The sequence below is a fragment of the Uloborus diversus genome, chromosome 3, assembly GCF_026930045.1.
Source record: "Uloborus diversus isolate 005 chromosome 3, Udiv.v.3.1, whole genome shotgun sequence".
NCBI lineage: Eukaryota > Metazoa > Arthropoda > Arachnida > Araneae > Uloboridae > Uloborus > Uloborus diversus.
Window position 1 is genome coordinate 82,286,022 of NC_072733.1, and position 128,102 is coordinate 82,414,123.

General features: G+C 33.3%; 1 pseudogene; it reads left to right on the forward strand.

Moving 5' to 3' along the window:
* Nucleotides 1-20,344: 20,344 nt before the first annotated feature.
* On the forward strand, nucleotides 20,345-102,601 carry LOC129218826 (apolipoprotein D-like; annotated as a pseudogene).
* The last annotated feature ends 25,501 nt before the right edge of the window (nucleotides 102,602-128,102 follow it).

The window sequence follows — 128,102 nt, forward strand, 5'->3', positions numbered from 1 at the left end:
GGTTAATTTTCAAAACATTTTTTATTTAAGACAAAAAAAAAAAAAAATCTAGACTGGTAAATCTTAAAACTTATTTATTAAGAAGCTTTTAACTAATTGTTTTGTTTTTCCGTAAAGGAGACACTGCTTGTTTCAATAAAAATGCGCTATTTGTTTAAAAAATATATATTTGACGTAATTTGCAGATAAGCCAACTTAAGGAGATAATTCACTGACGGAAGTAAAAAATAACCATGGTAGACCTAGACGCCAGAATAGACTCGTTTAGTTCTGGGTTAATTTCTTATTAAATTAGATTTTAGTCATAATTAAAGAAAATATTAAGTTCCGAAGCTGGTTCATTAGCTTTTGTCAGGAAGTAACAATAAACACCGTTCTTATTAAAAGGCTAAACATGTTATTAAAGTTTAAATAATGATCAGAAATAGAAAATGCCGAAATCTGTAAGTTTTATTTATTGAGGTTAATGGAAAATCATGCGATTTAAGCTATTTCTATTAAATGCATTACTTCCTCATCTAACGAATTAAAGTTTAATCTCCTACAATGTCACGTTAAAGCATTATTTCCTGCCAAAAACCACTCGATGTTTTAAAAATGAAAATTAATTTTCCGACATATAGTTTTCGCAGAGTGAGAAATATCCTAAAAATTTTAAGCAAAAAATAAATAAATAAATAAAACATTATTAATACCAGTTAAAAAACAAAAGGAATTATTTTCCTACACAAAAACTGTTTATTTAAATAACGATAATAAAGTAGAATAATTGATAAAGTGATTCAGACTGATGTGGAATACGTGCTACTGAAGTTATATACAAAACTTCTGCTGCTTAATTAATAGCTTTGTGAAATATTCATGATTTCTCCTTTTATTGCCCAGAGTAGTATTTTATGAGTTTACTATCTCAAAATCAACCTTGATAAAATATATTTCACAAAATGCAAGGTCGGTCGAGGCTTCATAAATATGTTATTATTTCCTTGAACTTGATGCGGTGTTCTGGGATTTTCTCTAATGCTTAAAGAGGAAAGTTCTTGGTCACCAGGTCAGTGATCAGCACGTTTAAAGCGATAAATAAACTTTTTAAAGTGAAAACGTTGTAATGTCGTTAACATTTAAGTATTGAATACTTGAATGCATAACACAGTGGATGAGATAACGGAGCTTAAGAATAAGCATTGTGTCACTACAATTTCTTTGAAGTGCAAAACAACAGAAGTAGAAATATTGTTTAACTAATATTAAGGGAACAAACGCTGCCTTAAAATAAAAAGAGATAAAATATGATGCATCCATTCAAAACTTACTGCATTAAATTTTATATATTGTCTCACATTTAGATTTAGTTACATTTTCCTTTTAAGATCGGAGAAGAAAATGAAGGCAAGAGGGCCATAGAGGCAAAGTTCGTGAGTACTCCTCTGTACTGGGATTTTCGCCATATTTTGGTGGATATTTAAAGCATCATCTTAGGGGGGTAGTGATATATGATACCAATAACCTCATACGTTGATTTTTTGGAAAGCAGTACTATGGCAGACGTGTGCTCCGCATTACTAGCCTCTAACACCCGCATGAAAGAGACTGCCTTGATTTCAGTGAAGTTGCTAAATGATGTCGTAAAGGGGAAATTTAGCTTTATCTCAATGTTAGATAATGCATTGACGCTTACTCCAGAAATCATTTTTTTATTTACTCCTTATGACGGGGGAAGATCGTCTATATCCGATTACTTCTTATAACATGGGAGGTTCATAACGAAATTGTATGTAAAGCGTAAATGTGCTTCCCCATTACCAGCTTCTAACACCCGCATGAAAGAGACTGCCTGACTCCAGCGAAGTTGCTAAATACTGTCGTAAAGGGGAAATTTAACTAATTTTAATGTTATATAATGTATTCACGTTTACTCTAGAAATCATTCTTTCATTTTCTCCTTATGACGGGGGAAGATCGTCTATATCCGATCACTCCTTAAAACATGAGAGGTCCACATATAAGATCACACACGAAATTGTATCTAAAGCGTAAGTACGATTATGTAGTAATGATCTGGAATGTAACGAAGTTAGGAAGTTTTAAACAATTTCCAGTTGCATGGCTTCTGGAATAATGTTCTTCACAGAGGCGTAGCAAGGCGTGAGCGAAGAGACCCACAGCCCACGGCCTCGCGCCTCCTAGGGCCTCGAATCTCCTAAGTTCGTTCTGAATTTTTCTCAGATTGAGGTTTGTTCTGAGAAAATTTTTCATTTTTTCAGTCCCGAATCAATTAAAAAAGACAGATAAAACGCACATTTTTCTCATCAAAAAAAAAAAAAAGAAAAGAAGAAAAGAAAAAGAGAAAAACCGAAGGGCCTCGCTTCGAACTTTTCTATGATCTGTTTCTTCTTTTTATCTGAACTTAAGGCGCGCTCGGCTTCATCAATTTCCGATCTTTCCCTCTGTACCTTGCACCTGTGGTCGAGAAGCAACCATGAGAAAGAAACTTCTCCCCCCCCCCTCACTCCGGAAATTATCTTAACACCTAAAACCAGTCGGCAATAAATATTTTTCTGTCTTTTCTAAAAATGCAGTTCTCAACTTTCTAAAGAGTGGAGGATAAGAGCTAACTGGTAACTGATGGGTCAAATTGACTCCACCTGACTTCCGGGGGTGCCGATCAAATTGTCATGTGAAAAGAAAGATTTTTGGTGGGAGGAGAAGAAAAAAGCTAATTTAGAGTTCGGAAGATCTAGGGCTGTCTGCTCAAACACGTTTGGCTGATCCCTCATTTGCATCCGTATAAAACATAATTCTGTTTCATTTAATTGTTTTCAAAGACCAGACCCAGACTGGCCAGGCCGGCTAGTCGACGATCGCCGAGGGCCTTCGAGCTGGGGAGGGTCCCCAAACGAAGTGAAAAAAAAAATTGTAACGAAAAATGATTTTACAGTTATTTGATTTCCTTTGCAACTATATTTCAATCTGCTTCCTTATACTTTTTGCCCAGATCAGGACCTGATTACTGAATAGGCCAACTAGACTGTGGCCTAAGGCCCCTGCCTTTTAGGGGCCCCAAAATGGCTAAAATTGTTTCAGCTAATGACTAAAAGTGCGAGATTTGACTGTATGGGGGCTCCAAAAAATTGTCTTTGCTTAGAACATCTTTTTATCTTATACAGGCCCTGTGCCAGAATGCTTTAGATCATTTACTAGTTTGATACAAATAGCACACTGGGTCCAATTAAAGTAAGGTGGGACCAGGGGCAAACATCAATTTCAGGGGACACTTCCCCAGGGTTTCTATTTCTCTGAATTTGGCCCGTGAACTTGCTGCTTCAGTGAACTTTTTCAATAATAGTTATAGGACTTTTCTGCTTTTTTTTTTTTTTTTTTTTTGAGAGAGAGAGAGAGAGAGTTAGATGGGGAGGGGCTTACGCAGTATATTCTAATAATCCACATTAAATGAAAAAAAATATATATAATTTTGTTTATCTGAAATTATGTATTAGACATTAGAGACTTATATGCAATGCGTGTAGACGACTAAAGAAGTCTGTTTTGGACACTTTGTATACAAAAACTACTAATATTATACATAAACAGATGAATTTGAAAAAAAAAATTATTTATTAAAAATACATTGTTACTAATTTGGTACGATTTAAGAGAACAAGCGCATAAATTGTTTCATAATTGAATAACTGTTCAACTGAACATTTTTCATGTCATAAATGTTACTAATTTTTTCCAATTTTAATAATTTAATATTCTTTCCAAAAAGATTTTTACTCAAACAAAATTATATTTTCAAGCAATGATTTTTTGTGGACTATTAAGCAGCATTTTCCCTTCCATTTCAGAAAAAAATCTAATAAAAGCATTTTATTACTTTATTTTTCAAATTTATAGTTGAGTGTGACCAGTGTATAAACCAGGGTCTTTAAGCTAAACAAGCTGTACGGACATTCGCTTTCTTGGGGCCCACAGCTCCCGAAAAATAGCGTCATTCTTCCAAAAAAAAAAAAACTACTTGAAAAAAAAATCAGTATCAAGTGATTGAAAACTTTGAAAATTTGGGAAAATGTGGGTATAAACCTTCAAGTTAAAAATTTCTAACAAATGCAGGGAGGGAGCAGAACGTCCCAAATTCATTTCCTTGCTACATTTTGCATCAAAAACGTAACAATCATGATTCTCATATTTCTGTAACATATTGTTTCAAATAAATTTTTGTGACTCACATGTTTCATGTCTTACTACTTATTTTATTTATTCCCGGTATCAGTATTTTGGAAGCTCTTTTATTATTGCCAAGGACGGTTTACCGAAGTAGGAAGAAATTTTTTAAAACCTTTGCTTCAGCCAAAAACATTTTCTGGAGTTCGATCAATTCAAAATGGGGAAAAATAAAATTTCGGTGACTCCTTTTTTACCTTTTTATCTCTTTCCTTCTTTTTATTAGTGCTGCTTTTTTTTATTAGTGCCTTCTTTTTATAGGCTCCCAGGCTATTCAGCCACACATGGGGAAGATTATTTTGCGTATGAGGGAACCCGGTAATTGTTCTGCCAGTTACCACATGTGGGCTAGTATTTATTAACTCGCCCTCCTTTGTTAAAATGAAGTCTGGCCTCAACGCTTCTCGTTCGTCGCTCCTCGTCGAGTGTCCAATGTAATGGACATTGGACACTCAGTACAAGAGTTTTTATTGATAGTGCCATTAAAGCCAATTGACCACACAAACAGCCATGGGCACACTGTTTCAATTACAAGGCACCGTATTCTTAAGAGCCGTACGGGCAATATATTTTACTATCTCTGTTTGCGCAGTACCTGGGGCATTATACCTGTAATTCAGAACAAAGGTTTTTTTTTTCATTTATATTTTGAAATTTTAAGGCAATGAGTAGTGTCAGCGTAGAATCTTCGGATATGAATTTTTTTTCTCTTCAACAAGTGCAAGATTCATGACGTTTTGCTTTCCACAGAACTGATGAAAGGTATGCTGCGTTTATTTAACGCTTTAATTCTTACTATAATGCCATAATAATTGGGAAATAGTGCTTAATAATTTTTTCAGGTTCTTTTCAGATTATAATTCTGAAATTTAACGTATCATAGACTTTTATGGCGCAAAACTGTGCCATTGAAGTTTTTAGTGGCGCGATTTAAAAAAAGTTTCAGGTTCTTTTTGTGAATGGGGAAAGTGCATGATAAAAAAAAATCTTAGTCCCTTTCAGTAGTGGTGCACCCACGGAAGGGGCTAAGGATCTGTCCCCCCCCCCCCAAGCCCTAAAAATGCAGAATGTTCTATTTCACAAAAAAAAATTTTGAGGGAGAAACCCCCCGAACTCCCTAAAATTTGGGATATTCAACACCTCACTTAGTCCATGCGTCCCAATCCTTACCCCTTACCCCTCCGACTACAAGGTCAATCAGAAGAAGGAAAAGAAGTAAACATTCACTTCAGAGTAATATGGTAGAAAATGCACCTTAAAAAGATTGTGTTAAAATAGTATGAAATTTTTTTCTGATAAAGAAGCAAAGCCTAAAACACATGTATTTAATGCAACTTTAGTTATATACTTATACCCCCTCCCCCCCCCAATGCAAAATGCAGATTTTGAGAAAATAATTTTTTAACATTTTCGTGGCGGGAGGGCCCCGAACCCACCCACAGAGGAGCCCTTTTCCATTTGCCGATCAAGCCAAAAGGGTCCAGTCTGGGCCTGCACCCCGCTCTTGATTTACTAATATCCCGATGCAGTCTGGAGTAGGAGACGCCCGGCTGGGCCATTGTGGACTATTTTTTCATCAATATTTTGAAAGAGCTCGAAGTTCAACTAGAATCTAAAACAAGAATACATAGGTTTTAGATACACTGTTAAAAAAATTTCCTGAAAATAACGGATAAAGTACCGGCAGCAAAGTTGCCGTAAATATTACTTTTTTCTCATTTCTCCGTTTAGTTCTGTTCTTCCGTTTATAAATTTTCCTTGATTTAACGAAAATTCCATTTCTCTTCTTTCCGCTGATCTATTTTCCGTTTTTAAATTTTCCGTTCATCTATTTTTCCGTTTTTAAATTTTCTGTGTCTTTACAGAACTTTCGGTTCTTGATTTTTCGTTGCGCTACTTTTTCGTTTCTCATTTTCACATATTTTACTGAAATTTCATTCTCGTTTTTTTATTCTATCTTTAAAATGATATATGTATAGTAGAAAAATAGATAACCATTCAAAAACTATTATTTTTTAAATTTGTATTTATTACTAAAATATATTTTTAGGGGAAATTTTGCTGGATAACTTACCAACCATACACCTTCAGATGAATCAAATTAATCAAATAGTACCAGCAGAAAAATTGATGGATGTGAATATGACACCGATTGTCCCTGCTGATACTGTTCGATATTCTCTTCGTCGTACATTGTCTGGGGTGGCATGGAAAAGCATATATGAAAAATAAAATATTTTTATTTGAAGAATGAGTCAAATAAAATACCACTAAAAACCGGTTGACTATATCATGAAATAATATACCTGATTGGAGAGTATACCAATTTACTGTGTTTAAAAGAAGAATCATTGACATACACGTGAAGAATTTTTGACTCAGATGATGTATACCCCCCCCCCCCCCCCCCGGTGATTTCCGCATTTTTCACTCATTGGAATAGCAACATAGGTTTCTAACGCATAATCATCGCACTTAGGCTAAACATATCAATCAGAGTTCGTTTTACCCGAAATGTTTTTACAAGAAACTTGCAATAATCTCAAATAAGTTGTTGGATGAGATCCTAATAAAATAAATTAAGTAATTTATATTTATTATTATAAATGAAATCCCGAAAGGAAAAATGAATGTTTCCAGATTTCTAAGTTGTCAAGAAAACTTATTCTTGTCAAAATTTTAATCGTATTTTCAAAAATTAACAATCTACTATGCCTTTTCGCAAAAAATATAACAGCAAGAAATACTTTTATTTAGAGATTTAAAATGTTTACTTTCAGCAGTCAAAAAAAAAAAACTGAGTGATTTTTTCTGTCTTGCTAGCACACCACGATAGTCTCCGGTTGATACGAAATGTTGGCATTTAATGTTTTAATGACTTTCAAAAGAATACAATGCGCTAGAGCAAAAACAATAACTTTATAATAGTTTTATAAGTTCTAAATCAGCTACCATCGGAATTCTATCAAATGCATATTAACAAGTAAAATACATTTGTATATTAACATATACAAAGCTATTCAACAATACTTACATGTGACCATCGGTGCTAAATTTAAGTATCTCCATTGCATCTGGATACAAGTAATCCAATAAATAGCCTTTATTTTAAATGGATAACACGAGATCCTAAAACTATTCTCATCGCTAGAACACACAATATAACTAACAATTAGAATTGTTCGAAGTATTGAGCAAAATAATACACCGCAAAAATATTCTAATACTGACTCAGTAAAATCCACAACAAATCACCAGGGGGAATCTGGCCTGTCTGAAAATGGCGCGAACATTTTTTCCAAACCTACAAAGCCCAAAGGCGTAAAAACAATTTCTACATTCGAGTATATTACTCTCCAGACATGAAATAGCAAGCTATCTATTTTGTCTACGACATCTGAGATGTTATTCTAAATAAGCTTTTGATTAACAACATGTAACAGTGCGATTTAATAAGCATAATCAAAAAGTGACATTTATCATAACTTGAAGGCTAATCAGAATACTAACAAAGTACAACACAGCAGCAACCCTAAAAATGGAAAAATTATGTTTTCGTTATTTTCTTTCGTGATATTTCCGTTTTTGTAAGGAAAAAATACGTCTTGAAGCTATTACAGAAATATTCTGTTAAAATCAGTCAGAAAACTACATGAACTTTCAGGGTTTTTTTAAACAGTGTAGTATCAACTGTAGCCAGAGCTGTATCCAACGCCCCCCCCCCCTCCGAAATATTTTGGGACGTAAACTTGAATAACTTTTTATTAGTATTACTTTTTTTTTCTTTTTTAATCTTTCTATTGGCACAAAAAAAGGAAAATTGTAAAGATATTTTTTATTCTTACTTTTACAAATATTAAACGACTTAAAATTTAAAGAAATGCAGAGAAATAAGACAATTCGAATTCTCATTAGCTGCAAGACATATTTGAAAACGAGACATTTATTATGTGTACTTCCTGCTCATTCCTAATGCTATTAAAAAGTGAATTAAGACTTCTTTTTTGGATCTACAATTTTAAAAAATTGCCGAGCCCCGAATGTTACCAAAGATGATCTACAGTTGCATTTTTCAGACTTCAGTTTCAGAAAACTTCTGAAGAAGGGAGCAAATCTGAAACAATTCAAAAAAAAAAGGTGGAGAGTTTTGAATCCCTCCTCCTAGTATCACTAAATATTGCTTAAAAACTTCTATTTTACTACTTCCATTTCGAAATGCTTTTTCGGGAGAAACCCTAGAGATTTGCTTCTAGCAATATTATTAAAGTCTGTCGGTAATTGAGTCAATCAGAGTCAATCAGAGACAGCCCCTAAGTCCCATTCCTTACCCTGATGACGTCAACAAATATCGCCTATAATCGCGTTTCAATAGCTCAGTTTCTAAAAATGTCCTTAGAAAATCACCCAAAACTGTAATCCCCGTAATGTCACCAGAGACCGTCTGATATTGCATTCTTAAGACTAAAATTTTTAAAATTTCTCCAGGGGAGGACCCCCGGACCTCCTCTATCAGCTACAGGAAATTTTAAGTGCGCCACCTTTAAATATTTCCTGATTGCGCCACTGAAGCGTATGTGATTTAAAAATAAAAAGATCATCCTGATTTATTTTTTAAATGATGACTTATTCATTGAGGCCATTTCTAAGAATGTTGTTGTGGTATCTGTTTTGATTTTTCCCTCCCCCCCTTTTTTTTATACTTTAAATTACAGCCTTAATAAAATGATTTTATTTTATAACTTTTTTTTCGTTTAACAAAATTTACTGGCTCGTATTTAATGGACAATAAATATATTTTTGATTAGTTTAAACGTGGGGAGGAGTCGACAATTTTGCATTTTAGTCCGGGGCGAAACTGCTAGAGCAGGTCCCTGCACAGAATACAAGAACAACTTTATCTAGAATTTATTTCAAATTGGGGGGGGGGAGGCCTCGCAAAATTTATTCGCCCACTCTTAATGTTGTTGTTGCTACGCCACTGGTTCTTCATCTTTTCACACACAGCTCATATAAAATATTATTTTGAACTCTTATACTTAGCTGAAGACGAAGGCGAAATAGGACGTCGTATTTTTAAGCTGCATTTTAAAGTGATATAAATAATGTACTTACCTGCGACATTCTTTGAATTATCAGTAGCGTATTCACAGAAGAATAAGATAAGTGTATTTTCTTTTATTAAGAACCATAAAAGTTATTTTTTCTTAAATCTAATATGTTTGTTCTTGAGTAGAGGTCACATTTTAAGGTCTTGAACATATGGTATTGGCTATATGATCGCTTTATTTCTAAAGCAATGAAGGGTTCGTGACATTTTTTTTTAAATGTATGGTTACTACTTGATACTGGGTACATGTTAGCATAAATAATTTTGTGGGAAACTCTTGAATTAAAGGGAAAAGGTTATTTCCAAATGGGGTTTTCGTCGTTTTTCACATTGTTTTCTACTCGAATAACTGCTAACTACATGAGTGGCACTGGGAAACAACAAAAGGACTGCCTGCAAACCGTAGTAAAGTACTCAGAAAAACATAAAACAGCATGAGTTGCTCTGAAACAGTGGTTCCCAACCTTTTTCATGTCGCGACCCCTATTTCACTAACTAAACAACCTGCGACCCCCTATGTGCCCCCCCCCCCCCCCCCAATGACCAAAAGTATTGGGACACTTTCAAAAATCCACATTTTTATGGATTTCTCGAGAAATAAAAGTCTAATTGCTTTGTATTTTTTTCACATAAAAGCTATACTCCAGCTGTCATTTTCCAATAAAAATTAATTGTACTATTCATTTAGGAAACCAGAACAAATTGAGGAGACAAAAAAAAAAAGGTTTTTGATCATTTTTCATTGTAAATAGCTAGGATTAAGCTATAAATTTCAGAAATAAGTTTAAAAATAAAACTATGTAGAACTTATTTTTATATTTTTGTGAAAGTATCTCTTATACCCACGGAGATATAAGCATTTCTTTCAAAAATACAAATATTTTTTTTAAGGTTTCCGGCTGATATCACGCCGAGTTTTCCGTCAAACGTTACTTAAATTTCGGAATATTTGACAGCATACCAGAGAAACATAGTAACAAAGTTTGAAGTTCAAATATTGAAAATATAGTTAAATATAAACGTTTAAAACAATTAATTTTTCTTTGCGCATGCGCGAAAGATATCAATTTTTCACTTTCCTAATCCAAAGCTTAGAAAAATCCTACAACTCATAAAAAAAATTTCACCTCAATATCTTTGAAATTTAAAAAGTGATCAGCGATTTAATGAGCCGAATTTCTATAATTCTTGGATAGGCGATAAATGGTAAGGGGTCGTTCGCAAACTGTTAAACACTTTCCTCTTATCGTTGCAAAGTGATACATGATTAGAACGGATTATTTGCGAACAATCCCTCACGAGTCGTCGTCTAGCCAAGAATTGTTAAATTTCGGCTCATTAGATCGCAGATAATTTTTTACAATTAAATGATATCAAGGTGGAATATTTTTATGAGTTGTGGGCTCTATCTGGGCTTCGGATTATGAAGGTTATAAATTGCTATCTTGTGCGCATGCGCAGTGAAAAATAAATTGCTTTAAAATTTGATATTTCATTAAATTTTCAATATTTTAATTTCAAATTTTATTATTATGTTTCTCTGAGATGCTGTCCAATATTTCGAAAGTTTAATAAAGTTTGACCGGAAACTCATCGTGATATGAGCCGAAAACCTTCAAAGAAATTGTATATTTGAAAGAAATGCCTATATCTCCGTGGGTAAAAGTGATACTTTCACGAGAATATAAAAATAAATTCTAGATAGTTTTTTTTTACTTATTTCTGAAATTTATAGCTTATTGCACACTATTTACAATGAAAAATGATCAAAAACATTTTTTTGTTTCCTCAATTTGTTCCTGAACCCCCAAGTTAATAGTTGACTTAATTTTCAGTGGAAAACGACAGCTGTAGTATTAAAAAAGTGAGTTACAATTAATTAAAGTAATTGAAAAAAAATACAGAGCAATTATTGGTCTTATATATATATATATATATATATATATATATATATATATATATATATATATATATATATATATATATATATATATATATATGCTGAGTTTAAGATATTGAAAGTTTGTAGTAAAAATAAAAATAAGTCAAAAAGTACAAAATTTAACTTATATTTAGGGAAATAATCTCCATTGAAAAATAAATCCGACACAAAAAGTTTTAAATTAGAACGACCAATATTCTCCGAGATATGAAAAGCAGCGTTTTGTGACTTACACCACTTTTCACTGGCCGTCAAAAACACCTTTTGAGGGAAAATATAGCGTTTGACAACGGTTTGAAAATATATCTGTGTATAGAGTGTGATTTTTCAGATTGTTCAAGGTTCTGTTGCGTGTTTTTGCGCATCACGACATAACATTTGCATTTATTTTTGAATAGCAATGAAAATATAAATACTTTGTTTTTCTTTCTTTGACGACCAGACATTCTTCTGAAAGATCGATAAGTTTCAAACTCATCTTCTGTATGGTTCCTTAAAACTTTAAACTGGCATATCGCCTGGAGTTTTGGTCGCACAAATGTCAAGTTTTTTGTGCCAGTAATAGTTTTCAGTGGAGATTATTCCTCTCAATATATATTAGGGAGCCTGGGGCCCGTATAAAAAGTTAAATTTTGTATTATTTGACTTATTTTCATTTTTACTTCGAACTTTCAGTGTCTTAACTCAGCGTCTGATTTTGAACATTTTTTCAATTGGAAGTATACATCTAGGACTAACAGTTGCGAAAATAAAAATCTTGAAGGTTAAAACGGAACACCCTGTATGTACACTGGTATGAGAAATTAAGAGAACGAGTATTCCCTTCATTTGGCTTCCACATTGTCTTCGCTAGCTTCATTTAGCATCACCAGTATATATATATATATATATATATATATATATATATATATATATATATATATATATATATATATATATATATATATATATATATATATATATATATATATATATATATATATATATATATATATATATATATATATATATATATATATATATATATATATATATATATATATACTAGAGGTCCCACACAGCGATGCCCGTGCTAAAAATTTAATGGAAGTCCGTTGAATAAAAAGAATTGACGCCCCCTCCGCCTCTGATGTAAAATTATCGTTTTTCTTTGTATAAAATAAGTACATACCTTTAAAAAAAAAAAAGTTTCTCTGGAATTCAAAACTTTTCGTCAAATCATTAAATCAGATTTACAGTTGCTTTAAAACTCTATTTAGCGAGTGAAGCGGTTTTTACTGCAATTTAAAATATTTCGTCATATAAACAAAAAAAAAAGACATCAAATAATATATTTCAAATGTAAAAATAATTCTGCAGCTCTATTGTTAATCGCCAAACTTGCCCAGCAACTACGCTATCATAATCCATCCGTCTAACGAAAAAAAAAAAAAAAAACATCCCGTGGAACATTCAAAAATCATCGTCAGAAAAAAAGAAGAAAATGTTGTACATTTCAATCGGATAAAATCAAATCAAAAGTTTCTTTTCTTTCAAAACAAATCGCCAACAACATTAACGGTTGCCTTAAATCAATAATCCTAGACTGAACTGCTCAGCGCCTAACGTGCCAAACGACCACGCTACCAGAACCCAGCCCTTTTGCAAGTGAAGCGGATGTTTTTTCTTTGGCAATAATAAATGTTTTGCCAAACAAACAAAAAGGTAAAATAACATTAACAGTAGCTTTCAAATCTTTATATAAAAGGAGCTGCGTTGCCCGGCTTTGCCCGGTCTACCTTGAAAACAAAAATTGTGTCAAGTGACATATATTCAACAATTAATTAAAAGCTTAACTTAATAACTTAAAGAATAACTTAAATAAAAGCAGAAATAAAACACCATGCAAAATTACCTTTCCAAACAATGACGACAGATATTAAAATACTTTTAAGAAATTAAAATGCCAAAGATGGATTTTAAAAGCGTAACCATGGAAACATGAAATAAAATAAGTATGCAAAATAAGAAAATGTACAATGGATTCAAAAAGAGTAACCATGGAAACGCGAAAATAAAATGATTGTCAACCTCAATCAAAATGACATATTTCGAAATTGATTTAAAAACGATTGTAACTTTTTTTCCTTTGAAGATAGGAGCTAATTTTTTCGACCATAGGTCGAGAGAGAACTGATGTAAAAAATCTCGCTTTTTTCAATTCTGTCAAAAAGAAAACTGTGGGACAATTCCTTCACTTTTCCTATTCCTATTCAGAGTCACAACTGACTACAACTGTATTTATGTCGAGGACTGCATACTAAGTGCCTTGCCTCCATTATTTTATATACCGATAGATGGCAGCACCATCACCGGATCGAACAGTTAATGAGAATTTAGAACTAGTCTAGGAGCTAATAGTTATCTAGTGCTAGCACCCCCAGAGGTATCGTTTCACTTGGAGGACATTGAGACCACGAGCATATTTAACGTCGCCCAGTCCCCTTTAATGACGACGGTGGATCTTCGACCATCGAGGTTCGAACCCAGGACCCTCCGGCCCCGAGTCCGACACTCTACCGATCGGGCTACCACGGCCCCTGCTTCACTTTTATTTGATAGATTTAATAAAGAAAGTAGTGCCTAAATTTTAGCTAAGCCTAAAAAGGTTCGATCTAAAAACGCAAATTACTCCCGCCGTAATTAAGTTAGAGCATTGAAATAAAGTGTTTAGAACGCAGACAATTCTACCCTTTTTAACGATATATAATATTAATATGTGCAAGTAATTCCCCCCCCCTTTAATTGCCAATAATAGGCAATTTCCGTGAAATTTGGGCCTAAATTTGAATTAAAAAAAAGAATTATATATCGGATTTTTTCGAATTATAGCCTATGTTACTCAGTAGGAAAGCACTTTTCATATAGTGAAAGAATTTTTCAAATAGGTACAGTGGTTCCGGAGATTACCTCGAACATATAAACACACAAAAATCCGCCTTCTCTCTTTATAATATTAGTAAAGATATATATATATATATATATATATATATATATATATATATATATATATATATATATATATATATATATATATATATATATATATATATATATATATATATATATATATATATTAGGGTGGTCCTTATTTATATGAGAAAATTTTTTTTTCGGAATTCAACAAGTGACGCCCCCTAGTTTTGTGACACTATAATAAAAAGTAACGTGTGCAAAATTTGAACTCGATCGGTCAATAATAACACGTGCCCCTAGGCCGTTGAACTTTAACACTTTTGATAATTTTCTCACAAATCTTCGAGTTTTTACTTCAGACCCAGTACATCGTTTCTCCTAGGTTTGCAAAATATTTTTACAGTGAGGTAGCACTAAAATTAACCTTTTTAATTACTTTATATCATCTAAAGAAATTTGAATAAGAATGAAATAATGCTTTAGAAACTTTCCTTAATTGTATAATATGGATAGACCTTTTAAATTGTTTATCTTGTTTGGCGGGAAGCTTTTCAAAGTGAAGTGGTTGCTTGGTGAGCAAAAAGCTTCCCGCCAAAGAAGATAAACAATTTAAAAGATATGTCCATATTTCTGAGGAGTTGAAGGTTTGAGGAGACTCGAATGGAAGTAGCTGTGATAAAAGAGGAGAAGAGAGAGGATGATAGTTTGGCAGACATTTGGCGGGCAAACTAGATATCATAACTTTTCGAGGCTTTGGGGTTTAGGATGCGGGTTTTCTTTTTTGTGCGGAAAAGTTAAAGGTTTTCTTGGCGGGCAAATTTTTACAACAGGGTTGTTTTTGATGAGATATCACATCATTTTGCATTGATATTATTATTTTATCTGCATTTTTAGAATTGAGAACTTCAAGTCAGAAAATTTTCAATTGAAACAACGCTGCTTTGTGTTTTTAAAGAAAATAATGGCTAGCCAAATTTTACGTCAAGTTCTGACCGTTAAGATTCTATGTTCGTTTTACGAGAATTGCGGTTTAAATTTTATTGCAATTCGTGTATTCTCTCTCTTGCAAAGAAAATTTCTTGGATAGTAAAATAATATTTTAAATTATAGTGTTTTCGAGCATTTTACAACTTCGCAATAAATTCTATTACAGTTTCTTCATTTGACGAATAATTCAACATTTTCATGAAGATTTCTTTAAATGTTTTACAGTTTGCGGGCTATTTTAATCTAGCTTTTCACTTTTTGTTTAATGAAATTTTTTCTGAAATCGTGGATTATTTTACGTTTTATGGGATAATTTTAATTGTTTGGTGATTTATCTTTCTCTTGATAGAAGCCTTTGTCTTGTTTAATACCTAGTTTTGTTTAAAAGTTCATTAAAAAAAAAACGAAATAACGCATGTTATCACCAAGCAAAAAAAAAAAAAAACCCTAAGTCATTAAATATTTTAAATTTGAATGTGTCAAAAGATCTATACAACTGTACTCGACGTCATATCGCGGTTATCCCAAATTTGCCACAGCGAATGCGCATGATGCGCGCGGACTAAGCTCATTAAAAGTCTTGCTTTAATTAATTGCAAAAACTTTTTTAGCTAACAAATTACTGCAAAGCACCACACACGTATTTCATATATTTTCAATTCATTATGTGTTGTATGTGAAAAATCCATTAATTCAGAAAATAAGCAAACCAGTAAAAATGTGCTATTTTACGCTTTCAATTTAAAAGTTATATGTGCCGTATTCATATACGTACAGTTTCATATAATTTCTCACGCAAAATATTCTAATAGTTTAACCCCGGTTTCACGCCGACATTTAAAAATACTTTCCCCCTTAAATATATCAAAACTGAAAAACAGGTTGAAGGAAATTTCGTATCGGCAAAACTTTGGGTGTTGGGGGGGGGGGGGGGACAGCATTCTAATCTCATTCATTAATTTGTTTCTCTGCTTATATAAACCAACAACATGGAATCTGAAAACAGAAAGCCCAATGAGCTAAGTCTGTGCGCATGCGCAGTCGCTGTGCCAAATTTGTGATATCCGCGATTTAACGTCTAGTTGCAATTGTTGGATATGTTTTAATCTTGATTGAATTTCATTTCCTAAGACAACTTTGGAATAACTGTTAGATCTGTTCTAACCTTGCAATTGCAGTTCGAGATCAACAAACCCTATGAGCTGAGAGTAAGTACATAAGAATTTAGTTGAAATTAGTGATTTTCAAACTTTAATTACTCCGGCCCATGATATCCCTAGGGGTTGAATTTTGGTATATGTACTCAATGGCCCCCCAAGAATATGTATGCAAAAAATCATTACCATAGCTCCCCGGGGGGCTGTGACAGAACCCCGGAAATGTACCATTTGGGGGGTAAAAACGAGGGGGGAAGGGAAGGGGGGTCAAATGACACAAAAGGCACGTTAGCAGGGCACAAGGAATGTATGTGCGAAATTTCAGCTTGATTCCTTTTTTCGTCTGGGCTGTAGCCCTGTCAAAGAAAGCGAAAACGTTTTTGAACAGCGATTTTCTAACTTAAACTCTTCCTCCCCCTGATAGTCCAGGAGATTGTATTTTGGTTTACGTCGCCAAGGGCCACTAGAGATTGAGTATACCAAAAATCAACTACGGGGTTCTTCATGGGGCTGAGATACAGAGGGGTTAAAAACCCAGAAACACCAGCACGTTAGAACCTTAACTTATTCTAACGTGCAGTGGCGGATACAGCCGGCGGGCTACCGGACATTTGCCCGGTGGGCCAGTCATGCTTTGGGCCAATCAACTAACAGTATTTCGGGCCTGTCTACTAACAGCAAAATGTAAATTTTGCGCGCATGTGTTTAGAATAACGCAAATGCGCAAAGCAGAGTCTCAGCTCCTCTTTACGCATGGATTACTTTTGGACTTCTTTTGATAAACTTAGATGACGGAATGGACGAAGGTTCTTCTTCGGAATGTGTCCAAAATTAAGTCCTAAAAGGGCAACTACAGGAAATCTTTCAGGATAAGGGTTGAGGTTTAAAGAACCTCTCACAGAAATTATTCGTAATTGACCAAATCCGAAATCGAAATATTCAAAGACTAAGTTTTAGACGATTTTGGATGATGAGGGAGGTGAATTCTTAACTCTTACGCGAAAATGTGTAAAGATTGAAGTCCGTAAACTAAAGATAAAGAAAACCTTAGAGGACGTTGGGGAATCAGACACTGGCATGAGAGGGGGGGGGGGATGGCTGCTGCAGCCCCATAGCCCTACTATTGGATTCGGATTTGCGCTTACGTTTTGATGTTGCTCCAAGAAAGTGCATTTTTTCCCCTATGTATTTTAATTTTCAAACTATGCAATGACATATTTTGAAAGTTAGGGGAAGTGTCGCGACCCCCTAAGAAATGCTTCGCGACCCTCTTGGGGGTCACTACTCACAGGTTGGGAACCTCTGCTCTAAAACAAATGACACTTTCCGTTGAATCCATCGTGACAAAACCCTCTCCGTAGTTAAATGGTCTCAAAGTTGATGATTTTTTAAAAAGGTCAAGTTTCAAAGCCATTAACGCTCTTTCCAACGAGTCAGTTATTGTAAGCTACAATAGTTATTCTTTCGAATAGAAATCTCACTAAGTTCAAAACTGATTTTGAAGACAAAAGGAATTAAAATACAACTTCAAAAATGAGGCATTCATTTTATGACACTTAGCACGTTATTGGTTATCCATTTCAGCAAAGCTAATACATTCCTTAAAGCTTGAGATTAAAAAATATAATGCTTAATTATGAGAAAACTGAAATATTTTCAGTTTTTAAAACACGGTTAAAAGTTAATTATATTAAATTTGAAAAAGTTGCTGAAAGCAGATGAATTGCACTACTCTATAGATTACAACAATATATAACTTTTACGTTTACATTAAATAGTTAGTAAATTACAAGTCTTCAAAAATGCTACACTTAGCATTTATGAGAATGCTGTTCAATTTGACCAATTTTCAATCGCATGTAACTACTAAAATAAAAAATATTAAGTCAAAATATTTTAGATGTTTTTATATAGGCATAAAAGGAACCTGTATACCAAGTTTTATAAAAATCTGTAACCCTTGCAGCCACCACTTTTTTGTCATTTTTTCTCATTTCGTATGGAATGACCCTTTAACGAATGATGAAAAAACTTGCCCCATCGTCACAACCACACTCCTGTTTCCAAAAATTGCAACACCATGAAGGACTTACGCGAGTGAGCTGAAAATTGCAGGAAATGTAAAGTAGGGCATGATATGCAAATGATAAGAATTGTAGACCGGTAGCGCATGCGTATGCTGAGCAGCGCCTCTGAACGGCGGATCGACCCGAATATAAATAGACGGCTGTAGCAAGGCGTGTATGATTATCGTTGGTTATATGCTAGAGTAAACGTTAGCTGAATCTTTACTATGCCTCTTCGACGAAAGAAAGCGAAATTTGAGCAAATTTCGGAGTTTGAACGGGGAAGAATCGTCGGCCTTCGTGAAGCTGGATTGTCTTATCATTCAATAGCCGCTCGTGTGAAGCGTAACAGCAGCAAAATCATGCGTGTTTGGAAGCAGTGGACGGACGAGGGTGGGACAGCTCGGAAATCCGGGAGTGGACCCCAAAATGTGACGTCAGCTCGCGATGACAGACACCTGGTGCGTATGGCGCTAACGGACCGCACAGCTTCTTCTAGACAATTGGCAGCACAGTGGTCAACAGCTACAGCTGTTTCATTGTGTTTCATCAATTCGGAGACGTCTGCTGCAGCGTGGGCTGCGCGCAAGGATTCCTTTATACAGGATTCCTCTCACGCAAAACCATTGCCGCCTGCGGCTACAATGTGCATAGGAACTGCCCAGCTGATTTTCAGCAGGTCATCTTTTCTGACGAATCCCGCCTTAATTTGTGGCACCATGTTGACCGAATTCGTGTCAGGCGCTATGCCGGTGAACGGCACATTCCGGAGTGCATTATCGAACGCCACATTGGACGAACACCCGGAGTTATGGTCTGGGGTGCCATAGCATATCATGGACGATCACAATTGCTACGAATTGTGGGAATTTCAACAGTACCCGATACATAAGCGAAGTTTTACAGCCCCAAGCTATTCCTTTCCTGCAAGGATTGCCAGGGGCTGTATACCGGCAGGATAATGCCCGTCCACATGTTGCCAGATCTGTCAAATCCTACCTTGATTCGCAGCAGGTGCAGCTTCTTCCTTGACCTGCATATTCCCCGGATATGTCACCGATTAAACATGTGTGGAATTTCGTTGGGCGGCGTCTCGCTCGTGATCCTCGTCCAGTTGCTTCGACAGACGAACTTTGGTTGCGTATACAAACAATATGGAATACTCTTCCGCACGCAGATATTTAAACTTTGTTTCACTCCATGCCAAGTCGTGTGACAGCTCTTATTGTGCCGCGTGGTGGCCACACAAAATACTAATTTCTATCTCTTTTAATTGTTTGTTTGGTTTGAAAATGTAATCATTTATTTGTACCATTACAACTCAACTGTGTATTAAATTTCATTCAACTATAATGCTTCCTTCATGGTGTTGCATTTTTTACAAACAGGAGTGTAGATTTTTTCTCAGATAGAAGTAGGTTCATGTAAATCTTGATATGTATATAAGTTACCGCACTAGAATTGTCAGCACAATGCCAGGCCAAAGGCAAGAGGAGGCGATGAGGGACATAAAAATCACCAAACCAACGTCTGGTTGTGTGTCAGGAGTGTTCAGAAATTTATGCAAATTTTAGAGTAGACGTACATTACTGAGTTATGTAAATGATGTGAAATGCGCAGCTCTTCGACGCACGGGAAGTAATATATAAGGGAAGGAACTTGCAGAGTGGGCAATAATCGTGTCGTTATTTCTGACTGGAGAATTATCGAAGAAATTTTATTTTTATCTTGGAGGATACGTGTAAGACAAGAGAATGCCAGGTCGACGTCAACGAAGGCACTTCCAGCAGATAGACGATTTTACGAGGGGTATGGTGATCGGACTGAGAAGTTGAGAATGGTCCGTACGTCAAATCGCAGCTGATACCCACATGGATGAGAGCACGGTGCGTCGGATGTGCCGAAGATGGTTGGAACAACGAAATGCGGTAAGATTGAGGGATGCAGGGGCAACCAGAGTGACGTCAGAACGCGTGGATCGACGCATCCACCGACAAGCTGTAGCAGACCCACAAGTCAATTGTTCCTCGATTCTGCAGCAGGTGCAAGATGCCCTGAATGTTCCCGTGTCAAACAGAACCATTTCCCGTCAATTGGTCGCACGTGGTCTGAAATCACGGCGTCCGCTAAGAAGACTGCCATTGGCCCCACAACATAGACAGCAACGTGTAGTATGGTGCCGGACTAGAGCAACGTGGATGTTAGAATGGCGAAATGTCGTGTTCTCAGATGAATCTCGCTTCTATTTATCCAGTGATAGTCGCCGCATACGTGTGTGGCGTCGACGTGGAGACAGATCTAATCCGGCAGTAACTGTGGAACGTCCCACCGCACGACAACGTGGCATAAAGATTTGGGGCGCAATTGCGTACTATTCCATATCACCTCTAGTTCGCATTCAGGGCACTATGACGGCCCAACGATACTTGGATAATGTGCTGCGGCCGGTGGCAATCCCATACCTTCAAGGGCTACCTAATGCAAATTTTCAGCAGGTTAACGCCCGACCACACAATGCTCTCATCTGCCAACATGCTCTCCGAGGCACACAGATGCTTCCCTGGCCACCATACTCTCCTGACCTGTCACCAATCGAACATGTGTGGGATGTGATTGGATGCTGTTTGCAGACTCTGTCCCTGCTTCGTTCAGAAGTCGAACTGTGGCAAATGGTTGAAAGGGAATGGAGAGCCATTCCTCTGGACACCATCCACACCCTTATTGACTCTATGACTAGACGTGTTTCTTCGTGTATCGCTGTCCGCGGTGGTCCTACATCCTACTGAGCCGACGCCGTTCTTGCTCTGTATTCTGCGTATTATTTTGAAATTAAGATCATTTATTATTCATTGCTGTCTCTCTCTTTTCCGAATTTCATCACTTTCTGACCATTCCTTCTTGGTGTTGCATTTTCAATGCCGAGCAGTGTATAAATACATAATAAAAAATCATTGAAACTTTTCCAACTTGAAGTTGCGAAATTTTGTGAAGCGCACAAGAAATCTAATCCTGGAATTACGTCATACCTCATTACTTACTTAATTATTTTTAATACATTATCATACATTAAAAATAATGAAATTAATTTTCCACTCTAAAATTGGGAAAGATTTTAAATGCAGCTTCTTTTTTTTAAACAGTACGCTCTTTTACTACAGCTTCACATGTACTTCCAATTGAAATCAGAGCACAGAAGTATTTATTAATACAACTTATTTTTTAAAATTTTATATTAAATATTTATAATTTTTCTGTTACTTTTTCATGCTAAATTTGTAAACATCCCCTCAGAAACTTATAAGAATTTGCTTTATGTCGTTTCAACGTTCATGACAGCTGTTAAAATTTTCGGAATACAGATTCTGAGTGCATTCAACGAGTAAACGAATACACGGATTTAGCTTAAACATCTAAAACGGACGTCAAATTTTTATTCGAAGAAAATGTTGTGAGTTGTTGAACATCTGTTTTAACCTTTTAGATAGCATATTGATAAAAATTGCATAAATGACGCAGGCGATCAATATCAGACGCCTAAATTCTGCAGTTTCTTTTAGTACACTGGAAAGCATTGTACACCTAAGAGATTATCCAGGCAGTATGTTTTCTACGATTCTGCTCCTTTGCGTATCACACTGTAAAAAATATCCGTTCTATTTTGAACTAATTTATGGTGCACTTGTACAAATATCGCGAGAAAGAGGTTCAACTAAAATTTTTCAGAAGCGATGATGGCTCGAAATCATGGTGCAACCGCTCGAAATTACGGATCTCACCGTATTTCAGTTCAACTAACGAAGTGAAGTGAAGTTACTCACCGGCCGTCATCTTTATTTACTTTCCGCGGCGCAGCACAGAATTTAAAGCTGCAATCCAAAGGTTTGTAATATTTTGATGTACCTGATGTTACTATGATTACTTTATGTTTCCATATTTTAAATATCACAAACGCAGATAATTTAGACTGTAAAATATTTGTATAACCTTCATTATTTTGACTTTAGTAATGCGTTTAAAGGTTCGCTTAGGCTTAGCTGTATTATATTTAGAGCTTTGCTTATAGTAAGTGTGTGCCTGTTTGTAGACTCATGGTTTGAACAGTGGTTGGAAAAACTACTTTTTTTTCGTAGAGAGAACTAAAACTACTTTATTACAAATGTAGTTAACTTCAACTACAACTACTTTTTTCAAAATGTAGCAGCTACAAACTACTTTTGAAAAGTAGTCGCTACTTCGCTACTTTTAAAAAAATAAATAAATAAAAGCATACACATATACACCGTTTGAGGATTGAACAAAAAAATTAAAAAAGTGGTTTAGATTAATAAAGTGGCTCATTTGAACATGGAATATAACAAAGAATTATTTATTCTTTCATTCCTTTATTGAGCCAATACTGAGCCACTTTGTCATTCCAAACATTTTCTACGATTTTTACAAATATTCGCTGCAAGATAGGTTTGAAAAAGTTGAAGGAATTCAACCTTCAAGTTTTTAATCCTTTCCTGACAGTGAATATTTCATTCAAGAAGTGCAAAGAAAATGTAAATAAATGCAGTCATAATTTGATTAAAAAATGTTATGTAGGCATACATACTATATTTACATAAAATTGATTTAGATGATGAAAAACATCTTTTAAAAGAGAAAAACATTAATTTTATAGGAGCTTATATTTTGCAGGAACTAGTTAATTGATTTTGAACTTCAAGCTAGGGATCCGGACCTGGACACCATCTCCTTTCTTACGCTGCTGATGAAATGAAGTAAGAGCAGTTTTCAATTTTACCGAATGACCTCAAAAACTGACAATATTTAATTCACTTTTATTTAGCTGATATATCAACACTCCATCAGTAAAAAAGAAAATAAAGAAATAGGAAAAATATCCTGAATGGTACCAGTGTTTATAATCTAATATTAATAAATAATACGAAATATGAAACATAACTAAGAATGCTTATTTTACTTCAATGTGCAATTTTAAACTGCAGTGGACTCTCGCTCCAATGTGATTCGACTTACGCGAAATGTATAAATAATGAACTTTTCTCGAGTAACGAATTTCGGAGCTCACGCGAATTCCTCATCCCGCAACACGAAAGTTTTCGGAAGGGAATCGCAAGGCTTAGGTATCACCTTCTTTATCGGGTACTAAATATCAGTTTCGTAAATGGACTTTCCCTTGACCATCACTGAAAGCAAAAGTACCCCGCACTGTACTAGTCGAAACATCGCTTTGTTAATTTACAAATCGTCACTCCGCATCTTTTTCATTTTAAATATGAAGTTGATGAAACATAATTCCACATAAGCGGCTGTTTATCTAAATTTTTAAAATGGAAGTAAAAATAAGAAGTTTCCGACAACTAAAGAAATTTAAAAAATGTCGATATGCTTGAACAACTAAAAAGTGCGTCGAATATAATTACTGTGTCTACTGTACAGTACTATTGTAGTACTGCATTTTATTCTTGCTACATACTATATGTACCGTCTAATTTTATGCCAGTCTCTCCCATTGATTTTGTGCATTCTAACCTTTTTTTTATTCAATAACGGAGCATTAATTTAAATACAGTAAAATTTCAGTTCTCTATGTTTAAATTCGATAATAGGAAGTTAAGAAATGGGTTAAAACAATTTGATGTCTTAAATAATAGTTATGTTCAAAAAAAAAAAAAAATAATCACATAGATACCTTTTTTCCACAAAGCAAAATTTCAACCTGCGTGCACAGGTGTATGAGGGCCGAAGAACCTTAAAATAAATTCAATTATTATTCATGATTAAATTATCACCTTGAAAAGGCTTAAATTGCTGTACGAATGACCTTCAGTTGAAGCATTCAGATTTCCATATTGTCACCTCAGAGAACGATGCATTTGAACATGTCCAGGGACCATGGGAGTCATGTTTAAGCGGAACATATGGTCACCTTAGTCATACCTGTTGCTTTCTAACTTAGCCCTTTTTTGCATTAATATTTCTTTTTTTTTTCATTATCTTTATCTGAGTTAAGTGATTTAATTAGCTACTCCATTTTAAGATACATTATATGTCCAAATGCTGCACTAAATATGTTGTACACTTTTATGCTTTTCACAGAACCTTACTCAAAGTGGCCCTCGACAGGATCCCGACTTTGTGGTCTGCTGTCTCAAAAAGATAGCATCCTGTGCAGGAGATGTGCTTATGGACAAGGTCAACCAGTTGATAAGGTCAACCAGATGGTCAAATTTTAAAATTAAGATTTCTAAACAAATGAGGTGTCACTTTAAACGTAAAAAGTTGTATATTTTGAAATGCCTGTCTAAAACTTGTTCACTTCAGTTATAAATAAGTTTCAGGAGGTTAAAGTATTTTTAAACCGTATTTGGTGACTCTCAAAGAAATTCTGTTTTTCCCAAAAAATACTTACTAATATTATGAATTGAGATAAATCACCATTTAAAGATACAATGTGTTGCTGGTGATGTTGCAAAAATGTGGCAAAATTATAATTCATTTTGATTTGTAAAAGAATTCCTGTGGGGTACATTAAGTGTTTTAGGTTCGACACCAAAATGTGCAGTTAATTATGCTGAGCCAATAATTTTAAAGCTACATACATGTATTTTTGGGTACAAAGTAAGATTTTCAATCTCATTGATATAACATATTTTTATTTTGTAACAAGTGAATATTTTTTACTAAAATCTAAGCGTCGGACGTAAAAAAATTTTTACGTCCGACACTGTTACATTCCTTTAAACATCATATGTTTTCAACTGTGTTTCTCCTTTTTTTGCCTTTGATTTCAAAGTTAAAGTGAAACATGCATAAGAAACAACTTAGTGAATTTACTGTATAACATTTAGGGTTGCTAGGGGTAAGTAGGACCCCTTTTGAGAAAAGGTGTGTTGGATGAATGTAATACAGTTGATTAAGTTCAATTTTGGCAAATTTGCCAAAACTATGATTGGAAATTGCAATTGGAAACACTAAATGACTACGTCTATGTGTAGTTGGCTAAGGAAGAACCATTATCAACATTCAATCCATATAAATCTTGATGGTTTTCTATCAGTTAAGTTTCACAAATAACTAATCACCAGCTTTTGTATCTGAACTATCAATTCCTACTAAGTCATCATAGTTGTCTTGTATTTCATTAATACAAATGTTACATCAGAGAGTTGCTTTTGATTTTCATATACTCACTGTTATGGGGGAACTACTTACCCCATAGTGTTGGGACCTCTTCTAGTTAAATTTTACGGGGTAAGTGGGGCTCCTCCTCTAAAACAGTTTTGAACAATATTTTATTCAAAAATTCCAATTGCAGTATGCACTCTAAGTTAAACTGTACATGAATGTTTAATGATCATAAAAAATATATGCTAACCGGGAAACACTTTGAAAAATTCTGCTTAAACTCGCCAAAAAAAATTTTCAGATTTTTTTTTTTTTTTTTGACTAAGTCAACTGACCTAGAAAAAAAATTCCACGTAACCCAATTATATTCAAAACTAATCACTGTGATGAAACATGACATGATCAATGTAAAAAAGTATAAAAACTATATACATATTTCAGTTTTAGGGGGTGAACCACTTACCCCAGTGTCCCACTTCCCCAATCAACCCTATTTTTGAATTTATTTCATAAATTTTGTTTCAGTATATGTAACCTATATTATATATTTATAACTGTAATCATTGTTATGTATTTACATTTAAGAGCAATAGTTTACGTCCAATATGAACAACTTACGTCCGACACCAAGCTAAAAATATTTTTTAAATAATTTTATTCCTTATGATATCATTTGAAAACTGAAATATGCTTCAATAATAAGTTTATTTTATAATTATGCTGTTTTTAAAATTAAAATGTAAGCCAACTCAGACTTTTAATAAATTTTTAAGTGAACCATCAATTTTTTGTGTGTTTACGTCCGACACCAACTCTTTACATTTTTTTAATTTATACTTTATGGATCTATTGTGAAAAACTAACATGATTTTTATTCTGTGGGATGTAGTAAGTATCTTGTAAATAAATTTGATCATTTTTTAACAGTTTATATTTGGTAAGTGGAATTAAAACTGAGAAAATTTTCTTCATTTTTTACGTCCGACACCATGGAATTGCCCTTATTTAATGTTTATTTTTTTTATATTGTTTTATTCTTTTGTTTATTTATTGTACATTCATCTTTGTTTTTTTTTTGTTTATTTTTTTAAATTCATCTTTATTTACTAAATCATTGTTACTATTTTCATGGCTTAATGAAGATAAAATATCTATTAAACCATGAATGATGAGTGTGGTACCACCATTTCTATTCTGTTCGGACTTCCAATATTTACACAGAGGGTCCACTCAAAGCAGATAATGTAAAAAGACTGAAATTCTTTTTTTTTTTTTTTTTTTTTACATTAAACATCACCTATCTGCCCACTAATCTAAGGAATAAATAGAATCGTTTTTTTTTTTTTTTTTTGGAGATCAGTTTTCTTAAGCATTCAATAAAAAATACATACTGGTATATTTTACTTAAAATACTCACAACGAGTAATAAAAATATTTATCACTCTCATTTTGTTTTTAAAATTTGTTTTAAAAAATAAAATGCAGGTAAAATGTCATTTCTGTACCTTGTCCACAACATGCATTCTATCGATTTTCCAGCAAGTTTACTGTATAATGATGCTGTGTTAGAAATGTATACTTACAAGTATTTATACGTAAAATAGCATAAACCTAATTAAATGTGTCAAATCGATACTCCTAAAATCATTCCACATTTTGTAAATGTGTCCATAGATACTGCTATTAGTACAAAAGAAAAATTGATCTTAATATACATCTTAAGGTGTTAGTTAGCCACTTGAACTCCCCCCCCCCCTCCCCATTTTTTTAATCTTAAGTCAGCCATTCATAATTTCGTTTTGAATGTAAATCAAAATGTAAATTTTGAATGTGAACTATAGTTAAATTTTGATAAAAATAAACATTTAGCAGTTGATTTGTTCTATTGAGATCCCTGGTAATTCCTATTGTTAATTAAATTTTAAATGTCCTGTTTAAATGTTGTTTACTTAGTTCACAATATTTTGTCTTATAAAAATAGTTTTAATTTTTAGAATATGTAGAACAAAACGGATGTTAAAAAAATGTTTTTTAAGAGTAAACTTTTTTTTTTGGTCCCTCTTAGCAATTTAATTGAAGTTTGCTATTCTCATTTTATCCTTCGTAAAATTTGAATACTATCAAGCATTTGCATAATTGTTTTTTAACTGAGTAGTGCTTTCATAGTACATTAATACACTAAACTGTTTCTAATTTTCTAATTAGTTTTTATTTTCAAATATTTTCAGTATACACTTACATATTTTTTGTTTTAACTTCTAATAAATAGAAATTTGGATACCAACTGCAAAAAAACATTTTTTGTGTAGTATGAACCAAAGTTTCAGTTTACTACTTATTTCAGTTTCTTGACTCAAGATATGCTACATAAATGAAAGACAGTCAATGGGGGAAAATACCAGTGTAATAAAATGTAGTATTTGTGAGGCCAAAAGCATAAAATTAAGGAAACATTCCTGAAAGCGAGATTATGTGTAGCAACATAATAAATGTGCCATCGTGCCCAATTTATTTCTTCTTCTGTACAACAGACAAATAAAATAAGCAAAATATGTTCTGAAATGTTAGGGAATGATCTTATTTATAAAAAATATTACATTAAAAAGTCTTGAAACAAAGCAAAATTATGTTAAAAATAAAGTTATTGTAATTTCTGACCCGTCCTTGCTGCTCCTTGAAACAGAAGTCGCAATTTAAATCAGCAACTTTTTCATTTAAAATTAAAAATATTATGTGTTTATTTACAAAATTTGATCCCCTTAAATGTGTTCACCTAGTTACTATTAAAACGTACAAAAAAGTTTTGCTAACGTACAACACCAAAAATTCTTGAGAATAATCAAAATTCAAAATATTTCTTCACAATTGTTGCCATTTTTTTAAAACATACTATTAAAATTTGAATCAACATTACTTAACATAAAGTCTTTTGTCTAACTTTTCAATTTTAGTTACTTGAAAAAAAAATTAATCTTTTCCTGAGTTTGTGAAGCATTCAATTTAGGACAGTAAACCCTCATTAATCCAAACCCAATTAAACCTGTCTTTGCTTAATCTGAACAATCATTTATGTGTACGTGCTGTATAAATGAAAGGCCATTTAAAGCAATAATGTATTTTTGTTGGCTGTATTTCGTATTTTTATATTTTTCTCTAATGCAGTTTTATATTTCATTGTCTTGAGTTCAAAATTTTACTGTGTACAGTAGTTTGTTTATGCACCTTGGCTGAATTTGTAGGTTAAACTTTCATTAATTCAGACGACTTGGATCACATATTAGTTACTACATTTAGATATTTTTTCGACCATTGCATGGTTTTCATATAAGAGTTAAAACCCAAAGGGTTAATGTATGAGATGAATGTTTCAACTTACCATAGGCAAAAGTTAATATACTCGTAAAATCACCCATGTAAGTATTTAATTTTTTTACATTTATGGAATTTTTATATTGTATCTCCTTTTGATTATGAGAAATAACATAAACATGTTTAAAATTGAATATTTTAAAACTTTTTATGTACATTTGTGAATAAAGATATTATTTAATTTATATTTTGTGTTCATTTACTGATTTTTTCATAATTTTCAAGTATGTTCGGTTAATTTTAAAAAGCAATGCTGTAGTTGGAAAAAATATTTTGGGGAACTCAAAAAAGAAAGATGGTGTGAAACCAGTTACACAGTATTTGCAATATTTTTGCAACAAAAAAACATTTTTTGGAGACGGCATGCCCCGTACTCCTAACTGCTGCCGCTGCTTATATGACATATCCGTAACAAAACAACACTTTATCTTACTTTAATTGACTATTATTAATGTGTCGCTATGTCAAAATAAATGAATGTGTTGCTTAGAAAAAATTTTGATGTTTAAAAATACAGTGGACGCTCGTTAATTGAATCCGAAGTAAATTCAATCAAATGCGAAGTAAATTCAATCAAATGCGTTATTGAATCAAATCTTCAATGCCACTTTATTGAATCAGCCACTTTACAGAATCTGTGTAGAACAAAGGGGGTTCATGTAAGAGGTGGCCACTGGATAAACCATAAAAATAATAGAAGGGGTTGCTTTGAGGGATATTTTTCTCTTTTTTGGAGGGGGGAGTTTGTAGCATTTAGAGAGGTGCTCCCCTGCTTTTGGGGGGTATAATCATCCCTGTGCTATGTATAGATTATGAAATGGAGGGTTCTGTTGAGCAATCACGATTGGTTACTGTTTTCACTTGACAGCAGTTGATTTGTCTTTTGATTTTATTTTTCTATACTTATAATGTGGCATTCTGTGCCTTAGAATCAAATTACAGTGGACGCCGCTTCATGTGATTACATTTAATATTTGTGTAACACAGTTGTTTATCAGCTGAGCCTTGTTTGGTTATGCATATGTACATTAAACTTTTCTCTTTTATTATAATCAGCCAATTATTGATATCAAATCACTTTCGCCCAAATGTTATCACATTAGGTGGTGTCTACTGAATTTACAAACCACCACCTTGAGTTGACACAATCTTTTTTACGCAAAATCGGTATACACACATAACATCTAACATCCAGCCCATGGCATTCATTTGAAATTTGACGTCGAATTCAAAAAATGGTTGCAATAAAAGCCATTAGTAGAAGCAGGAAACCCAACATGTCGAGTCCTATCACAGTTTGTGATTGCAAAAAACATTATTTTTATTAAAGGTCTCAAAATCCATTTTTTTTTATGTATAGTAACAATACACAATTTAAATGCTAAACAAATTCAAACAAAAACTTACTATCTGTTGTGTTTTTTAAACATACTTCATATTAAAACACTACCTGCATATATTTATTTATTTTTCTTTCTAAAAAAACACCTATTGATTACAAAGTCAGCTTGATTACTTCCTAACAATCTTTGAATTATTTTTTTCACTCAAGTTTTATAAAACTGTAATTTGCTTTTCCTTTTGCACAAATACTCTTACCTGTCAATTTTATTAATTTTGATTATCAATTATTTTATGCAATTCGGAGTTTTAATTCAACGAAAAAGTTTGCCTTGCCTCTCCTAGAGGGGGGGGGGGTGATATCCTTTTTCACCCCCTCCTCCTCCTACATTAATTTTTGAATCAATCATACATTATTTAAAAAATGAAATGTTTACTTGTGTGCAAAAATAGTTGAAGAAAGATTCGATGCATAAACGAAAAAAAAAAAAAAAAAAAAAAAAACGTGAATTACTTGGAATACATTTTTCATCACACAGAAACGAAATAAAAGTTCAAGCACATTTGAAACAATGTATAATATTTATATCATGAGATTAATTCTTCCCCATTTAAAAGAGGTTCCTTTTAACCCCCGAAACACGTGTGCAGTGTCCTGCAAATTTGGACATTAACGTTGTATTATTTATGTTTTGTTTTACTTTTCATCACAAAGGCAAAAGCACAAATTTAGCTTTTACTTTTAAATCTGCTCATATTTTTCCTCAAAAGAAAAAAAAAAAGAATAATAACAACAAAAATAAATAAATAAAAAATCTCTGAAATTCTGTATTAGTTAAATGAAATATTAAAATAATAAGAATTGTATAATTTTAATATTTCATTTTAATAATTCAATAATTATTGAAAAAATATCTTTATGCCTAAAAAGAAAAAAAAAGTTCTTGTTTTACATTATAATTATTACTGGATTCAATAGTAATAAAATTATTAATGAAATCGAAAATCGGCGTAGGTGATTACATGAAAGAATGCAATAGAACCAGAATTTTTTTTTTGTCATTTAGATTTAAATAACATTGATTTTTATTTTATTTTCGATTTCTTAGAAATACTTAAAAACAAAATAATAGTATGTTAAACTACGCACTGCTTCTACAATTAAAATTGGGCCTAAGTACAGTTCGATCAAGCTCTAAACCTTCGCATTAAATAAAACCATTTCATTGTTTTACCATATGCTATCCACCCGCGCTCAACCGATCAATATTTTGGTTCAACCTCGCACTAGTCTTTTGCGCGAGCGAGACTCATTCTAGGTTTCAGCTTTCACCATTCGTGCGGGAAGAAAACGACGCCGCTTTATGGTTCATTCTTTCCCCAAACAGAAGAGCCAGCAAATGTTCTCCCGATTTTGGTTCAATGTTTCACCGATATTTTTTACAGTGCAGCTACGGTATGTCTAGCTGGTATTGGCCCGTGTCCTACTCCTAAATTGATGCCGAACTTTGAACTGGAGAAGGTAGGTTCATTCATATACGATTATTTATATAACATTTATTCAATTCAGATGTCATTTTTTGATGAATTTTTGAAGCATGGATATATATGTACTACTTCATCTAGGAGTTTCAAGAAGTTTTAATATTAACTTAATAAAACAGCATTATCCAAAGCAGGATAAATCATAAAATAATGAAAACACATAGGGGAAACCCGGCTAAAGTGGATACCCCGGGCAAAGCGAATTTAGCCTATAACTCCCAAATAATTAGTTGGCCGGCTGCCGCGTTGTCATAGCAACGGTCGCGTGTTTCCGCTCCGTGTGGGGCAAACACGTCGGGACGAGTTCCCCTCACGCGACGCCAGTGAGCGAACAAAATATGTTTTGGGGAAAATAATATTAGTTAACAGAAGTTAGTGTTTCATTTATAACTTTAATACTATTTGTGACATGTTCTTTGTTATGATTAGGATTTGATGTACGATTATGTAGCTTTCAACTATCCGTAGACGACTAGTTTAGATGCTCTTGTTTGTTAGTAATTTTTAGTAACCTCAAAATTGTACCTGAAGGGCAAAGCGGATTGGGCAAAGTGAATACCATATTCACTTTGCCCGGTCATAACAAGTCACTTCATCCGAACCTGGAAGTTCCTCAATATTAAGATCCCAAGAAAATACTACCATTGAAGACCGTCCTTATACTTCCATGGGATCTGAAACGACAGAATAAATCCAAGGTAATGATGTTCCCGCCGCTTCACCCAAACCAGGATGTTCTACGAACTGCTACAGTCATTCAGTTTTACTACCTATTCCTCAGCCTGTTAAACCAATAACAACACGTAAACAAAAACTACAGATATCTACACTGCCTACAAGTACTCCAGTAAAGGACAGTCAGAGACAAAAATTTGAAAAATCCAAAAAGACTGTCATGAAGTAACTAGATGAAGTTTCGACTAAAGCTTCTCAGAAGACTATTAAAAAGACCAAGTACCAAAAAGACTAATCAAAAATCTCTGCTACAAAACATAGGACTGCATAAGAGAATGATAAGAGTAAGGAAGTATAGAAATTTGATGATGTAAGGTGCATTTTCTGTGATAAAATATTCATTGAAGAAGATGATCAGCCAATGGAAAACAGGATACAATGTGTTTGTACTCAGTGGTGTCATAAAGAGTGTTCAGCATTCGAATATGGTAATGATTTTGTTTGTGATAACTGCAATGATTAGTATTGTAGAAGAAAAATGTTTTTTTTTCTTTTTTATATGTTCCTAAATTTTAGATATTGTCTTTTTTAAAAATTTCTTTGCTTGTTACAATAATTACTGCAATAATTAGTATTGTAGAAAAATGCTTTTTAATATGAGCCTTTAATTTTCAATGCTTATTTTATTCTTAAGTTTAGTTTCTTTGTTTGTAATAACAACAATAATTAGCACTGCAGCAAAAAATGTTTTTAAATATGTTCCTTTTATTTTCGGCGTTTATTTTATTTTAAAATTTAATTTCTTTGTTTGCAATAACTACAATAATTAACATTGTAGCAAAAAATTGGTTTTCGGATACGTTCCTTTAATTTTCGATGGTTATTTTATTTTTAATGTTTAATTTCATGACAAATAATGTTGCTGTTCGCTTTGCCCTAGTAACGAATCCACTTTACCCGGGGTGTTGGCCAAAGTGGATATTTATGCCATCGTTGAAAACTGGCCTTATATCTAATAGTGTAATTAATATTAAGGACAACTGTTATTGCATTACGTAAGTTCATTAAATGAAGATTGATTATAAACATTTGTTTCAATTTCTAAAGTTATAACTAAACGACAATAATCAAGAAAAGCTTAAGGTATTCACGTTGCCCGGGTTTCCCCTACCTCACAACAAGAATAATACCTAAGATATAATTATAAACTTATTTAGATAATACTCAGTTTTTAGGATCGTCAAGTTAAAAAGTACAATGCAAAGCACACACACATGCACTGCCTCACAAACGTACTTTTGTTTTTGCTCTGTGTTATGACAATCAAGTTTTTAAAGCTAACTGTTATTAACAGTTTTTTTTTCTGGCTAGATTTAATTCATATTTCAAAGGAAAGAAGCATTGCTACGTTTCATCATCAACATAAACTTTTTATGTCACTCAAGTTGTTGTTTTATTACTCACTACGTTGTTGTAGCCATTTCTGCGCTATAACACATTTTAATAACTGTGGAGATTCAAAATTTTAACTGCAAACTACTGTCAGTAATTCATTTTTTCGAAGAAAGCAGATAGTTATTATTTGAAAATACCAAAGGTGCAGTTCCAAAAGCACATCTGAGATATCACTTTAGCTACACTGCTTGACAATTGCTAAGGAACAAGTGGTTTATGCAAATTTGTACCTCAACCACCTGGCCAATGGAAATAAATTCTTGTTCAGATGGCGTAGTAGACCAAGACTCGTTATCTGTATAAAAGACAGTGCATACACGCTCAAAATTCGTACGTAAATTCACGCTGTTTGGTTTTTAACAAAAATAGTGCTGGATGTTAAAAAAGGTTTTTCTCTGAAATTCTGTTTGGTTCTTGAAATACTTAAGAGTAAAATGTCAGCAAGACATCATTTGAGTATCTACGATCGTGGACGAACGGTTGGACGACTGGAAGCAGGTCAAAGTGTCACCACTGTGGCTGCTGCAATGGATGTATCAAAAAGTGCCATCTGCCGATTAAAGACGGCCGCTGAAGGTGGAAATGTTTTGCAAAAGCACGCTGGGGGTCGTGGTAGGAGCACCACACCTTCAGAGGATCGCTATGTAGCCCTCGTGGCAAAAAGGAACAGAAATTTCACTCTTGGACAGATAGCTGCAAATCTAACAACCGCTACCGGTACACATGTTTCTGCAAGAACCATCTCACGGCGAGTAAATAATGTCGATTTGTATGCACGGAAGCTTGTACGTTGCATCCAAGTTCAACCACGCCATCGTCGAGAGAGATTACGCTGGTGTAAGGAACATGTTGATGGAATCATCAAAATTGGTCTAGAGTGATTTTCTCTGACGAGTCTCGTTTCAGTGTGACAAGTGATTCTGGTCACCAACTACTGGGGAGAGAGCGTGGAACACGTTATGCACAAAAATTTGTTTGCGAACGTGATCGGTACGACCCAGGCGTCATGGTGTCTGCAGGCATCATGCACACCAGCTTCACATTTTTGAATAAGAAAGCGATACGTCGCGAATGTATTGCAGAGATGTTATGCTGGACCATGTTCGTCTTTTTAGGGGGGCTGTAGGTCTAGACTTTCTCTTTACGGACGACGATGCACGGCCACACTGGAGCATTGAAGTGTCAGACACACTGCAAAGTGAAAACATTCTCCGTATGCAGTGGCCTGCTTACTTTTCCGACTTAAATCCGATTGAACTTGCCTGGGAGGCTCTTGGCAGACGTGTTGCGCGAAGAACCGTCCGTCCCAGAACAGTACAAGAACTGAAATCCGCATTGAGAGAGGAATGGGAAAACATCCCCCAAGCACTCCTCAAGAATTAGTGGGGAGTATGGAAAACAGATGTAAATTGTGCATCAGTGTCCCTGGTAATCATACATCATATTAAGGTACTCATGTCTCCATCATTCTAACTTAGATCATTTTTTTGGTATTGTATGAAAATCATCTAAGTAGGATTATTTTTTTATTTTTAAGTTTTTACTTCATTAATGCAGTAATATCTGTATTATTTTGTACTTATAATAAAGACACATCCTTCCTAGTAACTATATATTTCGTTCTGTTTCTTTAATCGTTATCTATTCTTAACTATTCCAAAAAACGTAATTGTTCCTCAGCAATTGTCAAGCAGTGTAGTTTGAATTTCCAGTTAGTTATTCTGTGGTATAAACCAATTATGTCGCTTAGTCACCCTTTAAACTACTGCATAAGAAGTGGGTCAGAAAATACTTTTTGCTGTTTTTGATATCGGCACAATTGAGGCATTTAGAGCTAAAGTACGTCAAGTCCACTTTAGCTCTGAACGTAGTAGGTTTTGGCAACAAATTGTTACGTTCGTAAATGAGGCGTTCAGAGCTCAAACGATTGCGGTCGAAATGGAATTGATCCACTTTAGCTCTGAATGCTTCAATTGTTGAAACCGAAAATATCTCAAAACTTAAGTTTTGGAAACAGTGAGTTAGTTGCATTTTGACGATCTGTATTATACTTGCACTTCAACAAGTATAAAAGGTGTAACCGGTCCAAATAAACCATAGTAATATGTTCTAAGTATTTATCTTATTGAAGTGACAACTTCTTATGGGGGGGGGGTAAACCGATTTAGTGACATAACGCGCGTAACGGCGCAACTCTCGTCTGGCATTCCTTTCGTTCGCGCATAAGACAGAAGCGTGCATGGTAGGGAAAATTTTGTTTCTTTACTCTTTGGGTCAGCTTTAAGCTTTAAGTAATAGTAGAAAAAGTAATAAAACTAACAGAAGATGAATGATCGTCACAACATAACGCAATCTCCTAAAGAAAGGTGAGTTTAATAATACAATATAGTACCAATAACATTGTAAACAATATATATTCAAAACAGCATTTAATCTTCAAATTTATTTTCAAAACAAAAACATTTTTGCTGTTAGTTATACTAAAAATATCTCGCTTCATTTAGGGTTTTGAACTGTGATAAGGTGTACATATTTTAAACGAACTTCATCCCCGCAGACTCCGCAACGCGGGTGTTGGGGACTGCCGAGAAAACAAAAATAATAGATAAACATTTAATTTCTTCAGCACAGAGTAAAATCTAAAATGTTTCGTAAGTTTGAGTCTTTTTTCTGATAAACGAAATATTTAGAAACGACGCGTCGTTTAATCTATTGTTTTTGCGTCGACATCAAAACTTATATTTACATATATATTTTTATATTCAATGTTAGTAGATGCAGTGTAGCAATGTTTTAAATTATAATTTAAATGTATGTGTGAGTATTATTAATATTTTTTAGCTAGTGCATACTTTAAGTATCGTGTTTTACCTATTATTCGGATTATCCGCGGTTTTGCTTATCCACGGTTACCCTGCCACCCTCTTCCGCGGATAATCAGGAGTTTAATATTGATTTTTATAATTAAAAATCAATAATATTGTAAACGAGAAAAACTCCGTTTTTTTCATTAATAGCATGATCTTTCAACTTCACTAAAACTATTTTTTAACGACTATTTTTAGTTATAGCCCTTTTTGTACTTTTCTCCTTGACTTCAAACTAATAATGGAAAATGAGCGACGGATCTGCACAAACCGAACAGTTATTTGTTGTCAGTTATGTATCCAATGAAATAAAACATATAGTTATGAAGTGATAATATTGCCAGCGACAACCCAAAAAGTCCACAAACACATTTGATCGATTACCTTAGTTAGAATTTCCGATTAGTTATTTCCTGATTTGAATCAAGTATGCCATTTAAAAGAATCCTCAGAAATTATACAGTGTGGGTAGAAGGTTTACTAATATATTTTACTATTTTTTTTTAATGATTCAAATGCTTAAATTGACAATATTTCAAAGCTGGAATTATGGTTTTAGTTATATTATGCTTCCACGCTGCTTATATTTGGTCTTTTGGCACATCAGCCTAAACGTCTAACCCTATACATAATTGGAATTGACCGCCACTTTTACTGATGGCGCCAAATGTCACTGTGTTCGGATATTTATGATATAAATATATAGTGAATTAGTTTTCAACAAGCCATGGAGCGATGCACACCTCAAGAACGTGGATTTATTAAACAACTATTAATTTGATTTATTTGCGTATGACTATAATGACTCTATGATTAATTTGTAAACTAAAGAAAAAATTTTAGGAATTATTTCCCGGCAGATTAAAAATTTATGTTTTCATAGTATATGAGATTGCATTGGACGGGTTAGAAGCTAAAGCTAAGTTGACAGGGCTGTAAGTAGAAGAAACAAAATTCCAGGTCCAGTTAAGTAAGGATTTGGATCTTTTGTTTTTTTAGTTTCTTTATTTAGTGTTGCAGTTGTGCAAAAATAAACAGTAAAGCATTTTGGCCAATAGGAGAGCAAATACATTTTCACTTAACTGAACTACTGTTGAGGTAAAAATGATCTCAGAAAAACAACCCTGTTGCAAAAATTTCCCCGCCAAGAAAACCTTTAACTCTTCAACACAAAAAGAAAGCCTTCATCCTAAACCCAAAAACCCTCAGCCTTAAAAAGTCATGATATCTAGTTTTCCCGCCAAGTATCTGCCAAACTATCATGCTCCCTGTTCTCCTCTTTCATCACACCTACCTTCCGTTAAAACCTTCTCCCACCTTCAAATCTTCAAATATATGGATAGATCCATTAAAATGTTTTTATCTTGTTTGGCGGGAAGCTTTTCTAAGTGAGGTGGTTGCTTAGTGAGCAAAAAGCATCCAGCCAAACTAGATAAACAATTTAAAGGATCTATCCATATATTTGAAGATTTGAAGGTGGGAGAAGGTTTTAACGGAAGGTAGGTGTGATGAAACAGGAGAACAGGGAACATGATAGTTTGGCAGATACTTGGCGGGAAAACTAGATATCATGACTTTTTAAGGCTGAGGGTTTTTGGGTTTAGGATGAAAGCTTTCTTTTTTGTGTTGAAGAGTTAAAGGTTTTCTTGGCGGGGAAATTTTTACAACAGGGTTGTTTTTGCTGAGATATCGCATCTTTTTGCATTCATATTATTTGTGTGTATTTTTAGAATTGAGAATTTCAAATCATAAATATTCAGTTGAAACCACGTTGTTTTGTGTTTTTAAGGAACAACAATAGCAAGCTTAATTTTACGTAATGTTATTTTATGACCAGAAAGATTCATGTTCGTTTGGTGGGAATTGGGCCGTTTAAATTTTATTGCAATTCTTGTATCCTCCCTTTTGCAAAGAAAACTGCTTGGATAATAAAATACTATATTTTAAATTATTTTGCTCTCAAGTATTTTACAAGTTTGCAATAAATTCTATTATAGTTTCTTTATTTGACGGATTATTCAACATTTTCATGAAGTTTTTTTAAAATGTTTTACAGCTTGCGGGGCATTTTAATCTACCTTTTCAGTTTTTATTTAATGACTTCTGTTCTTAAATTGCGGATTATATAACGTTTAAAGGGATAATTTTATTTGTTGGGGGATTTATCTTTCTTTTGATGGAACTCTTTGTCTTGTTTAATACCTAGTTTTGTTAAAAAGTTCATTAAAAAGATAAAATAACGTATGTTATGACCAAGCAAAAAAAAAAAAAAAATATACTAACTCATTAAATATTTTAAATTTGAATGTGTCAGAAGATGTTTTCAACTGTACTCGACGTCAAATCGCGGATATCACAATTGTGCCACAGCTACTGCGTATGAGCGCGGACTTCGCTCATTTTAAAATTCTTGCTTAAATTAATTGCAAAAATTTTGTCTGTTAAGAAATGACTGCAAAACACGGATATTTACACACGTATTTCATATATTTTCAATTCATAATGTGTTATGTTTGTGAAAAATGCATTAATTTAGAAAATAAGCAAACCAATAAATAAGTGCTATTTTTCGCTTTCAATTATAAAGTTAGATGTATCATATTCATATGTGTACAGTTACACATAATATGTCCCGCAAAATATTTTAATGGTTTAACCCCAGTTGTGCCGAAATTTAAAAATTTCCCCCCCTTAAACATATCAAAACTGAAAAACAGGAAGGAAGGAAATTTCGTATCGGCGAAACTAGAGAGGAGGGGGGTGGGAGACTGTATTCTAATCTCATTCATTAACTTGTTTCTCTGCTTAAATATAAACGAACAACATGGACTCTTAAAACAGAAAGCCCAATGAGCTTAGTCCGCGCGCATGCGCAATCGCTCTGGCAAATTTGTGATATCCGCGATGTAACGTCTAGTTGCAAATGTTGGATATGTTTTATTAGTCTTGATTGAATTTCATTTCTAAAGTTAACTTTTGAATAGCTGTTAGATCTTAGATCTATTCTAGCCTTGCAATTGTAGTCAGAGATTAACAAACCCTATAAGCTGAGAGTAAGTACATATGAATTTAGGGGAAATTAGTGATTTTCAAACTTTAATTGCTCCGGCCCATGATCTCACTGGGAGTTGAATTTTTTTATATGTCTTCAATGGCCCCCCCAAGAATATGTATACAAAAAATTATTACCATAGCCCCCCGGGGTACTGCTACAGAACACCAGAAAGGTACGATTTTGGGGGTAAAACAAGGGGGGAGAGGAGGGGGGACAAATGACACAAAAGACACATCAGTAGGGCCGGGACCACCGTGACAAAGCGCGCGCTCCATTCGTCGCCGCGCATTCTTTCTACCCGGGCTCGGAACACAGTTGAGTGAGTCACGCTAAGCGATCGAACGTTTTGCTTCGTTCGCTGACAATATACTCGATTGCAAGCTTTTTTTCATTGAAAGAGCAAATTAAATTTTCTTAAAATGTGTTTACCCATGAATTGTTTTCCACAGATTAAAGTAAAAAGAAGAAAGTAACAATAAATAATTTTGAAGCAAAATATTTTCTCAACAAAAAGTAAAATGGTGAAAATCTTCAAAATAAATTTTCTTGAAAACGTTGCTAAAAGCCTGATCATCCAAAAAAAAAAAAAAAAGATTTTTCAACAGAAACAAATTATTAATTGCATATTATACATGACAATACTATGAAAATGTGTTTACCAATAAATAGACAAGGTATTTTTTTTATTGTTATCATTATTATCTTGTAATTTAAAAATCAATATACATTCCATCAAACGTTTAAGATAATATCGATACGTTTTCGAGCCTTTTAGTGGCAACTCTTAATTTCATTAAAATATGTAATATAAAATTAAAAAACAGAAACAAAGAAAGGTTGAAAATGATGTCATTTTTTGATAGGTCTTAAGATAAAAATATTTCTGTGTACAATTATTTTGCACTGAAAACATATCCCAACTAAGCAAGATTGAGTTGAATGGTTTTTCAAGAATATATATACTAAAGCATATTTATAAATTCAATAGATAGGTCAAATTTAGAGTTAAGACTTCCTTTTGAAAGACACATGAAAGGTTCTCATATCTCTTTCTCTATCACACAGTACTTATCAGAACAATTATTATTGTAAAATAACCACCATTAGTTCAAAAAGTAAAAATAGTAGGTTAAAAAGAGAAAAACATAGAAAACGTTATATACTCATGCATATAACCAAAATAAATAAATTAAATAATTGAATATTTTACTAAGGAAATAAGAGAAAAATTTAGCACTTTAAATTCATTCTCCTATAATTTAAACCAAATGTGCAGCTAAAGTTTAAAAAAATATTTTTTTCTAAATATTCATTAAACATTGATAATCAATTGCAGATGCACCGAATATTCAGTTGATATTTGGATTGGTATTACATTTTTACTTCCAATTCAATATTTTAAACTTATGAAATTACTTTTATTCACTTGTTTATCCATTCTAGAAAGATGGCATTTTAGAAAGTAATTAACATTAAAGTTATTCATGTAAAACTGAAAGATATTTGATGTTGTAGGTATAGCACTAGATTGTAAATTGAAGATATAACTTGCAATATGCTGTCTGAGATTCAGCAATCGAATTCTTAACTTTCCTTTTAAATCGTTGCACAGATTTTTTAACTTAATAAAAACAATGATAATCTGAACGTTTTTACTAATCTTTAATGCAAGTGCAAAGCTGAATTTAAAAGATCGGAAGGATTCCTTTAAAAAAGCAATAGAGAGACTAACAACAAATTCAACCTGTAAGAAGTGTGAAACAACTGTCTTACGCAAACATTAAAACATAACCTTAATAAAGGTTACTAAATCATTTGAAGTAACATTTCAGATCACTTACCTTTAATTCAGTTAATCATCAATTCATTGCTTACAGAAAGGTGAAAGGTCAAACATTTTCAGTAACGGTCGTTGGAAAACGTAAAGCAAAACATTGGATTGTTGATTTGAATCTCAATCGCTTAGACTGTAGCGCCACCTAGGTTTTTCTCAGTTGTTCCAGGCCCGGAAGGACCGAAGAAAGCGCGCATTTTTGTCACGGTGGTCCCGGTAGGGCACAAGGAATGTGTGTGCGAAATTTCAGCTCGATTCCTCTTCTCGTCTGGGCTGTAGCCCTGTCAAAGAGAGCGAAAACTTTTTTGCACAGCGATTTTCTAACTTAATTCCTCTTCCCCCTGATGGTCCTGGGGATTGTATTTTGGTTTATGTCTTCAGGGGCCACTAGAGATTGAGTGTACCAAAAATCAACTCCGGGGGTCTTCATGGGGCTGAGATACAGAGGGGTGAAAAACCCAGAAAAACCCAACTTGTTCTTTCGTGTAAACTGTGTTCTTAGTCGCGTTTATTTTCTTTCGTTTTTTTTGGCGGTTTATTTGCCTTTGTTGGCTGCTGACTTTTGGTTTCCTTGGCGGCCGAGAAGCTCTCACGTCCCGTGATAGAGGTGCAAGTCGATTTTTATGCCGTAAATCAGACCAGCAGCTGGGATTGTTTCTCGGTTTAAATTCTTATAATTCATAGCAGTCTTTGAAAGAAACTGACTTTCTTTCAGTAAACCAATCGTAAATGTGAAAATATAGTGGTTTAAAATCATTTAGTTTAAAACAAGTTACAAATATCTTTCGATAAACGTTGATGCACAACAATTTAAAAAAATTAAAGTAGCTACGCTTAAGTACAAAGCTTTCTTTTAAATATACAATTTATGCAGTTTTGATTTTTTTTTTTTTTTTTTTTGTAAATGCAACAAAACTTTCAGTTACTAGAAAATTAGCATGACTTAAATCACTAATATTATTACCACGTCAACTGCATATTAAGAATAAAAAACCTTTGAGTCTCCTTAAAAACTGAAGCAAGTCATTGCAGATTATTTTGTTCGAGATACGTTTGGTTTCTTCATAGAAAAAGAAACAATGCATGCTAAGTATAACTTAAGGGCTCTAAAATGCGTTTTTAGCAAGGGTTTTTGAAAAAAAGATAAAAGGAGAAAGAATGAGAATAAATAAACAAATAAATAATAAAAATAATTTAGCTTTTCAATAACACGTTGTTCAATCGAATATTGCGGCAGTCTCAAACAAATCACCCGTCATCCTAAACTAGAACTGTTTTATAGTCTGACCAAATTAAACTTCGCAACTTACTTAGTCGAAATCAGTACTGTAATAAAGGATAGATATAGATCTAAAGTCAATTTTCAAGTCTATCGAATAGAGCATTTTTCTTTCAAACATTGAACTACTTTTGTACTATTTGTTTCAGGAAAGCACTCGAACTTTCACATAATTTTCCTTTTCTTCCACAAAACACATATGACGTAAAGATTTCGTCATTTTGTACAATTATTTTGTCTCAGTAGTTGAAGAGTTTCAGTATTAAGGGGGTCCGGGACACATTTTGAAAAATTTTTTATTATGTACTTTAGAGTTTTGAATTTTTTTGAACTGATTCATCATTTATTTAATAAGCAAAATCATAACATAAATATGAAAAAAATATATATTTTTATTTAAATTTAATTAGTTTTTTCCAAAAAAATGGGGTTGCTTTAAATTGCTATAACTCAAAATATTGTTGGTCAATTTTCAATTTTTTTTCAAAAAAGTATGCACAAATATCTAGGCTTTAATTTTTATTCGGCGATTTTAAAAATATTGATTCAATAAAAAATAAAAAATATTTGAAGAAAAATTTCGAAAATTTCGAAGATACTTTTTTTTTTAAAAATCATAATTTTTGCAGTAAACATTTTTTTCAAATTCGCCGAATAAAAATTAAAGTAAATTGATTGAAAAAGATATGCTCCAAGTTTCATTACTTTATCTCTATCGGTTCCTGACTTATAAGAGTTTGAATGCAAGAAATCGGGAAAAATTGCATCATGGAGAAAAACGCGTTTAAAGTTTTAAAGTTATGTACACAGTCGTTAGATGCATGCAACAAAAATAACTATAACTTTCGTTCTATTTAAGGTAGAAACAAGATTCAAACGTCCTCTTAAGCAGAAAAAAACGGAGCAATTTTTCAAATTATAAAAAAAAATTGCAAAATTTGAGGATTTTTGTGTCCCGGACCCCCTTAAGACATTTTCCTTTTCTTCCCAGTTTATGGGACGTTGGTTTCAAATTGAAGCAACTGCTGAAGTGGACATAGTTACTTTAAGATGCTTGAAATTTTCAGTAGAAAGCAAGGACAAACTGAAGGCCAGCCTTCTTCATAAATACGTCTCCATTCTTACGTAAGTTAAAGCATGAATTTCACTTTAATTTTGAAAATCAAAAAAGCTGGTATGATTCATAACTCAACATGAAAGAACTTATTACTTCGCAATGTCTTTTGAGATTTCAACTTGCGAAGAATTGCCTTTTCACATTGATTTTTACTTATCAGTGTCTATAAACATTGTATGCTTTTTATATATAGTGTTTTTGCATTTCATAAGCATACAATTACTCAAGATTCAACCGAACGTATCAACTGGCTCTAAAAAGTGCTAAACCACCATTATGGTGGTGAGAGGAGGTAAGGATGATCTGTTGAGTTAAGAAAATTGAAAGTTGTTCTCTTTTGCGAGATAGGAAACGCTGCTTCATTTTTCCACCTGTCCTGTAATTTGGTGTAAAGTCCGACATCCACAGTACACACATGCCATAAGAATCCGTTTACAGGGTACCGCAGGCAGACTTACCTGACCTCGAGACAATACGGTCGCCTGTTTTGAAAGTAGAAATTGAAAGTAGAAGTTTCGCCAAAAACTATGAATTTTCCTTTTTATCCCCCCCCCCTCTCTCGGTGTATATCGATACTTGTATGCAAGCATACATGATGCGTCTAAAATGAGGCGAGAGATTTCAGGAGAGGTAGATAGCACCTAAAGAACTGATATTAATGCACTGGAGCCCATAACCAAGATCATCAATGCAATGAGGTAGCGGAGTTAGAAGACCTGAAGGAAAAGGATAGAGTGTTTAATGAAAAGACATTAATTAGCTCAAAAGGCATACTGGATAAATAAAGTTCAGTGTACTACAGTATATACTTGAAGTTAACATCGTTAATCTTCCATAATATTCATACATATAAATTTAATCTCTTGGACTATACGCGGCAACGTAGCGGTCCGTCTGTATCATATACGCCGCACACTGGGGCAAGTGTATCGAGAGGTTGGACATTTCAGTAAAACCAATCTCAGCAAAAACAACTCCGTTGTAAAAATTTCCCCGCCAAGAAAACTTTTAACTCTTCCCCCCAAAAAGAAAAGCCTTCATTCCAAACCCAAAAACTCTCAGCCTTAAAAAGTCATGATATCTAGTTTGCCCGCCAAGTATTTGCCAAACTATCATCCTCCCTGTTCTCCTTTTTTATCACACCTACTTCCATTAGAACCTCCTCCTACCTTCAACTCCTCAGAAATATGGATGGATCCTTTAAATTGTTTATCTTGTTTGGCGGGAAGCTTTTCTAATTGAGGTGGTTGCTTGGTGAGCAAAAAGCTTCCCGCCAAATAAGATATACAATTTAAAGGATCCATCCAAATTTCTGAGGATTTGAAGGTGGGAGGAGGTTCTAACGGAAGTAGGTGTGATGAAAGAGGAGAACAGGGAGGATGATAGTTTGGCAGATACTTGGCGGGCAAACTAGATATCATGACTTTTTAAGGCTGAGCTGAGAGTTTTTGGGTTTAGGATGAAGGCTTTCCTTTTTGTGGGGAAGAGTTAAAGGTTTTCTTGGAGGGGATATTTTTACAACAGGGTTGTTTTTGCTGAGATTTATCCCATCTTTTTGCATTGATATTATTACTGTGTCTGTATTTTTAGAATTGAGAATTTCAAGTCATAAATATTCAATTGAAACAACGTTGTTTTGTGTTTTTAAGGAACAATAATGGCAAGCTTAATTTTACGTCGTGTTATTTTCTGACTAGTACGATTCTATGTTCGTTTGGTGAGAAATGGCCGTTTAAATTTTATTGCAATCCTTTTATCATTTCTGTTGCAAAGAAAACTGCTTGGATAATAAAATATTATATTTTAAATTATTTGTTTTCGAGTATTTTACAACTTCGCAATAAATTCTATTACAGTTTCTTTATTTGACAGATTATTCAACATTTTCATGAAGGTTTCTTTAAACGTTTTACAGCATGCGGGCTATTTTAATCTAGCTTTTCATTTTTTTATTAAATGACTTTTTTTCTTTAATCGTGGATTATTTTAGGTTTTATGGGATAATTTTAATTGTGTGTTTGGTGATTTATCTTTCTCTTGATGGAAGTGTTTGTCTTGTTTAATACCTAGTTTTGTTTAAAAGTTCATTAAAAAGACGAAATAACGCATGTTATCACCAAGCAAAAAAAAAAAAAAAAGCCATTAAATATTTTTAATTTTAATGTGTCAGAAGATGTATGCAACTGTGCTCTATGTTAAATCGCGGACATCACAAATTTGCCACAGCGACTGCTTATGAGCGCGGACTTAGCTCATTTCAAAAGTCGTGCTTAAATTAATTACAAAAATTTTGTCTGTTAACAAATTACTGCAAAACACTGATATCCACACACATATTTCATATATTTCAATTCATAATGTGCTATGTTGGAAAAATGCATTAATTTAGAAAATAAGCAAACCAATAAATAAAGTGCTATTTTTCGCTTTCAATTATAAAGTTAGATGTATTATATCCATATGCGTACAGTTACATATAATATGTCATGCAAAATATTTTCATAGTTTAACCCGAGTTTCGCCGACATTTAAAATTTCATCCCCCTTAAATACATCAAAACTGAAAAACAGGAAAGAAATTAAAATAGTATCGGCGAAACTGGGGGGAGGGGGAGGGGGAGGGGGTCTGAATTCTAATCTCATTCATTAATTTGTTTCTCTACTTAAATATAAAGAAATAACATGGAATTTTAAAACAGAAAGCCCAATGAGCTGAGTCAGCGCGCATGCGCATTCGCTGTGGCAAATTTGTGATATCTGCGATGCAACGTCTAATTGCAACTGTTGAATCTGTTTTATTAGTCTTGATTGAATTTCATTTGCAAAGACAACTTTTGAATTATTGTTAGATCTTAGATCTGTTCTTGCCTTGCAATTGAAGTCAGAAATTAACAAACCCTATAAGCTGAGAGTAAGTACATATGAATTTAGGGGAAATTAGTGATTTTCAAACTTTAATTACTCCGGCCCATGATGTCCCTGGGGTTTGAGTTTTTGTGTATGTCCTCAATGCCCCCCCCCCAAGAATATGTATACAAAAAATTATTACCATACCCCCCCCCGGGGGGCTGCTACAGAACCCCGGGAAGGTACGATTTGGGGGATAAGAACAAGGGGGGAGAGGGTCAAATGGCAAAAAAGACACATCAGTAGGGCACAAGGAATGTGTGTGCGAAATTTCAGCGCGATTCCTCTGCTCATCTGGGCTGTAGCTCTGTCAAAGAAAGCGAAAACTTTTTTGAACAGCGATTTTCTAACTTAATTCTTCCTCCCCCTGATGGTCCCGGGGATTGTATTTTGGTTTATGACTTCAGGGGCCACTAGAGATCGAGCATACCAAAAATCAACTCCGGTGGTTTTTATGAGGCTGAGATACAGAGGGGTGAAAAACCCAAAAAACCCCAATTAGTTCTGTCGCGTAAACTGTTCTTGGTCGCTTTTATTTTCTCTCGTTATTGGCAGCAGGACGCTCCCGCGTCCCGTGATTTCTACTTAACAATTTGATCATATTTTGTTATTTGAAATTTAAAAATAAAAAAATACTTCGTAATTAATGCGAAATGAAATAAGTAATTAACAATTAGAACCAAATTTCATAGAAATTTGAAACATTTGTTTATCTAATTTCCATTACATCATCTCCAAGCAAATTTTTCACTTCTTGCGCCATTTCTTGTTGCAAATTGTAAGTCTTCGTTCGCAAGTTTGAAATCAGAGGATCAGAGTTGATTAATAAATTGTTAAATACATCCCCATTATTATCCCTATTGTTATTAAACTGATTCTCCGGGTGATTTAATTGAAAGGATTTGCAATAAAAAGTACACAAACTGAAAAATGAAAACATGTTTACTTGTCTTTAATTGTCAATATCTTTTGAATAGGCAGGTTTAGGCAAGAACAGAAACCGGACTACAAAAGCTTAAAATTTCCACAATGTATGGGATGCAATAGTTTTGGTAGTGTTTGTTAGCGATTTTCGTAATTTAAAAGTGTATTCAAAATACTTTGAAAATCATCTCCAAAATTTCCTTATTTTTTAAGATACGTTTTTGGGTTTTTTGTTATTTATTAAGGGCGCGCAAAGCACAGCACATCACAGCATTAAATTCGTTAAGTTCTTAAACAGATTACCTACTGTTTACTAAATTGGTCTACTAATGAAATAGCAAGTTAATTCTTCGAACCCAAGGCATTATCTTAATGTAATAATGTTAAAAACTAGTAAGTTTAGTGGGAATCTGTTCTTAGGTTATCAATGCAACAGTAAAAATGCTATACTAAATGATTTAATTTCCCCCCCAATATCCAAAATTACTATAAGGTTGTTCCACTGAGCGCCGGTAGAAACCTCCATAATTTTGCCTTATTGGGATGGCTGAGCAACCGAAAGCTCCTTTTTGTTATCGACAAGAAATTCTTTGCAGCCATAAAACATTTGCATGCAGCATTTTTCAGAATTTGTTCTTTAAGATCTGTAGTAGGGCAAACACTAGTAATTAACAGAAAAGTTGAAAAAATAGTTAATCAGGTTCTGAATATAACTTAACTAATGTCAATGCTTCATTTATAACTAAGGCCTGGACTCCACATGTGCGGAAAACCGACTGAAACCGAATGCGGAATCGGAAAAACAGGTTTTTTCCGTTTCTGCCCGACGGAAACGCGACCGAATCGAGAGTAGAAAAATTTCAACTTTCCTGCTTCCGCCAGCGGATTCCGCATTCAAACAGCCAATAGGAGCTCGGCTTCAGATTGTAAACATTAGCAATGGCGGCCACCGAAGTTGAACGTATGGCTGTATCGCTGTATCATCAATTTTTTTAATGGAAGAATTAAAGAAATATTTTTGCTGTTATTAACAACGAGAAGAAAGTAGCAATAAGATGCGCTATCCTTGGGACAAAATGTGGCATTTGCGGTAAGTGGAATTTTTGTTGAACTCTTATCATAACTTTGTAATGTTATGAATGTGTGCATAATTTCATTTAATTGTATCAAACATTCACTTTTCGCAGCTCCAGAAGCACAGAAAAAGGATATAAAGAGAAAAAAACAATAGAGGGAATCTTTATCAGATGAATTGGTGGATGATGAGTTTAATACTGGCCTGGACTTATACTTCTACGAAAGTACAAGGTTAGTTCTTTCATTTTGGATTTTGAGGAATACTACCCTCCTTTTTGCTTAATACATGTATTGATAGCCGTTTGTTTGATCATTCTTTTTGTTTATTTGAGTTTTAAATCATGTAATGACGCCATAGTTTTGATATTTTACCTTTTTGAAAAGTTAATCTTCTGTACTCGATCACCGTAATGTACTAAAATAATGCTTACCTTCTAAATGTTGCGTTAGGTAGGTCATACTTTGTTATGGTGTATTTTGTTAGCATATTGATAAAGCCAGAGAATAACAAACTTTTTCTTTTGAAGGAGTATAATTTTCTCACCACTCTGAAATCATTATTTATTGTATTGTATTACAATATGTATATTTATGTGTACAGAGTTTGACAGATAAAACATATTTGCTAATTTGTATGATTTTGTAGTAAAAACTTGAAAAGTGTACAGTTAAAAGGTTTTCACTTAATATTTGCTTATTGAAATAAGCACAAATGAAACTTTTAGATCTAGAAAAAAAAAAAAAAAAAAAATAAGTACTCTATTTCTCATAGTTTATGGTAAAGCTCAATGGCATTCTGATAGATTTTGTTTTTAAGAAGTTTAACAACGTTTTTTTAGTCACTTGTGCGATAAATCCTGGGTGATAACCATTGGTGTTCCCATAGGGTACAAGGGCGCCCATATAGGGGGGTAAGGGGGGCTCAAGCCCCCTCCCCTTTGAAATTAGAACTTCCCTGCTTTTAGTACTTTTTTCTTTGCAAAAATGTGAAAAACGTTCTCCAGCCGTTAATGAATAAGTTATTAAAAACGTCAAAGTTTAATATCTCTAATATGCACTAAAATCAGTTTCTATAGGGTAAATATCCTGCTAAAACATGGAGAAAAAATTTGAGCCCCCCCTACAATTTAGCATATGGGCGCCCTTTATAGGGTATACTGTCAAACATTTTTTTACAAAAATAGCGTATACCCTCAAACTTCTAAAATTTTCACATTATGACTTATTATGTATATGATCACATACATTTATTGTGCATAATGGATTACTGGGAGTATACCCCAAGAAAAATTGATGGGAACATCACTGATGATACCAGTGTCCAAGATTTGTCATATTCCTGAATGAGGTTATTTAAAGGATGTTTTTTTCTTGTTAGTTTTTTTTCTTGAAGTAAAGTATTTGAAGTTAGATGAGATATTGTGTACTTGGGGTCACCGAAAACCAAGGCAGGATCCTAGTTTGACCGACCCCCCAACTCCTTGTAAAATTTATTAAGCACACTACCAATGATTCTAAGCTGGCCCACTTGTTTCCGACTGGGTTGAGATGACCTCTTGTCAGCCCTGTGAATACCTTACATTTTGTCCATCATAGATGTTCTTTTTTTTTTAACAGTCACAAATTGCTTATTAAGCTCCCTTGACCGAGGTTGATGTTGCACTGATTTTTCTGATTATCATGACAACGAGAATAAGTCTAGCTCGTTTCGTACTTTATTAGGTAGACAAATTTTTGTCGCCACAATTTCTCATTACAAATTGTTTGCATTCATACAAAGCTAAACTTAAGATTTTTGGACCTGAGCCTCTACAAAGTCAAGCGGGATCAAACCTGGGTGGTGAGTTCTATATGCCCTACTCATGCACACAGACATGCCTACACACATTCACGTTTGCACACATACACATTTGCACACATACACGTCTGCACACATAAACGTTTGCACACATACACGTCTGCACACATACACATCTGCACACACACACACACCTACACAAATAAACATCTGCACACACACACACACACTTGTGATTGCAAAAAACATTATTTGAATTCAAGATGTGAAAAATTAAGTGCGCCTTCATTTTTTTTCCCTGACCTCAAACCTGTGCACCTTCGTTTTATAAATTTACTTATTTTTTTTTTTTTTTGCCTTTTTGGTAGTCAAGGTTTGCCCCTTCTTGGTAGACCCAGCATAGGCGTGCACACTTGGGTCACCAGGAGTACCGTGATACCCCCATCAGCACATAGAAATGAAAGTTAATATAAAAGTGGCTAAAATTTTATAGTTTTAGGCACATTAATTTCTTGCCACATACGCTTTAAAAATAAATGCAGTTTCAACTTCTTAGTACAGTGGTACCATCATTACTGAAACCCTCTGCACGCCCATAAGACCCAGTCCGCCCCTGCTCATTAGTTCATGCTCATTTTTGAAAGCCCAAGCCCGGTTGATATTTCTCATATCAGAATTCGAGCCCGAGGAAAACTTCTTGCATCAAAAACTTAACCCGCAAGTGCCCAACATGATTGTCAGCTATTATTTTAGATCAACAAGATATGGGTACTTAGATTGCAACAGCACAGTTGGTTTGAATTTTTTTTTCTTTTTTTTTGAGCAATCATGATTGCTTATTGTTCTCATTTGACTGTTTTGATGTCCTATCATTTTATTTTCTCACCGCCACACTCTGCAGCATCACCCGTCGACCGGGTCCTCACGATGCTGCTCCTACAGCCAAAGCCGCCTCCAGGTTGCATCCATGTCCCACAAACACACACACAGTCACATACACACAACTACCCACACACTCATGCATGCACACAGACACAAACACATATGCCTACACACACATACACATACCCCCCCCCCCCCCCACACACATACACACAACTACCCACACACTCATGCCTGCACACAGACACAAACACACATGCCTACACACACACATACCCTCCACACACAAACACACACGCTTACATATACACACACACTCGTGATTGCGAAAAACATAATATGAATTCAAGATGACAAAATTCAAATTAATTTTTTTTTTTACTTTTAATAAAGAATATTTTTTTAAAAATTTCTTGAAATGCTCTACTTCAGATGCATTACTATTTCATACTTTGTAACAGTAATACAAAACATACTATAAATATCTGTTAATTTTCTGTTTTAATTTTTGTTAACTTTACACATGAGGCAGAGGCACTGCAAAAGGAGGGGGGGGGGGGGTTCAGGGTAAAGACATATCTTAAAGGGCCTTGGCTAGGAAATTTTTGCAGATCTTTAAACAGCAGTTTTTATGCATTTAAGGACTGTTTCGACAAAAAAAATATCCCTCTGGCAGGAATTCTGACAGAGCTAGTGATGTGAGGCAAATATCAATTCAAACATTTAAAGAAGTAAAAAGGATTAAGGTCATTAAAAGAAACTATTATCACGTTCTTCAAATTCCAACTGAATAAAATGCTATTTTTCACAACATATAATTATTTCTGTTTACTTTGTATTTGTATGGAGATTGACGATTGAATATTTTACTATGAGTTCAAGCCTAAATCTGTGTTACATTCTAGAGCCCTAGCCTGGCCTAAGCCCGGCTCATCTCTATTATTACTTCAAACACATGCCTACACCAGGGGTGCCCACTTAGGGGAGGTCTTGACGCAGACTGCGCCATTTAAGTTTTTAGGGGTGTTTGAGGGGTATTTTTCTTATTTGGGGGGCTCTTGCTTTTTGGGGGTTCCGCCTTTGCCCTTCGGGGGTGGGCACTCCTGCCTACACACATGCACACCTGCATACACACATGCCTACACATAGGCAGGCACACACGCCTACACACACACACACACTCGGGATTGCGGAAAACATAATTTAAATACATGATGTAAAAATTCAAAAAATTATCATGCAAAATTATATGTACGTGTATGAATTAGAAATTTAAAATCCTTTTTTAATGCAAATTTTATTTCAAGAGTTAGCATTTAGTTCCTTCTATGCCCTCCCCCTCCTTTCTCAAAGTGAGGGGTTCAGTATTTCCCAACTTCTGAATCGTATGCTCTTTCTTGTCTGCATAACTCCAACCAATTAGGCACTGTTTTGTTCAATGCCACAAATTGAAAATTACAATTAGTCACAATGTCAAAATTTGGAGTTAAATAAACAAATTGGTTTTTGGAAAACAAAAGCAATTATAATGTAAGCATCAAGTAGCAAAAGCAATAATTCTAGGTTTTTAATTTCCCCCTTTTTTTTTCCTACAAAATTTTATAATTGAAAAATTCATTTGCATTCTGGCCTGTGAGAATCATTTTCATATGCGGTGCGACCCTCTGGTAGAAGGTGGGTGCTACTGATCTGAGGCTGTTTAAAAATCACTGTGAAGAATATATTTTTATACTAATGTTGCATTATTGCAACATTTGCTGCCTTATATTGCAATGCTAGCCGTCTGCCGTGGGTGGATGTACATCTCCATTTCCTTAAAGTATTCTACCCTCGATGGTGTCATTCAGGAGATTTGTCCCGTATTGCCTACGTCCTCTTAAGTTAGCAAAAGCTTTATATAAGTATATTTCTCAATCCACCATTGTTCAAACCAGGCATTAATGGGGAGAAGCCAGCCACTTAAGGGTGCTCTTCACTGAGAGTATGAAAGCTTCGGATCCAATGCTAACCTACGGGGAAAGTTAAAGGTTATTTTACAAAATTCCTTTGAAGTTTTCGGGTCAATTTTTTTTCTGAGTATTTTTCAAGCCTATGTCTGTGTATTTTAGTTTTTACTTTTTTGATACGTCCATTCTTCGATTTTTTAAAATTCGAGAAAAAATGAATTTCTTCGAAGACGAGGTACTGTTGGACCTTTCGCTCTGTAAAAAAGCTGCAAATCGTGCTATCGAAATTTTAAGAACGCCCCAACACGCAAAATATTTCCAGCTCTCTTTTGAGACTAAGTTTGAAATGATGCGACCATTTCTAAAAAAATATCGGAGTTCCAACCATCTGAAATATTTTCGAAAAAGCTCAATTTCTCTACTAAGCCACGCCTTTCACTGGTTCCTCCTTTCTTGAGGGGAAAAACCCGGTGAGGTGTATAAGATTTACAATCATTAGCGCAAACGACCGTTTCCATTTACTACTCCCCTCTTTTCCGGAGGCATTTTTCAATGAAGGAATGAATGAGTGCTTTTGAAAGTGAATCCATATGCTTGGAAACATCTTCACGATTTGATTTGTGTTTAGAAAGGATATAGTTTTTAAAGAGTGCTTCTGAGATAATTCTTGTGAATTCTTGTGCTAAATGACCTCCTGAATCCAAATATGACCACTTTTTCCCATTCACACGTCCCGCTTTTTTGGAAATGTCGTCCGCAATTTTTTTCAGTTTTTGTGTTTCATAGCCATTATTTTTATTTGGAGGGGAAGGGATCGATATATTATACATTAATACTTTTCTGAGGGGCTAGAGAGGGGCTGCGTTTGTACGCAAGAACATATGGAGGAAATTGGTTAACTCATGGGGGGTATTACCACTTATTATGTTTTTAAAATCATCAAAATCCATCCTTTTTTCTAAGGGTTTGTTTTACAATTTTTTCTCTTATTTTTTGGCATGAAACCAGAGTATAGGACTCACACCTATAAACCCTATATCCGAATAAAAAAAATTTCACGTTGTAAATTTAAAAAAAGGAAGTATCGCATTTTGCGTGAAGTTGCATCGCAGACCTTCAGTGAAGAACCTTTCCGTGTTATTCAAATTAATTCACGGATATTATTAAGATTAAAATTATCTTAAGTATGCTTATAATATAGCATTAATGAATATTTCTATTTCTGGGGATGCACTACCCCCATTACTTTTCACTACATCAAGAAGGCATAAACAATGGAGCTGGTGCATCCAAAGAAAGATAAATATGTATATTAATGCTACTTTATAAGCAAATTTAAGGATGCTTTTCACTGAGAGTCTGAAAGCCTACGGATCCAATGTTAACCTGCGGGGAAAGTTGGATGAAGGTTTTACAAATTCCTTTGAAGTTTTCATGTAAATTTTTTTCCGAGTATTTTTCAAGCCTCTATCCGTGTTGTGTACTTTTTGCTTTTTTGAAATATCCATTCTTTGATTGTTTAAAACTCGAGAAAAAATGAATTTCGTTGAAAGAGGTGGTAGGTACTGTTTGACATTTTGCTCCATAAAAAATCTGGCAAAATATTTCAGCACTCTTTTGAGACTTTGTTCGAAATAGTGCGACCATTTCTAAAAAAAAAAAACGGGGTCCAAAACCGTATTCTAGATATTTACTAGATATTTGGAATCTATTTTTGTCTATATTATACTATGTTACTGCAAATGTAAACGCATAAAATGCTTTCCACAGCTCAACAAACAGTTTTGAAAATAATTTCTCGAGCCAAACTCGTAAAAAATTCTTTACAAGGTATGTACACATTGATCATGTAATTCATAATACAGTGAAATCCAGTAACAATGAACTTCAAAATCGGGACTGAAAACTTATTTGGTTGAAACGGGTGTTTCGTTATACTGATATACGTTGTAACAGGATTTCACTGAATTTTTCTTTTGAAAACTTTCTAAGGAGAAAAATGATACATACCTGCATTTCTTTAAAGCATGAATGAGTATAAAAAAATTGTTTTAAAGCAGGGGTGGGTTCCCAGGGTCGTGACCCCAAATGGGGTCGTGTAGCGTTTCTTATTCGGTCGAAACGTTATTCCTACCACAGTATAGTTGGGGGTGGATCGAATCTAACATAGCAGTTTTGTAATGTAAGATCTACGTAGCTTTCACAATGTTGCCAGGTTAGGTCCACACCTAGCGATACTTTACTGACATGTAGGCTACGGGATCACAGGTCCTTCCGAACTCCCCGTTTCCTAACATAATTGAAGAACCTGAAATTGTGTTTTTGGCGTTTCAAGTTCAAAAATTTGCTGGTGGAAGATCACAGGACCTCATACTTACTTCCAAATACTACCAGAGTTCGTCTAAAAGTGCATTTTGAAAATTTTATTTTCGTGAAAATTAAAAGGCATAGCCCCCAAACAGAGGGCTTGGGAAAATAGGGAGTATTTCTGAGTAAATAGTATGCTTACGATAAAGCTCATGTTAATTAAATATAGAAATGGTTCCCTCTCCTAAACAAGAAGCTAAATCCTTTCTCTCGCTGTATTTACATATTATTAGGAATTAGGAGTCAATAGAATAGAAAATGTGGGATCTCAAAAAAGATTTTTGTTCTATACGAATGAAAATTACTTGATAATCATTTGATTAGAACATTCATTTTATTCTGTGACTGAAGACACGATACGATAATTTTTCGGCACAGAAGTGCGTAACACAGAACTTAAAAACAAAAAGTTTGTCTTGATTTCTTTTTCTTTTTAAATTGTGAACCCTTACTTGTACTTATAATTGCTTTCCTAAATGCAAGCTGTTCATTTTCATTTTTGTTTTAACTTTATGTATTTCCTGCAAATCTGTTTCTTGCCCTTTTTTTATTTTTTATTATTGATTCATTAAATGCAAGATGCATGAAAACGAGGCAGAGCGATAAAAACTGTAAAATCTGGCAGAGCGAGGCGTTGAGATTTTTTTTCACCTAAGTATTTCGAGGCTTTTTTTTTTTTTTTTTTCAGGCAGATATACATGTAGGTAATATTTTCGTGCCTCCTGAGAAAAAGGACAACCCTTAATATTTATTATGACAACTAACGAGGATCAGACACTGACAAGACTTATTAGGAAATTTTAATAAAAACTCAATGTGTTGAAGTAGAAGCATTATATACACTATATGACCAAAAGCATTGGGACACTTTCAAAAATTCACATTTTTAGGGATTTCTCAAGAAATAATAGACCAATTGCTCTATAATTTGCTTCGCATAAAATGTATACTCTAGTTGTCATTTTCCAATAGAAATTAAGTCTGCTATTCATTTAGGGGACCGACAACAAATTGAGGAAAAAAGTTTTTTGATCATTTTTCATTGCAAATTGCTGGGAATAAGCTATAATTTTCAGAAATGAGTTAAAAATCTATCAAAAACTTATTTTCATATTTTTGTGAAAATATCTCTTATACCCATGGAAATATAAGCATTTCTTCCGAAAATGCAAAAAAATTTTTGACGGTTTTCGCCTCATATTACGCAGAGCATTTCGTCAAACGTTACTAAACTTTTAGAATATTTGACAGCATTTTAGAGAAACATAATAATAAAATTTGAAGTTAAAATATTGAAAATTTGATGAAATATGAACAATTAAAGCTATTAATTTTTCACTGCGCATGCACGAAAGATAGCAATTTATAACGTTCATAATTCAAAGCTCAGATACATCCTACAATCCATGAAAAAAATTTCACCGCAATTTCTTTAAATTTTAAAAAGTTATCAGCGATCTAATGAGCTGAATTTCTATAATTCTAGGATAGGCGACGAATGGTAAGGGATTGTTAGCAAACTGGCAACACTTTCCTGCTATCGTTACAGAGTGATTCATGATAAGAACGGATTATTTGTTGCTGGTCCCCTAAATGAATAGCAGACTTAATTGTTATTGGATTTGACGTCTGGAGTATACTTTTCATGAGAAAAAAAATTACAGAGCAGAGAGCAATTGGTCTTTTATTTCTCAAGAAATCCGTAAAATTGTGAATTTTTGAAAGTGTCCCAATACTTCTGGTCATATAGTGTATGTAATACCTCATGTATTTTGCCGAATTTAGTAACTGGGAATCTGAAACTCTAAAAGTGCTAGGTTTAGTTTTATTCCAAAATTTCAACGCAAGATAGTTTTCAAACATTGAGAGTGGGGGAAGGAGTGATTTTTGCCTTTGAGCTTGGAGCAGGGTGAGCACCCCTGCATACAAACAAAGATCACAGAAAAATCTTTAATTTTTCAAATTCAGGAAAACCTTATCCGTAGCCGTCCGCGACTTTGCCGTTGTTATGCTCAATTTAAAAGAACTTTCACCATAACAACCCCTTGAGAAATGCTATCGTAGCCTTCTCATCTACATATAAAATTAGATAAATAAATAAATATTTTTTCAAAAAGAAAAGGATTCAAAGATAAAGATTAGGGGAATTTTCTGGTCACCAGTGGTGAGAAAAGGCAATTATAGTAGCCACATTTTTTTCTATTCGCCACTGCATTTGTAAAACAGGTAACTAACCAACAAAGTAGTATTTAATTTAGCACTAAAATATAAATATTATCAGTTCAAATAAAGGTTAATGTAACTAATTAGTGGCATTAATGTTTATTGTACAATCAAGTATTAACTATGCAAAGAGGATCTAGTTTCACTTTTTAAGAAGAATGTTTTCTGGCAACTCGGATAGGGTTGGGGAGAGTGGCAAACAGGCAGAGGAAGCGAAAAAATTTCGCCAACCGATAACTAGTTAGTCTCCAGTTTTATTCGGCACTCGATTTTTCAAATATATTAAGTAGGATCATCCATTTTTAAAGAATATTTTTTGGTTAGAATTTGGAGTTCATTTCGTTAAAATTCAGTGTGGTCATGCGGGCTATCTTTTTTTTCCTTCCTTTTTTGAAATCATCAATTTTCAATAACGAACATTTTTCTAAAAATAAAACGAATTTATGAATTTATTTATTGCAAATATTCATTCATTCGTTAATTTTTCCTAGATGAGATCTGAAACCGTATTAATGGGGGAAAAAATCTTTGTTTCAAAATTAATTTTAGCGCGAATACAAATAAATTAATATCACAAGTAGGATTGCAAAATGCGCGGCAATGTAAAATTTCGCGCCTTTTACATTGAGTTATTTTTCTTTTACTTATGTAGTCAAGACTCAAGAGGGAAAGAACTAGAATTTCCTTGGAAGGGTCTAAAAAGCTGCGGTTTCATTTCGCCGACAGCTATACCTCCCTTGACTTGCACAGCAGGGGGAGCGTCCGGTCTGTCCCCCTGCATAATGTGACAGGTCACATGATCCACACTTTCATCGGTCACCGTTCGTTCTATTGGCTGTTGAAGTGTCAATCATTTCACTGATGTACACTGCTTTCGTTTAAAGAAAAGGCCCATTTTCAAGCGAGATCGTTTTTCTTCCCCACTGAAGAGCAGCCTTAAGACCCCTTTTGGTTGAGCTTTGGTGCTCCCCCAAGTTGAAAAAATAAATACTCTCATCAACATAGGGTTTCCAGAAGGTAATGATTGAAGAGTTTGATGTCCGTGTTCACTAATGGTGTCTGGGGCACATTTAATGTTTTCATAGTCAATGTCCTCCAAGTTCCTATTCCAAATCCTTTCCTCTGGGGCTGCTGGATCAGGGGTTGCTCGACTCCTGCTCTGAATAAAAAATCAGAGCGCTCTTCAGAACCCTATCCTACCGGTTAACTGTTTTTCTTTGGAGTGTTTAGGAAATCCAAATAGCCTATATTATTATTAGAAAATAATTTGAAACTTGAATATCAAGTGTGTAGTGCCTCAAAGCAGTCTATGATGAATATTTTGAGTACAAAATAGATGATATGATTGGCAGAGTTATATATAAGTATTAATTATTAAATCATTTAAGAGAACAAGATCATTAAAGGAAAATAGTTTAACTGAACATTTTCTATACTATAGCTCTTATTAATGTTTGTGTATGTGACACCCTCCAAAAAGATTTTTGCTTTGGCAAAACTATCTTTCAAAGAAATGATTATTCAAATCAAGAAGTATTAAAAACTACCTACTTTGATCAATAAAGCAACTAAACCTAAATTACATGACAAAAATGAGCTTTGTAACCAATTATTGAAAACTTATTAGTAAGTATATTCTTATAGGTTGTTCAGTTGAATCAAATTTCAAATATTATATAAATAATCTGAAAACTAACCCTCCATTAAAGATTAGATTCAAATGAGAATTTTAGCTTTTTTCAACATCCCTTGAGCTGCAATGATTGTCTCTACTGCTCACTGCTCAGTTATATACTTATGTGTTGTGTGTGCTGCATATTTGTTTGTTTGTTTCTTTTTTTTTAAATTAATGTCACAATGAAGACCCCAGCGCTATTCAATAAACATCACAGATTAAAAATAGAAGGGTGTTGTTCCTGAGAAAGTGTGAGGCCTTAAAAAAGAGGAGAAGACTATCTTTGGCCTTTATGAATGACCACCTCCATAATAAAAACATAGCTCTTTGATGGGGATAAACCCTTATGAACTGGTTGTGGGTCTGTGTATACATATGTTGTTGTACCTTTGCTTTGACGCTAGGAAAGAGTTTACCCCAAAAGAAAATTTTCTGTTTGTACCATTGATCCTACCAAGGATCTACATCAGGCTCTACTGCTTCAGTTACCTGATTTGTGTGTAAACAAATTTATTTTATATTTCAGATCGAGCAAACACATTAAAAGAAGGATTGGCGGATTAATGCTGATGTAGGAATGACTTCAGTAGAACTGCCATTTTGCTGTCAAGAAAGCAAAGGAGAATTTTTAGTTAAAGATGATCTCATTTCAAGAATTTTCTAGTTAAATGTAAATTTATTTCAAGGAGAAAAAAAATATAAAAGCAATGTCTGACATTGAACTTTTAATACAGCAGAATAAATTGAATTAAAATATGTAAATAAGTGGAGCATCCTTATATATTATTTCTGTAGCCTGTTTTTGGTTTCTACGCCAGATTTTCCTCAATTCTTGATCGATTTCTTTGATTTACGCCTTATTTTAAAGCTTATGGTGCTGGCTACTGACGAAAAATAGACCCACGGTCTAAAAATGGTTTTTCTCAGCCGAAAAACCTGTTTTAAAGAACCAGAATGAGGCTTTCGGTTAAACTTATAACTTTAATTTGCGCTATGACCGACAGAGCTGAATAGCTTGATCGGCAGAGCGTTCTCTTCGTAACCAGGAGAATGCGTGTTCGGGCCCACGTCCGGACAATCTGCAACAAAAAATTAGAGAAATATCGCGCAGTACATGAACACTTAAGTGAATAACAACTATGAAGGAATAAGATGAATGAGAAGGAAACGCTAATTGCTGATATGAAAACTTGAAGTGACTTTGTGCTAAATTACTTCGGAATTGTGAGTTTTTTTTTTTTTTTTTTTTTTAAGCTTTGGCTCTGGTAAGAAAATTAAAGCATAATGTAAGCGAAAATATAAGTAACAGGTTTAAGATTTCAGACTACAATAGAAATGTTTTTTGTTCAGAAAAAAATAATAAATCGTATATTGAAATATAGATTCTTCTAATGAGTTTTTGACTCTTTGTACAAATAAAAAAATTACTACCTCAATTTGAAGGGTAAAATATATATTTTTTCTTCTTTTTGCAAAAAAACAAATAGCTTATCACATTTTTACTACATTCGAAAAGCTACGCTTAAAAAAGAGCATAGTTCAATTTATTTTGTATTTTAACCGTGCTGTTAAATGATGAACACGTGCTGCCATCTAAGTCATAACGGTTCAAGCAGCCTGCGGTAACAAATTGCAAAAATTTTCAAGAATAAAAAAAATGTTTCTTCAATATCTTATCTTATATATTATTCCCTTCTCATTTTAAAACTTATCAGGCTGGCTAATGAAGAAAAATAGACTTACGGTCGAAAAATCAAGTTTTCAAAAACGCCCTTTGCTGTTTCAAAACCTTGATGCTGCCTGTAGTTCTTATGCATTTTTTAAAAGCAAAGTTCTAATGCAGTTTTCCATTTTTTACGTCGCTTTCGGCAAAAAAAAAAAGCCTGTTTGTGTGTTCATATTTTAATAAAGCTTAAAAGCACTGGACTTAGTTCGGTTAAATTGATAAGTTTTTTTCGGTAGAGCGTTCAGCTGTAAACTATCTGAACTTCGGGTAAGTTTGGGCTGTCGGAAAGAATTTCAAATTTATATTAGTATTACGCATTACATGTACTCATAACATACAAACGTAATAAAATAAATGCAGTGGGAATGCTACTTGGTGTTTCGACTCCTTTATGCAGGCTACAGTTATCATTCGGATAAGTTGACTGTTAATCGAAGAGTGTTCTTCCTTTTTTTTAAAGCTTTGACTACATCCAGACCACTCAGCATAATGAAAGCATAAACAAGTATTAGATTTACCTAAAGGAAATTCTTTCTGTGCAGAAAAACATTTTCATTGTATGCTGAAATGTAGATGTTTCTAATAGCAGTGTTCGACCTTTTGTACAAATGAAAAAATACTACGCCAAATTAAAACTACGAGTTTCACCCAGTAAACCTTTAATTTTTTATTCGCGCGAATACGATATAAAGCATTAAAATTATTATCGACTTCATTAGCAAGAAATCATTTTCTACTCCTCTGCTTTCTGCTGAAAAAAAATACATTTTGTCTACGTTCGAAAAATTACAGTTAAAAAACGGATTCAGTTCAACTGGTTTTGGTTTTGAATTTTAAGTGTTCGATTAAAAGAGAAACATGTGCTGGCATTTAAACCGTAACTGTTAAAGCAACCTTCTATGTGAAATAGTTCAATATTCAAAGATAAAAACACTTATTTTCAATCTAATTTATTACTTCTCTAGAATGTTCGTTTCAATTGCTACGTGAGATCTTCGTCATCCTTTAATCAAATTCCATGCTTTTCGAATAATTTTAAATCGTATCATGCTGGTTAATGACAAAACATAGAAGCATGATCTTATTATTACTATTATTATTTTTTTTTTGGCAAAAAGGTTTTTTTGCTGTTTTTTACTACGCATTCCTTCAAGGAATAGCTTTCGAAAAGGAAGGCGCAATTGCTAGGTTTGTTGGGGAGTCGGGCTGTTAATCAGAAAGGCGCCAATTCGAATCCGTGCCAATAAATATCTCTTTAATATTTCTTTTTTTCCCGTCAGATGCTCACATGGGCAGGACTGTATTTGCCACAACCTGTTTTTTTACATGCACAATTATTGCTTTTTCACGAGTCACTACTCAGCCACACTTTTAATGATATTTATGTTTGAATTGAAAATATGTACGACCAAAAGGTGAGCGATGATCAAATTATCACAACGTTGTATTTAACGAGGTTTTGTTACTGATGTCTTTAAATTACATGCCTTCTCTTCTGCGCTTACTTTTTTTTCGGTTCTTCCTTTGAAATTCTTAAAGACCGAAATACCTTATGAAACGATTCGAAGCACAGTGCGGAGTTCCGCACGGGTCGACTAGTTTTAAATAAAAAAAATATTTATTTGTGTGTTATTTTGATTCACTGATGTGTGAAATATTAGTGAACTTAGTAAAAATGCAAGCTTTGAATGCTTAAAATGCTTTTGATTAGAATTTAAAATATTTAAATAAATTAAACATAATGAGATTTAGTGAACAATGAAAATTCAGAACAATATATTAAAATTCTGGAATTTTTTAGAACATTTAATTCAAATAAAATGTTAACAAAACGTTCTGTAAAACCAGCAAAATGCTAGTATCTTTTGTTACTATGTTTTATCTTAACATCAATGAAATATGAATGGATAATATCAACATTTGAGGTGTAATTAGCTATTCAACCGACTGTGGTTTCCTGAAAATCTAGGCATCATATATTTTTTTACTTTAGTTTGTTACATTCTTATATATTCTTTATAAAATCCCTCCCCCCCCTCTTCAGGCCCATAAACTTCTTTAGGAAGATAAAACACCAAAATTTCACTATTTTTGGCTGATTCTTATAGTTAAAATTCCATATTACTCTCTTAGAAAAACAATAGTTTTTCCTTAATGAAATATTAAATCAAATTAAAATATTGAAATATGAATGAATAATTGAATCTATTATTGTTTGTTATCCAAAAAGGGAAGAAATAATATACATCATGTGTAATCTTAATTTTTCATGATTTTTAATTTTTCTTACCCACACTGAATGGCTTTGTTTGGAGATTTATTCAAGTAAATATTTATTCATTCACCTTGTTTTTTTTTCTTTTGGCTCCAGCAACGTCAAATTCACGAAATCTAAGCTCATCATAAAAACAGCTACAGTGGATCGTTCATAAATGGGTAGAATTCACCTTCAGCTTTTTTATCAAAGTAGCTTGAAAGCCTAGTTTTTTTCCCCGTTCTTGCAGTATCTTCCTCAGCCACTTAGAATGCTTCCCCCCCCCCCTTTTTTTATTCCATTCTATTTTATTTCTGTATTTTGCAGCGATCAAATTTAAAAAATGTAATTCGCCACGGCAATCTCTTCATCTTGATCATCCATTTTTCCCGCTGATACCAAAACAAAAAGCTGAACGTCCAGAAGCCACCTGCAGCCGCGTTGTCTTTTCTGCTCTGAAAACCACCCTTTGCGCGGAAAAACGACTGAATCGGAAATTCCGTTTATGCCGACGCTTTCTGTTTTCCGCGCATGTGGAGTCCTCAGAGTGATCTGCAGCTAGTTTGAAATTTTGATGACCCTCAAATACATAAAAAAAAATGAACCGAACTTATTCCTTGAATTCTTCTTGCTGTTAATTGCTTGTTATGGAATACTGCATAATATTCAACATCTTAATTTCTGTATTTTGTTAATATCCTAAGGCAAAAAAAAATCTATGTTATAAAAAATTGTATTTTGTTTTTTTACAGTGGCAAATATTAATCTGAAGTTTCGGAGCTGATTACCACAAAATCATCTGAACCAGCAAAACTTCAGATGAATCCTCTGAAGGGCACAGGTTAGTCATTCCTTCCAAGTACATGTTCCCCGAGTGAATATGTTTATCTGTTACACTCAGTCTACATTACTGCCGTGGGCAGGTAAACGGCACTATCAGCAGAAATAAGTTTTTTCGAGACATTTAAAGTAACGTGTTTTGGATTCCATACTAACAATAGAAAAGTGTCGGAACTAGACGCCTTATTCAAACTTTTTTTTTCATCGAAAACCAAATAAGCAAGCTTGCACAATAAACAACAAAAGTGCAAAAAAATTGAAAAACGAAAAATTTGCAAGTTCAATTACCATAACTAGTCCCAAAAAACTAGTTCTATTATCGCAAACCCACTTGTCTAAAGTCTAATGACAAGTTCATGATTACGAACGAGATATCTCGTCTTTCAAACTTCCTTATGTCAATGTGCGCTAAAAATAAAATATCTTGACGTCTGCATAGGTTTTCTAATTCATATTGTTGCGCAGAATATCCAGATAATGTTTTTCCAATTCTTGAATTTGTCATAGTCCGTATTATTACATTTTCAAAACATTTCTAAACGGTGAGTCAAAGGCGGGTGATTACCGAAATGAATTTATTCATCCCCATTATTCAACAAGAAAAGTATTCTTTCATATCTTGATTCAAGATTTTATACTAATCAAAATTGTCTGTTCAAACAAATTTCGTTCAGATAGCCTGGGAGAAATAAAATTGTAAACAAGATTTGAGCATTAACTTATCTAAAGCATTTACTTCAGAGGGCCGTAAAATGAATAAATCATTAACCTTCCATGGATTTCTTTGTATTTCTGTAAGAGTGATTCTCTTTCTTGAATCCTATGAATGTATCAGTAACTACAATATTTTACATGATTAAAATATACATGTAACTTTGTACCGGATCCAAAAAACGCACACATTCTCTTTCTGAATTGGCTATGACAGTTGCAATTGTTGTAGTAGAGAAAAGTTTCTAAAATCAAAATAATGGCAATTAATGGGGGAGACATCCATTTAATAAGAATATTCAAATGCTCACCACTTATGTTCAAAGCATGTTGACAACACTGACCGATAGAATCCATTTTTTTTAAATGTTGCTTGATTAAAATTTCCCTGCTTCAACGCCCTCACAGAAATAAAATCTAAACGCCAATTGAAATGGTTAAAAAGTTTGATTCTACCCCGCTGTTTTGCATTTAAAGCTGTGACTGCCGACAGTTAGACACTTTTATTAAATAGCTAGTTCCCACATTTGTTCAGAATATTTTGATCTTACCGAGGATCCACACAAATAGTGTAATAATGAAAAAGGCTTAAATAGGTGGTTATCGAAAGAGCATGTTGAGACATTTTTTAAATTTTTTTTCGCTCAAAAATTAGTTGCCTCCGTGTTTCCATTATCGAGATATAAATTCTTAAAAACTGCCGAAATTTCAAGAAAAGCGCCAAAATTTAAAGAATTGGCGGGAAACTAAAAGTACACCCGATTAAAATTTTGACCTCATATTTCGATAACGGGGACACGAAGGCAAGTAATTTATGCATCCGGAATCCTGTTTTACTATTATCTTTCAATTGGTATTTATTTATGTTTTTCATTATCACACAAACGTAACGTTACCTGGTTAGAAACTTTCCTGTATTACATAATTAGCAGCGTTATAGTTAAAGTTAACCCAGCGTTATAGTTAAGCCCATTGTTTTTTTACACATGTTTTGCTTCGAGACATGAGCATCATCAGGTATCAGGACCCTCGATAGCATGCTAAGGTAGTTGTAGCTACCAAGAAGCAGGTATTTCAGCTACAATAAGAGCTCCACAACTTCCTATTCGTTTAAGGCTATTCCAGACTGACGTTCGATAATAAGCATGAAACTGCATTATGTTGATGTCGTAGGTGAGTGCCGAGTGGTTTGGTATGAAATTGTAATAAACTGTAGAGCACAAAACCAATTACAAGACAGTGTTTAAAATCTTTGCTGTAATCTTTAGTTGTGGAAAGTGTTTGTCGGCAACAAATTCATTTTTTTTTCTTTCAAGAGTTGTGTGCTTTTTAAGATCAAGCTTAGTATCTTCTTTGCTGTGTTGTTATGAGAAATAATTGAGGAAGTGAGAAGCAAAGGGATGTAAGTGGACATTTTCAAGTTGAGTAAAACGCGTTTAAAGATAACGTCTTACGTAGGGTTTCATTGATTTTTTTTTCTAACTCATGCTGTACAGCAGAACCTATCCAGGCTACTAGTACTATCTCTTGCTCCAAGACTGAGGAGAGGTTTACCTACCATTTGTACTGGTTACCTCAAAATTTTGAAGTGATATCTTCTTATGATTGGGTAAACCGATTTGTGCGCGTAACGGGGTAAATTTAATTGTAATATAGAATGCTAGGAACGCGGGATATGCGTAGCCACGGTGGCTCGACCCGAAGACGCGGACGTCGCGAACCGCATCGCGATCCAGGGGGCGTAGGTTCGAGTAAGCCATTTTCCAAATCTCGAGGACACTTTTCGGAGAAAACCCTAAACGTTGCTAAAAATGATTTGTAAAAAAAAGCAATATACATACGTATCATTGTCATATTTTTCTTATAAATTAACCAATAATCCTTACATATTATTTCTGAAGCCTGTGTTTTGTTCCTACGCGAGATCTTCCTTATTTCTTGATCAATTTCTTTGATTTACCTCTCATTTTACAGCTTATCATGCAAGCTAATGACGAAAAACACACCCACGTTCTAAAATTTTTTCTGGTTTTTTTTTTTTTTTTTTTTTTTTTTTGTTAAAAAATCAGTTTTAAAGCATCGGATTGAGCTTTTCGGTTAATTTTATAAGTTTAACTTGTGCTATGACTATTGTGCGATGAGATTATGTCAACGAAGTTATCGCACCAATGACTAATTTAATTAGTGCCCTTTTGAGTTGCAGAGTGTAGTTGGAATCCTTTTCAGACAACAATACCTGTGGTTGAAATTATGTCTTTTTATTTCCTCCATGGTTATAAAATACATTGACATCCTTGGCGAGCTATTTACATATGAATTATAAAATTACAAAATAAGTTCTCTCGAAGCATAGATAATTTAGTAAAACACGCAAAACCATTATTTGTAAATTTGCAATATGACAAATGAAGAGTCATCTATGCAATCGAGGTTTCAGTTATTTGAACTTAAGGTTTGCAGGTAAAGTTTACAGTTATAAAATGCCTAATACCGTCGAGAGCATGACGGTAAACAGCCGACTTGGCTGACCATGAAATTAAAATACGGCGCCTTAAAAGAGAGAGAAAAACTGAGCTACCGAAGCAACATATATAGCCATTCAGAGTCTTTTGCATTAATTACAAGACATGCATTTGAGATGCGCATTTCCCGATGTTAGAACGGCGGCCAATCAAATGAAAAAGGATCTTAGTCATTTCATGACGTAAGGCACGCACGTGTCTAAGATCGGGAAATACGGTATGGCTTGACCACGAAAAGAAGGCGGATGACCTTGAAGCTAAAACATCATTTGTATTATTTGTAGTAGGTCGTTTGTAGTTATTTTGGTATAAATAGGATTTGCGAGACCACGCCTCTTACTATTCGGTGCTTTCTGGCAGATTCTACCTATTACCTATGATACAAACGACGTTTCGCTTCAAGGTCATCCGCCTTCTTTTCGTGGTCAAGCTTTACAAACATTGAAATTAGCATTTGTGACTTCGCAAGATAAAAGAAAATAGGGATTTAGTTAAAGCCAAATATATCAAAATAAACGTAAATAATTTGTAATATTATTTGGAATTCCCAACACTGCCCGCCTCTTGCAAAGCACAATGTATTAAAACATTACAAACACTTTTTTTTTTCAAATGTAATTAAGCTTTTAAAAATGTGATAGCATGACATCAGAAATAGGTTGAAGCTTCACAAGTCCTTTTAGCTCCAGAAAGTCATGACCAGTAGGTATACGAGAAAATGGAAGATACGATTCAAAAATACATATGAACAAGTACACAAATTTCATTTTCAAAGATAAAGTAATTACATTTGTTCAAGAAAAGTTTTGTTTCTAGTAAAATTTGCCAAGAAACACTCAAGTGTTGTTGGACTTTGAAATTTTTAAACCAAAAAGGTTTTCAAAAAAGAATTTAATTTTACTTTATTTAAAGGTTTCGTGAAAAGATCCGCAAAATTTTGTTTCGTATTAACGTAATTTAAATCAAACAAATTTTCATCAATTAAATTTCTCACGAAATGTAATTTTATATAAATATGCTTAGTTCTACAGTTCTCTATCGAAGAATTTAAAAAGTTAATTGCAGCTTGATTGTCACAGAGTAATTTGAAATTGGGTTTCAAGTTGATTAACTTTAAATTTACAATTTCATTTAAAATGCGAACAATCCAGATAAGCTCTTTCGCTGCCTCTGTTAACGACACATACTCCGCTTCCATAATGGATAAACTGACGCATTTTTGCTTGAATGTTTTCCAAATGATGGGAGATTTGTCGATAAAAAAAATCATACCACCGATTGAAGTTTTTGTCATCGCGATTTGCAGCGAAGTCTGCGTCGCTGAAACATTCAATTTTTAAATCGGAAACATTCGATAAACAGAGTTTTAACGAGCTTGTATAGCTTAAATACCCGAGTAATTCAAGTAGAACATTCCAATGCATAAGTCCTGGATTCGATTGAAATTGAGACAAGATATTTACCGCGTAACTTAAATCCGGCCGTGTTCTACTCGCAACAAAAGCAATACAGCCCAAAATGTTACGATAGGGAAATTTAGAAACTATTTCAATCTCTTCTTTTGAATCCGGACATTGGGTTTTTGAAAGGAATGTGCCAACTCCTATAGGCAATGAAACAATTGGAAAATTGAAATAGGGTAGGTGGGGGTAAAGCCCCGCGCGGGGTAAAAACCCGCACCGACTTTTTTACCTGATAGCCTTGGAGTGAGAAGTTTAGTTTTAGGTGGTAGGTTTGTCCTAGTAAAATCAATTGTGTCATGAAAATGTGTCCTTCCCAGGCAATCCAGACACGAGAAAAAGGGGTAAATCTGTTTTTTACCACTTTGATCCAACTTTTCTAAAGTATTATTTGAACATTGGAAAATGTAGGATTTGAAAAGAATAATCAAGGAGAAACACGTTGATACTGTTACGTTAAAGCTTCACCTTTGAGTAAAAATAGTTATTCTAATGTCTGTTTGAAAACAACAGGGGGCGTTTTTCTTAAAGTGCCAAAATGGGGAAAATCCCCGCAGATGTTTTGGGGCAAATCCCCGCATCTCCAAAAGTGTGGAGATTTGCTCCATTGCGCTTAAAATTTTAATTTTTGAAATTTTATTGACATTTTTGTTTAGCATGTGTTTTGTGCAGTTTATTCTACTTTAATAAAAACTGTCGGTGGACATTTATTTATAAAGATTTAAATTGGATAGGATTTTTATGTATAAAACCTTACGTCTATTTAAAATCAAATATGTTTCCAATAATATAATATAATTTCCTTTTTTTGTTCATTTACCTTACGTATGATTTTCTGTCCCAGAACTTATAAAAGAAAACAATTTGAAACCATGAGAAATGTTAAGCTTAATGAAGCACTTAATTGTCACCGTTTCTGCGTTTTGTATGGTAGACATTAAAAATCGGTTCAAATAGATCGAATGAAGAAATCTCTGAAAAATGAAACAAAAGTGTGGGATTTCAAATAAGAAAGATTTCTCTTCACTTTTATTAACAGTGCTGGGAAAAACCGAAAGCTTATTCCTGCGCAATGTGGCCAAGATAACTCCAATATGCCAAGAAGGAGAAGGCTACATAAAAGGTTTTTTTATTAAAAAAATATTTTAGTTGCTAGGAAATTTACTGAAACACAAAGTCATTCATTGTAAATGAAGACATAAATTTAAAAAATGTCGTAACCTCTCAAGACAGAATGATTTCACAATACAATAACAGTTTTAAGAGACTAAACTGGGTGAACTATATGCTACGTAGGTACCTATAGTTGCAGTAAAACTAACCTGGCAGCTTCGCGTCGTAATGCTGTAATAAGAATCAAGAGAGTCTTCATTATGCAGCCAGGTTAGGTTCGTCCCAACTAGGGTAGGTGAGGGTAAAGCCCCGCAGTTTACAGTTTTTGTAACATTGTGGTTAATAAAGAGAAGAATTTCTCGCTATTTCAAATTAAAATCGTAGAATGGTTTGTTAGCTATTGCATCTCCTAATTCTAGCTCAGTCTGATCATTAATTACGGAGAAATTTCTAAATGAACCGAAAAAAAATTATTGCGGGGTTTTACCTCACAAAATGGGGTAAAGTCCCGCATTGAAGGGGTAAAGCACCGCAATGCAGATCTTTACCCCATTCAAGATAATTATGGATAAAAAAGGATGACTGCATGAAAAACACACCTGATATAACTCTTTATAACGTTCTTCATTGAATTAGATTTTTAAAGTTGTACTTTCATGTCTTTATTTAAGTTATCGAATAAAGTGAAAAGTCTCATTCTGACTCTTTTCTGTTTTTCTATTTTTGGATTCATTGGCTTTTTGGCCTGTTTTCTTCTTCTTTTCTTCTCTTTTTTTTTTTTTTTTTGACATTGGTGTTGTGAAAGTTAACTTATGTCGTTTTGACTCCATATCATGCTCTTTTCTGTTTTTCGCACTCCTTTCCTCTCCCTTTCCCACAACAAGCTGTTCTTTTTCCATGGCTTTTCCCATTCGTCCTATTGGACCGCTTCGAAGCAATTGGGGGTTCTTTCTTTTTCTTGCATAGGTAAAATAGGGAGGGATGTTGTGCTGAAGAGGGTTCATGGCACACGCCGCAGTACTCAGCTGCAACAGTTTTGGCAACATTCTTCTTTTCCTTAGGAGCAGCGAGTAGAGAAATTTGTTTGGTATCCGTCTGCAGACCAGTTTCGCCCATGTTAAATATTTGGTTGGAGCTGAACTTTCACTTTTTTAACGCGAATTCTATAAACTGTCAAAATATTGTGAGAGCTAAACCCTATTTGAAACCCATGGCTCTGGCTACGCTGGTTTTGATTAGAAATCGCAGAGACAATCTATTTCTCTTCATTAACTCACTTGCAAAATCCCTAACAGCAAGTTGGGATTGAACACAAAATTGAGGTTTTATTTAGTTTTCCTATGCATACTAATAAGGAAGAAACCTCGGAGATTTTAGAGTGAGATCAAAAAACCGCCGATAGATAGCAATACAAAAATTTACCAAATCTTTCTTTCTTTCTTGCTCTGCAGTAAAGGTTACTCTAAATCTTCCAAGTTTCTCACTTCCCCGTTTCTTCAGTCAATTCCAGCTAGTTCTTTCATTGAACCCAATTTTAACGGCTGCTATGCGAATAGATGAGCATTCTTCTATTAATCTAAGTGCTTCATTGAGTTAAACCTCCGTTATTGCTCTTAAATATATTTTCCTTTTGTACGTCGTGGAGTAAATTGCAAAAATTAAAAATATGTTTTAACTGAAACGAGCGTAAAAAATGTTATTAAAAAATAAAATACCCATATAATCCTACCCACATTAAAATTTGTTAGCAAATACGAACAAACGAATTTTTTTTTTTTTTTAATGAAAATAATTGCCCAAATCACATTCTAAAAAAAAAAAAAAAAGAAATAGGGGAAAACTGGCAATTTTGGGTCAAGTACGAATCTCCGCACTTTTGTAGCTGCGGGGATTTACCACAAAACTCCTGCGGTGATTTACCCCATTTAGCCACTTTCTGGAAAAACCGCCGCCATGTTGTTTTAGAAAACCCCCAAGGAAATTATTTCAACCCGAAAGTAAAGCTTAAATTCAGCAGTACCATCAAGGAATTCGCCGATTCTTTTCCTCAAATCCCGCAGTTTGTACTGCTTAAATAATGTAACAGAAAAGTTACATGTAAGTAGTAGAAAATTGACTTTCCTCATTTTCTTACCTTGAGAGTAACTCACCGAGTCAAACTTTCGTGGAACAATTAGTTTCAATGAGACAAAACTATCACCTGATGGTCAACTTTTTACTCGATTGAGATCAGTTCGAAAACTCGGTGCGGGTTTTTACCCCACGCGGGGCTTTACCCCCACCTACCCTACACTGCAAAAAATAATTGTTGTTTTTATAGTAATATACTACTTTTTCCTACAGTTTAATACTGCTCTGCCAAATAACAGAGAAAAACTGTAAACATATTTTAGATTGCGCAAAACGATGCGCAAAAGGTGTTTCTTTCATACGGGAACAGAAACTAATGAATTCAAGATATTGGCAGCCATGTTTTTTGATGATTCGGGTGGGCTGAGGCAGGATTGCTCAATTGTAATCCAAGTTAAAGGTAAGTGCTGGTTATATTATTCATTCCCTTTTCCTCATAATATAGTTTTCTTTATCATCGAGAATGTATGTAAAATAACAGTTTATTTTGAAATTGCAATTCGTATCCCAATATTCGTTGATGCTGACTTTGCAATTTCTTATAGTTGCTAAGTTGTAGCGATTGCTTTCTAGCAAAAATCCGAGTAGTTGTTGTGATTCTGAATATTTTACTGCACGTGTGATAGTTTTTAAACATTTTCTGAAACTCAAATTTTATTTAAAAATAAATCAATTCCTTTCTTGATCGTATTTAAAGTTATTAGAACATTAAACTTTGTGTACGATTACATTTTGTGTTATATACTATGTCCGTACTTAAAATTTAAATTTTTATGTTCTCTAGTGAATTTTTAGCATATCGCGATTGACTTTTTTCTTCTGTTTTTTTTTTCTTTCTTATGTTCAGTTTTAAATTCTTTAACATTTTGCATTTAACCATTTTATTGAAAAACTTTACGTTATAGCGTCAGTAGATTTTATATTCTGTACATAATTCAATAAATAAAATAACAACGTGACAGAGAGACATGCAAACAGTATACAATTTACTGATATTTTTTGTTGAAGAATTTGACACTGTGGAAATACAATACTCTGATGTCTAAACGACTCAAAATTCTCTGAAATCTGGAGCCAGCTTTCATACTTATCGGTCGAAAGTAAAATAATAATAATTAAAAAAACCATCAATAAAGAACTCAAAAAAAAAAAAACTTAAAAAATAAGCATCTTAAAATACAAACACGAAATCTTTGTGTTTTAAAAGTTTTATATTTGCGTCAGCAGGAAATTAAAGTTTTACTTCAGGAAAATTGCACTAGTACCATTGAAACTTGTGAACGTAAAAATAATTTTAGAAACTATATTTAAAGGCACTCGATTGGAGGTCACGGGAAGTCTCTATGACCTCCCCAAAAATGCCATATTGGGAAAATTTTGTCTGGCTATTCGGCAAATTTGGGGACCTAATTGTAATGTTGCAATTTTTAAATGCTCGAATGTCCAAATTTCATTAGATACTATACTTAATTGTGCGTACTTAATGTTTGCATTCACCAGTATTTTATTAATCGGCAAATATTTAAGTTCCATTTGGCAAATAGAGATTATACGCCTTTCCAACATATTTAAGTTCAGGCCGTGCCTGGCTATATTTTACAATTTTCAGCTTTTCATTTCTGATCTGGCAGTGTTTCGTTCTCGTCAAAATTACAGCTTTTAAATTTAAAGTAGAATATTTACATTATTATGCATTGTTTCTCATATTTTATTCGCTTTGAAAGACATGCTCATTTAGAAAAGTAGATGCTCGAGAACTACAGTAGAATTTGAAACTCTTATAACCTTGAAACTCATCAGTTTCCTTACATTTTAACTTTTAGAACACTTTGAGTCATAAATTTTGGCATCAACATGTTCAGGAGGAAGACAAAAAGTATATTATAAATAATGAAAAGTGTGATTCTGTTCTTCACTGTCTTTCACTGCTTATCAAAAGTAAAAATATGTCAGATTGTTATCCGTGTAAAATGAAAAAATCGGAGAATTTCATTTAAACCTGTAACGGAGATTCAAGTCAACGCCCGGTAAGATCTTTTGCATTGGAATACGATGGGTTCCTTAGCAGTTGAGTTCTTTAAAGGGGGGGGGGGGGAGAGAAATTATTTTCACAATAATAGACGATTTTTCAAGAAACTCTCCAGTTTATTTCTTTAAGAAGAAAAGTGAGGTTTAAGAACACTTTGTCAGGTTTCAAAAGACAAGAGAGATTTGTGGCAAAGCTCCGATAACGGAAAGGAATTTCTGAACTCCCGGTTTGAAATTTACCTTAGCGACCAAAGCATAAGAATCGAAAAAACCAACAAATCCTCTAGTTAACACAGTAGCGTCATAGAACACAATAAGTTAACATTAATGAATGGAAACTTTTAAATGAATCGAATGTGACTCAGCAGTTTTGAGCCGAAGCAGTTATGTACTTCCACTGCTTACGGACTAGAGCGGCTTTAAAAGGAAAAACCAAACCCTTTTTTGAGCTTTTTGGGGGAAGAAAGCCATCTATTAAATACTCCCGGGGGTTTTTTTTGGCTGCATTTCGTATATTGGACTTCCAAAACAGAAAATAAACAAATTGGATATGAGAACTCAACAAGGAGTCATGGTAGGATATGCGTTTCATACGAAAGGTTACAGAATTTGGGATCTCAAAAATCGCGAAGTGACAAACGCTGAATGTTAAATTCGATGAAAATGAATTCTGGGCGCCCCCCCCCCCCTCCCCAGGAACGAGAAACAGAGGGACACAGTTTTATTTCACTACTGAGTAAATATGAAGTAGAAGAAGAATATCCTGAAAATCATAAAATAGCATGTTGAGAATTAAATGCATAAATCCACATCCTAGAGCTTTCGCGAACTGCTTCTCCCTGATTGGCTATCTGCTGGTGAAGTCATCCAGTGACGTGTAACATATAACCGAAAATGTCACTTCCGGGCTGCGGACATTCTGTTTTAAATGTTATCTCTACGAAGAGGAAAGTGAGGTCTATATGTGTGGAATTTGAAAAGGTTTAATCCATTTATGCGGTTTAGAAAGCACTTATTTCAATACCAGGTTAGTTGAAGTATCAAATGCATTCAGTGTTATGTTCATTTTAGCTACAGATTTTATTGGAGAATTAGATAAAGTTTTGTTTACGTTCGCGTAGTGTATCATTGAGCCACATTGCATGTGTTGTTACTGTTATTCACTATTTGAATTAATGAAACTATTTCGATATTAGATGAGTAAAAGTCACCAAAAAATCCGTATTTCACGAAATTTATGGGTTTTTTTTTTTTTTTCGGATTTTCAGAACAATACAAATGTTTGTTTACATTCGTTAAGGTGTAGTGTTGGTGTTAATTCTGCCTCTTTTTTAAAAAAAATTCTGCATATTTCAACTTAGTTATGAAGCTTTTCATGACATTTCATAGTATGTTAAAGCATCATATGCAATGCGTATAATTATAAAATTTTGTTTATAATCACTGATTGAACCACCCTGTTCCACGTTGTGTTGTTACTATTTCTCTCGTGAAACAAATTCATTACACATTTTTCACTTAAAAAAGCTATTCACTTTGAGATTAAGTATACCTTTTTCCCTAATTATAATGTTTTTTATTTTTTAAACGAGATAATGTTTGTTTATGTTTGTAGTACAGATAACATCTTTCTACGTTATAACGTTTGCTGGTACCGTTTATTCTACTGGTATTAAATTCTTTCTGGAATTTATTCGTCTTTAATTTTATTCTTATGGTTCAAAGTAAGTTTAAACAAAAAATGCAAGTTATTGTCTATGTTCACTGAAATACCATATTCGGTGTTGTGACGCATCAATTTTCACTAAGCACAGCAGGTTTACCTTACATTAAAATCCATTTGCATTGGTAATCAGTCAGTCAGAGTCAACAAAGTGAACTGCATTTCATTCATTTTATGTACTTCTTTTGTTTTTGAGAGTAAGACAAGAGTTTGCATTTGTTGAACCGATATCTGCCTGTCCTGTGTTATTTCATTTATCACCTTATTTTCTGCTGTGATTTTATAGTATTTTTTAGACATTAATTCCACTACCTCTTGAACAAAGTTAAAGCCTGGGCTCGAAAATCATATGTGTGACTTGTTCATGCTCATAGCATGTAAAATTTTAAATTGAGACGTTTAATAAATATCAATAAAGGAAAAGTTGTTGTTGGAGCTACCCATAGTTAATGATACGCAAGAGCAGTACATGGATTCAGAAAGGTTAAAAACCTCAGTTCTAGATTACCTCCTCTTAATTTAATTTAAGAAAACTTTTAATTAGATGTAAGATGTTCACATAAAAGTTTTACTGATACCCGTTTCCAAAAGTTGGCACATATGCTAATAATATTTTCCCCCATGAGCAGCATTAGAAATCACTGGTTGTCCGCTGGTCCAACGCCAGTGAAAACTGTGTCGAACCTAAGCCCTGATTACCGAAGTGGCAAACTAGGCTGGTGCCTAGGACACCCAAAAGCCCTTAACAATTTTGACTAATTGTTAAAATTGTAAGGATTGACTCCAGAGGAGCCCTGACGACCTAGGGCCCCCCTATGTCTTAATTAGGGGTCTTGGTCCCTGGTCCGACCACCATGGAATAGAGTTGAAGTCCGTGAGACTAAAGTCGGAGCAAACCTATCCTGGCAGCATTGTGAAGCTTACCTAATCATAGCATTGCGATGCTGTCGGGTTAGGCTTGCTCTAACAATAGTATTTGATGATCATCCGTAATTCAGAAATTTCATATTATTTACAGCTTTAATGTTTTATTTTTAAATTTGCAATAATTTCATTTGATTAAATTTAGGTAAATTTTTCTCAGATGAATTTTTAATTAAGCCAATCATAACTACATTTTGAAGATTTTACGAAAAATCAAAATTTAAGTAAAATGGTTGCAGTTAGGGATGCACCGGATACCCAACAGCTATCCGGCTCATTTTTCTACTCTCCGATATCCGGCGATATCCAATCCTCTCGGGATAGGATATTCGGCAGATTTTTGCAGGATATCCGGCTGGTCATACGGTACTGTTGGTGTGGTTATCCGGTGTTGATGTGGGGGTTATCTGGTTAATATAATTGGGGTTTAATTATAAATTTTAAATTTTTGTTAAACCTTTTGGATTACGTAATAACTTTCCATTTTTTCCTCCATTAATTTCTGCTAAAGCAAAATTAGCATATCCATCAATCCTGAGAATTCCAGCAAACTAGTAGTAAACAGTTTTTTAACCCTCTCAGATTCAATGAGATGACATATGTCTCCAGCTTGGATATTCACTATTCCAGACTGATGAGTTAATAACAAGGACAAAACTGCACTCGATGTGCGTAATAACTAGTTTGTCAGTGTATTGCATGTATTTCTGACTTTGAGGTGATAACTTACTGTTTAACATTACCAATGTTTGTTTTTCACAGAAAAACTATCTTTGTACCAAACGCCACTTCTTTGAGGGTCATGGATCTGGACAAATTCTGGATTTTAGGGAATTCGCCTTAGTTATGAGCCCAGACAGAGTGATTTGTTTGCATAGGCCCAAGTTCAGATGCAATGGGGGTCCAAAGTTGCTAATTTGGTTCCAGAAACTCAATGGTATTTTCTTTGGAATCATTTGTTTTTTAAAACCACTAGTAAACATTAAATTCAGTACACTCAAACATGTTTTTGTGTAGTGAATATTGATTGCATGAAAACAATTCTAATAAAATAATTGTCTGCAACTTCATGAGTAGCTGTAAAAAGTTTTTGCAACAAAAACTACTGCTAAATTGTATAAAAAAGACCGCACAAAAACAAGTTTAAGTGTAAAGTTATGTTTTGTTCTGTAATTTTTTGCTTCAAAATATTAAAAATGAATTTTTGAATTTCTGGAATGTATTAAATGTGTTTTTCATGAGCCCTTTTTAATTTCACCCTTTAAATTTATTAGCTACAATCTGATGTAGGAACACATTTCAAGTTTAACTACATTTGGTGTTTAGTTGACCAGTCATTTTGTTTACGGACTAGTTACTTTTTCTAAGGATTTCTAAACATTGCTATTAGCATTCATGGAATAATTTTGGATTTTTGTTTCATATCTGATTATATGTAAATATTTATGATTTTCTATTCTATATTCAACATTTAACAACATAACTGTCAAAAATTAATTACAGTTATTAAAACTTAAAACATTGTGTGCAATCGGTTTTTGTGAGTGGTGGCACTAGTCAGACATTTAAAAATGTACCTCATTTTCATACCGTTTACAAGTTTTTAATACGTCACAAAATATCACAGTGCAGATTTACAAATTGTTATTCAATGTTTCGTGTACAAATTTTCTGAAGTTGAATTCATGGAAAAGTTCTGAATTTTTTTCCAACTTTAGAAAAGCTTTCGTTACAATAATTTTACAATTAGTTCTCTGTTGCAGCATTCTTAATTTATTTTCAATTATTTACAGCTCATAATGATCATTTAATTTTACTTCTGTCATTTTCTGAAGTATTTTTAAAGAAAACAAATTAGCCTAGGTCGAAAGAAATTAAACCTATAACGTTATGTGTATGTATTTTTTATTATTCAGTGTTCTAGAACTTGTAATTATTTTATTTCCTCACATATTGATTTTACCCCCTTTTTCAATCAAAAATACTTAACTGAAAGTAACTGCTTTATGTATGAAATGAAATTGTAAGAGAATGTCTTACATTTTAAAAACCACCAGAAAGAAAGCTTTGTAGTGAAATCTGTCGGACAATCAGTATAAATTCTAGCATGAAATAATTATGATAGACTTATTGAAACAGTGTTTGGAATTTAACTTCAATACACAAATTTATTCCATTTTTTAAACATTTAACTTTTTTATCATTAATTTTAAATATTGGCTATATTTCAAATTCCAACCCTATATTTTAGTGTAAATTTCATTGTTTTGATCTGAAATATTGTGCAAATTTTAGACTGTTGAAACTGAGAAGCAAAGGGATGTAAATGGACATTTTCAAGTTTTCAGTAAAAAATGTTTGAAGTTGCCCTCATAGGTAGGCTTTCATTAACCTTTTACAAGCCTCCTCCAAATTGTTTACACCTACGGCTCTACACATATTTTCCCCCTCATTTAAAAAAAAATCTTGGGCCCCCTTCAGGCTCGAGCCAACAGGTGTCCTTTCTCCACCCCCCTGCTACTATCTTTTGCCCCAAAACAGAGGAGAGGTTCACCTACCTTTTGTCCCAGTTATCTCTAATTTAATTTTGGCACCTGCATCCCTTTGCTTCTCACTGCCTCAATTGCAAATTTCAGGTTTGAGAATCGACTGTGTACTTTACAAGACATATTTTTTATTTATATTTTTAAAATGCACTGTATGATATAATTATTATTATTATTATTTTTTTTTTTTCAGATTTTCTTGAATGAAAATAGTGAAATAGTTTAAATATCCCTACTGTTACCTTTTTTTTTTTGGAAGATTGGCAAAACGTTTCAGATAAAAATGTTCGGTACAGATTCCGAATTCTCAAAATATCTTTGGAATCAGTAGCATTCATTATTTGTTACAGATAAAAATCAGCTGTTTTTTAAATGTATCATTCACAACAACTGCATCACCATGGTTTTAAATTTCTAAAATCTTAGTTCCATACTATGATTTTTTTCTTCAAGTTACTTGATATGTATGTAGTTAGATTTATTAACAGAAAATAAACGTTGTCTTTTTTTGTTTCCCATATTTCTACAATTCTTATCATCATAATGTCTTATGTATAAATTTCTGGTACTTCCTATAAATGTGAATATATTCGTTCCTTTTACAGATGGCATTGTTAAATGGTTTGATTTGTCACACCTGAGTTCAGAATAATACGCAGCTACATTTGATGTATTGCAGTTTCATGGTTATGGGGAGCCCTTTTCTTCAATGCAAAAGAAGTGAGCTTATCGATGACATCTGGCAGAACACAGAATGTTGACACACACACACACAAAAAAAAACTGCAATAAATGCAGCGGCTTACCGCAATGCAAATTTATAAGTCTTTGTCATCTTTTAAGGGATTCCAGAAAATCATTGGCACCTGGTGCACTACAAAGGTCAAAAGAAGTGAGGAGGCTTCGGTGCTGAAACCAACCGGTGCCTCCAAAGCTGAATTTGTATTTTTAAATTTGGCTTACATTATTAGTTTTTAACATTACTGGTTAAAAGGCCTCTATATATATGGAACATAGCATGAAAAATTACATTGGATAACCATTGTAAACTGCCCATTTCCAAATTAAAAAGTTCTATTCTTATGAAATATGAGAAAAGTCTATTTATTTGTAAATTTTGTTTTCATGAAATAAATTAATCCACCCTGTAAAAATCACTTTTCAATCTATCATTAATATTTATCTTTTGAAGTAAGGGAGCAGTTTTCCCTCCTGTACGAGAAGCCTATGCTGAAAACTTAACTATATTGGAAGCTGGTAAACTATTCGGGGAAATATTCCCTTTATTCTTCCTACATTAACAATGTATCTCCATCTGCTGCATTGCATTAAATTACTCAAATTGTGTAAACATTCATGATAATAAAAAAATATTAAATCAACATCAACGCATTTAAAAATTAATTCAACAGTACTGAAGGAATTTTTTTTTTAAAAGTCCATCCCATTTAGTTTTTTTTAAAAGTTTCTGCCGAAAAACTTATGCTTAAATAATCCACTTTGAGAATAACTACATTTCCAGGAAATGAATATTTGTTATTTCTCTGACATTTCTTGAATTAAATACCCATTAAAAAGAAAAGCATAAAAAGTAAGACAAATATATACTTTTAAAAAGATTTATTCTTTTGAATGTTAGATTTTTTTTTTTTTACATAAAAACTTTTAATTTTTTTTACATACATTCATAATATGTACCAATCCAACAATCAATACAAACACCTTAAGCTGTAAGCAAATATCAGTTCATATGAAAAACGTATTGCTAGGCTAATGACTCCAGATACTCCAGTTTTGATGACCATAGTTTGGGTCTTGGAAACCCTGGAAATTCACTGAAAAAAAAATTAACGAATTTTTTTCAGACCTGGAAAAGTCATGGAAAAATGTCCTAGACAAAGAGAAAGTAATATTAACTAAAGCAGCATTAGAAATCTTAAGTGATTTAACAGAATAGCACACAAAAGCTATTAAAAGTGGAAAATTCAATGATCCCTAAATCAAATCTGAACTTTGAAATCTCATTGCATTCACTTATGTCGCAGCCGCTTGCCTTTTTTTTGCGATGTGATTTTACTGCTTGGGCATCACTTATTTTGAATTCACTGTCATTTTCAACACCTCTTATGATTCACATTCCGTAGTAGCGAAATTTCTCGTTCTTAGTTTTGCCACGCCCACTCAAAAAAAGTGATTTAATTGCATCCGAGTTCGATTCCATCACTCGTAAGAACTTTATTATTAAATTTATCAGAGTTTATCTTAATTTGTTGAAGGTTTTAGAAAATAAAGATCTTTAGTCAGGCAATAGAATACAGAAAAAGAGGAATTCTTATACTCTAAAACAGTAGTGCCCAACATATGGCCCTCAAAATTAATCCATGCTACCCACTGCTACGTTCAATGTCAGGAATCAAACATGTTTTGAAATTTCTCAACTTATTAATCAATATGCATTTGAAAATGTTCAAATAAGTAAACAAAACAAATATACTTTTGAATCAGAAGATTGATTCATTACTGAATTTTTTTTCAAAAAAAGATTTGGTTTAGAAACATAAAAAACTAAACTATGTGGCTTTACTTTAAAGAACCAAAACACTATCAAGTTATGTGGATGATTAAATGCACTGTTGACACTAAGGTAACTTTTGAGGCAAATTTATTGAAACTTAGTGATGACTCATTCAATCTTTGTCTCATTCATTATCATTCTGCCAGTTTATAAAAAAACATCAGACATTTAAGCATCATACTCGTTTCACTGCATTTGTACTTCACTTAAATTTATATGATGAAGACAAATAAGAATAGTCCGGTTTTTTAAGTGTACAATTATAATTTTTCCATTATGAGTAAGTGCTTCTATGAGGCTGTGGCATTCATGTAGACGTTTTGCTAATACTCATTTCCAAAAATTAACAAATTTGAGATTAAATAGTGCTATTCTCTTCATATAACAAGGTCATGAAAATTTTCATTGAAGTCATGAACAAGTCATGTAATTTTTTCATCTAAATAGAGTATGAACACTGGATGACCTAGGAAAAAATGCTGCACACAAATCCTTTTCGAGTATGAAAGGTTTAAAACAGAGGTTTGTCAGAGGATTGTAGTATAGAACATTAATAATCCCATCACAGAAAAATAAATAAAAAAAGGTGAAGTAAAAAAGAAATAATTAAAGCTAAAGTAATAATGTGGTGACAGAACATTTATATTTAAATAAAAAAAAAAATTATTTTTAACATAAAATATGCAAAAGTTTAGCAGAACAATAATTATGACTAATCTGATGCTTTCTAAATAAAATTTACATAAAATATGAATGACAGTTTACCATGAAATAATTTGTGTCTTTATGATAGATATTCGTTAAGTCATTTAAATTAATTCTTTCATTAAAAAAGGAATGAAGCTGTGGCATGGCAAGCGTACCTAGGACATGGTGTAATTTTTAAAGAACAAATGTAGCTCTGTAATCATTAGGACAAAATTTAATGTGTAAATAGTCTGCATTCCATTTAATACATGAAACTTTCCTAATATCTTTTCTTCTCTCCTCGTCTGCCATGTTTTACATTTGATATTCATCACTTTTTACTTTCGTCTGAAATGTGTATATTTCTTAGTATTATTTAATTTAATTACTGAATGCGCTATTTATTGTGTGGTCAACAAAAGAAATTAGAACAGAGAATGTTTTTGGATGGGGAAAAAAGTTTTTTCTCACCCGTTGATGGCGAAATATATGTATATAATTTTTTTTTGTATCAACAATTCTTACTTATTCATTTCTAATTTATTCAAAAATTTTCTCAGCAAGAATCTTTGCGAAAACCGATGAATATTATTTGATTGTCCCGGGAAATTATTTGATTAAGTGGGGATGGTTAACATTGTGTTAATGGGGAAATATTTTTGTTCTGGGAGGTTTTTATTTGTTATCCCATTAAACGTGGCTGACAGTATTTAAATTTTTTGAATGAAGTTATTTTTTCGGTTTCCTCACGTGATAGTTCTCGTGCAGGATACATATTTATGATTACTTAGTAGTAATGTATGTAAAAGGTAATAAATATGTCAGGTTCTTGAATGATCCAACAGACTAACTAAATATCTTTTCAATTCTTACTGTCTAAAATCATTTAAATGATTATGCATAGATATTAACATAACAAAACTGAATTATACCTTGTATTTCTGGTCCAATTTTCTCCTGCTTCTCATCTTTTGAGAATCTGAGCCATCACGCAGACTGAAGTTATTGCGAACGTGAACAAAAAAATTCAGGGTTCTAAAAGAAAAAAGGAATACATCAAAAGATGTACATAAACACAACTAAGCAGATAAAATGTTCTCATCAAAATATTCAAAAATCATCAGATTTATAAGTAAATAACACACTTCAATTATGCAATTTTCAGCATATATTCTTAGAAATCATGTTTGAATGATATTGAAAAATGAGTGTCGGCTAAAAGCAAGCACTGAAGGTATTACACACCTAAACAAAATACTTGGAATTTTGATAGTAAAAGTCACAGTGTAGAACAGCTTAAAGACCAAAACTTTTCCTAGACTACCCCGGAATTCCATTGTTTTCTGATGCAAAATGCAGATTTGCCCTTTCTCTTACCTTGCCTCTTTTGGGTATTGTTACGATCATATAACTTTCTTGAAGAAAAATATTTTTTACAAAAATGTGTTGCTTTTGACAACATAGTTTTAAAGTTTAAACTATGTCTAGAAAATCTTTGCATCACAGCTCAAAATGTTCTGTTTGAAATGCTTTAGACATTTATACAAATTTTTTTTTAATGTGTAAAGCTATAAATAAAATTTTAAGAAAAAATTAATAAAAGCAGAAAATAACACCAACACTACATAGCAAATGACATTATAGGTGGATATAGGTTCAACAAATGTGGACAAACGTCTAAATCTGAAGAACAAAAAACGGTACATGAAATGTATGAAATACATATATGTATTTTGTAACTTTAGTTTAAATCTTTTACCTATGCAAATGGTTTGATATCCAAGAAAAACCTGCAGTGATTAGTCAACAGTGAAAATCACAACATGGAACATGGGTGGTTAACTGAACCTAGACTATACTTCATAATTATTGCATTCCTCGCTCTAACTTACTTTGAACCAAAATAATAAAACTTAAGGCTAATAAGTTCTAGGAAGAAATTAATATCTGCAGAATAAACAGAATCGTCAAACGATATAACGTATACTATCGGTACGACGAATTGTAAACAAGCATTCATTTTATTTTTAAAAAAAGGAAAAAAACACATAAAATTAAAGAAATGCCGCTAATTTGGTGACTTTAACTCATTTAATCTCAATGTAACTTGTTTTTAATGAGAGAAAAATGTGTAACGCATTTGTTTAGAGTTTAAAATAGTAGCAACACAACGTAGAAAAAGGTGGTTCATTCAGTGATTATAAACAAAATTTTATGATATACGCCTTGCATATAATGCTTTAACAGACTATAAAATGTCATAAAAAGCTTCATAACTGAGTTGAAATAAGCAGAATTTTTTTAACAAGAGGCAAAATTAACAACAACACTTCACCTCAACGAATGTAAAAAAACATTTATGTAATTCTGAAAAATCGAAGAAAAAACCAATAAATTTCATGAAATACGGATTTTTTAGTGACTTTTACTCATTTAATATGAAAATAGTTTCATCAATTCAAGTAGTTTTTGATGGAAGGAAAAATGTACGACTATATAATAACGCCACTTGCAGAATGGTGGCTCAATGGTTCACTACGCGAACGTAAACAAAACTTTATCTATCTCTCAAATAAAATCTGTATTTAAAATGAACATAAGACTGATTGCATTTGATGCTTCGACTTACCTGGTATTGAAATAAGTGCATTTGAAACCGAAGAAATAGATAAAACCTTTCCTAATTTCCCAAATATTATACCTCACTCAGCATCCTAGTAGGATTAACATGGTAAAGTAGAGCTGGCATGTAAGGGAGTGACGTCACACGCATACACTTCATTTCCGGTTAAACGGTAGACGTCACGCCAGCACGGTAGCCAATCAGGGAAAAGCCCTTCGCGAAAGCTCTAGGATGTGGATTTATGCGAATTAAATGCCTTAAAGAAAGTCCAAGGCAAAATAAAGAATGCAGGGATAAGTATTATATTATTGACACGACGGTTCTAAAGTCCGAATCGCGAAGTCGAGGTTTATTGTTCTGAAAATAACATTGAATATGACACAAAATATTTTAATTTCACTTGTGATGATAATTCAAGAAAAGTATAGGATTTTTATGAAGATAGGGGGGATAATTCAAGTATGCTAGAAGCTAACATTTCCGAGATTTAAAATTGGCAAAACGGAATGGCTCAAGAAATTCAGGTGATATGAGAAAGAAACGTTTACGTATTCGTTCCACTGAATGAAAGTTTAAGAAAGAAAAAAAGGTACAGATTTTTTTTATTTAAAAACAAATGAGCAGAATGAAATAATGCGCTTCAAGACCAGACTGGTAATTTTAAATACCCACCAAGTGGGGGGGGGGGACTTTTCGCAAGTGTTATCTCCAGTAATTTCCTTTCCTTTGATTGAAGCTTTCTTTTGAATTTTTGTGTATAAGCTACACTGAGTCCATTTCCATGTAGATGTTTGCAATGCGTATCTATATGCGGATGTAAAAGAGGAGATTTGTGAGACAACCTGAAAGGTTTGTCCATCCCTGAAATCTAAATTTTGTCTGTAAATTGAATAAATCATTGTCATTTTGATACAGATTACGCCTCGAATCACGACGACCGGATTTCAAGGGGGGGGGGGCTTGTAGTGTTTTTGGATAGGGTACGAATAATATGGTGGTACATTCAAACAAAAATGCGTAGAACTGTCAACGATGGAAGCGGAGTATATTTCAATTAGCGAATAATCTAAGGATGTGGGTAAAAGGAATTTTAAATCAATTGGCTACGAAAAGAGTTCAGAATTTTAGATTGACACAGTACAGAGTACTATTAATCAATCTAGTTGCAATCGATTTTTCTAGCAATAGGAAATTGTAGAACTAAGCAGATTGATGTGGGGTACTATTTCCTAAGGAATTTGACAGATAAAAATGAATTTGGAATACAATTTTTTGAAACTAAAAATAATGTAGCTGATTGTTTTACAAAACCTTTCTCTAGGGAAAATTTACATAAAGCTTGAATTGCAATGACGTATTTTTCTAGAATTTTTTTTTCTTTTTTTGAAATGTTTCAATTATTCCATTATGTTTAAGTTATAATTTGTGCACACAAACGGATGGCCTGTAATATATTTCTATTTTTTTTATTCATGTCTTAAAGTATTTCATTCTAGCCGCCTGAATTTCCTTCATCTAAATTTATTCACTAATGCAATATTATTTATATGAGTTTAGTGGTATGCAAATGTAAAGAACTACGTAACTTGTGACCAGAATTGAATGGGGTCTGATTTTATCAAGATGGCAGTTCGTGGTTGTGTTCCACTTGGAATTTCAAAGAAGCCTCTAGTCTGAACGATGTTGCGATGATTCACTTAGTGACATGAATGCCGGTAATGGAAGTTTATAAGTACCTTTTTCATTTATATTTCTATGTTTTAGGATGTAATTTGTAATCACAAATGCTTTTGAGTTTTAGAGCGTTCTTAGCCACTAAAGCCTATCCTACGGTCTGTGTGCCATATTGGGTCCCTGAAGCTGATTTTTGTGTGCCTGTTTTCAGGTTTTATGTTACAATCAAAAACTATGTATTGGAACAAGATAAACTAAATTTTTTTTTTTATTTGAATGTGATGGATCATACAATTCATTTACGTCTGGGTTTTTTAAACTTGTAATTCAAAATGTGTTTTTATGGGTAGTTGAATATTATCATTTCAAGAATCATCGGAATATAGAAATTTCTGTTGCTAGTGCTAAATTAAACGTATTTTATTTCATTATTTATTTATTTTTTTATTTTTATTTTCCAGTAAATTTTGGAGCACTGATTCTTTGTTTTTACATGTTATTAAAGATGAAGGAACCAAATCAGAATGTTAAGTACTTTATTATTTATTGTACGTATGTTTGTAAAAATTTAAAGGAACAAAATTTAAAGTCAACTTCATAATGAGAACAACAATAAAGATTTGAGTTTAAAGTACGATGTATTACAACGTATGAAACTTTCTTCGTATATTCAGACTTGTGACACTTATCAAACAAAATTATAGATTATTTTTATTGTAATGTAAATAAAAAGCAGTTATTTTGCAAATGTGAGCATATTTAAATTTACAGTTAAAAGAGGTGCGGTCATCTGGCAAGCATTTCCAAGAAGGGTAGCATTGTTTACAACAAGGACGGCGGGCCAAATGTGGACTTACAATTTCTTAATGATTAGAACTGGCGGTATCAGATTTAATCTATTTATTGACATGTTTGTCGATTTATTCTTTTGTTAAAAACTTTCAACTTTTCTGATCGATTTTCACTTTTTACTGAATTGACTTTAACTAAGCCATCTTGATTTTGGGAATATAGAATTGTTTCTTCCGGGTTTCAGGAAAAACTTAAAGATAAATTGTCTAAATCCTATCAAAAGAAGTAGCACTTTAAAAAAAGTCGCTGGTGGATTAAATGGGGACATCGATAGCTGTTCAAAATGGAGGGGGGGGCGTCCACATTTTGAAAGACATAAAATATAAATGAAACATCTTAAATTATGCTTATCTTATATTAAGACAGATATAAGATAGAATGCTCTTACAGTATTATTTTATTTCAACTCAAATGATTTTCTTATTAAATTCCTTAGTACTTAGAAAAAAGCTCCAAAAAATTAAATTTAAACAATATAATAACACAGTTGTGGAATAAAATATATGAAAAAAAATATTTTAAAAAATTACAAGTAAAATATTTCATATTAAGTACAGAAATCTAAATAATAATTTTCATCGCACATTGTTTCATATTCAGATTTTTCTAATAATGGGCAGCTGTCAAAGAAAAAGAATATGAAGCTAGTATCAGTTGAACATAGCTCGAGCTGTTAACAAGTGTTGGAATGGAATATGAGTTTAAAAAAAAGGAAAAGAAAGAAAAAACATCTACGGTTTTCAGTTGTACTATAGCAACTCGGGGAGGGGGGGGGGGCTAAAACAGGCTAGATGCAGTATTCATTGTTTTAAATGAATACCTCAATATTTCCCAATTGGTTGTCTTAAACGTCGACCTTGCTCCATTTTCTAAAAAAATAATTCTCTACCGCATCCTAATTATTGCTTTGAAGTAAACATATTGCAATCCAATAATCTGTAGCCTATTATAAGAAGAAACTAGTTTCAAGTTTTATTATCCTTAAGATATTCATTCTCCCAATCACCGATCACTTCAGTTATCCGATCGAAAAAAATAAATATTACTCTTAATCAACGGTCTCCTATGTATTACAAAATCCTTCAAAACTACCGAAAGTTAGAAGGATTTTTTAAAATTATATTTCAGAAACCAGTATAAGTGCATTTCTTGACATGGAAGATAAAATGTAAGATTATGTTCTTTCTTTTTTGAGTTCTTATGTAAAGTATTCAGATTAGGTCTATTTTAATTAGACACTAATAAACCACCGTTTCAGTTGCGTAGTTTCCAAATTACTGCACAGCAGTTTTTTTTCTCCTTAAAACATATTTAGCGCTTAACTGGTTCCTGAAATAAACGATTCAATTACAATTTAGGTATATGTTAAGCGGTTTAAAAATAAAAGCAACTCCCAAGGCAATCTTAATTTCAGATCATTCAGATTCATAATTTTAATCATTTTAGGGTGTATTTTTATACCTACGTAATTTGATTTTTCCATGAATGTTTTTTTGGTGTTTACAAGATTTATGAGATTCTAACAATTTTTATTTTGACAGATGCTTTCATGATATAAGGCCTAATGATGGCGCCTAAGTCGGCAAAGATGTCACAAAGAATCAAGTTTGTAATGTAAAAATATTGACCTTGAAAAAATTAGCATTCGGTTTTAAATGAATTTCTGCAATTTCACTGTAAAAACTACTAATCGATATTTATAGGTGATGTATACGAAATAAAATAATTTGGCAATTTTTAATGGTGTGAATGTTTCATTTTTTCTCATGAAAACAATATAACATAATATAAAGTTATATAATTTTTGGAGTAGTAAAACCAATTTTTAACTTTAAACGGAGTAAAAAATTGTTTCTGTTTAGTAGCTCTGGAATTTTAAACCGTCACATATTTATAGTTTTCATTTATGTAAACTTTAAAAGGTTAATAGGATAAAGTATTATCTAATCTATAATAATCAGTTTAGAATAAAAACCATTCTGTGCAGTCTAAATGCTGTATACTGCACATATGGTGTGAAATAAAATTAGCTTGTTACTAGTATTTCTCAAATAAAGTAGATCCAAATGCAACTTATAACATTAAAAAATGAAGAAAACCACGAAAATATTCTGGAATAAAGATAAAAGAAAACTAAATGCACATAATTGCATGCATAAAGTTAAAATAAACTTAAAGGTTTAATGGATTGCATATTGCAAAACATTTCCCACGTTATGATGCACATTTTAGCATTACAATAATGCTGGAAGTGAAAAAAGTACTTTTAGTGAAGATACGATGCAGTATTTTCAGTTATATATAAAAAACTTTCTCATTTTTACTACCTTCATGGATCAAAAAGTTTTGTATTATGAAAAAGCTATAACTGTGTTTAAAATAAATTTTTCGACCATATTTTGCAATTTCCTTCTATTTGTAAACTTTTAAGTCTGCAATAGAGCTAAAAGTTTTTTGTAGAAATGAAAATGCACCACTTTTTCTTCTTTAACAGGTGTTTATAAAATATTGAGATGGGGCATTGATTTATTTTGTGTACAAGGAAATTAATATCAATAAAACATATATTTAGCAGCAGTTAACTATTTTTATGTAAATGTTTTATATTTCTTTATTTGTCGCTTTTCATAGCCTAAAACATTTTTGTTGTTGAAAAACTTTAGAAAAGGAACAGATTTCGTATGCAGGCTGATTTCTACAACGTACATACAGAATCAAATGCTTTACTTTTCTATATTGTTCTTCAGCTGAAAAAGCAGTGATTTCGACTATGAAAAGAGACAACCATAGGGTGAAAAACCCTTTTGCATAAAAATTGAAAATTTTATTTTATGGTTTACTGCTGTTAATTTTACTGTACAAATCATTTATAAAACCGTATACTACTGCTGCTTTTATGGCGCAATTCAGTTGATTCCGCAGCGTAATACTGCTAACTTTACAGTTTGATACTGTTAATTTTGCAGGGCAATTCCGTTACAAAACAGTATATAACTGTTAATTTTACATATTATCTCTGTTAAATTTACAGGTCAAGTCATTCCTAAAACAGTATATTACTGCTAATTTTACAGTTTGATACTGTAAGTTTTTACAGGGCAGTTCTATTAAAAAGCAGTATATTACTGCTAATTTTACAGTTAATCATTGTTAATTTCACAGGGCAACTCCATTAAAAGACAGTATATTACCGCTAATTTTACAGTTTATCGCTGTAAATTTCACAGTAAAAGTCTGTTATAAAACAGTATATTACTGCAAATTTTACAGTTTAGAATTGTAATTTTTGCAGTTTTTCTTTGGAATGTGAGCTGCCAGTATTTTACTGTAAAAACAACAGCTTTTTTTTGCAGTGTATACATAGCTTAGCTTCAGTCAATTAAGTTATTTTTCATAAGGGGGCTGTCATATTTTCCCACGTAACTGAATCCTTCTTTTGTGGAGACTGAATCATTTTTGTACTAGTTTTTAAAAAAACATGTTTAAATACATGATATATTCGAGTTCAATACTGATAAATAACAATAAACCAATGACACTATAGGGATTGTCAAATGTTTTCATCAAGCAGTCACTCTTATTATTCGCATTCATCTTGAATGGGGCAAAGACCCGCATTGCGGGGCTTTACCCCATTTTATGGGGTAAAACCCCGCAATTTTGATTTCCAACTAAATTGTTTATTTCTGGATAATTACAAATCAGACAGAGTTTGAATTCGATGGAGTAAGTTAACAAACCGTTCTACGACCCTAATTAAAGGAAGTGGGAAAAGCTATCCTTTCTTGACCATGATGTTATAGAAACTGTAAATCGCGGGGCTTTACCCCCACCTACCCTACTTATAAGTATCACATATAATAGTTTGTTGATGTATGTCTGTTGGTGAATGAACAAATTACCGTTGCTTTCTTCAAATTCAACTCCTAGAAGTTTACTAGTTTTTCCCAGCATTTTTATATCAAATTTAGATTGCAGTTTTGAAGTGACAGTATTTAAATATTGTTCATTTTTACAAAACACAACAATGTCATCAACATAAAGAATTAACACTATATTATTTTCATATGTATATACACAATTTGCCCAAGATAATTTATGAAAACCCAAATTTAGTAGCAAATTGTTAATTTCAGTAAATTTTTCTCTATCCGATTGGTGTACAGCACATAGCGCTCGATAAAATTTACAGTCATATTCAATGTTATAAGGATCCTTGTGGCTGTGATACATTAATGGTTCCTCTTGAAAGGTGCATGTGAGTATGTGCATTTTATCTCGAACTCATAATGCAACCATTTCATTTTCCAAGCTAAAATTGAAAATAACAATCGGATAAATGAGAAATTGCGAGATTCTAGTCATAATTTAGGTCCCGCCATGTCTGGATCAACAATTTCAGAAAAATGATTTTTATGGCTAAAATTAAAAATTTCCTTCATATACTCAATATTACGGGATATGGCAGAATTTTTCCACGTCTTTGTGTGAACGTAACCTAACAGTTGAACCCTCAATTGAATAATAAATTTTCGTACGCGATCTATCTGGACGAAGAACGGCTTTTCTAACCCAGACAATTTTAGCGGGATCTAGAATCTGGCTCGAACTTGCAGAGCTCGATTTTCCTAATTCCGGAACGTGTGTAGGAATGGTATGAAGACTCTGCGCTTCATTATGAATTTCATTAAATTTAACATCCGTAAAAATACTTTTAGAAACATTAGTATTTTTAATTTCACCAGATTGGATATTTTTTCGAACTCCCGTTAAAATTACAGGTGTCGGAATTAAAATCTGCTTTATTTTTCGCAAAAGTCTTACTTTTCCTTTTCATTACCGAAGCTTTAGATTTGCTAGCACCGTTTTTCAAAGTTGAAATTTTATTCATACGTTCATTACTTTTATCATTTTTGGAATTCTGTACATAGTTAGCTATAGAATCAAAATGAGAATACGTGGGATTAACGACATAAAAACACTCTTTCAATTAACTGTAAGAACGATTCGACTATTGCATTTAGATTTCACAATAAATTTACCAACTCTACAGTAAAAAGAATTACCAGAACGGTCAATTAGTGAAGCTGAAGTTAAATTTCTGCGCAATTTGGGAGAATACAGAACATTATTTAAAGTCACTCTTTCGGTGTTACCTTTGTTTTTCAGGATTATGACCACTGTTCCTTTTCCCTCGATTTTGCAGGTGGATCCTTGAAGAGCGGTAGCTATACTATATTGATTCACGGGCTGGAAATCTCGAAACAGTCTCTTGTTGTTGCAAAAGTGATTTGAGGCTGCCGAATCCAGGGCCCAGCACAATTTTAGATCCTCTTCATCTACTGATGCAGAACAGATGAAGTTATTTTCTTTTGACCTCTTCTTTTTAAAACACTTTGACTCTGTGTGCCCAATTTTATGGCAGTACTTGCATGGTTTGACTTTCGTACTATTTAAAGTCCAACAGGAGGCGGCTAATGCAAAACTTGAATATTCACTGCGATCTCTCTGAACTTGTTGCAACCGGGATTCTTCGGCTAAAAGTTCCTTGAGAATTTTGTCGAATGTGAAATTAGTCTTCCCACCGGTATACAGACTGAACTTTTCCTTCGAATTCAGCAGGTAAGTATCGGATAAGTTGAAAAGCTTCATAGTAACTCGAAACTGGTTTACCGGCATCTTGAAGTTATTTCATTATTTTTCTCAATCTTGAAGCGTAAATATTGATTTCTTCACCTTCGTCAATTCGGCATGAAAAAAACTAGTCTGTGAGGCCGATTACTCTCGCTCTTGAATCAGGTCTAAAATGGGTTTCTAATTTCTTTCAAGCTTCTTTCGGTATTTCTACATCACTGATTAGTGGTTTGTACTCCGAACGTACATTAAATAAATCAGGCTGTACGCCTTATAGCTTCTTTTACGGAAATCTTGAAGTAAGGCAGAATCTTTTGCTGGTTCTACTTCGCTTCCGGAAATTAGTCTCAAACAGTTCTTTGACATCAGGACTGCCTTCATATCTTCGGTCCACGTGGCGTAGTTATCCCGATTCAGTTTTTTGATCTCCATTTTGAATTTTCAGGGCCCGCCGTCTGACAAATTTTATAAATCACCAGGAAATGTACGTTTCATTCATCAACTCCAAATATAAAACGCAAGGAGGGCGCTGGATGTCCATAACCGTATTGTGCGATGGGATTATGTCAACGAATGACTAATTTAATTAGTGCCCTTTTGATTTGCAGAGTGTAGTTGGAGTCCTTTTCAGAAAACAATACCTGCGGTTGAAATTATGTCTTTTTATTTCCGCCATGGTGATAAAATACAATGATATCCTTGGCGAGCTATTTAAATATGAATTATAAAATTACAAAATAAGTTCTCTCGAAGCGTAGATAATTTAGTAAAACACGCAAAACCATTATTTGTAAATTTGCAGTATGACAAATGAAGAGTCATTTATGCAATCGAGGTTTCAGTAGTTTGAACTTAAGGTTTGCAGATAAAGTTTACAGTTATAAAATGCCTAATCGAGAGCATGACGGCAAATAGCCGACTTGGCTGACCATGAAATTAAAATACGGCGCCTTAAAGGAGAGAGAGAAAAACTGAGCTACCGAAGCAACATATATAGCCAGCCAGAGTCATTTGCATGAATTACAAGACATGCATTTGGGATGCGCATTTACCGATGTTAGAACGGCGGCCAATCAAATGAAAAGGAACTTCGTCATTTCATGACGTAAGGCACGCACGTGTCTAAGATCGGGAAATACGGTACAAACATTGAAAGTAGCATTTGTGACTTTGCAAGATAAAAGAAAATAGGGATTTAGTTAAAGCCAAATATATCATAATGAGCGTAAATAATTGATAATATTATTTGGAATTCCCAACAATGACTGACAGAGCTGAATGGCTCGGAGCGTTCGACTGGTAACCAGAAGAATGAGTGATCGGGCCCAGCCCGGACTATCTGTACCGAAAAACCAGACTAATCACGCATTACACGAACACTTAAAATACGATAAATAACACAAGTCGGGCAATAAAATAAATGATATTGGAATGCTACTTGCTGTTACGAAAACTTGATGCAACCTGTAGCTAAATTGTTTCTTAATTGTAAGGATTTTTTTTCTCTTCTGTTTTTGAAACTTAGGGTTCCAATCAGAAAACTAAAGCATGATATAAGCGAAAATATAAGTATCAGGTTTAAGATTTCAGACTACAGTAGAATAATTTTTTACTCAGAAAAAAAAATCGTATACTGAAGTGATTCTTCTGATGTCAGTTTTTGACCCTTTGTACAAATAAAATAGTTACTACCCCAAATTGAAATTACGCTTTTCATTTAGTTAACCTATGAATATTTATTAGAATACGAAGCAAAACATTAAAATTACAAACAACTTGATGGGTAAAATATCTTTTTTTTTTTTCTCTCTTTCGGAAAAAACAAATAGCCACTCACATTTTTGCTACATTCGAAAAGCTACGCTTAAAAAACGAACTTAGTTCAACTGATTTTGTATTTAACCTTGCGGTTAAATTTAATAATAAACACGTGCTGCCATCTAAGCCATAACAGTTCAAGCAGCCTGCGATAGCAAAAAAAAAATATATATATATAAATTTTCAAAAATAAAAACACTTCTCTTCAATATCTTATCTTAGATATTATTTCTGTGGATTATTTTTCTATCGGTATGCAAGATCGTTCTTCTATCTTGAAGAAATTCCCCCCTCGTATTAAATCATACTGGGTCGGCTAATGACGAAAAATATATCTACGGTATAAAATCATTTTTTTGGAAACGCCCCTTGCTGTTGCAAAACCTTAATTGAAGGGTGTTTTTTCTTTTTTTTTAACGTTTTGACTCCGTTCAGATAACAAAGCATAATATATATATATATACTAACCATATAAAGCAGTAGAGCTTGTTTGTTTGAACGTACTAATCTCGGGAACTACTGGTTCGAATTGAAATATTCTTTTTCTATTGAATAGTCCATTCATTGAGGAAGGCTATAGGCTATATAGCATCACGCTATAACTAATAGCAGTGGAGCAGCAATAAAAAATGTTATGAAAACGGGAAAATTTACATTATAATGTAAAGTGTTTGGAACGCAGAATATGAGTAGCGATGGTGGCTTGACCTCCAAGTGTGGGCTTTGCGATCCAGTGGGTGTAGGTTCTAGTCAGCCATGAGGCAAATCTCGAGAGTACTTTTCAGAGAAAATCCTAAACGATGTTAAAAATAGTTCGTAAAACAAAAATATTATATACGTATCATTGTCTTATTTTTCTTAATACTTAATTAATAATATAAAGCGTAAGAGTTTGTTTGTTTGAACGCGCTAATCTGAGGAACTACTGGTTCGAATTGAAAAATTCCTTTTGTGTGGAATAGTCCATTTATTGAGGAAGGCTATAGGCTATTTTTTGAGTGAAAACTTCTTAGGGGAGAGTAAACCGAATTGTGACATAACGCGCGTAATGGCGCAACTCTCGTCTGGCATTCCTTTCGTTCGCGCATACGACAAAAGCACACATGGTCGCTGAAATTTTATTTCTTTACTCTTTGGGTCAGCTTTAATCTTCAAGTGATAGTAGAAAGAGAAATTAAACTAACAGAAGATGAGAAAAGATGAAGCAAAGAAACAAATTATTATTGCCAACATATATATATATATATCCAAACAAAAGTATTTCAAGTATTCTTCAATTTATTCATAAACAACTTTTAAATTATACACACGAAGGTTCTGCTTTAGTAAATGAAGATTATTATACAATTCCTTTAATTTTAACCGCAGATTTTAACGTTAATTTTGCTTCTGATCGTGCTAAAAATTTACTATCGTTTCTACTATCCAAATTACAATTACAAATGATCAATAAGCCAGACGAATCCACTACAAGTCACGGAACTGTACTTGATGCAGTCTTTCAAGGTTTGTAGATAACGTACAATGCAAAAATTTCGTTGCTTATTATAGCTATCATAAGCCAATTGTTACTTTCATAGGATTAAAAAAAATAATAATTTAATCCTATGAAAGTTATCACTTCTGCTGAGCGTCCCGTGACGCCCTTTTTTTTTTAAAATTTGCTACTTACATCCCTTTACTTCTTACTGTCTCAATTATAGAATTTCTCCCATAGCGTGAAAGCCTTAAAGTTTAATTTATTGATACTGTCGGAAAATTCGATACACTTTAATTTTTACGTCACTCGCTACTATCAAATGACTAGTTAGCGATAAATGTCCAAGTTCATAAAAAATATTAAAGATTTGTAAAGATGTGCATAAGTTTTCTACATTAAGGCTTTGGCATTAGAACAGTAATAAAAAAATACATAATGAATTATAGTCACTGTATTTTATTTTTTTAAATTATTGTATTGAAATTTTGAGCATTTTTTTTCTTTCTTTCTTTTTTTTTTTTTTTTTTTTTCAGTTTTGGCCAGAAGGAAGCCTGTTTGGATATTAGATACCGATTATGAAAATTACGCCGTTGCATACTCTTGCGTGCACGAAGTGGCGTCTCACACTGGTAAGATGCGTGCGCCATCTAGCTTGAATTTTTGTATTCGACTCTGGTGTTCAGCTGTTTTGTTTCCATGATGCTTTGCGGTTGTTTGCCTAATGCTTAATTCAAAACGTTGAGTTCAGTTGTACTGAACTTGCATAGAAATATTTTGTTTAAATTTATCTTGAATTTAGTAGAACATAATCGAATACTAAACTGATAATTGTAGAATGCAAAACTGAAGATAGAAAGTAAGAAAAAGTACAAATTCGACAGTATGCTTATCTCAGTCACCCCATTCTAGTGACTTGCGTGTTGTTGATAAGCACGTGGGATTCAGACCTGCCTTACAGGTTAAAAATCGATCATTTTTAGAATAGAGCTTACAAGACATAACCGAAAAATATAAAAATGCAAATCAAACAGGGACACTCTTTATAGCTCTATTAAGCGTACGTGTACCTATGGCCATCAATTTATGTTAAACTTCAACCCTCTTAACAGCATTTCTGAACCTTTTTTGACCAGCTGACTGGCAAAAATTAGGAAAATAATTCGCGGACCGGTCAACTCTTTATCAATTTTTGAAAAAAAAAAAAAAAAAGAAATGGTTTTAAACTAGTGTTGTATGAGTAAATTGTGACATTCTTAATGTTTTCTACTTTTAACAATATTTGAATGCAGAGATAAACAGTTATTGTATTTATTATTGCATTAGTAAATTATTCTTTGAGAAACAGCACAGAAAATGATTAAAAGTAACCTCATAATTAACTTGAAAATGTCATATAAAGTATTACTTATACAGGGTGTTTCAGTTAACTGTTTTAAAACTCCTAAGAGGGATAGGGTGCATAGTGACGACTCGAAATCATATAGCAATATGGGGTCGGAAATGCTTTCCTAAAGCGGTGACGTACACAGAAGCACCATTAAGAAAAGAGACCATAAATGAAAAATCTGTTGAATAATACACGTAAAAAAGCAAAAGGTAACACGGGTTAAAGTAAGTGCTCGCGGTTTTTTCAACTGTCTACTGGAACTCCTAACAATCTGAAATACTCCCGACAAGTCTCAAATTTTTGGCTTCTGGATAGCATTTTGACCCCACATTGCCGTATGGTTTCGAGTCGTCACAATGCACCCTACCTCTCTTAGAAGTTCTGACACAGTTCACTGAAACACCCTGTGTATTATACTTCATTGTTACATATTTGTAACAAGCAGTGGCGCACACAGGAATTTTGCAAGGGGAGGGTCCAAAATCAAAAGCCTCATTTTCATACTATGACCCAATACGTCGTTAAACATATTGACTTGATATTGTCGATTCGCGAGAACGGAAAACAGTAAAAAATAAACTATTGAATAAATAATTAGCATTTTGTAATGAAACATACTTAAACAAATTACCAGAAAGCAAAATAATTTTACGCTTTTACTTTTCTTATAATTAAGAAATGGATTCAGCAAAGCAAATTCATCGTTGTAGAAGCACCATATGGTTATAGAAGTTCATAGATTCTCATTTTAATCTATAAATACAAAACTAAAAACATCGTTATTATAGTGTGTTCATTTATAATCACCATTCTACTTCTTTTAGGTCATTTGTTGTAGGAAAAGTGCACAATATTTTTGAAAATATTTTAGAATAACGATTTTATTTTTTCATTTATTAGAACTGAAATCATTGTTATCTTTGTTTGGAAATATTTTACGTAGGGGAGACCGGTGCAAGATGACGAATGCCTTAATTTTTCCGTTTTAAACTAGGTAACTGCATCAACTGCATGCTACTGGCTCTCCTATCCGCTGTTCGTTCAGCAACAGTATAGAGACGCTGAAATCGCCCTATTTGTGTTAGCTTTGAAGCTCTGATTGTTTACCGTTGCCACGGTATAACTTTTATGCATATGTAAATAAGCTCTGCTGCATATACATATAGGATATATCGTGTCTCTTGAGTATTTATGAGTAACTTAACTTACAACCTATTACCTTGAATAAATGTCAATTAATCGCCTTTTTTATGGCAATGGTGATGAATCCGTTCAAACAGGCAGTCTGGGGCAAGATGACGGGCAGCAACGCGGGGCAAGATGACGAGCTTGCCTATTTCCCGTGTTTCAGAACTTATTAAACTAACTAGATGTTGTCCACTTTATCAAATTCCTGTAAAATCTGTGTGTTTGTCCACACGACCTTGCGCTTCTCCTCTGGGACTAAAGGACGCATTGAATCAAGGGAGGTAACGTTCGAAAGCGGGTGACCAGGGGCTATTTCTAAACTAGTTGACCAAATGACTAGTTGAATGAATCGGACCAAGCAAAGAATCTCCTGCTCTGTTGGTTATTGACAATCATAAATATCACATAGCTTTGCAGGCTATCTTATATTGCAGTGAAAAAACATTATCATGGTTGGGTTGCCGTTTCACACATCGCATCGTCTCTAGCTCCTGATGCGTCATTTTTCTGCCCATTAAAAACCTACTATAGCCATGCATGTAACAACTTTAAGGCCATTCATAAAGAAAAAACTATCACAGAAAAAAAATATTGTTGAGCTTTTGAGCACCGCTTACTTCAAAGCAGCTACAGTTGGAAATGCCGATAAAGGGTTTAAAAAATGAGGTATCGAGTCTCATAATTTTCTTGTTTTTAGCGGACTATGACGTTGTTGACTCTGAAACTGAGAATAATAGTGCTAATCCTCAGACCTTGGGAGTAGAAAACCAACATATAAACCCTCCAGACGAAGCAGAAGTTATGGCAAATGCTGATTCCGATACACCATAGAAGCATGTTAGTGATTTTGATTTCAATGCACTGCCTGAAGCAACACAATGCGAGAAAACAAAAACTGAAGCTCAAACATTCTTACAAGCACACCCATCAAAGAAATGCCAGAACAAGGAGCAAAGCGGTAGAAAAAAAAATTAAAAGAACAGACGATTTAAAAAAACAGAGAAAATAAGCTTGTGAAGCTAAAAAGGGAGTAAAAAAAGCTCAGACCCATAGCTATTACTGTGGGCCCGTATTCATTCCAAGCAATTCAGTTGCATCAAATTCAAAGAATAGTGTTCTAAGATTACTTGCTTGGAAAGTAGAATTTTGTGACCCTCCAACAGAAGAATGGATTCAGAGCTGTAATAGCCAAGAGTGATGGCATGAGGAATGTTCTAATCATGAAAATGGTATTTTTATTTGTGTCTATTGTTAGCTGCATAACTTAACATTTGAACATTACGCTACAATGCATTAAGGTTTACTTGATACTTAGTAAGACGTAAAAACACAGTTATCATTTGTAAAACTAGGTAACATATTCAAAACATAAAATATGTTCAACCTTTTTCAACGTCGTCATCTTGCCTCTAGGTCAAAGTCATCTTGCCCCAGTACTGAGGCAAGATGACGATTTGTTAAGGTTATGAAAAAATAAAAATATCCTTTGTTATTTTTATTTGAAAAATTAAATGGTAATATATTTAACACTACAAAGGACTACTCTAACAGCTCATGTAAAATTAATTTTACTATCCTCAAAAATAAATTAATAAACCACGAAAATTGTTAGCATAGTCATCCTGCCCCGGTCTCCCCTACAAAACACATAGAACCGTAATCAATCTTGGAAAAAAAACAAGACCTATGGGAGGGGTCCGGACCCCGTGGACCCCTCCCTTGTGTGCGCCACTGGTAACAAGTGATTTTTTAACACGGACCGATAAAACGCTCAGAAAATCGGTCAAATGCTTTAACAGTCCGCCGGATAAGTGATTGAGAGTCCTTGATTTATACGATAAAATATTAAATTCAAAAACTAACAACCAAGTAAACGTGATTTAGTTTCAAAATATACATATGTCGTGCTTGAACTTCACGAGTTGTTCTCCATTGTTTGCCTTTTTCTCAGGGGTGCCCACATTCCCTAAGAGCAAGATCGCATCCCCCTAAATATTGAGAAGACCTTTTTTTCTCTTCTTTTCTTTTTTTTTTCTTCTTTTTCTGAGCTGCAGGTGGGGTTTTCCACCTCCAGCTCAGGCATTTCCTATTCCAGACTGATGAGTTCTAATAAGCACGAAACTGCAGTCCTCGAATGGAATGACTGAGCTGGCGGTGTATTTCATGTATTGCGAAGACCCCCCGCAAAAGCAAGACCCCCTTAAAAAGTAAAAAATACTCCTCAAAACAACTCCCCCTAAAAATTTCAGTAGGGCACTCTGCACCATGCCCCCCCCCCCCAGGTGGGCAACCCTGTTTTTCTATTACTCAACGTAGTATTGAACATGAACTTGATAACACAATTTTTCAAAAAATATCCGCTTTCACTTATGTTCTTTATTATGAAATAAAAATTTTTGAAAAATTTTAGCGCATTTTTAGCCCCCCGAGGCCGAAAGGGGAGGGGTTAAGTTAAACTTGTCTATCAGTGCACCTTTCTGTGGCATCGTTTGCTCCAAAACGAATGAAGCAGTTTTATTTTTTTCCTTGACAGCTGATTTAACCGATAGTGTTCTTAGCTAGATTTTCTCTAAGTCGGGGTTGGTTTTGTTCTTTTTTAAATTTTCTAATCTAATATTAGCCCTTGTTTAAAAAAAGTGCATGTAATTTTTGCAGAGCAAGTTGCAATTCTTTCTCGTACAAAGACTGTAGAGGACGGGGACATGATGAAATACTATGACAATCTGAAGAAGAAAGATGTTAATCAGAAGAATCTGATGAAGATTGATCAAGAGCACAAGGACTGTGAAGAATAAAATTGAAAATGAGGTGGCGTAATTTGTCACCCATTTAAAAACAATATATATCATTAAACGAAAATATTAATTTTGTACCTTTTTCTCTCCCGGTGTGTCACTTAAAACGAGAATGTTAAAATTGTTAAGTTGAAAATGTATTCACTTTTTCTGACCTATATTTTTTATACAGGAAGTATGTTTTTTTTATTTGAGTGACCTTTTAAGGATTTTAGAAATCAGATCAATACAATTTCTAAAGATACATTCTATCCCTGCGCATATATCTCCTCAACCTGATCCCGTCGGCAATTAGGTAAAGTCATCAAGTTCAAAACTGCAATTTTGAGACATAGCAAATTGATACTTTGAAATCGCTGTGCAAAATAGTAAAAATCCTTTTACAGACAACTAATAGAGAAAGTTTATTTATGTAGTTTTCAAATTGTGCAATTGGTTTACATAATGGAAGTTACAATTACAGTTATATGTATCGGTTAATTATATACACAGTCCAGTCACATTAATGTGACCACCACGTACTTTCCACGTCAGAGTTAAATAAATAATCACAGAAGGCAGGTGGCAGCACAGTGCAGTTGAGCGTATATAAAGGGTGTGTGAGGGCTTCGGAAAACATTTCAATCGTTGGCGTAATGCAGAAACGAAGTGATTTATCCGACGTCCAAAAGGGCATGATCATTGGCTTTCGGGTCAAGGGTGGAAGCATTTTCGAAACGGCTGAGTTTGTGAACTGTTCGCGTGCCGCCGTGGTAAAAGTGTACCGTGCATAGCAAAATGGGACTGTCCAAAATCAGCGACGACAAATGTGGTGCACCACGGGCCATAGATGACAGAGGTGAACGACGGTTGCGGAGATGCGTTCGGGCAGATAGACGGGCTACCGTTGAGCAACTGACCACCAAAATGAACCAAGGGGCTACCAAAAGTGTCTCCCAAACTACTATTCAGCGAACATTGCTGCGTCTGGGCCTCCGAAGCAGACGCTTGGTTCGTGCACCTATGCTGACTGCTGTTCATCGACGACGAAGGCTAGAATTTGCACGCCAGTACAGCAGCTGGACGTCCACTGAGTGGCGACAGGTAGCGTTTTCAGATGAACCGCGTTTTATGCTCCATCGGACAGATGGACGTTGCGTATAAGGCGAGAAACCTCTGAAAGGAACCACCCTGCAACCATTGCCGGAACGGTCCAAGCTGGAGGCGGAAGCATTATGGTCTAGGGAATGTTTTCCTGGCATTCTCTGGGTTCACTGATCATTGTGGAAGGCACTATGGATCAATACAAGTACGCATCTGTCCTTGCGGACCATGTCCACCCGTACGTTGCGCATTGTTTTTCCTCAGGATGATGGCATCTTCCAGCAGGACAATGCGAGGTGCCATACAGCTGCCAGTGTACGTGCGTGGTTCGAAGAGCACCAGGATGAGTTTACAGTCCTCCCCTAACCAGCAAACTCACCTGACTTAAACCCAATCGAGCATCTGTGGGACCATCTCGATCGAGTTGTTCGCGCCATGGATCCTCAACCGCGTAATCTGTTGATCTGAGCGCAGCTGGCCACGGCATTAGAGTCGGCATGGCTCAACATCCCAGAGAACACCTTCAGGGATCTAAGTGACTCTCTTCCTGCACGTCTCGCAGCAGTCCGCTCTGCGAAAGGTGGTTATTCTGGCTTTTGACAGAAGGTCACATTAATGTAACTGGACTGTGTACATGTTTTCATTGCAGTGATTTATCAACTTTTTGGATGGACTCTCTGCATAAAATGCGTTTGAAATTTTGTTTTTGTTGGATTTCATTGCAATATATTTTTAATCACATTATCACGTTCAAAAGCCGATCTAAACCGATTCGGTCATTGTTTGAAAAAATTCTGCGCAAATAATGAATAGCTTATAAATGTGCTCAAAACACTTCACCATTGGTTTTCTACTGCCTTCTTAGCAATAGCCTGCATGATTAGAGAGATTCGCTTCCCAAAAAGAATAGATGAATACTTAGGTCATATAAAATATTTCGTTGTAACGGTGCATAGCAATCAAATGTGAATGACTGCATCACAATTTTACAACAGGGTTGTTTTTGCTGAGATAGATTAAATGACGCGTCGTTTCTAAATATTTCGTTTTTCAGAAAAAAAAAAACACTCAAACTTACGAAAGATTTAGATTTTACTCTGTGATGAACAAATTAAATGTTTATTTATTATTATTTTTTTCTCGGCCGTCCCCTACCCTCGCGTTGCGGAGTCTGCGGGGATGTACCGTATTACCCCGCATTAGCCGACATGCCGGAAAAAAGCAAGGTTAACCAGCATGCCGGGAAATTCGAATTTTCTGGCATGCTGGATAATTCAAGGGTTGTTTTGAAACCACACAAAAGTAAATTTTCCCCTCTGTTTCAACCACAAAGCAAACTCTACGAGGAAAAATAATAATAAATTCCCAAAATAATTTCCTTTTCAAAAACGAATCAATAAATTTCAGGTTGTCGAGATGAAAAAAATTGGTGGTAGTTTGATGATTCATTCATTATCTTACTATAGTTAATAAATATTTGTACAAAATTAAACTTTATTAATACTAATAAACTGATCTGTACTGCCGGGCTAAGCACAAAAATGGAATCTGCAGTCAAGTTCAAAATGAGAAATCTGAAATCACTTTTTCAATTTTCATGCCTATATGTATTTATTTTGACTTGACTTGATTCTTTTAACGTCTAGTGACGCATGAGGTCGCTATCGTGGCATTCCATCCCAACCGGGATGGAATGCCACGCTTATTTTAGATGCCACTTTTTCAGGAATTTCATTTTGCTGCGGGGATGATGTTCGTTTAAAATATGTACACCTTATCACAGTTCCAAACCCTAAATGAAGAAAAATATTTTTAGTATAACTAATTGCAAAAATGTTTTTGTTTTGAAAATAAATTTAAATATTAAATACTGCTTTGAATATATATTGTTTACAATGTTATTGGTATTATATCGTATTGTTAAACTCACCTTTCCTTAGGAGATTGCGTTATGTTGCGACGATCATCCATCTTCAGTTTCATTACTTTTTCTACTATCACTCAACGCTTAAAGCTGACCCCAAGAGTAAAGAAACAGAATTTCCTCGAGCATGCGTGCTTCTGTCGTATGCGCGAACGAGAGGAATGCCAGATAGTTACGCCGTTACGCATTATGTCACAAATCGGTTTACCCTCCCATAAGTAGTTATCACTTCAAAAATCACAGGTTTGTTGAACAATAACAAAAGATCAAAAGATGCGGGTGAAATGTGCATAATGTTTATATCAGAGTGATTCCACGTCAACTGATCTGATTTTTCAAACTGTCCTCGCTCGATCATCCCCGAATGGCATAAAATTTTATAGAAGCGTAGAGATGTCTTTAAAACTAACCTGATGCTAATTTTCAGTTTCTGAGATCCGAATCCTGAGGATCTAGGATCTCCAAAATGTAGTGCTCCAAAATGGCGGATCAGCTTTGTGAGAGGAATTGCCATGTTGTAGTCAAGGTTCCAGAAAATTTTATTGCACTGGAAGCATGAAATTTTGGGAGCTTAAAGTACATTTGGCTGTTTATTCGTTCTAGTATTAATGTGAGTTTGAGCTCATTAGATTTTAAGTAGCACGCATATAAACTCGTTAAAAAACGCTCTTTTATACTGAAATCGTCATTTTGAGACCGTTTAATTAAGTAATATTACTAGATCTCATGGTTTTCTGACATGTGTCTAAAACTACACCACGTAGAGCATAATTACAGCTCTTGATCAAAGTTATTGACTCAGGCGGTATAGAGTAATTAACCTAAAACTTTGATTCTTGTTGTTTCAAATTATCAACTTTTAGACCGTGTAATTAAAAAAATTGATTAGTTGCCATGGTTTTCCAACCTTGGACCTTAAACTACACCACTCGGACTATAACTACAGCTGTATCCCAAAGTTGTTGACCCGTCGCGATCAAAGATATTGACCTCTAAACTTGGCCATTTTTTAAAAATACATGACTTTGAGACCGTTTAACTACTAAAGCCAAGGGAAACGAAAGAAAATTTATATTTTTCTTAGTACTATACTGTGGTGAGTAGTTGATCATATACTTATTTCCGAGGGTTACTCACTTCAATAGCAGATATCCGAGCCCAAACAAGGCAAAAAAAATTTAAAAAATACATTTTCAATTGACCTTTGCCATCAAAGCCATGAGTGAGTCACCAAAATATTTATGCTAGAATGTACCTAGTATCAAGTACTATCTTTATTTTAAAGAATTGGCTCGGTTCACTCATTGCTTTTGAAGCAAAGCAATCATACATTTAGCTCTTTTTTTATGCACGACCTTAAACTTTGAGCCCTACTCAAGGACAAACAAATCAGTTTTTAAAAAAAAGAAACTTCACTTTTTCTTATCATAGTACCACTAACACATTCTGAAATACATGAAATACACTGCCAGCTCAGTCATTTCCAGCGGAGGACTGCAGTTTCGTGCTTATTAGCACTCATCAGCCCAGCATAGGAAAGTGACTGAGCTGGAGCACGAAACTGCAGTCCTCGGCTGGAAATGACTGAGCTGGCAGTGTATTTCATGTATTTCTGCTTTAGTCCTGGCTAATGAGCGGTAATTTACTGAACATTCTGAAATGTTTACGAAATTTGAAGACATCAACTATCAAAAGTGTCCAGCTTTAAAAAAAATGACTCTTAACGCCTTTATTCCTTCTTGGTATGGCTATATTTCTGTTAATGTCTACCGAAGAAACTGATGAATAACAGAAGCGTAAAACTTCCGCTATTATTTTAAAATATAAAAGTGCTATAGTTTTATAAAAAGTTGGATATGAAAGTACAATCAGAAAAAGCAGGTAAAAGAACTTCTAACAAGACACATTCATTTCTTATCCACTTAAAAGGTTGAGTTTTGTGGGTATGTTAATATTATTTAAAAGATAAATTTCAAAGTTTGTGTTTAAATCCTTGACTTTTTAACCTGAGGTTTATAACTCTGGTTTAAGCCTTGTAAATAAATGAATATGCATATTATCTCGACATTTTGTGAATACGCCTTGTTCCTTAATGACTCTTTTGGTGATTAGAGCACAAACGACAACGCCTTACGTGTGGTACGGAAGATGCGCTAAATTCATTAAGTTTAGGACTTGAGTGTAATTCGCAATTTGAACGTAATATTGTGATAGTTGAAACTATCGAAATTTACTAAAACTTATTACGGTCTTGAAACCAACAGTGCTTAAGAGTGCAATAAGGTATGTGGAAACTGTTGCCCCAATAGTTTTTATTGCAAAGTTCCTCTTTAAGATTCTATAGCGAACATTTTCTCATCTACTGCGCGATACATAAGTATGTGCCATTGTGCGTCTCTTAGGATGCTGGTAGTAAGTTTCAGCCTTTATTGAGCTACTCATAATGTTGTATTTCTTTTTATTTCATTAAATTACAATAACATTTTACGTTCATTTACAAAAAGTTATCTATCCCAATTTGTATGAATTAAAATAATACTTAGTTGATTTTAATGATCCACATATGTTGATTTTAAAGTTTTACAGTTTTAGTTGAACTTTTTAAGGAATAAACGTCTAGATCTTTCAGTGGCATTATGGGAAACTTCTCGAGGAATGAATAAATATGGCTGGAGGCGAAAAAAACCTCTTAAAAGAGCCAAACTGGTAGCTAATGTAGAATTAGCACACCAGATGAGTGACCGCAGCAATGGTGCGTGGTGTATTTTAAGTATTTTTGCCTTAACCCTGGCTTCGGGCGGTAACTTACTATAAAATACCATGCTTTGCCATCAATCTTTGAGTTGAACCGCACCATTGCTGCGGTCACTCATCTGGTGTGCTAATTCTACATTAGCTGCCAGTTTGTTTGGCTCTCTTGGCTCCCTTAAGAGGTTTTTCGCCTCCAGCTCATGTGATTCCTATTCCAGGCTGATTAATGCTAAAAAGCACGAAACTGCAGTCCTTGGATGGAATAACTGAGCTGGTGGTGTATTTTAAGAAGATATGAAAATAGTTCAGTTTAACTTGTATTATCTTCAGAGCCTTTTAGATCTATAATATTTATTTTTACACATTTCTTGGAGGGTTAAGAGTGGCATTTTTTAGTTAAAGCAAAAATATTTCTAATTTCTGTTACGTAAAAAATTAATTTAGAAGGTTTCAAAAATGGAGATAGAAGAGACTTGCTTTTATATGAATATTAAAAATCACAGCTAATAAAATTTAAACTAAATTTCTAATGAAATTTAGTTTTTATAAATTTAATAAGGTGCTTTCGACGCTTTACTGGTTAGATTGTTATGCCTTTTGTTCCAAATTCGGCGCTTGTCATTTGCTTTCGGCAGAATATAACTATCAAAAATCAAAGAAACCAATATTTACGAAATGGATATCAATAAAATTTGAAGTTGGGTGCATGCAGTTTTAGCTCCTTACTATACGCCGGAAATTGTATTACAAAAACAAATAAACGTTCATGACAAATATTAAATTTCTTTTGCGCAAATACTACAATAAAAAGATATGCTATAATTGATGAAGCAACTTACATATAATTGCTCAAAATTTAAAATATAATTTCTTAGTTTTATGTTCGGATTTAGGTCAGGCACCACAAGTTTTTCTCATTTATTTTTTGAGATTGTAGTTGATCAGATATAATAGTTTGAATTATATAAAATAAGATAATGCTAATTTTTGATGAGCTTACAAATTACGGAGAAAAAACAGAAAAAGAATGTGGCAAACCAAAAGCAAGTTTAATGGTATATTTGAGGATTTTGACAAATAAATTTAAAAATAATAAAGAAAAGAGCATTTTTTTTTTGTTTAATGTTCGAAAAACTATTCTATAGCTAATTTAGAATTTAAATATTTAGTGTAAGCAACATATTTGCTTACACTAGATTAACCGGATATCAAACATTATTGTGCAAATTAATTTTAGTTTCTAAGAACTTTTTCCCTAATTCAAATCATTAATGATAGTAATTTTGAATTTTTATTAATGTTGCTCGGAAGACATTGCTAAATTCAATTAATAAAGGAAAGCCTCTTTTGAAACGACAAACATTAGTTTTATGCATAATACCAGACTTTCATTTTGTTTTCAAATTTATAAATTGTTAATATTAGTTTCTTCTGGAATGAGGGCAAAAAGGAAGTATCTTATTTAAATTCCTTTGAAAGAGAAGACCTTTAAAGTCCTCATTTCTTCTAAGTGAGTCAACTATATCTGATTTAGTTTTAATACCTAGCTTTACATATTTTTCTTTCATTTGGTACGCCTATTGTGCTCGTTTTCCTTTGTTTCGGAGATTAACTTTGAAGAAATGAATTTGAATGCATTTGAATTTAGGAGAAAAAAATGTCATTGCAGTACTTTGGTAAGTGTTGAAACTTCACGAAAGCCGATTTATTCTAATTTATTTCGGAAAAGACCACCGATTTGAAGCAAACTTCTTTTGCACTCAAAAATCAAAAACAAACTCACTTGAAGAAAGTTATTCAGCATCGTAAAATCAGTCATGAAATACAGGGTTAGCATAATATCCCTTGTTTAAAATTTTATACTTCACAAACTATTACATTTACCACTATAAATGATATATAAAAATAAAGATAAAATCTTCAAGTTTTTTGAACGTAGGTAACTACTTAAACGTGCACGTTCCGCACTATAGCAGCCAGAAATTCCTTCTGAAGAGGGTTCTTCGGTCACAACAGTCCTTACGCGCGTATTAACTACTGTATTAGGATTGGCAACGATGTTAAAACCAAGATCTCTGGTTTTTACCCCCCCCCCCCTGCGCTACTGATGTTCCACAACGCTGGATTGGAAGCGCAGGTGATGATGATTTACCCTTTATGCGTTGGCCGGCTAGATCCCCTACTCTACCCCCATGTGATTTTTTTCTCGGGTTTCGTCAAAAACATTGTTTATACACCAACATTGCCTAAAATGCCTAAAACACACGCACAAACTGAAATATCGCATATGTGTAGAGTTACGAAAATTTGACAGTGAAACACTCCAAAATGTATGTTAGATGTGTATCGCGTTACGAAAGGCGCACACATTGAACATTTGTGAGTGAAAATAAACTTCGAAAGTTTATCTTTATTTTTATCCATTATTTATAGTGCTAAGTGTAATAGCTTATGAAATATAATTTTTTAAAACCAGGATATTCTTTTATGCTAACCCTGTAGTTTATTGTGTCACAAGTTGTGTCTTATTGTGTTAGCAAGAAGTATGTCTTCAAAAGAGAACATCATAATTTCTAACAAATGTTCGCATATTTTTCATTTAAGAACTTAAAAGAAAAACACTACGCTCAATGCTTGTTGTATTAAATAGCTTCACGCATTGAACTAAAGGTGTTTCTAATGAAATTGTGAAAGACAGCTAAAAACTAATTATATCGATATTACTGGTAGAACTTAGAAATTCATTTTTATAGTTAAAAAACTTCATTAATTTTCAACATTGGATTGTATAGATATTTTGAGCTCCATTGAATACACTGGTTTGATTTGCTATGGTCCCACTACTTTGTTATGGTCGTACTAAAGACCATTGTCCTGTCAGTGCTTTGAGAAAACGAATCTATTCTAAAATAAGTAAAGAAGGAAAAAAGAACGTGTGTCATATTTGCGGGTTTGGCCAATGAATCCTTTTTAAACAAGTTTGTAAAAGAGGAAATAATTCTCTGACCAAACGAGGCTAAAAAAAAGAATCAACAGTGTGGCAAACCATTTGAAATTACACGTCTGCAACTCTGGTTTTATCATTTTGTAATTTATTTCAAATGAGATTGCTGTAAATGCCTTGATGAGAGAATTCAGTTTTTAATTCGTTTCAGGTTGAAGTTGTTAGTGTTTATCCCCAAATTATTATGTACTTATTCTCAGCTCATAAGGCTTGTCAATGTCTTATGTAGGGGAAACTAGGGAGGTTTGACCCATAGGGAGAATTGACCCATGAGGATTTTTTCCATGAAAAGGATATTTAGGAAAAATATTAGTCATATTATTGTTTGGACCAGTCACACAACAGTATTTTGCAGGAATAAGCCATTTCAGAATTATGAGTGGTTTTGAAGAAATTCTGTGTTAAATGATACTGCACCTAAAAAGTAAATTTTGAAGATTTTAGAACTTCTTAGATTTCCTTTTTTTAATCCTCTAGTTTTGAGGGAAATGAATCTTAAAAGTATACATGTTTTAGACACTTTCCTAGCTATCTATACAGTACACAGTATGATATACAGTAGTTTTATGTAACTTTAACCTAAGTTGCTAAATAGTTAAGGTAAACAAAAGAAAGCTAACTAGGGAGCTTTGACCCCAAGCTAACTAGGGAGACTTGACCCAAAGACTAATTTGTTGTTTTTGTTTAATTTAATGTTTTTGTCAATAAATTTTTATTTTTGAATCGATAAAATATTGTGATTTAGGCCTATTGAGTTTGACTTTATTGATCTAAGTTGCTAGAAATTTAAGGTAAACAAGAGAATGCTACTTAGGGAGCTTTGACACAAGCTAACTAGGGAGACTTGACCCAAAGAATAGTTTGATGTTTTTCAATGAATTTTTGTTTATAAATAGCTAAAATATTGTGATTTAGACCTTAATAATTTGCTTTTATTTAAGCAATAACATTAATATTGTGAATTTGAAGGGAGATTTTTTTTAACTTAAAAGAATAACTAATAGATTTTGGTCTAATAAATGGTTTTTATTTGACAAATAACTAAAATACTAATGATCTTTAAGTCAAATGATTTGTTTCTTAATAAAATAACTGAAAAATTGTTTATGTCTTAACTGATAAAGTTTTGAATTAGACTTCTGCGTTTCTGCTGATGTGCAATAAAATTAATTCAAAAAAAAAAAAAAAAAATCTGTAACACTTCACCAAAACAGTGAATATTTGTTCATTCACTTCAAGTATCACTTATTAAAGCAATAAACACCATCAAACCTCCGTTTTTGATTTCAATATCTGTGAGTCTTCTTACATTCAGGAGGGGGGGGGGGGGGTCATGTCTCCCTAGGTGTTGGGTCAAGTCTCCTTAGCTCTAGGGGCACTTGACCCATTTGCAGACGTGATGAATATAATTTTTTGTACTATTTCTACTTATAATTATGCAATGTAGAATTATGCTATTATTTGTAACAATAATAATCGGCAAAATGGCAACCTATTTATGTATATTTTTTATTCCATTCGAACTATTCAATAAAAAAATGTAAAATAAAAAACAAAAAATTGGGTCAAGTCTCCTTAGTTTCCTCTACTGAAATTGCAAGGCTAAAAGAGATTTGACTGCTATCAAAAAGTAGTCTTAAGAAATGAATTTTAAATGAAATTACAAGTGAGAGAAAAAATTAAAAATATCTCAAGGCTAAATCAGATTCAACAGTTGCGTACCTTCTGACGCATCTAAATTTCATATATTTAATGGATTGGCTCATTTGTTTGGTGATTTTTTTTCTTTTAATGTTACTATTAGTCTTATGTAATAAATTGCTTATTTTAAAAACAAACACTAAAATTTAAATTTCAAAAATTGGCAGCGTTTGACGAGAAAATAAGCATTTTTTGTTTTGATTAGTTTTGAGAAAAGGTTTGATAATGAGCTGTGACGTACCTATAACGGAAAAGTGTCGCCCTTATCCGGGCTTTTGTTAGCTTTCCTTGCTTATAAAAAAAAATGAAATTAATCCTTCCACTTTCATGCAGTAAAATTTGCGAATCACAATTTTGAAAAGATTTATGCGTCGCGTTCATTTGTCGCGATTGGGCAGAGAAGGTGAGAGCTATTTGTCCGAAAGCCCCTCTTCTCCAAATTAATTGATTAGTGATGTAGGGTAAGTGCTCCAGTAGTCGGCTACAAGGACATGAAACTGCTTATAAATAGAATATGTATAACTCAAAATCAGATATGATGCATTCCCACATGCCCTTACCTATCCCCAATTATCATCCAATAACAGTGACGTTGCAAAAATCTATTATTAAGTAGTAATGAGCTTTTTTTAAAAAAATGGTGTGCCCGTCATCCTAGTTTCCGATTCTGCTTATTTTTTTGTTAAGAAGACACATCATCTTTAAATGATAAGTACCCTTCCTTTTTCAGTTCTACTGTAAATTTGCTTTTACTTATGTTTTAATGGATTGTATAACGTAACGTTTCAATTTAAAAAAAGTACTTCTTCTTAGACTCGATTATTTTTAGATGGGTGGCCGACCACTGGGTACTGAATTCTTATGCATTTCCAATAGTCGGCCATGGCCGATTGACCAATGGTTCTATACTGTTTGGTTGATGTATCCAGTTGTCGACTACGTACTTTATTATTTCTTCAAAAGAAAATGTTTAAATTTTGTGTTTTAACGTTTTTTGACAAAAAGAGTCATTTCATCATTTTACTGCTCGCAATGTTGTTTTTAGTTTAGAATTCTCAAAAACGGTTGTAAATTCTGTCCGTCGTTGCGTTCAGAATATAAGTTTGAATAACCAACTTGCCATTATCAAATGGTAATTTACCGAGTTTTTTAAAATCAACGCATGATACGTTGATGAAATTGATAACACAAATGATCTGATTGCAGTTAGTATTTAATCGGCAATAAATAAACCTTCCCAGTGTAAGGAATTAAGATGCATTACTTCAATAATTACTTTAGCTCAAATTATTTCAATGAGCGTTAAACCAGTGATTATTCTTTCTATTGCTAATTTTGCTAAACTATTTGCTTCACCAAGGGTTCAAGACACCTGCATTCTATGCAGACTAATTATTCCAAATGTAGGTACCACTTCCTGTTACTGCTTCCAACCAAACATTTAATTCATTGGGTTTTCTTTACAAGGAAATCAGCATTTACTTGTTTAAAAGTATGCTGAATTTGTTTTAAAATAACATGGCTTAAAATTTGCATTACGTTGCTAGTCACTCCATTTTAGTTTATTCATTGTTTACTAATGTTCTTGTTGAAAACTATAAGATTATCTTCATGACATCCCCCATTTCTCAATTTCAATTTTCCCACATACAGGCCCGTCATTTGAACAATAAGTAGAGGGGATTGACACTCTGCATTTTCTAAACATAATTTAACTATGCATTTTTGCTTTTTGATGCTTTTTCCTGTAAAATGCATTGAATTCATACCCTTTGTCTCCCTTTGCCAGGGGGGGAGGGGAATCTACGTTATCATGTTTTCAAAATTCCTTTCCCGAAAAACTCAGGTCTTTTCCATCATTTAATTTCTATTTTCGCAGTATATGACACTACTTTAGTAAGTGATGTAGAAGATAAATAATAAAAAAAATATATTGCATGTGATGCCTATCCAAACTGGTTACAAATTGAAAAATAATGTAAACATAGGTGTTACGAAGATATGAAGAATGCAGAATTCTTTCGTAATTATTGGAATAATTAATTTCGTAAGTACAATGTTGTACGGTAAGTTTCGCATTAAATTTTGTTTAAATTACTCACTCATATCACATAAGAGTAATGAAAATGAAACGGCCGACTACTGAACTCTTACATGATCGAGCACTGGATTCTATGGTCGACTACTGGAGCATTTTCACGTATTAACAAAAGGTTAGTTTTTTTGAAATAAAAATGTTTTAATTCTGATACAATTTAGTGAATCATTATCAGAAAGGTATAACCTCAAGTCTTACAATGTTTTTGTTGTTGTATTAATTACTGAAATTTATAGGTTAACAAAAAACAGCTATCGCTCTCTTAAATGGAGCAAGATTCTTCTGAGCAATGATGTTTATTTTAAAAGTATATTGTCTAAAGCTTTGTTTCAATTAATATTAGCTTCCTTTTGAGGAAAAAATAACTCCTACCATTCAGTATATTTTTATTGACAATTTTATTGTGTGTTGCATTTCATGCATTTCTGAAAGTAGGATTTTATGATTTATATGAAACACCCATGCGTAGTAAAGCAAAAAAGTAACATTCGAATGAATAATCTGAGTTGTAAATATGTAATAAAAATTCTATTAAGTATCTTAGTCAAATTTATGAAATCCTTAAAGCACTTAATTTAAACGTGGCGCCTGATACACATGTGTGTTTTATGTACAGTGCATATATCGTGTCTCGGGCTGTAAAAATTTGGATCGAAACATGAAAAACGTTCAAAACCGTTAGTTCATAACATCATGTTCGGTAGTTAGTCTTTTCTTTTTTTTTTTTTTTTTGCCTCATTTAAATTTCACTTTTTAATTTGCTTTTCAAAATGTGAATAAATAATATCAGATTTAAAAAATAATATTGATACCTTTATAATACAGATACGACCGAATGACGAAAAAACAAAATTTAAAAAATAAATAAATGCGATGAAAGATTTTGGGAAAACATGTTGGATGAAGTAACCGCGCACTAAGTTGCAGTTACTTAAAAATATTTCAATTGCATATAAGTATGTATGTAATTTATCACATTGAAAGATAAGTTAAAGGTGCTTACAGACTGGAGAAACGGGAGTTATCAGGTCTTTTTTAGTGGGAAAAATGTCAAATTTAATGCTAATAACGCAATTTTAGGCCAATATTTTACTCCTTTTTACAAAAAAGGAAGTATTGTATTCGTAAAAAGAATTTCACTCAAAAATCGACCTTAATTTCCATTTTGCTCACCCCCGAATGAATGTTAAGTTTTTTTTCGACCCGACCGCACGTGCATATATAACTAAGAACTTATAGACGCCCGAAATACCTATTTTGACGATTTCCGAGTTAATTACAACGAGTTTTCTCGTGACGTCTGTATGTACGTATGTGCGTATGTATGTCGCATAACTCAAGAACGGTTTGTCCTAGAAAGTTGAAATTTGGTACGTAGAATCCTAGTGGGGTCTAGTTGTGCACCTTCTCCTTTGGTTGCATTCGGGTGTTTCTAAAGGGGTCTTTTGCACCTTTTTTGGGGGAAATCATTGTTAATTTCGATGCAAACTCAAGTGGTGTTATAATTTGGCGGACACTTGGTGATATATCGCCAATCTCTTGGTCGCCAAGTTTTGTCGCCAACTTGGCGACAAATTTGGTGACTTTTATTCTTTTAATCTGGTTTCAATTTGGCCACTATTGGTGATATTTAGAAAATCACATTAAAATTGCTGATAATGGGGAATAACATTAAATTGGTGTAAAAGGAAGTCATGTGATGCGCACATCAGCTCGTTTAAGTTTAGGAAAGGGCGTAAGGAGATTCAAATCTAAAGTCTTAAAAGAAGTTTTGGAAATCTTTGGTGATGCAAAGGTGAGGAGACGGGGAGGGGGGGAGGACTTCTAAGAAAAAAGTTTTGAAACTGCAGTTTTAAAACTGTAAATTTATAGGCCATGCTTAAGGAACTTTGGGTTAGAATTCAGCGAATCATTTCACCCGCAAATGTTTTGAAGGTGAAGTATTAAAAACACTATTGTAAGGTAGTTTTTCCAGTGAGGCAATACGAGATATATCGCCCTTAAATGTTTCATAATTGAATTTTCAAGATTGTAGCTTTTAACTACCTTTACAGAAAGCTTTTAACTAGATTTACAGAAAGGAAACTCCGGGATCTTCAGGAAATTTTAAAAATTTTTTCTCCCTCAAAAATGTTTTAGCTATCTTTGATGATGTAAAGGGAAAATGAGGAGGGAGGAAATCCAGGCAAAAATATTGTTTATAAATGTTAAAAAAAAAAAAAAAGCTTTTTTTTTTGGTTGTAAGAAAATAAATATTTAAAGTATAATTTTCAGCATTGTTTTGTAAATTTTTAAATGTATATGTTTAAACAGTTGAATAAATTAATTTAAAAAAGATTGTGTTTGTTGACTATTATCTGTTTTCTACGATAAGGCACTTGACGCCGCCTTCGTCACGTTTTATCCGATGATTCTATTTCACTGCTTTCGGCAGAAGGCGTATTCGGATTACAGCATTTTGTCGTAAAAGCAGCAGTTTTCAAAATGTAAGAATAACGAAAGTAGCAACAGACAAGTGAAACTAGTGATGTAAAGGACACTAACTCTTTTTTTGCACATTAAAATGCACGCCAAAGTTAAGGTTGTCTAATTATCTCATTCACAAGCACGGAATATGTTTACCGATCACCCCCGCGTAAAATTGAGCTCTGCGTACGGGAAGGCGGGACGAAGTGCCTTCTCGAGGAAAACGGACAACAGATGTGTTTAATAAACTTAGTTCAATGTTATTATGTGCGTAAGTTTAAAGTATAAATCTAATGCGTATTTGAATTTTAGCTGTGTTAGTCAATGACTGTCGAACTTTATGTTTTCTTATGTTACATTGAAAATAATCACTCGCCACACTCACAATCTGGCTACTAAATGCCATACGTTAGAGACTAAATAAAACTCAACTGGTCACTAATTAAAAAATCAACCGGTCACAGATATTGCATTGTTGATTGTTTATATCCAAATAATTTCTATTTAATGAAAACCAAATTCGCTTTCCTGACCCTACCCCTCAAGAAGCAAGCGCAAACTTGCCAGATTGTACAAAAGGTTTGAAGCAACCTTTGGGAGGAGGGATGAAATTGCAGTTAGATCTAATATGCCAATATTTTCTTCCACAACTTGTATTTGGTTACAGTGTTTTTTAACTTCGCTGGAAAAATAGATCGATAAAAAGTTTTGGATAAAGTGGCTACCAATGATAAAAAGGGGCTACTAAACTAAAAGTGTATACCAGCCACTGACGACAAAGTAAGCATTTGAAATTTCAGGTCTAACTTGAGATAGTTTAACTTTTTATACAGCAGGCTGCATTTAAAGTATGTAAAGTTGCAAAAGTGTGGCTAGGAATTTTAATGAGCTCGAATATTATTCAACGAAAGTTGCAACATTAAATATCTATATCAAAACTTGTGCGTGTTTGTTTGTTTGTGTGTCTGTAACCCTATCTACTCCGAACTGGCAATGTCTACCAGGACCGGATGCAGAACATCCAGGGAAAACGATTTCGCCCTGTCTCACCCCTCTAAACCTAAAGAGGCCAGAAAAAGGATACGGACATCCAGTTCTGAGGATGGCCTGACACACTGGACACATTGGACGGCATTGGGCCACTGCGGATGGAAAACGGGGGTTGGCGAGCCAAGTGAGCAGAGGGTGGAACCACATAGTAATTCATATAAATCTTAAACTTTTTTCGTGGAAATGTTACACTATGTAACAGGTTTGAATTTCAGCTTTGTTTAAGTGCCATATTATCAACTATATTTTAATACAAAAGAAAATATCTTTAGAGTAAATATATTTAAAGTACTACAAGCAAATAAAATAAAACAAATGCCATGCCTAGTTTCTTTACATTTATTTGTGCATTTATTTATTGAGATAGTGAAAAGGATTTTATTTTAGTGATATTTTGATGTATCAAAAGGGAATAAATGAGTTCCGTGAAATGGATGTTTTTTTTTTTTTTTTTTTTTTTTTTTTTTTTTTTTTTGTGAACATTAAACACGACTATTAAATTATCTCACGCTGAAAAAAATATTATTGTTGATAATGTCTTGTAGACTTAATCATACTGAATGCTGAAGACAAACCAAACAGAAATACTTTCCATAAATTTTTCAGGAATGTATTCATACTCATTTAATAATTGCAATAGGAATTATTTTGTTTTCACCGAAAAGAAATGCGCATCGCGAGCATCAAAATAAGCATTTCGCTGACAAAAGGAAACTATTTAAACGATGGATTAAGAAAGAAAATTGTATAAAATATCTGTATCTGCATCAAGCTGCATCCAGTCGCATAGGTCTTCTTGGGGAGCCATCTTCCTCCCGCTGTTTGGCCTTGAGTAGAATCTCGGTGGTGGTGGTCTCACCCCTCTAAACCTAAAGAGGCCAGAAAAAGGATACGGACATCCAGTTCTGAGGATGGCCTGACACACTGGACACATTGGACGGCATTGGGCCACTGCGGATGGAAAACGGGGGTTGGCGAGCCAAGTGAGCAGAGGGTGGAACCACCTAGTAATTCATATAAATCTTAAACTTTTTTCGTGGAAATGTTACACTATGTAACAGGTTTGAATTTCAGCTTTGTTTAAGTGCCATATTATCAACTATATTTTAATACAAAAGAAAATATCTTTAGAGTAAATATATTTAAAGTACTACAAGCAAATAAAATAAAACAAATGCCATGCCTAGTTAAATTGATTACAATTAACTACTAAAAAAAAGCATTGTGAAATTTTACTGCATATTAAGCAGTTGCATTAGCAAGGATAAAATACTGTAAAAGCACTTATTTTCCCGAGTCATAATTTTAGCGACATAGAAGAAATCGACGATTTCGCTGATTAAAATTTCGCAAATGTTCCATTAACAGAATTAAAGTCTTCAAAAAATAAATAAATAAATGAATGAATAAACATTTCGCGAGGTTTAAATTTTCGCGATTATGACGTGCTGTGGAAAATCGCAAAAATAAGTGCTTTTAGAGTACTTAAAGTCATCAGTGAGAAGTTATCAATGAAATCAGTTTTAAAAAAAAAGTTACAACGATAAATTATAAAGTATAATGCATTACAAAATATAAAACTTTCAATAAAACATTAAAGGCTGAGAAAATGCAAATGATAGTATCTAAAAGGTAATCAAAATTGTCTTGTCAAGAAATTTTTTCTTTGATGTTTTTTAAAAACCACAAACCATAGCTTTTCATAGTATTATTACACGTTTGGACACGAAATTTCAGAATAAGTATTCATATTAATTACAATTATTAAGTATTAATATAAGAGTATCAACAGATTAAATTAGCTAGTATGTGCACTATTAAAATGTACGTATATGCCATTGAAAATCTAGTTTAAATAAAACCTCATCCATTGATAAATTAGTTTTAAATCTTAAAGTTCAAGCCTGCTGTCACAACACAGCCTGTAGTGACATTAAGCCTGTTGTCTCAACATATCCGAATTTAGTGCATGTTTATTAGTTCTAAAAATTTCTTTTATACTTGTGTAGCAAGTAATCTGGGAGGATATTAGTGCATCATGATTGTTCTAATACATATTCTAGAAGCTATACCATCATATATGCCGCAAATGACAGGAGTAAGTGTTCAAAAGCTTTTTTTTTTCTTTTTTTGACGCTGTCCTATAAGTGTTTAAAAAGAGCGTTAAATATAGTGCTGAACTAAATGCATGTTCCAAAAAGTGGTCTCTAAAGTGTTAGGAAAATCATTCCAAAAAAAAAAGTTCTAAGGAAGAGGACAAGAGTCCGTGTTCAAATAGTATTTTGAAAAGTAATCTCACAACGGTTCTAAAAACTATTCCAAAAAAAAAAAAAGTGTTCTCAAAAAAGGGTTGTAATATTTTCTGCTGCTTTGAGTATATATATATATATATATATATATATATATTTAAGACTTTTTTTTTCTTCGAGCAGAATAATCGCGTAAAAAACAATGAATCTTGCGTAGACACTCAAAACTATTATGCTAGTTTTGCTACATAAACTAATAGCTTACCGACGAAAAAACATAATCACGGCGCTTAAAGAAACACTAATTATCAATACACTAATGTGCACATCTAAATTTGTTTCCTTACTTACTACTCAGATACTTCAAACTCTTTAAAAACGCTAAAAAAGAGACGTTTTTGCATGCGTGGTTTATTTATTAAGGTGTAAACAAAAATTGTAAACATTCCTTTTAGAAGAAATATCCGTAAAAAACTTTCACTTTATAAGTATACTTTAAGTCATCGTGACAACTATATATATATATATATATATATATATATATATATATATATATATATATATATATATATTATATATATATATATATATATATATATATATATATATATATATATATATATATATATATATATATATAATGTAAATTGAGTGCTTTATACAGTTTGAATTTCTGAAAATATTCCTATAATTAAATAACAGTTACTCAGTTTTTGAGAATGACCTCTACCAAATTTTCTACCAAGCAATAACTTTATCGTTACACGTAAAAGTGCATTTTTCCTTTTCTTTCGGTTTTTATGATTTCATTGCGCTAAAGTGTTTGGCATGGGTCCACTTCCTCCCCTGCCATTTCTAGGTCATAAAATAAGAGTAGGGCCCCGGGAGAACATTCCATTTAAATATTCTTTTGGTCCCTTAAGTCGGTCACAAAAATACATTTTTTTTACTTGGTTTTGCTTTGAACTTCCTCATTTACTATTATTTTTTGCCATCTTACTGCCCTACTTTATAAGAATAAAATGTGATTTTTGCTGCTTAAATTCAACTTCGATCTTTCAAAGGTAGATATGTTATCTTTAGGGTAGGACCGACCAGTGAATGAACAGTTAAGCGCAATTTCATTTTTTAAAAATCCTAGGAATTTTAAATTCTATACTACACAGATCGTGATAGCTAAAACATTTTAATTGATCTATGTAAATATCTCTAAAAAATCGCGGGAGCTTAAATGGTACCGCTTCCGCCTTTTTTTAGGTGTTTAAAGAAAAAATGGCACAACGACCCAGTGAATGAACACTTCGAACCAGTAAATGAACACAAATTGGTCCAGTGAATAAACATGATAAATTTTGATTCAAAAAGAAACTAAGTTTCTTTGAGATCTATCTATCTATCTATATAACTAGCTATATCCATCTATATATCTATCTATCTACATATATATATATATATATATATATATATATATATATGAACTTATCTATCTATCTATCGATCAATTTATCTATCTGTCTATCTACTTATCTATCTATCTATCTACCTAACTATCTACCTATTTATCTGTCTGTACATCTAAATATCTACCAATCTATTATCCTAATCAATCTATTTATCTATCTATCTACCTGCTTTTTTACCTGTCTATCTATCTACCTGTCTATCTATCTAGCTCCTTATCAGTATATCTACCTATCTATATCTATCCACCAATCTATATCTATCGATCTATCTACGTGTCTATATATCTACCTACTATCTCTCTCTATATCAGTCTCTCTACCTAGCTATCTATCTCTATATTAGTCTCTCTATCTACCTACTTATTCTATCTCTATATTCATTTACCTATATACCTATTTACCTCTCATTTTTATAAATCTATCTCTATATCTTCGTCTATCTATTTATCTATCTATCTATATACAAACATATCTACATATCTACCTATCTATTCTCTCTCTTTGTATATATATTTCTCTTTCTCTATCTCTCTATCTGCCTGCGTATCTATCAAGGGAGATAAAGATATAGAAAGATAGATGTAGGTAGGTAGGTTAATAAACAGATAGAGATATAGATAGATAAAAGATAAAACTCAGTAAAAAGTGCATTGTTTACCGAGACAAAAATAAAGAAATTATAAAATATATAATGAAATACATAAATAAATAAGCATATAAAACTATCTGCATTACAAAAAAGTATGAAAATGAAAATATCTCAAAGAAACTTCAAATTTCTTTTTAAATCAAAAGAAATTTTGCCATTGTTCATTCACTGGATTTTTGCAATTTTTCGTACCCAGTGACTGAACACCAATCTACCTGAAAATCTACGCATTCTGCATTGACTGAAACAATTTAAATCCATAGCCTAAATATGTATACTTAATTTTTCTTTCGCAGAGTTAAAAAATAAAATTCACCGATAAAAATAATATGTATCAAAATAATTGCTATCACGAAACCAGCCTTATTATTTTGAAAGAGAGAAAGAACGATTCACGGCAGTAAAAAATTCAAATTTTTTCCAGGAAAAAAATACGTATCCAAAGTAACCAATCAGGTGTCAGATAGCTTAGAATATCAATAAAGAACGCTTTTGTAGTGAATTTATTGAGAAAAAATTTTTTTGGAAGCTTATTTTTTTTTTTTTTTTAAATGACGCGCTGTTCATTCACTAGGTGGTGTTCACTCACTGGTCGGTCTACCCTACAAAGTTGCAACATATTTTAAGAAGTTAAAATAAAATCTTTTAAATGGTTTTTTATCAAATTTATTTCCTCGAGAAATAAGAATTTAAGTAAGAGCTGTCAAATTGTACTTTGTTAGTGACATATTAAACAAAAAACAACTTAAGTGAAAATAACAATACGAAATTAAATGCTCGTGCTATGACCGATGAAAATTTGTTTTCAAGCCAAAAAATGTTAACTTATGCAAGGTGACGTACTGACAAAAGCTGTTTTGTCCGATGTTTCTTCATCCGCAAGTTAATAGCTTCTATCATAAAAAAAGGTTCTTGTAGCCCCGAGACATGAGTATGCAATTTTTTGTTGTTATTTTGTGCATTTTAGGTTTTTGTTAATCTTTCAATAATAAAAGTGTTGAAAATAATATCTGAAACACATTTCCTAGATTAGATCCATTCATAGAAACTAGATATTGTAACTACTGATATAAAATATTTGTTTTTACTTTTTGTTGTGAACACATATTCCTAAAGTTTTGAAATCAATTGAAAAGGGAATTTGAAATTTAACTGTTTGGTGAAAAAAGTTCCATCAAGTTGAATATGCTTTGAAAATTAAGTGGTAATACTCATTTTATCACATGATTACTCGCACAAAACTTAAGTTAAAGTACTGTAAATCTGATATTACCCCCCCCCCCCCCAAAAAAAGGTGACAAAGTAAAACAAATATTTAAAACTTTTTTTCTGTTCAAGAAAAGAACTATTCCAAATAAACGCTTTAATATTTCATTTATTCAAAGATGTCAGCTTTAAGATCTGTTTATTTGATATCAGCATTAAGGCACTTCACCTTAATTCTTGAAAATGGAAACTGAAAAATCAGTTTTACACATAAATGTTATTACAAAACTAAAGTTCTGAAAATTAAATCTTAAAATAAAATTGTACGTATAAATGTGTATATGAAATTAACTGCCTGAAAATACAAAGTGACAAGAAATGACTTTAACACACATGGTAAATTATAATTTTAATACTAATGAAAACATTACGAACAAACTTCAAAATAAATACGAATACATTATTTCGTCTAATATATTTACAAATTTTCAAAGTTACTAACTTTAGCCTTGATACACAGCTTTAAAAGTGTCACAAAATTTTCGGTTATGGGCAGCACAACTCATTTACTGATATTTTAACTCATTCCTCCCATAAGGGTTTGTTTGAGGATGCCAAAATTTGTTAATTTGTAAATATATTAGACGAAATAATGTATTCTTATTTATTTTGAAGTTTGGTCGTAATATTTTCATAGGTATTAAAATTATAATATATCACGTGTGTTCAAGTTATTTCTTGCCACCGTGTGAAATACGATACTTGATTTTCACATGTAAGTTTTATTCAATTGAATTCTTGAAACTGGAATATGATGTTGTATTTAACATGTAAAGATTTATATGAAATTAAATATTTGGAATTAAAATTTGATATTTAATTTTTATGTACATATTATTCGTGAAGCTAAGTTTAAAAAATAGTACCACATAACTGATTTAATCAAATCAATATTGTTTGACCGCGGATCCACGGAGATGAAATTGTAGGAATGTTCCCCTCCTAATATTCTAGTTGAATCTGGGGATTCCAGCTAACATGTCTCTGTAACTGATGACCTAACTCAATCATTCTTCCAGAAACAGCCCTTAAGCAAAAATATTCTAAAAGAACTCGAGTCTTAGCATCTCCCTTTGGGAAAATATGTTGGCTTTGGAATTGATGGATGCTCGTTCAGTATGACCCGAGACAACAAGGAAGCTGTTTAGGAAATCCTAACATTGGAAAAAAAATTAAATAATGCCCCCATGTATAACCATAAGCTTAATCTAAGTATTTCTCAGTCAGCTAAAGTAGCAAGTATTGAAAAAAAAACTATTTGTTTGACCAAAGTTATAAACTCATTCCTTTTGTCTCCTGGATGAGATTCAGATCTCAATGCCTACACTAAACAGTACTGAAGCATCCATTTAAAACAAGATGGATTAAGATGCATTATGGAATTTTCCACTTTATTGCACGCTTTATATTGATAGATGATATTCTGAATGAAATCAGGGAGTGGACGACTACAATTTTAGCGGGAAAAGCTGCAGAATGGCACACCCAGGAGTAATGTGTGATCCTGGATTCATCGTAAGTCTGTTTTGTCTAAGTGACACACTTTATATTGTACTCAGTACTTTTCCTTTAAGTATTATATTACAAAAGGAGAGTCTTTACCCAGAAAAAATAGCACATGTTGTGAGATATTTATTCAAGAACTCGAATTGCGACGTTAAAATTCAGAAAAAAAATTTGAGAAGATTTTTTGTGATATAATCAAAACGACCAAGATGTAATATTGAGATGAAGAAGCTCATAAGGATGCGGATTTTCAAACTGAGATCTGCATCGCAAGTGCGATAAAGCTTTTAAAAACCATCATTATTTAAGCTACGAAAAAGCATGTTGAAAGAAAAAAAGAAAAGGGGGGGGGGAGAACACTTCTAGAAAATTAGAAAAAATCTATCTCTTAGTGTATCTATTCACCTTTTACTTCAATTTCTAATAATCTCTTTTATTGGTTTTCCTTGGGGGTTCTCATGCTCAAGTGCACTTTAAGAGAAGCTGCCACTGAAACTAGATATGAGATAAATAATATCCAAAGAAACGAATCAACCTTCCTCATAGCTTGTTTCGGAATGTTGGTTCATGTTCTATTCCTATTAAAATAAATAGTTAATATTCCAAATATCTAAGTGAGAAATACCTAGGACATAAAATATATTGTATATTTATGAGTTTAATGTTGTGATGAAGAGCAATAGACAAAATAACGACTATGATCTATTAAGAACCTGCTTAAAGCAATAATTGAGGTACATAAATAAACATGAGCTATGGTTTATCACTGGCTGTTCATAAGTAAAAGAAAATTGGCGTTCATGTATTCGGGAGTCATATTTAAGTCGTTAACAAGCAAGTATTTGCATTAGAAATATATGCTGGCAGGTAGTTATTAGAGCCATCATTGGATTCATTGTTTCTGAAGTTAAACCTGTATTCAGATACTGAACTTGTATTCAGAACGTGAAATTTTTTTCATTCTTAGGAGAAAAAACAGTTGCTGCCGTTTAAAAATTAATAGCGAGTATGAAGGAACAAATAAAGTTTTCCTTGAAGCTGCAAATATGTTAAAATTACGTCAGTGATAAGACAAAATTATATAGTTTTTGCCTTCTTTCGCAGATGAAAGCAATTGCGAGTAATAAAAAGCGTCAATAGAGAAGGAGGATCCAACACTTAAATAACATCAAGTAAAATGCAAAAAAAGGGGGGGGGAGGAGGAGTAAACTACTTTATTTTTTATTAAAAATAAACTCACCTGCTCAAGTATTCTCAAATCTTTAAACTTAGAAACGTAATTTACCGACACAAGAGCAGAATTTAGTCATAACGTTGCTCTTAATTATCTTGCTAAAATGTTTGGATAGGGGAAGGTGGAGCAAGATGAGATACTTAACTAATCAACAGTTGTGGTGGCAAACCAAACTCATAAATAAATTCGAAAACTATGTGTTTATTATATCTCACGTATTATAAAAGTGTACAATTTTACTCAATATCCCATTTCCAGCAGAAAAGTTTTGACGCATGTTTTAATTTGATGTGTCAAAATCCCATCTTACCCCACCAGGTGTGGTAATACGGGTTTTTAAACTCAATCCGGAGGCAAAAAATGAACTCCTAATTGAATGAAATTATATATATAACCTCAAAACGTCATTTGGCACCTTTTTTCCTTGCCTTGCCCGATGGAAATTAGAAGCTTCTTTTTTTTACCATAGGACGGTGACCCACCCTAATGAACAGTTCACAAAAAACCGCCAGTAATTATCGAACCTATTGCTTTACTGGCATGCTGATTTTATTTTCGTGTAAAAATAAGTATATAATATAAAAATATATAAATATCGTCACCTCAGAGCAACTGTAAGATATCTTAGTGTTATTTCTGGGATTAGATATCTTACTGTTGCTCTGAGACGACGATATATACTTTTAAACTACTTTTTTTTCATTTGACAACAATCTTCTCCTTTAAAGTGATACTGCCACTGCCACGTAAACGACAGTATCTGCAAAAATGAGTTTTCGAGATGTTTGAAAAAACGTGTTATGGATTCAACACTAACAAAAGGGAAATGTTGGAAATAGAAGTTCTTTACGAGCGTGTTTTTTTTTTTTTTTTTTTCATCGGGAAACAAACAAGCAAACTTGTACAATAAAGCTAACGTACAATAGCTGACAAAAATGCAAGGGAGAAAATGAAAAATGATAAACCTTTTTTAATATTATTTCCATCTCATATATTTCTTCATTAGTCTAATAATGCATACAGAACTTCGCAGTGCGAAAGAACTGTACATTTGTTT